At 47.5% G+C, this 105,446-nt stretch overlaps 5 protein-coding genes across 8 annotated transcripts; 4 read left to right on the top strand and 1 right to left on the bottom strand.

The window, feature by feature from the left end:
• The first annotated feature begins 29,598 nt into the window (after positions 1-29,598).
• Positions 29,599-42,197, top strand: MPG (N-methylpurine DNA glycosylase). Its single transcript, XM_088523137.1, has 4 exons — positions 29,599-29,674; positions 30,303-30,528; positions 33,544-33,748; positions 41,761-42,197. The coding sequence occupies exons 2-4, from the start codon at positions 30,307-30,309 to the stop codon at positions 42,153-42,155; spliced, it is 822 nt and encodes a 273-aa protein (XP_088379263.1). The 5' UTR covers positions 29,599-29,674; positions 30,303-30,306; the 3' UTR covers positions 42,156-42,197.
• A 955-nt stretch (positions 42,198-43,152) lies between these two features.
• NPRL3 (NPR3 like, GATOR1 complex subunit) lies at positions 43,153-87,541 on the bottom strand. 4 transcript variants are annotated; one of them, XM_088523134.1, is made up of 14 exons: positions 87,415-87,541; positions 85,908-85,977; positions 80,597-80,635; positions 77,068-77,197; positions 74,224-74,298; positions 71,010-71,163; positions 70,103-70,184; positions 62,954-63,091; positions 62,296-62,452; positions 60,405-60,511; positions 59,000-59,129; positions 49,460-49,649; positions 48,120-48,312; positions 43,153-43,402 (listed from the first exon to the last, which is right to left on the bottom strand). In XM_088523134.1, the coding sequence occupies exons 1-14, from the start codon at positions 87,530-87,532 to the stop codon at positions 43,237-43,239; spliced, it is 1,749 nt and encodes a 582-aa protein (XP_088379260.1). In that variant the 5' UTR covers positions 87,533-87,541; the 3' UTR covers positions 43,153-43,236. The 4 variants fall into 4 exon arrangements, with proteins under 4 accessions (XP_088379260.1, XP_088379257.1, XP_088379258.1 ...); XM_088523131.1 differs by lacking the exon at positions 80,597-80,635; XM_088523132.1 differs by lacking the exon at positions 80,597-80,635 and having other exon boundaries at positions 87,497-87,513.
• A 4,240-nt stretch (positions 87,542-91,781) lies between these two features.
• Positions 91,782-94,520, top strand: LOC104575713 (hemoglobin subunit pi). The gene is made up of 3 exons (XM_010223062.2): positions 91,782-92,147; positions 93,478-93,682; positions 94,275-94,520. The coding sequence occupies exons 1-3, from the start codon at positions 92,056-92,058 to the stop codon at positions 94,401-94,403; spliced, it is 426 nt and encodes a 141-aa protein (XP_010221364.1). The 5' UTR covers positions 91,782-92,055; the 3' UTR covers positions 94,404-94,520.
• A 3,280-nt stretch (positions 94,521-97,800) lies between these two features.
• On the top strand, positions 97,801-98,641 carry LOC104575712 (hemoglobin subunit alpha-2). The gene is made up of 3 exons (XM_088523126.1): positions 97,801-97,962; positions 98,172-98,376; positions 98,457-98,641. Exons 1-3 carry the CDS (start codon positions 97,880-97,882, stop codon positions 98,583-98,585), a joined length of 417 nt encoding a protein of 138 aa, XP_088379252.1. The 5' UTR covers positions 97,801-97,879; the 3' UTR covers positions 98,586-98,641.
• Positions 98,642-100,613: 1,972 nt separating this feature from the next.
• Positions 100,614-101,458, top strand: LOC104575711 (hemoglobin subunit alpha-A). Its single transcript, XM_010223060.2, has 3 exons — positions 100,614-100,746; positions 100,924-101,128; positions 101,237-101,458. The coding sequence occupies exons 1-3, from the start codon at positions 100,652-100,654 to the stop codon at positions 101,363-101,365; spliced, it is 429 nt and encodes a 142-aa protein (XP_010221362.1). The 5' UTR covers positions 100,614-100,651; the 3' UTR covers positions 101,366-101,458.
• Positions 101,459-105,446: the final 3,988 nt, after the last annotated feature.

Genomic DNA, 105,446 nt, shown 5'->3' with positions numbered 1-105,446 from the left:
GACCAACTTCATTCTGCTTCACAGGAGCATGGGGACATTTTACCAATAGATCCATAAACTCACACGGCCGGCCCCACTATGCAAGTGTTTTATCTGTGGAGATGCTGTTACAGTCTCAGCAGAGAGGATGCAAGATGAAGACCCGGGAGCTTTCAGGCAATGCACACCCTCCACCTGTAGTTGATTAAAACTACAGCAGGTTTGTCCCCAGCAGCGAGGAGGCAGCACTACAGCAGCTGCGCCAAACGGCTCGTCTGCCTCATTCCAGCTGGGTGATGATAAAGTTAGACTTGGGCCCAGCATCCCTCCAGGTGGAAAAAGAAAAGTCTGCATTCAGGGAGAAAGGGAGGGAAGAAATCCATCCTTGAGCTTCTTCTACTGAAAGGAGTCTCACAGCAGTGTCAGGCAGGTGGCTGCAGGAGCAGGGATTAATACGAGTGTTGTGCAGGGTCACAGGGAATGCTGGAAGCTCCAGGAAGGGCACGCGCTCTCCAAGGGATGCCACTGCCTCCAGAGATGGGTAAGGAGGAAAGGCTGCAGCCACAAGGAGTGAATCTTACTAGAGACTGTCCGGTAAAAGCCCTAGAGCTACAGAGAGCAGAAGCCAGGACCCCCATCCTGGGCAGCCCCGCTCAGCGGGCAGCACCCCGGGCGCTCCACCGGCCTCCCTGATGGAGGCCATTGGAAAAGGAGGACGAGCTCAGACTCGTGCTCACACTGCCCGTCTCAGCCCCCAGTACTAGCGAGGCCGTGTTCAAACTGCAGAGAGACACGACACACCGAACGGAAACAAATCTTTACTAATTATATCTGAGCATGTGGGCTCCATGCCCAGAATAAACTGCCCTATCATGCTACACTCGGCAGCCCCTGTCTCCTTTGGGGGAACATGCCGGGACTTGCTGGCCACTCTTGGAGGCTGAATTCCAGAGGAACAGGACTGATGACCCCATGAGGAATTTCTATTCTTGCCTTGCGATCTCGCTCAGCTGCAGCGTCTTCACAGTCCCTGACGCACAAGTGAAAGGAGCCATGTGCCAAATCCAGCGACAGACACCGGCCTTCTGCACGGGACACAGCTCCCGAGCGAGACGCCGCGCTCCGCAGGACACTGCAGCACGGGGAGGACGTGCTCGCCCGCGCGGCGGCCTGCCCAGCACCGAGCAAGGCATTCCTGAGACCTGGGCCGGCCCACAGCTTTCCCCCAAACCTGAAAAGCCAGTTTGCAGGCAGATCTCCTGCAAGTGTATTGCTTAAAAAAGAAAAAAAAAAAAAAAAAAAAAAAAAGGAGAGACCTGTCATGGGAAGTCCCAGTGCAGAACAAGTTTGGTGGGAGCTGTTTTTCCGCAGCACTAACCTCCGTCCTGGGAGCTGCAGCAACGGCCACACGCAAGGGCAGCTGCCCTCCGGGGCTGCGGGGGTACATAGAGAACACCCAGACTCGGTCCCCTCCTCTGGACCCAGCGCAGCTCGAGGGAGGCCGGCAGGGCCCGGGGCTGGCACGGCGCCTGCTGCCCGTCACAGGCGTTGAGGTGGCCGCAGCCATTGGAGGGTATGAGAGGGATGCGGAGGCGTGAGCCGGGAGCTGCTCCCAGACCAAATGCAGGGGGAGGCGGAGGCAGCCAGGCTTTCAGGCACACAACACCTCTCCTAATGTCCTGCTAAACATCAAAATGCAGAGGGAGGAAGTACCTGAAAGCTCATGTTTTTTTCCTGGCTACACCAACCCATCCAACAAGCGCTATCACCTCCTCTTGCACACTCTGCATCCCAGGGCAGAGCAGCAACGCGCGTCCCCCCAGCACAGCGGATCCCAGATCTCCCGCTGTGGCTCTGCAAACCACCAGCCCTGAGGGCCTTTTCCTCGGCGCTCCCGCACAGGGGACATTCCTTGTTTCTGCTGCCCAATGTTTCTGTAGCCGATACATTGTGTTCCTTCCTCGCCCTGCTTCCTTCACCAGCATCTCCAGCTCTCAGCCACCAGTGTGGCTCCCTTTTCCCTTCCCATTACGTAGGGCTATTTTTTCCTTTACTGCAGAGCTTTCTTCCCGGAGGAAACCAGCAGCCATGGGGACAAAAACAGGAAGAAAGGAAACAACTTCCTGCTCGCTCTGAGACCAGCCCCAAAGACATCTCCGATGGGCTGGTGCAGGGAGTGCAGCTCCAACCGCAGGAGAGGCGCAGGACGAAGGCATGTGCGAGCAGAGCCCCCGCGCTGCGCACAACTTCGGGAAGCACCTCGCTCACCCGGTGTTACACGAGAGGAAGGAAAAGCCCAAGTCTACCGAAACACACGCAAGGGCCCTTCGGGAGAGCAGGGCCAGAGATGAGCGCAAGGTGTGGGTGTGCAGGCAGCTTTGGGGGAAGCCTGGCTGGATTCAACACTGTGGGTGCCGTCCCACCCAAGCTTACGGCAGTCCCGGGTCCAACTGCAATCCCTCCTCCCAGCAAAACATGTCCAGCCCCGGCCCTGCCAGCAGCACGTGGTGCCACAAGTCAGTTTCAGGAGTAGATGTAGAAGAAAACTAATCTTTATATACCAAAAAATGATTCCTTTTCCATCAGATCGGATCCCAGATTAGCTCCCAATGAGTTTGCCTAAACAGTACTGCCAACATAAGGGCAGGAGCAGGTGGGAGCACACAGCGAGAGACAGCCCTGAAGAGCCCTGCAGCTCCCACAGCCTCGGATCAGCTCCAACAAGCCATGGACACATGCTAAGAAGCGTCAGGGTCACCAAGTACCCATTGTCACCCACCCAGGGAAGAGCCGGGCCCCATTTCTCCAGGATCGAGGATCACAGAGGCCCAACTTCCAAGCAGCCCTGCGCTGCCTCCTCTGCCTCCCGCTGGACAGAGGCCGGCAGCTCCCGGCCGCACACGCTCCAGCCGAGGGCTGCGCGCGCCCCGCTGGGGGCAGCCCCGGGCTGCGGGTCGCAGGGTCCCGCTCCCGCGGGCAGGACGAGGCTGCTCGGCCTCCGGACCTGCTGCGAGGCCGGGCCGGCAGCGTCCGAGCCCCGCGGGAAACCCCCTCCCCCAGTGTGGAGGCCGAGCCCCGCGGAGCCCCCGTCCCGTCCCGTCCCGCGGGGAGCGGCTCCTGCCGCGCGGGCCGAGGGGCCGCTCTGCCGGGCGGGCCCCGCCGCCCGCCCGGGCACGTCCCGCGGCCAGAGGCGCGTCCGGGCCGGCACCTGCGCGCAGGCCGCGGGCGCCGCCGCAGAGCGCCAGAACCCCCGTCCCGCCAGGCCCCGCCGCGCGTGTCCCGGCACCGGGATCCCGGCTCCGGCGCCCCGACGGGCCGGGCCGGGCCGGGCCGGGCGGCGCCGCCAGCAGGGGGCTGCCGAGCCGCGGCGCAGACGGCCTGGCCGGGGGACGGGACGGGACGGAGCCCGCCGCTCACGTGCGCGCGGGGCAGCCCCGCGCGGCGCCGTCCCCGCGTGTCCGCATCGCGGCGGGCGGACTCACCGTGGGGCGCAGCAGCAGCGAGGCGCCGCGCGGGCCGCCCCAGTGCGGCGAAGGGGCCGCGGGCGCCGAGCTCGGCCGGCGCAGGGCGCGCACGCTCCGCCCCCGCGCCCGGGGCCGCCCGAGCGAATGGGCGCCGCGCGGGCCGGCGCGGAACCGCGAGCGCCCGGGGCCCGGGCCGCATCCCGCCCCGCCGCCGCCGCCTGAGTCACGGCGCGGGAATGCGCCGCCCCCCGCGCGCTGCCCCCAGCGCCGCCCCGCACAGCCGGCCCGGGCGGCCGCCGCGCCGGCTCCTCGCACGAGACACCCCCGCCGGCCCCGAGCCCTCGGGGCGCCCCCGGAGCCTCCCGAGCTGCTCCGTGCAGTGGCCGGGCCTGGCCGCGCAGTCCCGAGGGGCCCTGGCGACCGGCATCACTAGCGGCCCTGCTGGGTGGCACTGCGGTGTGGCCCGATTACACAGCCATGGGTCCCCGGCCAGACCCCCGCGTGCTTGCACCCTTCCTCATCACCTCTCTCCTTCCTGCACCTCCACTGCCCTTTGCCTGTTCCCTGCCTTACTGGCATCATTTCCCCATTTTCTTGCCCCCCTAATTATTACCGTGTTTCCCATCACGCATCTTGCACTCCCTACTCACACACTCCCTAAGGCGTTTCCTTCCTCCTCCCAGCCTCAACGTCCCCGCTCCAGGATGGCAACATCCCATCTCCGCTGCCAGTCCTCGCCTTTGTCCTAGGGTTGTCACTGAAGTTATTTCCATCTCTGGATGGGATGGCCTCTCTGGAGCACGTGCCAGTGCGTACAGTTCACACAGGTTTCCTAGCACTCTGAGCAGGGCCGCGGCAGCACCTGCAGCAAGGACATCCCTTCCCTAGCGCGCCTTGACGCCGCAGATCCTTGTGGCATTAGCAGGACTGTTCCGGTGCCATCTTATTGCTCCCGCGTTTCGTCCCCCCGGGCCGCGCAGGGGACCCGCCACCGCGGGGCCCGCGCCGGGTGAGCTCATCGGCACCACACCCAGCGCGGTGCCCACGCACAAGCAAGGGGCCCCAAGAGCCGCGCTAACCGCCTCTCATCTCGTTAGCTAACGAAGAGACACAGATAAGCCCCAGCTAGTCCTCGAGGAGGCGGAGGCCAAGCTGCACGCAGAACGCTGGCCGGCTGCAGAGCTCTGTGAAGCTCAGCGGGCAAATGATTTTCAGATGTTCCTACCACGCAAACAAGGAGCAGAAATGTCAGGGAACAGGGAAAAGAGGAGGTTAGAGGCCCTGCAGCATCTCCCAGGAGGAGTGCTCTGCAGCCGGAGCGCAACCCTGACCCAGCCCTGCTCATTCTCAGCCTCCTACTAACAGGACGTGGCTTTTGCAAGAAAGAAAACCAAGTTCCGAGGCATCATTTCTTGCTTCCATATAATGCTGCTGTAGTCAGTGAACGGGAATTGGGGGCAGCTCAGCAGCCAGGCTGGACTGTCTCTCACAAGGTGCTCACCAGAAATCACTGGTTTCCCAGGGCACTGCAGCCACTTGGCACCGATTGGACATCTGCGGGGTGTAAAGGGGGAAGCAGAGCCCAGTGTCACCTGCCACTCCCATCATCCAGCCTGGCAGCTCCAGGAATGCCCTGGGAAGGCTGAGAAAGAGCCGTGGTGGGAGCAAAGGGGAAGGGATGCTCATCCTCCATCCCTGCAGGTGACCATCCCTGCAGGTGACCATCCAACAGCTATTAGGGTAGTTTCCTGCCTTAGCCTGTGTTTAACTCATGCTAGGCCTTAGATATCAGCGGTTTGCCTCAACATAGGTCTCCTGCAACATTGTGCAGCAGAGTTTATCGCTGATAAAAGCCTCTACAGGGCTCAGCCTGGTCAGATCCAGCCTGACCAGAAGAGTTTCCGAAAACTGTACAGACTTCAAGAGTATGGCAAATATTCACAGTGTTTCATTTTTGGGTTTGAGGAAGGCGCCCAGTTCCCAGGACTGGTAGATGCTTGGGATGAAGTGGGAGGTTTTCTTCACATCTGTGCAAGGGGTGCTCAGACAAAGGGAAACTTGTCTGACGAGGCAGAGCGAGATGCTGCCATCTGGGACTGCCGGGCTGCAGGTCTCCGCTAGGGAAGAAGGAAAACTGGAGATTATTTGCCTAACTCCTTCTCCAAAGGGCTGTTGAAAAGAGAACTCAACCTTGTTTGTTTTCTCCCTCATAAACGCTTACAGGAGTGAGCATTTCTGCATGAAATGTGGCCTCTGAGGACCAGCTGGAGGAGAGCTCTCTTCTGCTGCTTGTTGTTTCACATGAGCGTGTGATGGCATGAATTTGCTTCATTTTCCTCATCTGGAAGCTCCGATTTCCTCCCTTCTGCTGGAAACCCATGAGAAACGGCGATGCCACCACAAGACAGGGCTGAGACGCAGAGAGATGGGTCTCCACGAGCAACTGAGGTGCCGCCGTGCGCTGCTCCGACAGCTCCTGCAAAGCCCAACGAGCAGCGAGCGGTGTCACGTGCGAGGGGAAGGCGGGTGCTAGCGCAGTGCAGCGGCCAGGAGTCAAGTACAGACCCGCGACTAATTACCACACTGTTCGTTACCTCTCCTTCCTCATCACCCCACGTGTTGCTCTCTCCTGCACGAGCGCTCGGATGCACCTTGGAGCACTTACCCCACGCAGGCAAATGCTAAAGCTGCCCACAGGAGGACATTTGTAACAGCTTTGCTGCCCAGGGCCAGCTTTTACAGCCCAAAGAAACACCAGCCTATTGAGAGGTTATCCTCTTATCCACTTCCTCCTGCAGCTGTCAGAGAACCGCTATTTTTATTTCATTTGGGATTTGGGGATTGTTTCAGCTGGGTCCACGAGCTGCTCTGACTCACCACATAACCACACTTTCTCTGCTTCCACCACAAAGTAACGGCCCGTCTTTCGGTTGGTAGCACAGTGAAATTGGACCGAAAGCATAGGTTACATTGCCTTTTCTGCTTTTTTTTCTCTTTTTGTCCTTGTCCTGAGTTGTGTTCCTCAGTAATGGGGACAGTCCCTATGTCCTTGAGTACTGTGGGTCATGAACGAAAGCGCAGTGAGGAGTCCCTGCCGCTGCCCCGGGCAGGGAGCTGCGTGCGGCATGGCTGAGGCTAACTGTATTTTCCAGCCAGAGCAATGCAGTTGACAATCGATTATTTTGATGGTGTCTTTGGGATTCAAATATTGATTATGCATGGAAGTAGGCCAGTGGTCCTGTTCCCTGGGTATCTACTCATCATCACTGGTGGGCAGAGGACTTTGGGGAGTCCTATGGCTTGTGTGCGCTGCCTAATGCTTATGGGAGGACAACTGGGATACAGCAGGAGCACAGAGGTCTATTTTTATCTAGATAGGTGGCTATCTGGACAGCTGGTTCGATTGTGACCTGCTTTGTTCAGGGTTTAAGCCAGAGGAGTATCTGAGCATCCAATAACAGCAGCAGAGAGCATCAGGTTGCAGCGTTCACGGGGAGAAGCTTCTCCCGCCTGCTGTAAATCCGTGGGCTGTGCGGTGCCTCCTGTGCTGACGAGAGGCAGCAGCACGGCCTGGCAGCAGTCCTAGAGAATGGGGAAGAGTCCAGAAAGACCAGGGATTTCTCCCGGGGAGGATTAATGAGCAGAAACCCAAGCAGAGTCCTGGGGAGCTACAAGTGCAGGTGGCCTGGCCAGGAGCCAGGGAGGCAACTGCCAGGAGCGTGAGGACCGGGAGGCTGTGCTCAGGATTCCCCATGGGGAACGCTTTCCTGTGCTGCCTCAGACATCACCTGCATCCCCTCAGCAGGGAGCAAACTAGGATGTCTAGGTCAGGTTTGCATCCTGAGCCAGGAACGGCGCTAGTCTCCTGTGCCCAGTGTGCTGGGAGCATCCCATGGACAGGAAAACTGGGGTTGTCCTTGCAGGATCTGGTCTCCAGAGCTGCTACTGGAATTGCCTCCTGTTCTTCCTCACTTCTCATTCCTGCGGGTTGCCAAGGCACAGGACAGCTCTATTTCTGGGATCGGCTGCTCCACATCCTTCATGTAGGCCAGGCTGCGCTTGCCCGAGCAGCCTCCCATTTGCAGCAGCTCTGGATTTGGGGCTGAGTGCCCAGGCAGCGACCACCTCGTGCCAGCTCATACCAAGAGGTGCCAGCAGACAGGATGGCATCTGGAAAGCATTCCCGACAGGATGGTCATCACGTTGTAGTGCTCGGTGATGAACAAGAGCAGCTCCATGAGGAAGAGCTGAAGGGCGGGCATGTATCTGGCACAGCAGCCAGGAGGACAAGGCTGATCTAAGAGCCCAGCCCCAGCAGAACCCCTTCCTCAGCTGCATGGTCCCGGAGCCGGAGCCTCACAGGAATGGTTGGGTACAGACACCTCCTCTCCAGGAGATGACACAGAGACACAGGCTTCCAACCTGTGAACAGATCAGCTCTGCACACTCCGGTGACCCCATGGCCAGGACACATCTGGCAGCAAAAAGTGACTGAGGTGAAAACAGCACAAACAGGCGACACAGCCACAAGCGCACCCAGCACCTCTGCCCTGCACACACATCGCGAGCGGGAATACACCGGGAGGGCTTTTGAGTGGGAAGAAAAATACTGACATTGAGTGTGGAGTACAAGTGAAATCCTTTTTACTTTCCAAAGAGAAAAAAAAAAGGTCGAGAGAGAGAAAACAGTCTCTACTGACAAGAATCTGTGTTGCAACCTGGATTTCTTATATTCTACTTAGTTTACACTAAGTTCAAGCACCTAACACTGAGCTGACATTCTTTTGAAGCCTCTGCCACCCTCAGGCACAAGCAGACATCACAGGCACCGCTCAGTGGGGTCCCACTGTGGCCAAGGAGACACGCTGGTGACTCCAGACTGGCACTGGGTGCGCTCAGGGCCGAGTCCCCCAGTCATGGCCACCACCAGCCCTGCGGGGCCTGCAAGGAGCTGCGGGCAGATGCTCAGCTTGGTCGTGGGGACAGAATAGCAGGAGACGAGGTCCAGGCAAGAGGTCCAAAAACCAAACCAAGCCCCACTGTCCTGGCTTTTGGCTTCTTCCACCCAAAGCAGGGTGGATAACCCAGGTCACAGACGCGTTCAGTGAAGCCACACGGGTGGACACGGGACATGGGGCACAGGACTGGGGACAAAACACAAAGTTCATCTGAGAGGAAAAGCAGGAGGGGGCAGAAAGGCTGATGGTAGGGGACAGTTCCCCAGGCTATTTACACGTGCAGGAGCTGCTGCCCAGTGGGAACACAGGGAAATCACATCCCAACTCCACCCATTCGTTTCCTGCCCAAATTAACAGCAACTGATCGCTCTTAACTCCGACCGAGCAGAATGTGTGGGTTTTAGGGGGCAGGAGGGGCAGAGGCAGTGGAAATAACATAAAACTAGGCCTTCATGGCCAGCCCTTACAAAAATGTTCATCTTAAATGTTATTTCACCCAGAAAATCTCTGCCGATCAAAAGAGCAATTTTCATTTTTGTCAAACCTTTGGGGGGACTTGGCCAAAAAAAAAAAAAAGCACGCATGAAGAAGGTTCTTATTTCCAAAATATTTAGGAAATGTCACTTATCAGAAGAACTTTCTTCTCTCTAGTTTACTCTGCCAAAAAAAGGGAGAACTGGTGACATATATATGTGTGTGTATGTTTATACATCTTTTATATAAATATATAAAAGACATGTATATATATACGTATGTACAGTATGAAAGGAATGAAAATATCATGCACACAGTAAGATGAAACCCCCAATTATCTGTTATGTAGCATGAAAGAGTACTAGCATTTTCCAAACCACCACTGGCAAGAGATGAAATAACGTTACTTCAGAATTTCAGAAGTAGGATTTATTTCCAAGAGGCCCACATGGACCCTAGGAAATCACTCAGATGTGGACGACAGCAGCTGAGTTGCCACGAAACCTCAGCACGAAGACGCAGGCCAAAGGACGAGACGAAATGGCCCAAATTTCCATAGAGCTGGTGATCTATAACCGGGGGCACCCGAGCTTCGATCAGCGCCTCCCTTTTAGTCACTCGGCTCCTGCTAAAGCAAAGTGGATGCTGGCCCCTAAAGAGGAAGCTGATGGCCAAGGTTGGTGGCTGGAGGGGAGCGCTGGTCACGCTGCTGCAGACGATGCCCGTGTCTGTCCCTCCAGGCCAGCAGGAACGCTCCCAGCGGGTCAAGGAGCGACCTATCTCCGTTCAGGAAGGGCAGCGTCGGCTGAGCAGGCTCCAAACCCCATGTTAGGGGCGTCGCTCTGTGCCGATGGCTGCAGCACAGGGCAGCACGCGAAGCTTTGCAAATAAACAGGGAATTTAATGAAAAAAAGAAGAGGAAGGAGAGATTATTCCAGTTCATAAATGAACTGAAACAGTTTATAGAACAGTAGAGGAATTTTGTTTTGTTTGGTCTATTGGAAATGTAATTTTTGAGGAAAGAGCAGAGACATGTTATCTTGATGTAAAAGCATGAAGGCACTAATGGCCAACTTTTTAAGATTCCGCTCAGCTAAAATAACAAGACTTTGTGTAAATCCACTAAATCTTTAAATAAATCTTTAAGAACAGTTTTGGCATAGGCAAGTTAGGGAGTAAGAAGCTGAAATTTCAAAGTAAAATCCATTTTCTCCCTGTTCCAGTAACATATCTTAGATTCACTCTCTAGCAACATGATTTAACCAGGTAGGAGTATAGTAAGAGATACTCTAGTTAGTCTTAAGGAATGATAATATTAAATGGAAAAACAAATAGAGAATGTCATTTCATGGGTTCTGGTCTAAACTTTTGAGTCTTCGGGGCCGCCCAGCCAGTGCGACGTGGTGCAGTTGCGAGGACCTCTCCTCTTCCTGGTCTGTTGCTCTATTGTCCACTTGGTTCTTCTGCATTATTCTGGCTTGTAAGGATCATTTCCCAGGCTGAGACAGGAGACAAGGAGATGTTGCCCAGTTTCCCAAGCTTTCTTTGTTCTCTCAACAGGATATCTACAGTGGGACCTTGCCCAGCTGAGCTTTGAAGATCTCCAAGGATGGAGACCCACCAGCTCTCCAGCCCTTGTCCCTGGGCTGCACTGGGAGATGTTTTTCTCTTTATGTCTCTGTTTCACCCCGGACCAAAACTGGATGGAGCAATATTTGTATGCTGGAACGCCACCGCTATGCAAACAGGAACAGAAGGATTATTAGTAATTAAACTCCACCAACAAACAGACTGTGCTGTGCTGCAGATGGCCCCCATTTTCCAGACTTTTTGGTGCAGGAAATGGAGAAGGTGCTGCTGACCTTAAGCGAGGAAGCGCTAGTGGAATTGTCTGTGTTTTTCCAGACCTTCATCAGAACTTGGTACAAAGAGGAAACTGCCAGCAAAGTTTTTAATCAATATTCTACTTCTCATAGGGTGCCAAACAAGTGGAAGGCAGGAGAAGAATGATAATTCTTAAATCCAAGAAGGAAGCAACAGACCTGAACATTAGTACTTATTCCTACCCAACATAATAAATGCTTAACAGTTATTGCAAGATGTCTGAACTTGGGGCAAATAATCCCAGGGGGTTATGTGGCTCAGCACTACAAACATCTGTGTTGCTCATTCTTCCCTTCTAAAATACTGGATCAGGAGGCATTTTGAAATCACCCAAAGCCTTCCTGTTTCTCCAGGACTCCCCAAGTCCTGAAAACAGTCACTCAGAAAACTCCTAAGTCGCTGTTTGGAAAAGCTCTAGTTCTGTGTGAGCAGACTGTCTTCTGCAAGCCCTGGCTAAGCCAGATGGCTGCCGCAGAGACCTGTTCCCTCCTTCGCTGGACATGAAAACTGCACCAGCAGTCAAGGTCAGCTTCCAATGAACAGAAAACAGCAGGCCTTCCTGGGGGAAAAATAAAGAATATGTCTTCATTCTGGATTGCTGTAAAGCCCCTGGACTTCAAGATGTCCCTTCAAGAAAGGGAAAAAATATTTTAGTCTTTCCAAAAAGAAAGACCATGAGTGTTTGGACACAGTCCCTTTTTAATGTAACATAAAGAAATGCTTTCAAAAACTGGGTGGGGAATTGTTTCAGAGCAGCGAAAATCCATGCAGACGGCTTGCTTCCAGAATCCTTGTGGCGCTGTGGAGGAGAGGGACGGATGCTTCACTGGCGGCCCTGGGAGATCCCTGCAGGGTGCACGGGGTCCTCCCGAGCGGAGGGACCCACGGACGGGCTCTTCCCCTGGCCGCAGCCTCCTCCTGCGCTCTGCACACCCTGCTTGGACCCCAGCCCTGGGGGCAGCGGGAGGAAAGGGCTGCTCACTGCCTTGTTCCTTCTCTCTCCGGAATAAAGCCTTGCGGGAAAGGGAAGGGATCGTTTCATTTCTTAAAGGGCAGGCGATTCCCCTCTAAATGCCCACATTCTTACCCCGCTCGCAGAGCTCTGCCGCTGCCAAACTTGGTCACAAAGGCGCATTCACGGCTTTTTCCTTCCTACACATTCAGGAGTTGAAAGCCACTTTGGTGCAAACTCTCCAAAGTGACTTATTGAGCAGCTGCTTGCCAGCTTCCTGCTCTGGGAGAAGGAGGCTGGAGTGCGGCACGAGCTCCCGCGCCTGGGGAGCATCTTCTCTAAGCAACGGGGCTCCGCTCAGGCAAAGCCTCCATCCCCACGACAGCCTTTTCACCCCTGCTTTTGATTTCACAATCAAGTTTGCCCTTACCCAAAGACCTCGCTCCCTGGGACATATTCCAGTTGTAATGAAGAACCTTTTTCTCCAGTGATTCCTGCTCTTTCTGAGGGAAGAGAGCAAATGCTCGGTCTCAAGCTCCTGAGCACTCAAGGCAGCCAGTTCTTACCCTTGCCAACAGGCGTGAGAGCTCTTCTCCTCCATGGGATCAAGACATTGGATGTCCTGTCTGAAACCCCACAGGGAGACACAGCAGGAATGGGGACAAAGCTCTCCCGAAGCAATTAGCTTCATTTATAGCAACAGGGAAAGGAGGCAAAGCAGACGAGATCCACATGACACCACTGCTCACCACAGTGCTGGCTCGACCAGCTCCTTCGGGTGCCCTCTCAGCTCCCTCACGTGCCAGGGTAGCTGAAGGAAACACTAGTGCACAGGATTGCCCCGTCGAGCTCTCAGGAGCACTCTGGGGTGACAGACTGTCCCTTTTGGGTGCCTGGCATCATGGTTTTACCAAGCAGAAGAAACGCCTGGGCTTGTGCAAGGGGGGAGAACAACTCTGAGGGGAAAACCACTGTCTGCTGTGAGCTGTTCAGTGGTGGCTTCTGGTTGCAGGAGGAGGTGATCAGGATGTTTTCTCAAGGGCTTCTTCTGGTTATGTGGTTTCTTCACGATCTGTGGCTTCAGTATGACTGCCAGGAGCAATATTGTTTCTCCTTTCTTCCTACTATATGATCTTTTCGCAGAGAACACCTGCATGGAGCCTGCAAGCCCTGCAGCCAGGCTTGCTACTCAGAGTGAGGGGCAGGGGGCAACCAACAGCAGCCTCAAAACCACTAACGTCTCCAATAAACTGACTCACAACGCACAAGGCAGAGCTTCCCCGAGAATGTGCCACAGCAGAAGGACCTTCCTGCTGCCAGACGTAGGCTTTCCTTGCACAGAGTCACCATTACTTCAACCCGTGCATCCTACAACCGAGCAAGTTGGTTCCTTTCTCATCAGGTCTGTGATAGGAGACACCAGGATTTTGTCCCTGTGACCTTTCACGGCTGCACATTCCACCATGGCAGACCCGCATGGCCCTCGGATGTAATTATTTAATTAGCAGCACACCAGTGCACGCACCGCGCTCACCGCTGGAGCTGCCCTGACGCTTGCACAGCCGATGGCTGGTTGCCGTTGCGGGCGGTGAGCTCATGTGTGGTTTCCTGGCAGCCAGCAGACCCTTTCTGTTCACTACGTGTTTGCTCTTTCAGCTGTTTGTATGTGCACACAAGTGTTTGTGCCCAGCCTCAGTTGTGGGCCCGCTGCTTTGTTACCCCCAAGAAGTGCAGCGTGGAGACCGCTTAATGTCAAGCATTTGCTGGAGAGTTTCACGGTGGAGAGTCACACGTAACTCAGTCTCACAGTCTTCCTGGTAGCCACAGGACTGTGCTACATGCAGGGGCTGCTGCTGTTTGCCTATCGCTTGTGCAAAATGAACATTTCCAAGGAAAACTGCCCTTGTTTCCAAAGAGAATAATGTAAATCCTCAGCGATTCCCACTAGGAGCACAGCCACTTGTTTAACCCTGCCAGAACTAGCGTTCTTAGAGTAGGATGGTCTTTCCACACCTTTGCTGCAGCCCTCCTGCCCCAGACCCTTGCAGCACTAGAGGTCTGCCCAAGGCAGGACACTTGGTCCAGGAGACCCCCCACAGGGGACCAGGGAGGTGAAGGGAACGTGGCATCTGGTGCTGCCGACTCAGAGCCGGTGATCGCAAAGTCTACTACATTTTTAGTCCACATAATCATGCCAAAAGACCCATCTGGCCCATACAGTAGGTAAGCTGTACTGCAGATGAAGCCAGTTTTCCATGGTACGCGCTATACAGGCACTGATTCAGCTGAAAGGATGTTCCGCCCTGGGGCTTGGCAATTATAAATTTAGCAGCTAGAGTTACATGTCCATAAATATCTTTGTGGTAACTTTTTTCGTTGCAACCGGGAAGAGCCCAACCAGGAAATCTCAGGTAGAAAAGGGAAGCAAAACCTCGCAATTTGAGTCATCAATCAAAGGGTAAAGTTAGGAGAGGAGTTAGCCTGAGCACAAAAGACGTTGTCTCTGGCAGGGCTTCTAAAAATAGAAGTAGCAATTTTGTCTAGTTTCCTGGAAAACTTGTATTTGAATTTGTTCCTAATTATCCTGCTGTAAAAGGAATAAAATCTGACCTACTTTTGAGTCAAAGAGACACTGGGATCAGACCACCAAAATACGCCTGGGCATAGATGCCTCCTTGGTGTCACTGAAGCTGGTTGTTTGATGCACATGAGATAATGCTGCTGTGGAGGAGTTCCAAACAAAGAGTTTCTATAACCAGAGCTTCAGAAAAATTATCTGCCTTGTTGTTTAGGGCTACAATATTCAAAGACAGATGTGTTTTCTGTAGAGAGCTTGACTTTTGTCACAAATTTTGAAAGAGCATGACCCCGATAACCAAACTGATGAGGAGCCACTGCTCCAAGTGAAGTCAGACTCTGAAATCTTTTTTTTTTCTTTTTTTCCAGGCCTTTTGAAAATAACTCTTTTCAGATGTGTGATTGAGAATTTGCCAGGGCACTCCAGATATTTCCCTAGAGGTCCAGATGGTATCAGAAGACAAGGAAAATAGGATATGTCATTCTTAAATAAGATTATTGACACTCTGCCTTGCTGTCAAATGTTCTCATTGTGTTCGTGTAGTTTGGACACATTCCCTTTAGGTTTACAGCCTGCTGAATGCAGAGTGTCGTGCTGAGCAGGGGGTACTTGCGCAGGGCTGTGTGTGTCCATGGGGTTTGTGAGCACAGCCCAGCACGTCATGTCCCAAATGACACAGTCCTGGCGGAGATGAGAACCAGCCTCCAAATGAGCGCTTCAATTTTCTTTACCAGCTAAAGCAGTGTTCTAATGAAAAGCCAACCCTCTGCCAGCAGCCAGCCAGCCTTGGGAGAGTCCCTGGGAGTCTCCGTCTCTCAGCAGAGCAATGCTCAGAGCTGCTCTGTAAATAGAAGGGCCTCAAACCTGCCCTCCTTTTGGGCGAGGAATTCAGGAGTGCCCGTCTGACAGAGTCACAGTTCACAACAAGGACCAGATTTTCAAAAAATCCTGTTGAGAGGAAATTCCAAAACATTTGGAAACTAATTTTGGAAGACAGAAGTATTTCCACCTAGGGGCAGGAGGGAATATGTCCCACACAGAACACTGTCCCCAGGATGGAGGTTCATGGCGACCCTGTAGGACAGCTGAGGACACCTCCCAGTGCCCCGCTGAGCGCATAGAGGAGATGTCACATTCCTGTCAACCCAAGGAAACTTCCAGCCGCGCTGGTAGCATCTGCCTGACATTCCTGTCTGCATGTCTCATGCCACAGCCTTGAACAGAAACACGCAGCAAGGCCAAGCCCTGCAGAGGACTTTGCTCGCTCCGCCTGCCTGGAGAAGCCACAGCAGGCCCAGCTCAGCCGGCTGAGGACAGCAAAGCTGCTTTCGGAGCCCCCATCTGCTCCCGCAAACCTTCCCAGAGCCCCTCAGACACACGCGCGGGATTGGGGCAGGATTGCCCCAGCCAAGCACGGCCTCGCCAGCCGCACGTCCAGGCCTCTCGCAGCTCATCACCTGCAACAGGGCTCTGCGCTCGGGGGCAGATTGGCCCCGGCCCCGGAGTCGAGGCTGGAGTCGGTTCCTGCGCTGGGAACGCACAGAGCTGCCAAGCAGCCTCACCCCTCGCGCCCACCGCGAAGGCAGGAATGTGTCCTGGAATAAACATAGTCCTGCAGAATCTCACTACGTGCCGCCGCTTCAAAAATACTATTTCTGGCACCACTGCTAAACCTAAACCCCAAACAGTGACGCTGCAGCCGGAGTCTGCCCTGCGGAGCACAGTTCCCACAAATTCCAGGGACTGAGGAGACAGGCCATTTTTCTCACGCACCCACACAAGCAGTAAGGGAAGGAAAAGCTATACATTAAATGCAGCAGCTACTGGATGCTGGAGAAGCTACTTTCTCTTGAGACATGAAGTGGCCACAGGATGGACTGTGTTTTCTCCTGTGTGGGCCAGTGTCACCCCTATCCAAGGGAAGGATCTGCCACTGCAATTGATTGTCCCTGTCAGTCTTGGAGGCAACAACTCATTGAGGAATTGAGGCATTCATGTTTCTTCAGGGATTATTCCAATTAGACACTGGCTATTTTTATTCCATCTCATATGTTGGAAATACAACCTTAAAACTCTACTGGAGCAGCCAAGTTAAATAGTGTAACTGCCTTGAAAACAGGGTTAGCTAAGTTAATCGCTAGCAATAACATTTCTATCGGCAGAGCGGGCGCAGAGGGACTAACTGCCGTGCTTCTTGGCACCAGAGGAGCACCAGGAGAGTCAGGAATGGATCTGCCACACTTGACAGAGGCACATGGTTATCTGAGCATGTTAGCAGAAGTGTTATCAGGAGCCGCTGCAAATGACAGGCGGCTTAAGTTGCTCAGATACGCGCTGCCAATTCCTGGAAAGAAATCGCTTCTACAATGGCTTCTGTATTCACGAATATCGCAGCACTAGGCCTCATAAATTACCCGCAAAGCAGCAATTATGGCTAATGGGAAGGAGGCCTGTGGCGCGGTGCCCAGCGCAGCGTGGGAATCCCGGGCTCCCTCCCGACTTGCTCCGGGACCGGAGCGAGCGGCACCGCTCCAGGCCCCGAGCAGGGTCTCGCGGGCAGCCGCGCTGCTGCGGGCGCAGGACACCCGTGGGTCGTGTTTATGCGGCCTGGCCGCGCAGCAGGCCCTGCAGCCTGCGGCCTGAGCTCCATGCTCGCACACCGGGGCTTTTGCAAAGGCTCTGGGAAGAAAACTGCCCTCTTGTTCCCAAAATAGCATACACCTCTCTTTGTCAGCCGCCTAATCTGACAGGCCATCAATTATGCGAGCCTGGAAGGAGCCGGGATTAAACCTCAGCTCCAAGTGTCTGGGGAGTTTGGAGCTTGTTTTATAGCTGTAGCATTCCTGCGAGGTTTGTAACCCCTACGTTATCCCTACAGGTCCTCACGCCTCGCTCCACCCTGCCCTTTTTTGCTTGGAAAGAGTACTGCAAATCCAAGGCCTGATCGTCCCCGCTGTGCTCAGAGACGCTCTCTCACTGCCGTGGCAGGAGCTGGTCGGCTCCAGAGGCTCCTCTCCCTCGCGCTTCCTCCCACACGAGGAGACGGGTTCAGGTCCTGGCTCCCTGTGTCACCAGCTTCTCCACAGCCTGCCCGGTCCCGTCATGCTCCAACCTCCTGGCTTTAGCAGCCTTTACACACATGTCCTGCTCAGCAGTCCCTTAGGTTTGGGCTCAGCTCTGACCAGCAGCTGGACGCTCACTGGGCTCTGAGGCACAACCACGGGAACATCTTTACTGTGATACATTTTGCAAGATACACGCCAGGAGTTTTTGTTGTTGTTGTTGAGACAAGGAATTCCCATCTGTGCTGGGGAAAGTCCCTATTCACACCTCTTCAAAGCAGAGTGACAGGTTTCGATCTGGTCATGGTTTCGAGCCATTTTTGATATGGCTTCAAGCCATACAGGAGGTGACAGCCATGCGCGTGGCTCTCCTGTATGAAGGGATATTCCCGTGCGCGTCACTGCAAGGACCAAGCAGTTCTTAGAGCGCTGAACCACTAAAGAAAGGGCTTGGGGCTCTTCTTTTTCTTTTTTGCATTATTTGCTTTAGTCTGTAAACGGAGGGCTACTGCAGCATCCATCCTGAGCATCAGAAACACCAACCATGGGGCATCACTACCAAACCTGGTGAAAGGGAGCTGGAAAAACTCTGCAGCCAGTTTCTTTCATGAGCTGTTTTTTGGCTACCATAGCTCCCCACAGCGCTGCAGATAGCTCATTTCTCTCTCCCTGTGAAACATGTCCATGCTCAAGGAGTGTGTGTGGGCTGTGACCCCACACTGCAGATCTCACTCCACACTTGTGCCCATGCGGGGCTTTGTTTTCCCTTAGTGCCTTGACCTGCCTGCACTTCCACAAATTAGTCTTTTTTTTTCCATTTTTAGAGCCTGGCCAGGCTTGAAACCTGTGGTGGGCGCAGTTTCTGCCGATCGCAGGGACCCAAGCACAGAAGCCAGAAGGTGCTGGAGCTGCAGGCAGCCCTGGGAGGACCTCGACGTGTCTCAGAGGGCTGCAGTCCTGCATGGCCACAGCAGAGAGGACCCACCACAGCAGGGCGAGCAGGAGCCCGGCACAGCGCTGTTGAGCTCTGCTGCGGCCCTTCACGAGGGTCCCGTGTCCCAAAGCAGGGGTGGGGGGGCCTTGTCCTGGGAAAGGGCAGACATCCAGCACGCTGCCGGCTGACAGGGCATGACAGAGGAGCTGAGCACAGAAGCATTTCCTTTCTCATGATCACCAGTTTATCTTTGATTACAAGATCTTTTTTTTTTTAAAAACTTAATCAGTCAGCCTGGGAAATAGCTGTTTCTGTCCAGCTCACGCTCTGTTGAAAGCAGCTGCAAGGATTCACCTAACCTACAGATGTTGCTCCAGACAGAAAGCACTGATTGCAAAAACGTCTTCTACAAAGTTTCATTTCTAATCTTCACAGTTGTAAAACAGCGAAGATAACTCTAATAGGAGGTCACTTGTAATGGATTTAGTGATGCCTGCATGAGCTGTGTAAATAGCATGTGTAAGTAACACCTTAGCTAGCTCACTGTGGATCACTCTTGCAAGCACATCAAGCTCCCAGTCAACACTTCTGTGCTTTTGAGCTCAAATCCAGATGGGGCATAAGGCAAATTAGATTCACAAAAGGGCACAGGTGTTTCAGTATCTTCCTGCAGCCAGCCTTCCCCCTGCTAGACACTTTTTAAGCATTGAGTGATGAGCAATCCAGTCAAGGTGCCAGTTCTGCCAAGGGATTAGATAGGGCTTAAACAGTGGCAATGATGAGAGGCAACACAAAGTAGAAGAGGGCAGGAAGGGGACCGCTGGTTTCAAATATATTTTTTCTTGACAGAAACGAGTATGAGGGATGAAAAGACAGAAGGCAATTGGGACTGCTTAGCAGCAACGATGGACTGCTTGATCCTTAAGTCCTAGAACAACATTTCCACAAGATTTTGATGGGATGGCACTTCTGAAGGTCTCCTGTCCAACCTGTGCAAGCAGGGCTGATGGCAAAGCTAGAGGAGGTTGCTCAGGGCTTTGCCCAGCCGAGTTTCGGAAATCTCCAGGGATGGAGGTCCAAGCACCTCTCCAAACTCCGTCTCTGGGCTGCACCGCTCTCCCAGGGAGGAATCCATTACGTCCAAGTGCAGTTTCCTTTGCCCGTGGCCTCCTGCCCTCCCCTGGGCTCCAGGGCAGCGCTAGATGTGATTCAAGCCCCCGCCAGCCCCTCTTCTGCAGGGGCTCCCAGCCTGTGCCCTCAGCCCGGGCCTCCAGCCCCAGCCATCGCAGCAGCCCTTTGCTGGGCTCCTCACTTTGCCCGTCTCCCTCTCGTACTGGTGGGCAAAAAGAAGAGAACAACTGGCGTACAGCACAGAAACGTGGGCAGTTGTTGTATGTTGGCAGCATTAAGGCAGTTTTCAAAGTTATTTTCTCTCTCTCAAGATGAAGAATTCTCCAGCAGTTCAGACCAAAAAGAAAACAAGCAAAAGAGAAAAACCCAAAACCCAACTCTGGTCACTTTATTTACCCAAGGAGGAATGTAGGATTCTGACTTGCTCAAAAATATCTTTGGTTTCCCTGTACTCCTACAAATTTGTTAGGAATAGAACTTGCTAACCTGCAATGCCACAGAGGATACAAATGCAAGTCTTAATTGAAATGGTAACCACTGCAACCCACAAAGTGCAGAAAGACAAAGCTCCTGCCTCACTTACAGAAATATGCTGGCAGACAAAAACAGAAATAAGTAAGAAAAAAGTCATGAGCTAAGCAAATGTGATAAACTTTCAGGAAGCAGGAACAAATAAATTGAGCACTTAGCTATTTTGAAAGTCTCTTTTTTTCAGAGAATATTTATATTGGCTCTGTGTTCCTGTCTTTCCAGTCAAAAATCTACTTCTCCCTGTATGGTGATATATTTTAATGTGTGGCCAAAAGCGCTTCATATCCTGAATAAGGCAGTACTGATGTGTATATTGTACACATGCAGCCTCCTCTGAACAACTGCTTGCTGAAAGGCCAAAGGTTTTCAGATCATTATAACCAGATGGGATGTCTGTTTCAACCAACCTCCAGACTAAAGAGTGAAGCAAACCTGTGACAGGCAGCAATCCACCCTGCAGTCAGGAAGAAACAGTTTCTACTTGAAAAAAGAACATTTTGGAGTTGGACCAGATCACTTTGTGGTGTGCGCGTGTTTGTTTTCACAAGCTTCATAAGAGTGTGGAAGAAATAATGCCTGCACTGCTTATCAATTCTGTTTGAGTGTCACCTCCTTGGGGATCAGAAATTCTTTGCCTCTTTCACTCTTTTATTGCCAATGTGGATTCAAATCCCTTGACATGATGCCACCCTTAGCTGGAACTGCTGGAGAAGTTGTCATGCCCAGCTGTCCACTCCCGCATGGCCGGAGGTCACTGTCTTCATAGAACACGTGGCTACACAGCACCATTCTCAGTCCACTGTGGGAATATAAACTAATTTTCCTAATTTCCCCCTAATTTCTCTTCACATGTGGCCTCTTCAGCCACTGACAGTCACAGAAGGTTGAGCAACAGGGCCAAACCAGCCTGAGCAGTGCCAATAAAATCTGCTGCCTCATGAGCATCAGGACGTCCAGCTGGGTGGGCACGTGCTCGAGAATTGCTGATTTCTGTGTTTCCACCTCAGAACTATATATTCTTCCCAGAATGGCTTGCATTGCCAATAATGTTCCTTCATGAGGAAGGTCATTTAATCTCAGTTGTCTGGCTGTCTTTGAAAGCTGGTTGCAAAGAGGCTAGGAGATGCTATAAGCAAACCCAACCATCCTTTTTGCCCAATTTCTGGGGCCATTGCTCAGCAGAGTTGACTCTTTAATTTAATCTTTAACTAATTTAACAGAGGAAGTAGCCAGTAGCCAATAGTAGCCTACGCTTCAAAATCTGTACAAAAATCTTTACATGGAGATCCAGCTTACACCACCAAAAATTGCTGCTTGTTAGTACTGAGGAATTACCACCTCAGTGAGATCCCTTAGCAAAGGGTATTCATTCCTATTATTAGATAAATAAACAGTGTTTTTTCCCCAACATAATCATATTGGTCAGGGCATGAGCCTTTTATTTAACACAGCATTCCTAAAGCAAGGGCCACATCAGCACAGACATGTCTTGCCTGAAGCAGAAGGGAAAGACAGAGACATTAAAGACGAGTGAACACTGCACAAAACATTAGGGATTTACATTCAAAAGCAAACTTAACCTTAACTGTCATTATGCCCCCAAACTGCTTTTTCCTGGGAATATCTGAGTTCCCAACTCTCCAAAAAAAGGAGTTTGTTTTCAGTGGTGGCACTTGGAACTGGAACATAAAGTCTCATGCCAACTGAAAAAATTGATATGCAGAGAGTGCACCCGCTGCTTTCCAGTTCCTTGAATTCCCACCCCAGAGCTCCAGCTGCCTGTGTTCCTCTGGGAAACCCTGCGGCAGCAGAGAATCGCATCAAACCTAACGACATGTTTGGAGACGGATTTTAGGGTTCAAGAGCCTCCTTTCTCAAAGGGTCTTCCAACACAGACAAGTGCTGTCATGCCGTTCTTTGAGCAGAGGAACAAAGCTCCTGGGTCCAGTTCCCCTCCTTTCCACAGTGACCTCCGTCGCCTCTAGTCCTCTTGAAGACCTCATGATATTGCCAGTCCTGTTATCCCCCTTGCACCCTACCTGCTTCCCACACACCCTGCATGGTACACGCTGGTGGCAGGGCCTGACAGCCAACTCTCCAGCGCACCTTGGACAGTGCAGGGAGCTGCTGAGCTGCTTCTAGCTCCCTTTTCTATGCAGAGACACAATTCCAGATCTTTTAACTTCGCCTAGAAACTGGATTTCATAAAACCTGCAGGAACTCAGTGTGCAGAGTCAAAAGTTGGCAGGCAAGGAGAGAGGCAGTATGAGTGCATATGTTTTCTTTCCCTGGGAAAGGAGGTTAAAAGGAAAATGCAACAGCAATCTTAGCTCTAGGAGCTAAACTTGAAACACAAATCCCAAGGGAGGCGGGAGGGGTCTCCATCTCTTGTTCTGGCTTGTGATCACTAAGATGAGCTCTCTCATGCCATGTTTACAATCATTTTTAATTTATTAGGACATACAACCGGAATTAGAAATCCCTAGGAGTATAATTAACTTACAGTGAAGTCAGAGCTATTTTTTTTTTGCTGTTAGTGCTGCTACACGGGCAGTAGAGCCTTTATCAGAGCAGGCCTTACACGCCAGCAGTTTTGGCCAAAGACTATCCCTTGCAAAAAGCCTCTGACATACTCCCTCCAGTCACCTGTTTACATCCCAAATGTTCTCAAGTTCTGCTATTTCAAGCTTAACTCTTGTGACCTTATTCAATGATACTCGGTCCAAGCCTCCTTACCATATCCTGCAAGACAAACAACCTCAGGTCAGTTTTAGTAACCACTGCTATGTCATGCGTATGGTCAATGACTCTAAATATGCCCACGCCCATATGTTTCCTAAATTTGGATGTCTGTAATAGCAAACAACAGGGTTTGGGTGGATAGTTTTGTTTCATGAAAGGAAGATTTGGGGCATTTTTCCTCTTTGAGCTTTTTCTTTTACCTTCCGACCATTGCCTAGAGGACCTGAGATTTATTAGCAGAGACCAGGATAAGCAAAGCATTGTGATTTCTGCAGAATGTCTCCAAGGGCTCAAGGAGCCAGATAAAAGATCCATCAAGCAGTAAAGATAACTCCTTCCAACTGCAGCCAATTGCAAAAGCTTACAGTATAGACAGTATAGAAACAGGCCAAGTATACAGTCATTCTTCTCCTAAATACTCTACCAGACCTGTGGTTTGTGGCTCAGGGATTTCCTGAGCTGGAGATGGTGCATTTGTGTTTAGTAGCCTTGGATGGGCTTGAATTTTTAAAATTGGTTGTTAGACCCCTGCAACTTTTTAGTATCCACAGTACCCTATGGAAACAAGCTGCTCAGTTTGTGTGTGTGCTGTCCTTTTCTTTTTGATGCTGCCACTTTCTAGGCCACTCTCTTTCTGTCCTTGCTCACCTTCTCCATCCCAAGTCTTGTGGAAAAGCCCTAGGACAGTGACTGTGCAGCACCCAGAACTTCAGCTTCTGGCCTCATTTGATGCTTTGTTGTTTTCCCAGAAAAGTCAGTAAATAGGTGACCTGTACCCCTTTCCAATATGGAAGGACTGCAGGACATCACCTCAGTGTATACTGGTAACCACCAAAGGACACTTTACAAAGGAGCTGCTTGCATTATATGAGCATGACGGGATGCTCAGTAGATCCCATTAACACACCACTAAGCAGGACTTGCCTGCCCTCTCCAGTCCAGAACCAAGGCTCCTAGGAGGTCTGTTAATACACCCTGCTTCTCCATTACACACAGTGCCCTTGCTAGGATTATTTGCAGCATGGGTGCAAAGGCAGTGGAAGTGAATGCTTCAGAGAAAAATTCAGAGTAAATTCAGAGTAAAACACACGCATCTGCTAACACGAGCAGCTCAATGGACTTACCCTGCAGAAGTAGCTATCTGATTCACAGCTCAGCCTGGGTGTCAGGAGAGGCTGGGAGTGGATGTCATGAAACCCGGCCATTGTCTGGAGTGTTTTGTCCATGGGAATGTCTCAATAGCTGGCTCACAAATTTCACAGCTGTCCTGCAAATGCGGGTGACAGTGGGGTGGCCGTGTGGAGCGCCCAGCAAGCGGCTGCCGGGGGCGAACGGACTCCACGTCTCCCTCTGACTGGACAAAAGAGGCTTTCAGCAAATAGCACCCAAGCGTGATTTGGGATCTTACAGGGAGAAAACATGAAAATCTATCCCTTATGCTTCCCTGCTCATCTGCTGTCCTCACTGTAAAAGACAGGATGGTGAGTGGTTACAAGTTCCTCATATCCTGGAAGCTGCAGGGAACCACTTTGCACACACAGTTTTTGCTCCAAGAAAAGCCAAGTGTGTTGTATGCACACAGGGTGCTGCACACCCCAGTTCACAGAAAGAAAAAATGTTTTGTCCAGTAGGGAGGGAAACTGTGATCTTCCTCAACAGATCTGCTCTTACAAACGCTGTTTTAGGTGTCGATGCTGTAATAGTGAAGTTATTAGACAAATGAAGAGCATGGCATATGCTGTAGCTTAGGGCAATTCACATTCCTCAGGTGCTAAAAGCTGTACTTCCTTTGGGTATTAAATAGATTTGCTTCCAAAGAAGCCAGCATTCCTGACAGTGCCCGTCCCACACACTCCTACAGGAGGTCTGCGGCGCTGAACTAGTCTGACCCATGGAAATGCTTCCTACATCTCTCATCCTTCCTTCGGTTCTCCTTTAATTTTCAGAATTTGCTGAAAATTGGTTTGGCACTTGCTTATCTTTCTTTTCGTGTGAGTTCTTGGCCTTCCTTTCTTATATTAAAACCATATTAAGGCTGGGATATGAACCATGCAAGTCAGGAAGCCAAAGATGTTAGGCTGTTTTGGAGACATACACTCAGTCAACATTGCTTTTGTTTTTTTTTTTGTGTGTTTGTTTGTTTGTTTGTTTTGGGGTTTTTTTAATATATATTTCTTGATGTCTTTGCTAGTAACATTGATAAGAGATGGATTTCAGTCTGGAGCTAAATGCACCTACACAGTTGGCAGGCAGTATCTTTTCAGGGTATCCTAACTATTTGGGACTTCATCAATTTTTATCATCAAATTCACACAGAGTTCTGCTAAAATATTAACACCTTTAGGTTGTGCACATGCTTCCATTCTCTTTCCTTTTTACAGCAATACAGTAGCAGTGCTGTCATGCTTTACAACAATGATTCAAGGGTCTTTCCGTTCATCCTTTGTATCCTTTTGGGTTCAAAAGCACATTAGCTCTTTCTCTGTGGTCAGAAAGGATGAATATTGCACAAGAGACTGTGACACTTCATTTATTTCTGGAAAGAGAAATTAAAAAAATGATCCTTATTGCTGTACTGCTGCCATGCCAGAAGACACAAGTTCTTGACACATGGGATCATCTCTAACTACTTCTTGCTGTGGCACAGGAGGTGACATGGGACAACAGCATCCTGCTTTAGGTTGTGGTCTGCAGAGACTGGCCAAGATCTCTTAACACCTTCAAATCTGAAGCGAGTCACCTTCTGAAAGATGTAATTCAGCCAAACACAAGTTATGCCCACCTCAGTGCAGACACGAGGAGATGAAACACTCTGTACTGTTTTGTACTGCACAGCAACCCATGCAGCGCTGATAGCTTGCAAATCCTAATAAGGTTATTTCAGGAAAACTGCAAAAACCAGCATTTTCAGAAGCGTCAAAGCTTTTTATCTGGCTTTCTCACATTGCAGGTCACCTTCGGGTCCCCATTTCACACCTTCTCAGTGCCATCTTCGTCCTTATCCACCCACGCAGCCGCCTGCGTCTCCAAAGCAGTCGCTGCCCCCTCACAGCGTAGCAAGGGCTGCAAGTCCCCTTTCTTCCTCACAACCGTGCGACCCGTGTGGGGACTGAGGTCCGCGGCGCTCGTCCTCCTCACCGCCGGCCTCCAGGCCAACCCAGGGGGCTGGTACTCTCCTGCCTGCCTCGCTTGGAAATTCAGCCAGACAGTCACAGTATATCAAGAGGAATAAACACAATTTGACCCACCAGGCTTTCCCTGCCTCCTGTTATGCGAATATTCACAGACCAGCAGCCCTAGACACCTCCACAGAGTGCTGAGCAGTGTCTCGATGCTGCTTTCACCACGGGCGCCATCTTGGTGAGAGACCAAGCCCTTCCCCTCGGCTGCCGCGCTCAGGGGCACTTGCTGCTCAGGGGCCACCAACGCCGCTGCCCACAGACACGGCTCGGGCCACTCATCCTCCCACCGTTACTCCCGGGCGTTACGCCGGGGAAGCGCAAAGTGCCCGGAGCGGACGCTGAAAGCCCCGGCCCCGCTCAAACCGGGCTGCAGAGACCCCGACTGCGGATGAGGAAGGGCAGGAAGCCGCTCGGCGGGAAGGTGCGAGCCCACGGCCGCTGCCGGGGCGGAGCCACCGCCAGGACCGGCAGCCGCGGGCCCAGCCCACGAGCGTGCGCGGCGCGGCCCAGCGAGGCGGCGCCGCCGCGGCCCGGCCCGGCCCGGCCCGGCCCGGGGGACAGCGGCCGGCAGCGCGCGGCGCCGCCAGGTGCGTGAGCGGCGGGGCCCGGCCGGGCCTCGCCTCGGGGCGGCCCCGCGGGGCGGCGGGGCGGCCGTGCGCGCCGCGGGGGCCGGGCCTGGCGCCCACCCCGGCTGCCCGGCGCGGGGCTGGGCCGCGCCGCGGCCTCCTCCCCGCGGCCTGCTCCGAGGCCGGGCAGTGGGCGGCCGCCGCGCCGCAACAGAACCCCCCATAGGGCTCCCTCGGAAGCAGGAACTTGAGGAGCCTCCTGCTCTTGGAAAGCGCCGCAGCTGCAGCCGCGTTTTGGGCCACTTCAGCTGCTCTTGGCATGAAAAGCACTTGCTGGCCTAAGCCCCATGGGGTTCTGGGTCCACAATAATCAGTAGTGCCAAGTGCTGCAGCTCTGTGTAATGTGTCCTGGGCATCACAGATCAGCACTATGTACACCAAGTGGGCAGGGAGCGTGCAGGGAACACGAGCACTGGAGGTAAATGCGTGTGCGGCCCCGGCTCCTGCATATGCATCAGGCTTGGAAGGCAGCACACAGGATCTGCCGATTAAACTGTGTATTTTAAGGTGTATTGGATGTATATGATGTGGCACACAAATGCTATGGTTTGGGCCTGTAAGGAGGGGAAAGGCTTGGTTGGCAGAAATGTCCCATAAACTTGTTTTGAAAAATGGAGTCTTTTCTAGAGAGGATGAAGATGGAAGAGACAAAGCCACTGTGACGCCAAGGGGAGCAGCTGCTTGCTTTGCTTGTGCAGATCTGCGCTCACTCAGATTTTCACAGCCTCTGCAAGCAGCTGGGAGTCACTGGCTTCCTGGAAGCATCTTGTTTCCCAGGGGTTTTTTGCATTTTGCCCCATGTTACATCATCCAAAATGTTTTGGTCTCACTTGCCAGGAACAAGCTAGTTTTGTCTCATAGAGCATATTTTCCGAGCTCGTCCGGGAAATTGCCCTCCCTCCTGAGGTCCCTGTTTGTGCGAGGCCCGCAGCCTTTGTTCTAGGCTTTGCAGCGCTCGCTATCGCGGTGGACGTGACATCAGCTATTTATCTCAGCCTGCACTGAGAGTCCTATCGGCACCGCTCGTCACGCGCTCGCGGCTGGACCCAGCGTTCTCTTTTCTCACTCTCTTGAGTGTTGGCTGGTAATGCAGTGCACAGTGCGCATCAACGTGTTCTCCACAGCAAGGCTGTATGGTACAGAAATGCCATATACTGATATGCTGCTCCGTTCTGCCACATGTAGGACAAGTTCTTCCTCTGGGTGCAAACAGAAAGGAACTGTGTCAGGAAGGAGAGTGGATGGTAGCGTGTGCTTGGATCAGTCCCAGTTGAATGTCCATGAGAAGCATCTTAGCAAGCCAGTCTCATGAGTGAGTCGAAGTGTGGCTGGGATTCCCCGCGTGTGGATTTGTGGCACAGTTCAAGTTCCTTGTGCAGAATTTGAATGCTGAGTTGTTTCTTTCGCTCTGAGGAGCTGGCCTGACCTCTGCAGAAAATCATCTGGCCTCTTTCTCCCTAAGTTACAGACTCGTCTGAGGGGCTAACAACCACTTCAGCTCTGCCAAACTGGATGTGGAGCAGCCCTTTAAGTCTGAGCCAGAAAGCCTCTTGCATTGTTTTTCTTTTCACAGCCTTTTAGTTGCTGTATTCATGATGCTCAGCAGTGACTTCCTGCAGTTTCTGACTAGAGCTGAAGATGCTGAAGTCTGGATAGGGTCAGCCCATAGCAGGGCAAGTACGGGTGCCCTGGGGCTGCCAGGATCACATTCACATGAAAGCACTTGCAGCTGTTAAGAACTGCTTAACTGGAAAGGCAGTAGGTGCCAGACAGCTCAGGTCATTTCTGATGTTGCATTCCATAACAGCACAAACTACCAAATGAGTTAATGCTCCATAAAAATTGTCCATACTTTCTGCATGTCTTTATGTATCGCTGATGAACTGGAAATTCCAGTTAATGCTGTCAGAGAAGAATGGAGGTACCGACCTCAGTGGGAAGCATTCCCTTGGTTAACTCCAAGGGGGTCTGTGTGAATCGGGGAAGTTTGCCTCTTCTGTCCATTCCTGCAACCGTTTTTTTCCTATTCTCATACTTTGTTCTAGACAAGGATTCTCACTTGTGAAGGGCACCAGGCAGTTTTGTCTGAGCAAATGCCAACTGAGAGCTACAGTTCAGAAAAGAGTATTTGGCCTAGAGCTGGTTGTTCTACATCTTTAACATCAATGAATTACTGCAGTAAGGAATTAGATGTTTGGAATAAATATCAGACCACCTCTCTGCAGGTCATGCATATGAAATTTTCTTCTGCATGTGTTTATGCATATGTGTCTTGATGGTTCGTCTGAAACAGAAAGTAACTGTACTGGGAAATGGCACTATTCATTCTGACTCTTGCTGAAGGAGATTGCTGAATCTGTTCCAGTGAGTTCAAGAAAAATACTACTGATGTGTTTGTTTTCTTTATGGGAAACATCAGACTGAGATACAGAATGTTTCTGATTATGAAGATTGTTGTGATCATTTTTAAAAGCTGGAGATCTGGTGAAAAGTGAGTGGCAACAATTACTTTAGTTACAAATATACTGCTCTTGAAGGTTCAGCTGGATATAGGATTCTTTTTCCACTTCTTACCTATGATGTTGAACACTTGCTTTTCTCTGTGCTGTTTAGGTGAATTTCAGAACTGTCAGGGCATCTTCTGAAAACTGGTGTCTCTGCATTCTAAGAGTCCTTTTGGAGGCTGACACTTTCCAAATCTGGTGCCAGTGAGGAAATATTTTTAAGGTTTGGTTTCAGCTTTCATGTATTCGTGTGCCTGAGTCTGTGAGCTGATGTGCTCTGACCTGCAGATCCGTAAGCTCTCAGCCTGTCCTGGGCGGTTCTGAGAACGCAGCAATAACCCAGTGCAGCACACGCAGCCCTCCAAAAACACAGCTCGCTTTTGCAGGTGCTTTTGCAGTAAAATAGCTCCAGCCAAAGCTAGTTGCAGCAGTGGTGCTAATTCATTGCCCCTCAGCTCCAACATGATCCTGTTAATTAGCATAGATTATAGAATGCTTTATACGGTGAATAAATAAGTATGTTCCTGTTTGACAGGTATAAGGACGAGGTCCAGAAAACTACTTTTTGAAGCTTGCATACTGAATTGGTGACAAACCTAGAAGAACCATCTTGGGTTACTCAGTTGCTACAAATATATACTGTGGCCTGGAACAGACACTATTCATCTGTTTGGTAGGTGAATTTAAAGTTTTCTTTGTAGAGATCCTTACACAAGCATTTCTACAGCATGAGAGAGAAATGAGTTTGTTACTGTGAGAGTAAATGGGGCATCTTCCCACTCAAACCTTCTATATCCTGGGCAGATTTACATTCTTAGCTGGTTAGATTACGGGTTACTGTATAAAATGATTAATTATATATCATGTCCATGAGCCTGCTGAGTCAGCACAGTTTTTGCGGTAGATGTTTCATATCCTCTTTGAGCTGCTTAACAGATTACCTGAGTCCTACGTAAGGAGAATATTTTAGTAGGTCATTGTTTTCAAATTCTGGATTTCTTAGCAGTTCACAAACTTTGTTTTTACTGCTAAGTGGAGCAGAATTCCTTTTCCATGAGAATCCATGAAACTTAAACCACAAACTGCATTTTTGCATCTTCTTATAAGGAGAGCCAAATATTCACACAGCCTATGGAGACAAGGCTAAATATGTCACCTGCTTCAGTAGTTTGCCTAGTTTGTCCCATTAGGTATGGCTTTGAGATTCACTGTTTAAAAATGTATACAAATGCAGGCTTGTAGAAATTAGTTACTTTTAAGGAAGTTTTGTATTTCTAATTATGTTTATATCAAATTTCCAGAACTATGCCAAGGAAAAGAAAGCTGTTGGCTCAAATAAGTGCTCTCCAAAGCAAGTCCAGCATCCCTCCTTTTGATGGCTTGGAGGCCCTGAATGTCACTCCGGACAGGGATTCTTCTCCCAAAAGCAGCAAGTACTTTATGGTAGAGAAGAAAAATTCTTCCCAACTAGAATCGGATTTTTTTAACCAACCCTGTATTAGTCTGGCCAAGTCTCTTCTGGGACAGGTAAGACATGAATACTCGGAGTATTTTATTGCAGCATGTGCTAGCTAATAACTTAATGTAAGCAGATGAAATTCTCATTCTACAGTTTAATGCTAGAGCTTTGCTGTTTTGGGAATACAGGGCTTGTTCATTTTTGTGTTAAATTCACTGAATCTAGACTAATAGCTAAATCCATTTTTGAAGAAATCACAGGAGTAATTTTTCAAGATGAGCTTACAGTCACATTTCAGAATGAGCTTCCTCCCTTTTTCCTGATCTTCTGAAACGTACTTTGCTGTTTGTGGTTTGAAGATTGTTTCAAGTCCATTATTTTTTGACTTTTGCTTTGCCCAGAGAAAAATAATGCTCTGTAGTCAGCATCATCTCCTCCCCTGCCTCCAGTTTAACACCTTGTGATTCTAATAGCACGGAAGGTTGATCAGTATCCACTGTCATACCATACTGGAATATTTCATTCTTATCTGAAAGTTCATCAGATTGCTTCGTCCTTCCTTTCACGCTGCCCTCTATATCGGAATGTTGTATCTTGCACTGCTTTCTTTTATTTTTATTACCCTGAAAAACTTAGTGTGTTGGCAGACACACTGAGCTAACTAATAATCATTTTTATCAGGGGAGGTAGTTCCTTCACAGTTGTCTTTAGAAAAAGACAGTTCCAGCCCAAGATATCCCAAACACAATTGCAAAGTGTGCTTTAGGTTTTCTGCTGCGACCTTTTCTGAGTTCTTTTGTCCTTTTTTAATACTTTTATGGTCTGTATGGCCAACAAACTCTCTAACTTCTCATTGGTTTAGATAACTTCAGGAATTTGTTCCACTAACTGTTGGTTTTGGCCAGTTTTGCGGTGTCTAGCTTTGTTTTTTGATGGATGTTGTCCTACTTGTAATTGGCTCTGCTCTGCTTTTTAACCCTGCTAGTTTTTTTTTTTTTTTTTGGTCTTCCTAAATCTGTCTTTGATACGTCATACACATTTGCTCTGTTTATAGACATCCTGCTCGAGCCTTGCTTTTCCTGCTTTAACCTTTGGCTGCCTCTTTTAGGTTCTTCCTAACATGCTTCCTCATTTTACGCAGTTTCCCCTTTTTGCTGGGAAGCACTACTGTAGCAGATTATTTTTGGTCTGCATTGCTTGTGCAATGAGATTGAACTTTGTGGTTCATGATCATGGCACGAAGTCATTTTTCAGGGATGAGGGTCTGAACGATTCTCTTTCTGTTCAGGATTGGTTTGAGAGTTCAGTCTTCTCTTGTGGGATCCCTGATCACTCGTTCTGTGAAGCACTTAGTGGTATCAGCCTCCTGACCCACTGTCAGATAACCCAGGTTACATGGGAATGCCCAAAATTTCCCTGTATCAATGTGGTTGCTCTTGTCCTAATGACCCCGATGTTCTTATGCACTCCATCAGTCTGGGAGGATGATAGTCTAGTCCTAATACTTCTCCTATTTTACAAGCTAGAAGAGTTCTGTATTGACTTCAGATTTTATATAGTATATAACCCCTTAGCCTGAGCCAATTTAGTCTCTTATAAATAGAACTACAATGTTTATTTTGTGTTTCATTCACTATTTTCATTCTACCAGATTTTGGAGGTGTCCATCATATTAATATTGAGTACCTGAAACAAGATACTTGAATTCTCCTCTATTGAAAACAAAAGGATACCCAGAGTCATACAAGTTATAAAAAGCCTTTCAAAATGAACCTTTTTAATCCCAAAAGAGATGCTTAATGAGATATAAAAAACTCTAAAAAGAGCACTTAGTACAAAGGGTTATGCATGCTCTTTGTGTCTCAGATGTGGATTGATATGCTTGAAGAGTCAGGGAAATGTCTGTTCCATAATGTTGCTGTTGAATTTCATCATCTTGGAAGAGAAATTTGGCCACGTGGGTGTGCGCTGGGGTGTTCACAAGACAGTGACTAAACACCAGAGCTTTTCTGAAGTCACTGCATTTTTCATGAAGACAGAAAAAGCTCAATGATTTGGAAAGTGCTGTGGGGCAACTGCGCTATATAGGAGTTGCACTATTTGAGACATCTGGAGCATCCATACGAGATCTGGTCAGGAACCGCGTTAAATGTCCAGTGCAAAGATCAGACAGGAGTTCAGCTGCTTCTTGAAGGTCATGTCAGAATTGCTTGTTCTGAAATATGGAAGCACAGAATATAATTAAACCGATAGCTGCTGCCCAAATAAGACTATGCTGATGTATTTTATAAACACATATTAGACAAATTGAGATGCTTAGAAACCAGGTTCAACCACAAAAACCTTGCGTAGAGTTTAGTTTTTTAAAATTCGTTTTTTAAAGTTATTTTTAAAGAGAATCTGTTCAGGGTCATTTTATTTCCATCTACTTTGCATTATTTAAGGAGGCAACAGCAGCTGGGAACACACCGTAATAACAAAGATCTGTGGTTGCCTGCCTGAACCTTGTTGCCAGCTCTCTAGTACTGCCCCTCTCTGTAGCGTGGAACATACAGAAATAGCTTGGATATGCTGGTCACGATTATGTATATGGTTAGGGACTAGCTTTTCTTTTTAATCCTTTCTTTGGAGAGGGATTATTTAATTAGGCCAATGACATATTTCTTCCAATCTGAAGAATATACATTTCATGATGCTCCAGAGTTGGCACGGATGGTGCTTTTTCTCCTAGAGCATTAGATGTCCTGGTGGGGTCGGGTAGAATAAACAAAATAACCACAGAAACAGTGTTGTGGGCTGGGGCGATTGCTCCTTTAGTGCATATCAGATCATAAATTTATTCTTTGTGATACTACCACATCCAAACATTCTAGACATTTGTTGGGGCAAATGACAGGTAAAAAGACCCTGCACTAGGATGTGGCCCAGACAGTAGATGCTGGTAAGAGTTCCCATTAGGTTACGGAATGGATTAGAGGGAAAGGAGGGGATCTTTTTCCCCTCACTTCTTTGTTTCCACAGCTCTTGCAGTGGTTATTTTGTGTGGCAGGTTGCTAACTGATGCACTCTGAACTGTATTCCAGATTTTAGTTCGCAAACTTCCTGATGGCAGAGAACTCCGGGGGAGGATTGTTGAAACAGAAGCTTATCTGGGTGGGGAAGATGAGGCTTCCCACTCCAAAGGTGGGAAGCAAACTCAACGAAACACGGCGATGTTCATGAAACCAGGAACTCTGTATGTGTATCAGATCTACGGCATTCATTTCTGCATGAATATTTCCAGCCAAGGTAAGTTGAGAGTGGAAGAGGTTTAATTCCTGCTGCACAGCTCTGGTATTTCTAGCTACGCTCACCCTGTTACAGCCACTTGTGAGTTCCTGGGGACTCTGTGAAGTCAGTGACTTGCTACCACGATCTTTTCCTTGGGATCTGAATAAAGCATGAAACTATGGACAACATGTGAGCTTTAAAATTGCAAGCAGGTTCATCTGTGGCTTCACAGTGAGTAGCCGGATGAGTTTTGGTCCTGGCTGGAGCTGTATGAGCCACTGAGACACAAAAATACAGATCTGTGACTGGAATTTAAAGTGGGAGCAGGATGGAGGATTTGATGACCTGCACTGCTGCCTTATTCATGTGATTCAGCAAACTTTGCTTCTTAAAGGTTACTGTTTAGAAATAAATGTAGAGTCTAGTAAGGGCCTAAATCCTGGTGTCTCTTGACATGACAAGAAAGTCTTCTGTTGCTTATCTTTATCCTCAGAGGCTGGAAGAACAAAAAGGTCTGAGATGTCCCAAGCTTAGTCAAAGAGTTACTACAGGAGCATTTTAGGTGCTTTGATGTATCTGTAACAAACCCACCAATGCAGAATCTTTAATCCGTTTTATTATTCTCAAGATAATGTAATCTACCCCTCGCTAACAGGGGAGCTGGGATCAGCACTGGTGGGGAAGATCGCAAATGATTCTGGCATTTACTGAGACTCTTCTTTCACAGCTCCTCTTAACAAGCAGTTGTTACTTTTAAACCTATTTTTTTCTATTTCCTCTCAGAATGACAGTTTGCCTTGTAATAAAGTTATGGGTTACATAGACATAGTGAAATGGCAGGAGGTATTTCTTACAACAAATATTCATTTAGCTTCAAAAAGCTCAAAAAAGATTATTTTCTTTTTCACCAGTACAAAGATGCAACTTGGAAAAAAAAAAGAATTGTTTGTGTACTTCCAAGTGGATAGCAAATGTTGTAACAGTGACCATGAATCCTCAGGTCTTGGCTTTGGGCAAGAGCCAAGCAGCAGAGCGGTGCCAGGTTACACGGCGGGGGAAGCGCCTTCTTCCTAAGTGACAGTGCCTCGTGGGTGAGCACATGGGAACTCCATTACTACGTCCCTGCCAAATCTGCTCCGATAACAAAAGCAGAGCGGGTCTTTATTCAGGATGCAATTTTTAGTGTTCAAAATATTACGGTTAATAGTTCTTATTTTAAAAAAAAGTCTTTGAATTGTAAAAAGATTTCCTTAAACTTTATGCTTTGTGAAATTTCCCCTTCAGCTCTGTGTTTAGCATTGTAAGAAATGAGCCAAACAGTTCACTGCTGCGATGGAATTAGTTTGATTTTTGCTACAGAGTATTCTCCATTAGCCTGCTATTGCTACAGCTATGCTGACACGAAGTACAGCTTTCACCAGCAGCTTTGTGAGGAACACACGGAAGTAGATAGCACCGCTGTACATGTCACACATCACTGGGTGCACCTACATAAGCAGGAGTTACTCCTTCAGCTTAGTTGCTCATGTGCCAATTTGTTGAAAGAAACAATTTGTTGAGGAACCATCTTCCATCTGAGATGCTTTGCCCATCTTCACCTAGATAGAGAAGGAGCTTGTCCGGGTGCTGTCAGTGTGAAGGAGGATTGAGGAAGTCATCTCTTGTGGTTGCATCAGCCCACCTTGGGAGAAGGCAGAAATGTTTGATTTTCTGGGTATGTGACAGATCTTGGAAATTTCGTTTAGAATTGCTGTGGCCATGTAGAAAACACAAGGTAATTTTCACTGAAGAAAATGTGAATATAGTCCTTTGTGAACAATGTGCTACATACAGAGTCTTGTTAAAATATAATGTCTGTTGTAGCTTAGCTTTGTCCCTTAGCTTGGTCCCTCATAACATGATTTTCTGATGTGGCTGTTTTCATCATCTTTGTGCCCAGAATTTAATGCAAAATATCTGAGTAGTTCAGGGTCTCTGTGGAGATGCCATAACCTGGAAGGCTGAGTGACTGACCAGGAGATTATAAAGAGATAATGAACAACATAATTCATGAGGGTGTCACTTGGGTGTCACAGATTACTGAGAGAACCCTTTTCATTTTCCAAGGAAACATTCCTAGTGGCATCCCAGAGCCAGACGGCACTTTGGTTGGATATCAACAGTGTATAGCTGCAGAACAGCAGGAGTTAAACAGCAGAGACCGTGGGGTGATTACATCCATTCCCATATATCATCTCCTGCCTCCTGTGATCTCCCTGGATCTTTCATATCTCCCTCTCAGCTGTCCTCCAGGCTGAAGATTTCGAGCCTACTTAGTTATTTCTTCCTTAGGCTTCCCCTCCGAAGCCAGTCCATAACTTTGATCATCCTGGTTGCCAGTTGCTGAGTCACTTCCAGCTCTGTTGTATCCTTCTATAGATGGAGAGGAGGAGGAGAATAAGACTAGGCACGCACACGGAAATCAAGACAGCAGTGCAATTTGCTTTATTTAAGAGTTGGGGTTTCAATCTGAGAATATCTATGGTATTGCTGGGGTTGCAAATTGGAGGAGCTGAGAAGGGAATAGGGTAAAGGTCTTTTGTGGGTTCTTTGATGATGGTCTTCAAACAAACACAAAATGACCCTTTCTTTAGCCTGGAGATATTCTGACTTTGACCTGTGTGTTAGCAAAGTTCAGACTGAATGATGTGAGGGTTAGGGGAAAACTCGAGGTTGATTTCGGGAGATGAATGTGCGTTTAGCATCTTCTACAACAGCAGCGTCCCAGACAGCCAGTTCTCAGAGACTCTTTCAATGAGTCTTTCTTGAAAAGACACTGTTTCGCCATTAAGCAAATTGTCTCAAACTACTCTTGCAATCATATATTATTTTTAACAAAGCTTAACTGAGATCTGTTGCAGCTTTAGATGTTTAACGCTAGTGCAAACCAAAAATCAGTAATGAATTCTCAGAAAGATGGATGGGAGTAGAAATACTAGGAGAATTGGAACAGAATCTCAGGCTGTTTGTCTGGGACCAGTTTTTAGGAGATTTGTGTGTCTGTGGATGCGTGAAGATAGTGAAGGGTGGAAGGAGCTGATAACTGCAGCTAAGTTAAACCATGCTGGCATAGTGCCTTTTTTTTTTTCTTTTTTTTTTCCATCACCGGTCAAGCTACCAAGAAGTAATAAGAAATGCCCCCATTTTCCTCCCCTCCTTTAAGACAGAATGTTTCTGGAATGCACATGTGCTGCACTCGCTTGCCCTCAATCAGAATAATAAGGAGGTAAAGTTAAAATCTTTGATCTCCACTAAAAGATTTTGGAAAGAAAGTTTGAGCTCTGTTTTTCCAAACATTTCAATATAGTGTAGAGAGTACTTTACCCATAGTTAATGGTTGAGAATCCCTCAGAAATTCCTTCCAAAAAAGCAACAGGAATTGCTGTTAGATCTGAGAAATTCTAAGCCCAGTGCTCACTGAGCAAGTTTTCTTTCCTGCCTCCTTTCTGACTGCATAGCAGAGCACAGATAATTCCCATATCAGGGTACTCCGGGCTGTTTCCAGATAAATTAAATAGCCTTTTTGTTTTTTCCTCTCTCCAACGGAGAAGGTAAGTTTTCAGTGCAGAGAAATCCCTAAATATACCCAGAATAGGGTGAATACTAGGAACTTTCTTTCACAGTGCTTCAGGCAGCGCCTCTAGGATCTGCTTTCTCCGTGACTGAAGCCAACAAAAACACTTCATATCCCTCTTTTTAAGTAGCTGCAGGCCAACCCTGTGAAGGTATGGCTGTTTGGGAATTTTATGGAGTTTAACAGAGCTCTTAGCTCCATATTTAGTCTCTTACATCTTTCTTGTTGTCTTAGAAAAACAGTCTCCCCTGAATGCTATCAGCCTCCCTATTCCCTAAGGAATGCATAAGACAGTGGGTCTCAATGCAGCAAAGCAGAGAGAAAACATTCTGTAAAAATAGAACTAATTTATTGCTACTAATTTCCTAGCTCTCTTACCGGGACCTTCTCGTGCTATAAAGACATGAACGCAGCCCCCAAGCCTCCCTGCTGTCCTGATACGGTGACATGGGGCAAGAGCCTGAGACAGTGTGTGGTAAGGCAGGACCTGGCAGTATTTGTGCTCCGGCTGGTGTTGGGCGCCAAGACTATCAGATCCTGAGCTGTGTCTCTTTGAAAAGCTGACCTTTAGGTAACTCATTACTTTTTTTAGGTCATTAAGTGGTTAAAAGGGAAGCTTTCTGAGGGCTTGGTATGAGTTTTCTGTACTCTGCAGGGTTCAGTACAGGAGCACAGCTCCTTGCAGAAGGGGTGATCTCTGCCCATGGGTTGGAAATGCCCTTTCTGTGTTGAAACCATCGTCCTGCATTAAGCACTGTTAGTCCCCAGGTTGTCAGTGTCCCTGCCTGTCACTGTGCTGGCATAGATGAAGCCACCTAGTTTGTAGGCCAGGCAAGGCCTCATGCCGGTTAAATTCCGGATCCTTGTGGGAGGAGGGGAAGCAGTTAAGAGAACCAGGACATCCTCTTCAGTGACAGCTGTCCTGCTGCTCCTCAGGCTCCTCAGTGAGTGGCTGGTGTGCTGATTTGGAGCTGTAAGTTAATAAAAGCAGCAGCCTTTTTGCTGGAGAGAGATCAAAGTGCAGGGCTGTCGCCGTGCTGCTCCTTCCCTACCATAAGCGCTGCTCAGGACATGTCCCAGACGCGCACGCCGTTGGGAGCTGGCAAGCACCAACCGTCCCGCTGCAGCAGCCTCGTGTAGAAAGCAGCCAGACACTGACTGGAATCATGCTGGGGCCTGCTTGGCACTTCATCAGCTCAGGATATGAGAGGTCTATAAGAGAAGTGTCGAGCTCTATTTGCCTCCCCCTAGCTCCACGCGGCTCAGCTTTGTCAGGAAGGGGATATTTGGTCCTTGCAGCTCCCCTGTTTTGATGTCTCAGCTCGCAGCACTCTTTTTTTAACAGCAGGTGCAATAATGTTCTGCGGTGTCACCCACGTGTGGGAAAAGGTGCTTGACAAGCAAAGTGGGGCTGGCAGAGGCGCTGGGCAGAGCACCTGCAACAGCAACAGTTTAACCTTGAGAGACACCGTCACTGTAATTCAGGTCAGATCAAAGCCAATGTCCTCAGCCCAGATGTCCCCAGCCCAGCTTGATGCTGCCAAGAGGCACCAGAAGCCCTTCAGCTGTAGCCCATTGCTTTGCCACCTTGTTGGAGCGTTCAGTGGATTCCAGCTGTTTGCATTTTCATTTCTCTTGACTGTTATTTTTGCATTTATAAAACCATAACGAGGTGAAGGTTAGTCTCAAAATATTCTGTCACCGAGTATGTGGAAATCTGTGTACACATCACCAAGCTAGAGAACCATGTGAGATTTTAGCTGTGAAAGGTCATCCTGTTGCAGGCTCCAATTCTACTGCATGCATAGAATGCATTAATCAGTGTATGGATTTGGAACGCACCAATATAATTGGGAGAAATCATAGGTGACAGAGGAAGAAAAGATTTTATAAAAATATTACAGTTGTCTTTCAGTGTGCGCGGTTCCCATCGCATATCCTGGCAACTGCAGGGCCGGTTGAGCACCAACAGCCCATGGAGGGCTGAGGGACGTCTGGTGGCCTCCCTGCAGGAAGACAGTAACTGCCACGTCAAGCCTCTCTTTGGCTTCGCTGTGATTTGTTCATCTGGAGTTTGCCAATATGAACGTTTTGTTAACAGACTTGAAGTAATAGCTATTAAAATCTGGTGATTCTCTACCCAGACCCAGTGTCATAGGGCATGGACTTCCCCATAACTTTTGGGCTCGGGCTCTCAAGGAAGTGTTTTGGGAGCAGTGAGTCAGATGGGTGGAGAGAGGAGAGAATTTTCTTCTCTCTGGCGGCCAAGAGCTGTTTCCAAGAATGAGAGCTGGAGCCAGGCCCGGGAAGGAGCAGCAAGCTGCACAAGGGGTGTGGGACATCCCTATCGTTTTATGATTTCTAGCTGCACTGGGTGAGAACTACCTTCTGCCTCGCTGTTAGACCCCGGTTTTCAGCTCTGATCCAAAGTGTCTCCTTTTGGCACGAGGGTTAAAGCATCTCCGGATGGGAACAGAGAGCTCGGGCTGCTGCTGCTGGCGCGTTGGTGACCGCATCCCTGTCAGACAGCCTCTGAATCCAGACTCCCGCAGGCTGCCCAGAGGGAGAAGGGATGGTCAAGCAACGGCAGGCAGAAGCAAGCTGGAAGGATTCAACTGCTCTTTAGGAACTGAGTAAAACTGCCAAAGTTGAAGAGCAGGGCCTGAACCAGCCCTTGGGTGGCAGGCAGGCCCGAGAAGGCAGCAGCTCATCCGGCATCCCTGTGCTCCTGGCCATGTATCCTGCGTGCGGTCTGCCCTGCTTCCCCACGTCAGTGCTGCTGCTCAATATGAAGAGCCTCAGAGCAGGGGGGGCGTCTGTCACACACAGCCAAACACTGTGAAAACTGCCTGCTGGAAGGGCACGAAGCGCAGGCGGAGGCAGGTGCCTCCTGCCTCTGCTGTGCAGATGCTCTGCGAGCACGCGTGCATCCAACGCTCGTGTCGCTCCCCACAAACTCCCAGGGACTCCATTTAGTTCTAATGTAACCACAGTTTCCACTTGTGTTTGTGAGGGAGGGATGAAGGCAAGCGGTGTAGTTAGCAATTGCTCTGCATCACACAGCTGCTACTGGCAAGTGAGACATCATCCTTAGGCAGAGGACGTTTCCCTGTGCATGGATGAGAAGCAGAATTAGGACGTGCAGTATGTTCTTAAAAATCTCAAATGACCTTGGAGTTCTAAATCTCTGTAGCCAGAGCAGCTGCTTTTGGCTGCCAGATTAGCATCAATCCCCTTGGTTAGAGGAGGGAGTGCCTGCACAGATTGCTGACAGCTGTTGGAAGGGAACTGTTGACTGCACCAAGGACAGCAGGTTCGAGGCAACAGCCACACCTCAAAGCAAAAAATGCTGCTCCCACTTGGTAGGCTGAGCTGGGAGCCCAGGAGGGTAATTCAGTGTGGGGCTTGTACCAAATCCGAGCTAGGCTGTATTTTTAGAAACTGCAGGTCCTGCGAGATCTATCTAAGAAGATTTTACCAGGCTCGAACATGGCACCAGATGTTTGAGGCTGGAGAGGGAGAGGAGATTCCTGTGGCGCAGCATCACTGCGCATGCAGATGCCGGAAAGCAGGAATGCCGTGGGCGGCCCCGGCACAAGGGCTGCTTGTGGGGCAGCAGAGCCCCCTGTGCCAGGCTCTCCGCTCGCCCCCGCGGGGTCACGAGAAGCCGTCCCCTGTGGTCTGGTGGAAAGCCCCTGGGAAGCGTTTATGTCACACGTAGGCTGGCGTGTCTTGTCCAGGGACAGTTTTGGTATTCAGAGCTGCACCTTTGCTTTGCTGTCACCGGAGTTCCAGGGAGCAGCTGATCACAGGAGCTGTGGGAAGCCTGTGTTTCCAAAATGCCAGGGTGATAAATCAGCTTGGAGAGAAGATTGTGGCCATGTCCTTCATCTCTTGGCACAGAAACGTCATCTCTGCTGACATGGTGTTCACTGGCCTTGCATCTTATGGCCAGGAATGTAAAGCCACTTGTAACTATGTAATTGCACAAAGCCAAGTTCATCTCCCCTACTGTTAGATCTAGAACTGAATGTTTAAATTTGTAATCCCTGTTTCCTATTTGAATTAGAACAGCCTTCTTAAACCATTTTTTTTTTCTTAAACCTATTCAGAATAGGGGAGGGGCTGCAGTGACCATGGGGTTAACAGGCTCAGAGCTAATTCCAGTGCTTCGACTGGAACCTGGGCTAAAACCCAAGAGGTTCTTGATCCCTGTCTTGTCTCAATTAGCCTATGGTTAAGCAGAATGTGTTGCTGCAGTGGGATGCCAGTGCTTGCAGTGGTGTGTGAGCTGGTTGCCACTGCAGCCCTGCATCCTACAGGTGGTCACCAGCACCGCAGCTGCACTGGGGAACTCCTGTCCCTGTCCCCAGCTGCTGCTACCCCTGCACTGACACCCTGTTCTTGTTCTGCGCAGGGGAGGGGGCTGCAGTCCTGCTTCGCTCGCTGGAGCCTCTGGAGAACCTGGACGCGATGCGAGCGCTGCGCAGCGCGTCGAGGAAGGCGCCCGCGAAGGCGCCCAAGGACTGGCAGCTGTGCAATGGGCCCTCCAGGCTCTGCCAGGCCTTCGGCATCGATAAGGGCTTTGACCAAAGGGATCTGGCTCAAGATGCAGCTATTTGGATGGTGTCTGGGCCTGAACCGCCGGGAGAGCACGACGTGGTAGCTACGGCCAGGATTGGTATTGGCAACAAGGGAGAGTGGGCACAGAAACCTCTGAGGTTTTATTTAAGAGGCAACAAATATGTGAGTGTTGTTGACAAGAAGGTGGAGAGAGAGATGGCAGCACTGAGCTCCTCCTCCTTGAACTGACCAGTCCTGCAGGGGTGCCAAAGAGCAGGACACCAGCTTCAGGCTGTATCCTGGCAGCGGCGAGCACAGGATGATGGCTTGGAGGTTTTAACAATAAATGTACTTTATCACCATGAACAACATGTGCGGGGATTTTTATCTGTGGGGCACACTGCTGAAATGGGGTCCATTTGGGGCACTGAAGGCTGGTCCCTTCCTTGTGAATGGATCCAGGCTGAGTTGAGGTGGAAAAGTAGCAGTGGGGGGAGCTTTGGGTGGCCTGCATGGCAATTAACCTGCATCTAGGATTCTGTAACAGCAACTACGTTGAGTGGGTTCCTGCTCAACAACTAAGCTCCCTCCACCATGTGCAAAAAGTATCCCGCAAGCAGGAACACACAGTTGGTGACAACAGTGCCCCTACAGACATTAGCAATTACATTATTGGGGCAGGGAGTAAAACACAGTATCACAGTGAACCAGTTACTCTCATCCATGAACCTGTTTTCATGTGACACCTTTCATTCCTACCTATGTCCTCGCTGGTGCCAGATAATGACGAGCAAACAGAATTCCTCAGGGTCCAGGGACGCTTTGCTAAAAGTCCTGCCTTTGAGTGCAGGCGCTGCCGTGGGAGCGCGGGCACCTCCTGCTCATGAACTGTACTCACAGCTCAGTGATCCAGCAGCCAGCGTGGTGACAAGCACAGAAAGCCTTTCCGGTGAACCAGCAGCCACCAAAGGGACAGGACTGTGCGTAATGTGGCAGGAAGAACCTTCTTGGAGCGCTCTCACAAGCCTCGGGGAGGAAGGAGGGTCAGGGCAGCGCTGCAGAACGGTAGCTCCTCACCACGAATCCCTGCTGAGCGAGAGCGCAGTCTTGCAGCAGGCCCTGCAGCACCTCACACCATAGCCCAGGCTCGGCCATTCAGGAGCTCAGAAGGGAAATCTCACAGGAGCAGATGGGAGACTGAAGCAGAGGGGAAGAATTTGCTGCAGGTCACGTGGCAAGAGAGAACTCACCATTCGGCTCATTTATATTTGAGTCTTATCTTTTAGAAAGACATATCAAAAGGGTAGCAGGTTCCTTTCCCTGCCAAGAGTCATTTTAAGAGCGACTGAAAGACTGAAATCACGGGGTCCTCGTGGCTGGTCACAACGAGCACGCTGCGGAATTTGTCGAACAGCATGAGCAGCTGCGAGCGGCGCATGTTCTCGTTGTACATGATCTCCTCCAAGTGGTGCCGGCCCCGGAAATAGTGCAGCAGCCTGTGGGGAAGGAGAGCAATGAGGCACGAGGGCCAGAAGCAAGTGCACCCAACGAGAACCGAGTCCTATCACCCTCCAGGTCTCCCCTTGATGGGAATTTTGACCACAGACACCACAGAGAAGTTCTGGGAGTTGTCAAGTCTCCAAAGAACCCCCAAACCTTGAGGTGTCAGCCAATACCACAATGGCTGCTGTAATTCCCGATGTCTTTAAAAAAAGGCAGCACAGAGACATCCGTGCTGAGTATGGACACAATAACGCAGACATCAGACAACCTCAGTGCTGCACAGTCCAGCCCAGAGGGTCGAGGACAACCCCTAGCAGCCTGTCCTTGGCAGCAGGTCACCCCTTGCTTGGGGTTGTTCCCCAGAGCCCCTGCAGCACAAACCATGAGCCACCCCCAGGGAAAGCCCTAGTTTGCTGCTCAGTCTCTGAACTGCCTGAACAACCTCCCAAACACAGGGACCATATTGCACATATAGTTGAAAATATTCCCAGCAGTCAAAGCCCAAACACATATGTCAGGATCTCTTTCCCAGCTAAACACAGATGTGTGCCTGCATGTGTTACTATATACACTAAACACCCATCACTCATATTCTGCTCCAAGCTTCAGCAGCTTTTTTTGATGTTTCTATACCCAGATACAGTTAAGGAATATGCTGACCTGTTACTTCAAGCCAAATGACAGTAAATGAGTGGGGATGACAAGATCTGCTTTCCAATTCCTTAGTGCAGTTCTCTCGCAGGAGTGGCCTGCAAAAGTCACCGTACATCCCTGGGAGTGAGTATTCCTGCCTATCTGCAAGTCTATATTCAAGCAGGATGGGGTGTCTCATGCTTTCTGTGAAAGACTGATGCTTGTCTGGCTCTTTGCTGTTATTCAGGCAGCTTCGTCACAGGCAGCCCGGAGGAAAACGGGCACGTGGTACCAAGCAACAAACCACAAACCTCCGTCTGTGCCGTGTCCATCCTCTGGCTCTCAAGTTCGCATTATGTAGAGCACTACTGATGTGTCTTCTTATATGCAGTACAAAGAAACAACAGAAGTCAAGTTCCAGTAATATTTACCTTTCCACTCTCCGTGCTGTGCGTTTGCCTTCTGCAGCATCTCCCACTGGGCAATTAAATCAGGCCAATCAGTCCCCTCCCCTGGGTCGCTGATAACCAGTACCCCAAGCAGTGACCAGTAGCAGGAAACACAGGGGTTTGTGTGTGTATGTGTCAAAAATGTTCCCAGGGTATTAACAATCATTTCTAACAACACTTACAGGTCTTGGAATTTTATTCTTTACAGACACATGTTTCAGCTGGCTGTGGAATTAGCTTGCCCAGACTTTTACCTCCAGAAATGGTCTCATCTTTATCACTTCTAGCAGGTCGCTCCCTGAAAAGAATCTGCTTCCTAGATTTATCCCTTTCATTTTAGCCCAGATGTATCAGCTCCAATTTTCCAAGATAAATCAAATGCTGCCTAACCCCAACTGGTTCCTGTATTATTATTTCTGTCTTGCCTAAAGCTCCTCCCCTAACTTGTATCACTGTTCAAAAAGTGCTTAAAAAAAAAAAGGGATTTTAAAATCTCCCTATTCTTTCCCCTGTACAAAGCTGCTCACTGTGGTAGTCTCAGCCTCCAACACCGCTGTCTTCAGTGCAGGTGCCTATGAGCTGGCCTTCGATGGCAATGCAGACAAAGCAATTTTCCAATAAATAAATCCACTCTATACTCAGGAAGAGTCTGGATTCATAACAGATCAAGATGAAATACTTTCCATTCCAATAAAAGCTAGAGAGGATATTAAAGAATATCACAAAAAAAGCTGGCTGGAAGAGACTGTTGAAGTCTCTGGTCCGACCTCCGGCTCCAGCAGGACTATTGCCAATGCTGTAGCTCTTCCTAGCCAACCTCTGAAACTCTCCAAGGATGAAAATCCATCCCCATATCTGGGTAATCAGTCCAGGGCTTCACCACCCTTCTGGGACAGAAATGTCCAACTAGAATCTACCAAGCTATAACCTGGGGCAGAAGGGGACAACAACTTCTATTTATTGGTAGATCTGTCCACAACCAAATGCAATCAAAGAAAATTCCTCAAAGGAGCAAAGGACCTTCATCTCTCAACTTTTAAGAGCAGGAAAAGAATTCCTGAGTGACTCGTCACTCTCAGTTTGGGAGAGGAGCCATGAGTGAAGCCTCAGATTGTCCTGAAAAGCCCCATCAGACGTGCAGTGAGGAACAGAGCTTTGTGTGCTGTCCTGAAGATGTAGCTCAAAAAGACCTTGTCTGCTTCTCGTGTTTACCTCTGGAGAGACATGTCCTCCCTCCTCCTGCAACAGCTATGAAAAGAACTTGGATCTGAATGTTATGAGGGTTAATGCAGCCAGTAGCAGAGCCAAACTTCAGTATTCTATAGATCCCATTAAAATTTCTGCTTCCAAATCCTGACTGTGCATTGTAATGGAGAGGCACAAGCTCTTTCTCCTGGCTGTGAGTGGCTAGCAGGAGTTCGAAGGCACAACCACAGCAAGATGTACCAGGCTGAACTTCACCGCTCTTCTGAAGATAGACCATCCTGTTGAGTGCACAAAAATTATTCTTGGCAAAGCAGTCACGGTGTATTTAGTGCAGTAACTGTGCATTTACAGCAAGAGTTTGTGCTGGGTTGCAGCTGATACAGCAGGGCTTTTTCTGTAGCACAGCCCTCATTATGTTGCTGTGCCTCCAAATGAAGCAAAAAGAAGAGCTGACACAGTAACATCTAGTGGGTAATGAAAAGGATCAGCTCATTTGCTCCACTAGGTTCTCCACAATTTTTCACACTTTCATTAAGAGTGATAGGCTTATCCAGACCCTCACGTTCTGCTGGTTTACAGTACAGGAGAGAGAATACACCCACAGCCTCCAAGTTACAGTGTCTCATCAAGTCACAGGTAACCATGAGCACCTTCCATAACATTTCTGTTTTTACAGCACCCTACCCATTCCTGCAGTTTGTTTATTGTATCTTCTTGGACAGGGCCACTGAGATGATTAAGGGATTAGTGCATATCTCAAATGAGGAAAGACTGAGAAAGCTGGGCCTGTTCAGCCTGGAGAAGACTGTGGGAAGACACTATTGATGAGCAAAAATAATCTGAAGGGAATAAAGAGGGTGGGACCAGACTCTTCTCAGAGGCGCCCCATGACGGGACAAGAGGTCAGGGGCACAAACTGGATTACAGGAAGTTCTGTCCGAACATAAGGAAAAACTTTTTTCCTGCAAGGGTGACAGAGCACTGGAACAGGCTGCCCAGAGAGGCTGTGGAGTCTCCATCCTTGCAGATATTTAAAAGCCACCTGGACAAGCTGCTCTAGCTGATTCTGCTCAAGATGGGGAGTTGGACTAACTGATCTTTAACAGCTCCTTCCAACCTCAACCATTCTGTGACAGCGAGATCCAGAATCCTCTGCCAAGCACAGCTATGAACCTGCATCACCACTAAGCCAGTCCAAAACCTCCCCCACAAATTCTATCCAAAGATATCACCAACTTTGTTTTTGTTTTCGTCTTTCTTTCTCACAGGTTTAGTAAGCACTTATTTGCTAATGAGAATTAAACATTTTCCAAATTCTCAAATGGCCGATGGGTTGCCACACAGGGAACAACCTCTGAACAGTCTTCGTAACAGATGCTGGTATGAACCGAGTTACAAAAGGTGGAGGAGAGGAGTACTCAGAACAGACTAGTAACCTCCGATGAGCATGGGAGATCTGTGTGGAAGAGATCAGAGCACAGCACAGCTGCAAACTTTGCTGCAGATAAGAGAAGTATTTCCTTACCAGCTCAGTCTCTTGAGGCTATTGGACTATATCAATCCTAGGGTGAGAACTAGATTTTTAGGGGATTATGGACTGAACCTGGGAAGCATGGGAAAAGCTGCAGCACTTTGCCCAGGTGGTTTTCTTTTTCGTCAGTTTAAAAAAATGGTGAAAGTTGCATTCCAGTGATGCCACAGTATTCTGAAGTGCTTCCAAAAATCAAGTATTTCTCCCCCACGTTTCTCCCAGATGGCTGGTTATGAAATGAGGTCATTCTGCTTCTTACAATGTGTAGAACCATGTCTTGGCTTTGTTGTGTTGAAATTTGCAAAAATAATACCGGATGCAAAAATAATACTGGATGCTACTAATCACACAACCCAGTGACTTTAACCAGTGGAGCTAACTAGCCTAACCAAGTGAACAGCTCATCTCAGCAAAAAAGATCCCGAAACCTTTGCAGGCTGCTCCATAGAATCATTCAGGCTGGCTTTATATGCGTCATATTTGCATGGAATTACACACCTTAAAATGATGAATAGCTTGCCTGGAATGACAGCATCAGCATGGCTGGGTCTTTGCTGTGGATGTTTAAAAAGTGTTTTCAGGCTATGCAACTTTAGCTCTACTGTGTGTAGACCCAGGAAAACCATCACCCAGACAGCCGAGTCCCAGCCATATGTCCTGGTGCTTTTTCACCCATCCAGGACTTTGTTAACAAGTGTTCTTGCAAAACAGGTATTAGTTATTGTCAAAATTCATGTGTATAGATGAAATAGGTATGAAGGGAAGACAAAACAAAAGACTTTATCTTTCAAAATCCCAAGCCAGTGGAATTTGCTTGGAGTATCTACCCATCGTTCACTAACACAGCAAAGATAAGACAAAAGTTTACATTCTGCACTCCTCCTTCCCTACCTTGCAAACATGCGGAGATCCTCTGGATTCTGGGCAGCAGGGACATTAAGAATAGCTTCCCGCTCATGTTCCAACAAACTTGCTAGTAGATTCTCTGTCATCCTTTTATTTAGTGGTGAGTCCCCACCAGGTATCAATTCAGCACTGGAATTATCCATGCTAGGGCTTGTCAGAGTCATGTCATCACTACTAGCTATAAGGGGAAGAGAGAAGACACACAGAACATTTGCTGAACATTTGCTAAAGACTGTCAGTTCCTATGCAGTCTTTCCAATCAAATCCTTCAGATTTGTGGAGAAAATAAAGTGGCTCTGGATATGATACATGTATCTGCAATTAGTCAAAGGACAACACAGGGGTTTTCTCAATGGGAAAGTCAAATGTTTCAACAAAGTCATCTATTTATGTGGAAAATTGTACCCCTGGAGCCTATAAACAGTCCATAAAACACATCTGAAAAGAAAATTCCCAGCCAGCCCTGCTGGAATAGAGTGAAGTGGTAACATGAAAAGCCTATCAGCACAGAAGGTGGGAGCAAGCAGAAGGAAAGGCCAAGAAGCAATATCCTCTCACAAGTGAGCCAGAGTGAGCAGATTGCAGACTTATCTGATTCATATTCCAAAATTTCTGTCCTAATTCATGACTCCTGTAAAGCAAAAAGTTGTACAAAGAATCTCTCCTGATATCCAACCCCAGTGTTGCTTGGATTCTGGAAATGCTGCTCATAGCAGCAGAGGCATGGAAGTTTGGGGATTTCAGCACTGTGCTTGATTTACACTCCTGTAGAAATGCCTTCCCAGAATCACTGAAGAATGGCAGCGAGGAGATTAAAGAACACAGGAATGAGAAATCAGCCTTTTCTGAGAACAACACCTAGCTCTGCTTTCTGCTTTTCCTGTGGCTCTACAGCCCATAGAAACCAAAGCTGTTTAAAGCAAATTCTCACAAGTGATTTTTCCTGTCTTGATAACCAAAGTTCACACAGTAACAACAGTGCAGCCAGAGCACCATCTCTGTCACTTTTTAGTAGACCAAGGAAGTGGAAAGTTACTTGGAAAAAATATCTCTGGAAATAAAGTACCTCTGATAAAATGAAACTATTTTATGTGACCAAATGAAAACTTGGCAATTTATAATGCACTGCTTTGTTTTTAACACAAGAGTTTTGTAGTTGCTAAGACTTTCACTAATGCCCAGCTCCAAGAGGAGCTGGTTGTAATTAGCAAGCACACCAGCAAAGATGAACTGTCCTGCTACAAAGGCCGGATTATCTGGATACAGTTAAGAGAAGCTCTAAAAGCAAGCAATGGTGTGAACAGCAGAGAAAAGTATGCTCATACTTGGAGAACCAAAGCTGAGAGCATTGGGGGTGCTTAGGCTTCGACCTCCGACTCTGGCAGTAAAGGGCAGGTCTTCATCTTGGGCTCGGAAATCCTCCTCGCTCGGCGGCACCATGAGGCAGACGTAGGTGTGAAGCTGAATGAGGAGCCGATGCTGGAGCATCCAGATCACCATCTGAATGAGCTGAGTCTGCAGAGCAGGGCAGGAGGTATTAAACACACACAAAATAAAATATGGTTCAAATACAGGAGAAAAACAACGCACAAGGCATAAGAGTTTGCAAGGCAGATTTTACAGGGGGGAAATGTTTTCAACACAACACCACACCAGTTTTGCCTCTTCTCTGTATAGTCAGTGTACATTTCCTAATGCAAAAAGGTGACACCTCAGATTCGAAGCATTTATGGATACTTAGGCTGCAAGAGTGTAAATTGATCTTTTAATGACTTACATGTCATTACGTAAACCTGACAAACACAGCCAGTGTCTTCAAATGAACCAGCCCCTGCCCTTTGCCATAGCTCCATTACCAGGTATGTTCTAGCCAAGCAGCTGAACGAGTCTCCCTGCACACACAGCGCTTTAGACATGAAAATCTCCACACGGAGCTGTTTGGTTCTTGTTTTTTTAAACACGAAAGTTTAGGAGGTGGTCATCTTAAAGCTCAGGATCTCCCAGAAAGCCAAGGAGAGGGCAGGGCCACTGGTCACAGCTGAAGCAACCAAGATAGGTACCCAGGAGTAGGAGCCATTTGCTGTCAGGCAGGAAACTCCTGCAAAGCCATGGGAGAGATAGAGAATCGGAGCCCTGCCAGCACTCAGAGATGCCCAACTAACACTGGCAACAGCAAACTGGGCAGAGGAGAGCAGCCTGCTGCTGCCCCAGAGACCCCTCTCTGTGGCAAGGGCTGCCATTCCCCGCTGGCTCCGCATCGCTCTGCAGGAAGAGGCCGAGCATTTCCAGGCAGCGAGGTGCTGACAGGGAAGAGTTTCAAAGGTGCCGAGGGACGGCCCTCATGTTGAACAAGCATGCGGAACACCCTCCTTGCACTAGAGCAGCTGAAGAGCTGCGGAGCGCCCGGAACGGATGCTGAAAGCAGTGGGGAGAGCGAGGGAGCCGCGCGTAGGGGCTGCCAGGGCCGGCTGCCAGGGGCTCCGGAGGAGCATTCAGGACGCATCAGCCTGTCTGCGTTTCTGCACAAAACGTCTTTTCATTTCCAAGCCACTGCAGGCAACCCTTCCCATAGCAAGCAGCTCTGAAAACACTGACTCACTGACAAAAGCTGTTTGGGGATTTCATAGCAACCAGCACTGTTTTGGTGAGCGAAACACATGCAGACTGAGCTCACATTCTGAGAAGGAAGCTAGCTCTGCTGTATTAATCATCAGGATGATGGGCCAAATCTCAGTAAAAGCCCCGAAATGAAGTTCATCAACTCCGTCCTATAAATCATACAACTTCCGGTGACTTTCAAATCACACTAGAGACATCTTTTGTTTGCTGATAGACCCACACTTCATGTTTTTGGGGATTCCCTCCTCTTGGGGCTGGATGGATCTGACTCCTAAAACACATTATCTGGGATCACCTTCAAACATATGTTTTTCAGAAAAAGCGCCTTTTTTTTTTAATATTTAGATTTATGAAAGGAGAAGGCTGCCAAAACATACTGAGTGCATTCCTGCATTATTTTGCTAACATCTGAAGTCAGCCTTGAAAAGACTGGGAGCTTATTCCAGTGATTATGCTGATAGAAATCTTCCTTCCAGACACAGGCCTGGATGGAAAGATGTTTCATGTGCTTTACCTAAACCTCCAACCTGCTGGCACGCAGCAGTGTCCGGTTAGTGAGTTCCACGTGATTTGAAAACCCGAGGTCTGCGCATTTTGGCAACACAAAATAACCTCAAAAACTCCAAGGCAGTTCAAGGAAACTGCACACTGGCTTCACAGAAAGACCAGCTTGACTAGACCAGCAGACTCTGCTGTGGACCTGGCCTAAACTCCACCAGGCACTGAGATGGTTTCATGAATTATAAAAGCAGCCGTTTGAGTTTGTTACAGCTCGTTCTGAATGCAGAGTCGTATCTCACACTGATTCAATTCTACATACGCACGTTCACCTCTACCCTCTTGTGTGAGTAACTCAAAGCCATTCAGCAGACAGCAGCTATGGCTCAGTGAAAAACAAGAAGCCAGACAAAAGTGGTGTTACAGCTTTATGGCTCTACTGGGCTTTCCGGAAGGGAAGACTGCCAAGTGTCTCTGGGCCGAAGGAGGGAGAGTGGGAGACCAGTTGTGACTAACTCTAAAACTAGTTCGGCCACGTCACATACAAATGCTACAACAAAATATTTAAGTGAGCCTGAATTCCTGCCAAAGGACGAGAGAGAATGATTAGCATTGAAAGTTATCTACAATAAATTGACTTCATTGTGAATTCAGTACCTCTAAAAACCTAGTCCTAGAAGAAAGCCCAAGCACTGCAGCATCCTAGGACTGGCCGCATGCCCGTGGCTGTCTCATGTCACCACTGCATTTCCACTTTGTCCTACCCACACAAGCACTTTTTTCTCCCAGGTTTAAACCTATTTCTTACCAAAAATAGCAAGTGTTTTCACAGAAGAGACCAAGGAGAAGCTTTGCAAATAAGTCCTGCTGCCAGTTCTTCAGGACAGGAGCACTGAGCTTACGTTTGTTCTCCATCTGCTCTTCTTGAGCTTTGATGGAGTTTTCAAATTGGACTAGAGGAGGGAAGGCTCCCCTGCACCATCTGCACTGATCTGTCTGTCCGAAATGCTCTTCCTCCCTCTCAGATACAGGGTTGTCATCTTCATGCCTGGGCTCAGCTGGGCTCCTTCCTGAAGCCAGAAAGGGCTGGGAGCAGCTTCCCAGGAAAGGGTACGCTTCCGTCCAAGACTGCCCACACCCACTGTCATCATGTGGCCCTGTAGGAAGCCACAGCCAGCTTTCTTTGGCTGAGCCATGACGGAAATACAAAAGGAAAGGTTTTTTGTTGCTTAATTTAGCTAAACATCGGTTCTAAATTTCATCCATATTCCCATCATCTCTCCCTGCCGCCGCCTCTCTCCAGTCTGCTCTGCCGACGGCTCCTACCTGCAGCGCCTGGGTGGCTCCTGCCCACATGGATCAGCCCAGGCCACCCGCCTGTCCCCCATCCCCGCTCAGCAGCTCCCGCACGAAGCCACAGCGTGTCATCGTGCAGGGCTGCTCGGGAGCCACCGCTAACAATACCCAGCTTTGTGTTTACTGACAAAAGCAGAGAACGTGCAGCAGCTTCTGAGGACACGGCCTGTAGACGTCAGCCCATCTGGGCAGTCTGAGACAGGTCCTGGGAGGGACAAGATCTGACCCTCATTATTCTCTTCGCTCTTGAATCAAAGGGAGCATTTGTAAAAGTCTCGAGTAACGTGTTAAAGAAAATGTGTTCCTTGCCAGGATTTGTTAAGGCTGTTTCCTCTCTAGGCCCAAAAAGAAAACAAAAAAGCCAGGATAACTGGTCCTAGCAACAGCTTCAGGGAAGGGAAAACAACAACAGAGCAGTGCTCATTCCTAGCTTGGTGTTTCTCACCACACAAGGATACACCTCTACTTAAAACACAGTATATGAAGTGCATGGTCCCCCTTTCTCCACCCCAGATTATCTAGTTAATCCGGCACATTAAATCTTCAAAACCTTCAAAATCAGGCTTGAGATGTCAATGCTGCACAATATTTAGGTCAATAAAATGAGATCTTCATAGTTGTTGTGATAAATGGATATTTGCTCAAATATATCAAGTTCTCCTATCATTCAATTCATCCTCTTTTAAGAAAAACAAACTAGCTACTAAAACAATCCTCTATTTTGCATGAAACAGACTTTGAAGACCCTTTTAAATGCAGATCAAAACATATATCGTTCTTTAATATCACTGTTTTAATCACTTTGTGACAACTCAGAATTCTTACTCTGGTAAAGAGGCCTTAACTATTCCCTCCATTTAGACCTTGAAAGATGCATTCTTTTTTAAACTGCCACACAGAAAAGCCCTAATTTCACAGCTAGTCTAGTTGACTATAAATGCACCTAAGCTGTACCTCCTTCCCTCGGCCAACAGAAGCTCCCGTGACTCCTAACATCTTCCAGATGCCCTGCAGAACAGTCCCATTCGCAGTGCGTCTCTCAAAAACCACAACAGTCTACTCAGCATTTGCATGCAGCTCCCTGCCTGCTCCCACCCCTGCTCCCACCCCTCACGTACCCGCTCATTTTCCACTGGGCAATTGCAAACTACAAGTTGTCCTCATGTGTAAGGCAGAGGCCTCATCTACTGGCTGCCTGAATCCCAACAGCATGGCTGGACTTATTAAAACAAAACTGGAAGAGTGAATGTGTTTTGTGCAAGGAGAGCTGTCATATCTTCCCATCGGCTTTTTTTCCCACAGTTATTCCTGCCTGGTCAAGGGAAGAATTAGATTGCTAAAATAGCAAGAGCAATATGTGTTATTTTAAGGAGCTGCTGTGGTGAAGGGCATGCAGGGAGGAAACACGGCATCTCATTCACACGGATACACTGGAAAGATCCTCCCTGTTAGTGCATGTTTAAAGCAAGGAAGAGAGACCATGTATCTTCTTCTGAAACAGGTAAGAGCTGGATCACAAGACGCTTCAAGAACCGCACGCTGTAATTCTTTCTTCTTCTGAGTGCTTGCACACACACGTGCACACGTGCAAAGACACACACATGTGCACACCCAAGCCCTCCACAACTCACTTGACAAGGAGCAGTGTCCCTTGTGTGTCTGGGTCGCCCTTCTATGTCAGCAGTGACTGCTTAGCTCTAATGTTCGGATCAGCTCCGGACATTCCAGGAATGGCAGACCGGGACAGGAACACAGCAAAACACACCTGGGAGCCACATGGGCATCTCTGCCCACAGCCACACACGTTGTTTATCAAAACGGAACTCTTCTCTTTATGTATGCAAAAAACGGTATCTTCCTCCTACAAGCATCTTTGGAGAAAGACCACCCATAAATGTACAACCTGACTTAGATTATATTTAGATCCATTTTTTTTCCAAGGAATTTAAAAGAGAGTCTTCAAACACGACTGTAAACTCAGATAAACTGTTCTATTATGATCCTAAAATCCAAGCTTACAGCTCTCCTATACTTTAAGCTAATACCACTACAATGAGAAAAGCCGTTGCAGCTTATCAACAGGAAAAGGATCAAAAAGCTGTTAGCTCTGCTCAGAGACGAAGCAGATTCTCTTATGGGCAGAATTGTTCACTATACTCTTTAGAACTCACACTCTTCTAAGGCAGAAGAAAACAGAATGATTCCGAACAGGAAGATAAATGGCCAAAGCAGCTCTGAGATGAAATGTTAATGTGCTTGCTGAGACCCTTCATGCCCTTAGCCACTGCACATCATCTCAAACCTTCTTGGTCGAGACAGCCAGAGGCAGGCCCGAGCAGCTGATATTGCCCTCAATCCACATACATATCCTCTCCCCAACATTAAGGAACATATTTTTGGACTACATTCAAAGCAACTTACTCAGACATAGTTAGCCATTCAGTATTGCAGCTGTACAGCAGAGCTGGGAGGATCCTCATTATTATGAAAAGTGACAGCAAGTTTATAGCACTGTAAAAAGTTACAGTGGCAGAGCTTAAAAATCTAAATTCACAATACGGCTTTGACTGTGGGAGAGCTACTAGACTCCTTTAGCAAACCCTGCGGAACCCTGGCCACAACCAGGGCTCGCACAGACAGACACGCTCTGCCTCAGTCAACCCTGGTCGCTGGTTGCCCTCGGCCAGAAGCAGCGGCAGCGCCCGCCAGCCCTCCCGGCCAGCGAGGCCAGAGGCTGCACCAGGGCACAGCAACGAGGGAGGCCAGGCAGCCTGTCTGACTGCAGCCTGCAGCACATGGCCAAGGAAGGGGGGACGAACATGGCAGAGTTCCCCAGGCTCCAACCACTTGCAGATCGAGACCTCCGCAGGCAGAAGCTGTAATTCCCCTCTTAACAGCCCTTAGAGACTCTTCGATGGTTTTTTCAAGTCAATTTTGAAACCACAGAGGTACTCCTGTGACATCCTGGAAAAAAAGGAGTTCCCCCTCATGTACTGTAAAAGCCACCTCTTTGCTTTCTCTTTCCATCTGCTCTCTCCCTTTGGCTCACCCCAATTCTGTTACTGGAAAGGACAGTGGACAGCAAAGACCCCCTTCACCTTCTTCATATACAGAGATCTCTGCCCTATCTCTCTTTCATGCCAAAGAGAACTGCTTCTCATCCAGACACTTTTCCACCTTTGCTCTCCCTTCCTCTGTACCCTGCCAAGTTCTGCTGTAGCCTTTGGAGTTGACACCAGAACTGCCTGAGCTTGCTGTGCAGTATCATCCATTTTGGCTTTTATTCCTTTCCTTATTACAACCAATGGCCATTTTTTTTGCCACTGCCAAACACAGAATAGCCTGTTTTAATGGAATGTCTAACTCAGACCTCCAAGATTTCACTCCTAAGCAGAAAAAAATCAGCTCAGAGTAGAAAACTTTATAGCTAAAGATCCGCCTGTTATTCCCACCTTTCAATTATCAGCTTTGGACACTGATGGTCCTGCAGTTCCTCATAGCTGGTTCTTATCTTCCCTACCCTGAGTTGTTAAATATCATTAGCAACTGTGTCAAATGACTGTCACATGCCACCTGCTAACCTGGCAGAAAATAAATGTGGCAGGAACAGACAGAGTGCCTCGTTCCTGCAGCTCCAAGGCACCATTAGATCAGTCTGAATTAGAGGGCTCAAGCTGCTGCAACAACATTTCTATTCAAGCAGGACAGGTTAAAGGCAGCGAAATGGAAGGTAATAAAGAGAGCACAATATGTACACCTGCAACCCTGCAAATTCTAAGCACAGGATATATGATACATATACAATAACCCCAGGATTCAACTACAATATTCAGCTTGCTGTCATGGGCAGGAGAAAAAGATCAAGAAGAAAGGATCAAGAAAAAGTCCTGTCTCTAACGCAGGGCATGTCTGTGGGCACAGGCCACTCTGGCAGATACCACTGACCACCTACCACTTATGTGCAAGGCAGAGGACCAGGGGCACAAGGTAGACATGCTCCAACTTTCCAGGCAGTCCTGACTTGCTTGAAGTACTGCAGGTTGGTGGCATCTCCTGCCAACCAACAAATGCTACAGCATCCCATACATAAAAACACCAGTGTCCTATTTTTTCATGCACCCAAAGAAACGGAGCAATTCTACCCATTTAATAGCCAGCAAACAAAAATGACTTTGTCCTCTTTTGAATAAAGAAGTATGACGTTGTAGAAGAACAGCAGGAAATCACTAGACAAAATAGGAAAGCTTTTACAGCCTTCATATTTTCTGCCCATTCAGAAGCACATGCCAAAGAAGGGAGCCAATCCCACACTTAAGACAAGCATCAGATGGGGTAGATGCCATGAGACTGTAACAGTTTCTACAAAAACATAACCTACCAGTACAGATGACCTTCAGAAATACAGAGACAGTACTGTCAGCATGATGGAAAGCCCAAGATAACAGATCACTAGCAAAGTTCTTCAAAGTTAAAAAGAAAAAAAATCCCTTCCTAAATACACAGAGAACAAAATTACGGTGAAAGGTCCAGACTTTGTTGTTTTTTCCCAAAGGCAAGGCAAATACAATTTAACAATATTTACAGTTCAGAGTGCAGGAACTTCTACTGCTACAAGAGAACAAAACCCCACTCACGTTTCATCAGATTGGCTGCTCTATCAGCTAGATCTCTGAATTACAAGCGGCGCCTCACCACCCCGGGGCATGGTTGGATTGCTCCCCCCTAAAAGGCAAGTTCCTGACAAAACAACATACAAAGAGCCCTCCATAACTAAATCAACGTGGAAACAAACCCTTCTTCTGCATCAATGGCCTGATATGAAAACCTCTAAAGGCTTCCTCTAGTCCCAAAGCCCCCCAGGGTCTGGCACTCTCGGCTTTATGAAAATGAAGCCAACGAAGCCTCCTGAGGGGCCAGCAGGCCCCAGCCATCTCCCTCGTGGGCAGCGCGCATCCCGCTGACACCATCCGAGGCCTCTTCTACTCCCGTTCCCCTGTCCCCGGTGGCAGTGCCAGAGGCACTTCCATAGCTTTTCACAGTATCACAGCTGCTGAAAGGATGATAAAACAAGTTGTTTTCCACCTTTAGAGACCCACCGTGGCCAGTGAGTATCAGAGAGGAGATGTCTGCTCCAAAAGAGCCACTTTTGCAATCCAGCAACTCTGGCAAACATATGCTATTACTTCCAGATTTTTCCCATAATGGCAGCAGTAAGCAGCAGACTTTATTTATGTATTTGAAACAAAAGTAAGATTTCTGAGAACAACCAGAAGTATTTAAGGAGAGCCGTTAGGCAAACAATTAATTCTGAAAAGAGTACTGAGAGTAAAAATGCCTCCTAAAGCTACAACAGCTAAAATAAAATTAATGCTGTTAATTCAGTTTATATTTTTGAAACACAGTAAAGTACCAACAAAAAAGTAGCCAAAGATGGCAGCTAACCAATACATACTACTGAGATTACAAGCTACATAAATAGTTATCTTTATCTCTGATCATAATCTCTGCCAAACTGTAATTACAACAAATTCGTCTTTTGCCTGAGTGCACAATTGATGTCAATCTTTTAAATGCTTGAGCAGCAGCTAATTTAATAGACAGCAAGCTGTCAAAGCACGAAGGCTAACGAACAACACTACAAGAAATCAGTTAAAGAAATCTGCCTGCGTTCCCTTTGCTGCACCGAGCTGCGCTCAGATGTCCAGGTTCCCTCGACTGGAGATGCCCCAGCAGCAGCCAGTGGGCCTCACATTATTTAGTTCTTCCTCACATTTCACCAATACCCAGATCCACCCCCAAGCCATGATCTGTGCAAAGCAATAACAGGCAAACGCCAGATCCATTGATATTGAAATGCTAATATTGTAACACACGAACTTTAGTTGACTACACGCTGAGCCTGCTGCCTGGATTTGCCTTTAAGCAATTTGAGTTTCATGTAGAAAGCTAAGTGGATAGACAGCTTGCATTGTCTGAAACCCAGACTGTGAATTGAAATAGCTGCAATATACAATAAAATATAATTAAATAGGGGTTTTTTATTTGTAACTGGGAGGAATCCATGAATTTTCACTGAGCCCTACTAATTTATGATCGTTCTCAACAGCCCAATAGAATTTCATTTTTCCCTATGATATCTCTCAGGAAAAAGCAACATTTTTATTTAGGAACTTTTTTTGTTTTTTGGTACAGATCATCAGATCATTCACATAGTTTCATCTTGATAACTGTCAAAGTTTTTTGGCACCTGGACATGAAACAACGTATCTTACATTCAGAAACATAATAATGGGCACATTTTAAACCTGCAATCGTAAGCTTAGATACTAGATACTAGATACTGCAGAAGCAACACTGCTCCTTGCTCACATCAGCATTAGCTCCTGTCTCACCTCTTGAACTGGTGGTGCCAGAGGATTCTTGAACTCCGAGAGTGAAACTGGGAGGGAGAACTTGGACAGCATTGAAGGCAGATTGTGGCCCCGGAACTGACAGGAAAACGCATCCGCCAACGGAGAGTAACTACAGAAAGGGAGTAAAGGCAGACATCAGTTTTATGCTGCTGGTCAGTGTATTGTTTCTGCATTTATACATGAGAGAAGTGCCAATTCCCAAAGGAAATGTTCTCTCTGGTCTAGAAAAACAGGTAAGTACAGTTTACAACACTTTGTATCGTGCAAAAGTAACCAAGAAACACATATAATTTCATCTTGCCATTGCATTCACCTGCAGTACTTAGTCAAGATATGGATAGAATCTGGTGGAAAATAATAAAACTGATTAAAAGTTAGACTAGAGCAGTCTTTGATCAAAGGAAGTGGTGATGGGCAGTCTATAGAAGATAAGACTGGGGATGGGCAGAATAATACAGAAAACGCAGTTGCAGACATGACTCTTTTCCATGCCTACGCTGAGAAGAACAAACATTATGACCGATTCGAAACAAGGGAAAGCCAAGTGAAATATCAGGAAAACCTTCTGTCTTAGGATATCATCCACCAAGAACAGCTGAATAAACTGCTGCCATATATGACACTGGCACAGCAGTTCCTAAGTGACCTCAAGGTCCCTTCCAGCCCTACTTTAATAGTTCCATCACAGGAGTGTTGATCTAAAACTATTTTCCTATAATCTAGTTCCAACTCTGATTCTAAAAATGTTTCCAAATCCAGCACCGGTTGCAGATGTTCAGCGGAGCAGCAATACCCACCACTGCCTCCACATCTTCCTTGCATTGCCGCTATCTTCCCTCACACTGGTCACCTTACCTGGTGTGCACTAGAAAGCGCATAAGCAAAAAATGCTATCACGGGCAACAATAAAATAGTGATGGCAACAACTCCTTAATTTGCTGCTCTTAAATCATTCAGTTGTTACCATGTGCTAGTTCAAAGTCCGTGCTGTGAAACATTGATTCAACTTAATTCTAAATTTGACTTTGTGTTTCCACATTGCTTCAGGTTCGTATAACCTAGCCCGATACGGACATACAGTGACCAAGCACACTAAAAATACTAAAAGCAGGCCCCAGGGTAAATACTGTTTCCAAGGCTCATGTCACCACAGAAGGATACTCATCTACTGCCATACTCCTCCCTACCCCAGACAAACTCTTTTGTGGCTTTGCAAGTTCAAGCACATGCAATGGTTTGTGTTTTGTACAGTCCTTTGTACAATTTGTTATACAACTTCTGTACAAGAAAAATCCCACTCTGCTTCCAGGAAGAGAGGGAAGGAAGGAGTATCTGCACTGCTCACATCTTTCTTACTACAAGCACTCACTGTCCTTCTACTTACAGACACACACTGGCATTTGGAGAAAGCATGTAGACATTGTTTTCACACAGTGGATAAATAATAATTGCTTTTCCCCAGTAAACAAGATGTGCAGCAAGCTGGAAAACCTGCATCAAGGAAAAAAAAACAAAATTAGGAGAGTAAAAAAGCAAAACTCAGGCTCTCAGCAACAGTTCCACACACCGACAGCAGAGCCTGGTTTGAGCTGAAAAAAGAATAATGTTCCATCCTTTCACTTTCCCTTCAAAAGAAATTCAGGATATGATATAACATGTGACACATCAAAAGCACTTGGCAAGGTTATGAATTTCCAGAGGTTTGTTTCACATTTCTAAGCAATTTAGTATTTCCTGCTTCAGAGGAATTTCTTCAAACTGTATGAGTAGAAATTTAGTTATTTTTAATGCCACAACAACCCATTTTTATGCACAAAATGCATTAAGCGTTATACATGGAAGTTAAAACAAAAGAATGAGCCTCTGCTGTAACACAGGCATAAAGGAAAGCGACGCTGTCTTTTTAATGCATGGAGATACTCCAATAACAAAATATTTTAATATGTTATACAAGTCGGCGGTTGCTAATGCTTCTGAAAGAGCCACATAAATAGCATCTAAGAGACATATAAAAACCAACCCCTATCATTAGATGCATTTAACTTGGCTTTTTGGTGGAAAACAAAACTCCAGAAGCAGTAGGGAATTTCCAGAGTTCATCCCATAGCTGTATAATGACAAGCAACACCACAGCTTGCTGCAAGCAGGTATGGACAGACTTCTCTTTGAGAAAGAGAAGGCCTAGAGACACGATCAGACCCACCCGAGATGACAACCCATGTTCTTCTCCCTTTTCATACAGACTGTGTCCTCTGGTGTGGATCAACTTCTTAGAAGCTTAGCTAAGCTCTCCGTGCACCAGAAACATCCAACTTAATCATCAGGTCCAACAACGAACAGGCCACAACAACTGTGTGTGTTTGCAACCGTTTCTTGGTGGCCTGCTGGCTCCTGCGTTTACCAGTGGTACATTCCCTCCACCATACAAACTTCCCTTCTCAGGGGCTTGTTACATCACCCTGTGAGCTCAGATATAAGAACCTGCTGTCAAAACTGGAAAGGCACCCCAAAAAAGCTGCTGGTTTAGAGACACTGGCTCAAAAGTTTTGCCCAACTCTAACCAGAGCTTCCTCCTAGGGGCCATACAGGTATCTATTACCAAGATAACTCCTTTTCTGTCTTCCTTGTTCCCCGGCCACCCAGTCACCTCCTGGAGGTTTCACCCTCTCCAGGCTCCTATTCCTTGTACAATATCCTGCACAGGACACTCTGCCACCTTACACATCTTTATGACAGCTGGCTGGTTACAAGCTGTAGCTTAGCCAGATTTCTGCAAAAGATCATGGGAATTCCAGTGTAGGGTGACAGAGTGTGTTCTTGTCCAAGCAAGAAAGCAGCAAATGGCCAAAGAAAGAGGCAGGATTTGGCCATAGCAGCTGTAAACCTTCAGTTGTGCTTTGGATGCCTCCCTTCACAAAGCAGACAGCTGTGTAGAAGAACAGAAATTGTGACATATGTTGAGACACTATTTACTCTAGACCTGCTCAGGGCAGTAGCCTGGACTAGAGACATCCAGATACCCCTTCTATGGCCATCTGTGATTCAGTGATTTGGACATGGCTGCAGTTGACTCTCCAGCAATGTCACTGTCATGGGCACTGTCATTCACTCTCCAGCACTGTCATCTTTGTCTCTCAACCTTTCCCCACGCTCTGAGACTCAGACTTCCTCCGTGCACTCCGCTCACACTGAGACAACTGACAGGTTCATGTTCCACAGAAACCCACGCCTGGTGAATTAAAGGGATTTCAGCTACTGCTGACAATTCCCCATACCTGCAGTAATGCCAAGTCAGCATCTTGAGCCAGTTGCTGCAAATTCTTCACAGCAGAGGTAGTTTTAATTACTCTCACCAGGGCAGGGGAGCAGTCCAACGGGAGCTCATTAAGCAATGACTTCTCATCATTTAGAAGTAATAAGGCATGGTAAGGCCTGCAGAAAAAAAAAAAAAAAGGAATACATCTGTGCAATAAATTGCAGCTTTTCCTGAAGGCTTAGTTATTCCCAGACCACAATACTTGGTCAATCTACGGGTAAAGAAGAACCTCTAATAAGACCCTTTGCTGTAAGTGGGTTCAAAATAAGCTCATTTTTATGCCACAAGATAAGATGCTCCCCTTAAAAGGAGACAGACGATGATAACTGGACATGTCAGTGACTGGAATAAAAAAAAAAAAGAGCACTGGGCTGGCAAGCAGACAGTAAACCATGCAGAACTAGACTGGAGACTGTTCAAGTGCACTTAAATATAGAACGGAGCAGCAGGAAGGAAGAAAGCAAAAGTTAGTTACATTTGCAGGAAAAAAAAAGCTGTAAATACAGTGAGTAGGAAAGAAGAGCATCTCTCTGACTGTGCCAGCAAAACCATGTGCAGGACCACGCTGTGAAGGCAACAAGGACAGACCCGCTTGGAAGGACAGAGCACATTCTTACCTGATAGATTTTAGACTCCTCTCAATTGCTTCGGGGGGTATAAAGCTTGTTGCAACGTAATGGATTTTATGTGGCAGGCAGAAACTCACTTCCAGCCAGTTGTTGATATGTAAACGGACAACCCCAGTTGTACAAAGACTAAAATTGGAAGAAAATAAGTAAGTACATACAGTCTTTATGATGTACCCCAAATGAAAACAGTGCTTCAGACTCACCCCCGCATGGGAATCGGGACAGGAAAAGGCAGAGTGCAGCCTGAATATGCCCAGATGGGCGGGGGCTCAGCTGATTTCTGCCTGCAAAGACCTTTTAACTGGGACTTACAGAATGTCTTCCCTTATGAGGCTTTGCAGGAATTTGCAAGACTTCACCCCACTCATCTTCTGCTCCCTCCAGTCTTAACATTGCACCAGAGTGTCAAGGGAGAAGAGTGTCTTGCAGGGTTACTGCAAGGCCATTGCACTGGAAAATTCCCTAGACCAGAGCTGCACAGGGCAAAGATGAATTGGGCACAATGCTTTTACACTCATTTTCCATCTACCTCTCCAAGGAAAAAGAAAGGGAGAGTTCTGTACTGGGCAACAGTTACAGAGCAGCGTATTTCCATAATAACAGACTCCTTAGGTTCTGCCTAGGTGGTTTGTTTTCCACCAACTTGCTCCTGCTTGCCACATGATATCACTAACATGGTTGTTAAATGGTTTCTTCATTCTAGGAAACCACAGGGGCTAAACTAAGCCTTTAAGCTGACTTCAGAGAACAGGACTGGAGTTAAAGAATGTGCACTTCAGGAATGATAATGAAGTCTGACCCCCATATTCAGCTGGAAAGTGACTATAAACCTCTTCTATTGAAGGAAAAAAAAAGCAAAAAGCTTGTAGCTTAGAGCAATGAGTATCATTCAAGCAATTCTCTCTTCCAGCTTTTAGACACTGCTCTACAAAATCCTCATCTTTCTTGTGTGCAGTATTAATTACAGCACCCCTGTACAAGTACAGATGACAAAGCATCCTCTCTGCAGTCATGTTCTACTAAAGCTGCAAAAGAACCAGACTTCAAAAAGGATTTTTCTGCTGACATTACTTCACTGGTGATCTCAGTGAAGAGAAGCAAAGTAAAAACCTACCCAACCACACTTGTCCTCTCCGTGCACTTGCAGTCACCATTTTACACTAAATCTTTCCTAGCTCAGAAACAGAAATTGCTTCAGAGACTGAGAGATTTAAACATATACAACCATCAAAGGTCTCAAGCTGAAATGAGAATTGCAGAGTGTCAGTTTGGAGCAAGCCTCACTGCATTCGCCCTCACTCCTGCTTTTCAAAAGCACACCTGAACACATAAAGCAGAGCCTGCCAAAATCTCACTTCTGCAAAGCAAACAAGAATATATGCATCACAAACACAATCCACAGCTTTTGATCCCGTCTCATTTGATAACCAGCAGGGCTCCCTTTGGGAAGGGAGCACTTCCACATACTTCAGAGATGAGAGGAATCAAGCCAGAAGAATTCAGGAGAAATGGAAATAGGAGTCTGTAAATCTAAGCAAGACATAAAACATATGTAGGCAGGTAACAATACTTTAAAAATAGGGCAGTTATGTACCATAGGGAACCAAAACAGCACCATCTTGTGAACCTCCACAACGCTGCCCAGTTTGCAGAGCGGGACTGAGCAGGGAGGCAAAGGCCAAGCTGAGAGCAACTTTGCACGTACTTTGAGTTTGTTGCAAATTTGTTATATTTACAAATATTAACTTCCAAATCAATCTTAAGCAACAGCCAGTCTTGTCTACACTGGAGAGCTGAATTTCTCCAGCTCCCTAAAGGCTGTCGGCCTCCAAGATGAACAAAGTGTATCAGAGGCTAAACAAAGGCTGCTGAATGTAAAGCCTGCCTGGAAGCCAAGCCCAGTCTCCTGAGTATTAATTACTCCACTCCTGGTGCCATGCAATCTGATTGGGATCCTCATAAGGAATGCATATTTAGGTCTGCAACTACAAACCGCCCATTGCAAGCCAAGTTTTCAGAGGACAGAGCTCCTCTAGCTCCTTCAGTAGATCCTCTGAAGATAAACTTTATTCTAAAAGACATTTTTTGGCCTGACATGAAATTCTGAAATTTTCACTTTGAAAACTGTGGTCTGAATTTTAAGCTGTGTGTTCAGACTCACTGCATGGCTGTTGTGTTGATACCACCCACTAATTTCCCCCTCTGCACAAAACACATTTAAAAGCCTGCCAGGAACAGGCAGGGAGCGAATACGTGTCTTGGAAACTCTTCATGTGGCAATTTAAACATCTCTGCCTAATACTGGGTTGTGGGCCACAAACTCCCATGCTCATTTTCAAGTTCATCTGGTTGGAGCCAGGGTTCAGAGCACCCTGCAAATTCAGCTCTAAGACAAAAACACCAGGTAGCCTCGGCTGCCACTGCAACTATTCACCAAACCGCAGTGGAGCTGAGGCAGCAACCAAGAGCACAGTCAGGCTCAGCAGGAGGATCTCACTGCAGAACTGCTGCTGCAGACCAGGGTTTTGAGAGGCTGAGACCACAGTTTTGTTCTGGAATCTTGCACTGAACCCCCAGAAAGGTCTATTTTTCCAAGTTGTAAATGGACCAAATTACATACGTACACATATGTACAGGTTTTGCATTGAAAAGATGAATCCATGCTCTCCGGTGGCACCATCTCACATCTGATCAGAGGCTGCATGCAAAGTACAGCTAACACTCCACTTTCCCTTACATCAAATATCACAACTCATGCACTGCTTAACCCACCAGACGCAAGCCGACCAACAGAGCGAGCCAAATTCTCTGAACACACATCAAGGTAAAGGGTCTCGTGAAGCAGCACTTGCCCATACTGTTTGTCGGGCCAAATACTCGAAAGAGAAAACACACAGGTACAGAAAAATGGGAAACATTCGCAGTGATATTTTCCCTGCAGAGTTTAACATTCAGGAAATAGGAAAAAAACAAGTTTGATTCAGTCCTTTCTTTGGTCCACTTGCACAAGGGCAGAAGCTTTAATCATGTAATTACATTCGCCACAGCAAGATTGTGTCTATACTGCATTATACAACAACAGCCTAGAATTAAAGGAAACAAGAAAAGATCTTCTGTTCTGATTTCATTCTTTTGCATTTGCGTTCAGCTGTACAACCATACTATTGCAAGCCTTCACTATAGATTTATGTACAGGATTTCCCTCCCTTGTCCTCTTTCAGATGGAAAATGACTTCAATCTCCAGTAGCCTGCCTGGGCTAAGCTACATCCAGCCCCTTTTCTGCAAGTTATCCTCCTCTGTTTCCATTTTTACTCCCCTCACTACTATCAGTAAACTCGGTCTCCTCACACATTGCCTCATCTTCCAGCTGAGCTTTCAACATGAATACGTCGGACAGCACAGGTATGGACACCGATTCCCACAGACTCCACCACTAACCAGGACAAAATGACTTCTTTCCCCACCCTCTCGCTGACTACTAAACCCTCAAAGACCTTCCGTTTTATCCCACGACTTCTCAGTGTGAAGAGTTTGGGCTGGAGAGCTTTGGTTCCATGACACACGATGAGCCGGGTGAGGGATCCGTGATGAGGCAGCAGGATAGAGAGAGGGGTTTTCAGGGCAGACTCAAATTGAGAGACAGCCATGGAGAAGCAAATTGGAAAAGGCTGTTTGCTCTCTCTCCAACTCAAGATCTAGGAGACATCTAATGAGATTAGAAGGAATAAAGTTCAAAAAGAAACAGAAAGAAACACAGCAAGCAGCTAAGCCCTGGCACTCCTTATCAAAGGATGCTGTGGATGTTAAATATTGACATTGGCTCCGGCAAGAGCACACTAACTCAGGGAAGTGAGACCCACTGAGGGCTGCTGAATACACAGAAACCACAGCCAGAGCTGCAATTTGCAGGAAACAGGGAAAAAAATAGAGAATAACACAGCTTATTTGCTCTGTTCTTACGCTCTGCCTTGCACATCTACTTGGGGCCACTGCCCCAGACGGGAACCTGAAAGTTGGCTGAAATCCTGGAGAGAGGTAGCCTTGTTTTTCACAAATATTGGCAAAACACTGATAATCCTACCTCATCTTTTATAGAAACCTCTATATACATACTCCTCATTTTATGTTTATCCTAGTTACCTTGAAAGTAGTATTGTGTTTGTTAGTTTGGTGGAGCGGAGCTTGTAGTTTTGGAGTTTATCTATTTTTTCATCTAAAAGTTTGCGACTACTTAGAGCCTTGAAATTATTTTACACTTCTTTGCAAGGCACATGTTGACTGCCCTTTGGTCAATTAACTGTAGTTGATTTGTATTTTATAATATATCCATACAAATCACATAAGCATTAAATAAATCTCATACAATTATTTCCTTTCCGCTGGAAAGGAGCTGCTGGGCTGGGCTAGATCCACCATGCAGTTCAAATCCCAGCAGGCTGAAAATGTATAAAAGCTCTTTGTCTATTAAGAAAAAAAAATCCTCTCCCCCACAAAAGCTCCCCAGACTTTGACTTCTCTTTAGACAGAAAGCTGAAAAGATCACTAAAACCAGCTGGGCAGAGCTATCTAGTATCAAGCTAACACACCATCTGCAGCTAGATAAAACTTGCTAAATGTAAGTCTTAGTTCCTTACATGGAACACCAGCTCGAAAGACGCCCATTTTAAAACTGGGGAATACTCTGGCACTGGAGGTATTGGCAGCTTGGCAGCAGGTTTCTTGACCCTAAAGACTTTACTTTTTGTTCCACACTAGTGCAGGAGTCTAGGCAGAAATCAAGGAAAATTCCCAAGTCTCTTAAAATTTTCAGACCTAACCAAAGACAAACATTCTGTGTGATCCCATGGAAGACCAAGAAGAGACCCCCAAGGAACTAGGCGTGGATTACCTGGCAACTGTCAGTTTGCATGTGTGTGCATTTGCACTAAGCGATTTGCTAAGGGACATTCTGGATCTTGCCTGAAGTCCCTCAGCACCATCTAGAGGACAGCAGGGGCTCCGTGGCCCTGCTGGAGCAACTGCTGTTCATGCAAGAGGCTTTTCACTGGAATTGCAAAAACCAGCAGACACTGGAAAATGCTGGCTTGGATAATTTGCAAATGCAGAGCTGCGTTCCCATCTGCAATTCAAAGTGTTCTCCATGCTGTTCTCCTATGCCAAAGCCTATACCAGAAATTCCTATAGAGTTTAAATAGTACACTGTCTCTTCATGTATCTGAAGACTTACAGTTCCCATCGGTCTTTTCTTCTTTAGAAAAATCAGACCAAATCTTTCCATCTTTCCTCTCAGGTCATTCTCACTCCCCCACACTCTCTAGGTGGTCTGTATCTGTCTTGAATTGTGCCAGAACTGGACTCAGTATTCACTACAGCAGGGGCTTTACAGTGATGAGTTGGACTGTTCTCTCTCCATCTTAGAGGACAGCTATTTATTTTATGTATTCTTATCTATTTGCTTCTTCTGCAGCCTCTATCATTGTGACTAACCCTCATCTTGTGAGTCTTGAAAGCCTACACGTATCTGGCTCCAGGAAGGGACCACTTGGAAATTTTTCACCTGGAGTTAAAGAACAGAAATTCTATATCTAGACTATTGCTTCTACTTGATCAAAAATCAGTTTTGTTCTATCCCTGCTCTGCAAGGTGCTACAGCTCCTCTCACCTAACTGCAGACACAATAAGAAAATTTCCTATTTTCTCATATGAAGCACTAATAGAAAAACACTGCAGAACACACCACCTTACGGTCTATTCACCCAACAACATGTTTAACTACCCCTCAAATGCAGCTTTCCAACTGCATGCACAACCACGAACACCCTCACCAACTGCTTATTTCTGACATCTGCTTATGACAATACCATGCAAAACCGTGTTAAAATATGAGGGGGGCTCCCCCTTACTGCCAGGCTGAGGAACAGCACGATGTGTCTGCTCGGTGGTCACGGAAGGGTAGTGCTGGCACAGCCCACGAGCTCGGGCTCTGTGTCACTCTGCTCACAGCTACGGGCCACAAGATGTCACTGTATCACTAAAATGTTCACAAACAAGATCAGGGTTTGCCCAGCCACAAACTCGGCAGCCTGGAGCAACAGGGAAAAAGAAGAAGCAGATGCAATATAAAAAGTGTCTTATTTGAAAGTTTAGTATAGGTTTTGTAGCATTTTTTAGCACTGTATCAAACAATATTCAGCATGCTGTCCAGGCAGACTGAACTTCACAACCCTTCAAATAACAAAGAGCTTATCAGAAATTTTCAAATATGCTTGAAATCACTGAAGTATTTAGGTTCTTGCTGCCTTACCCTACAGGGATAGTGTGACTGTTCCCTTTGAACAAGGAGAAATGCAGTTGAGGGAGACAAAAGTGTTTGTCTCAGATCACACAAGTTATGCTGTAGTTCAGACAAGGACCTCACATGTAGTTCTCCCTAGCCCAGGCTAAAGCCTAATCAAGGGCCACATCATCTCAACACTGTGTCAAGTTTGGTCACCAAACACGTCCTGGACAAAGGTATCTGCTCTTCCACCAAACATGTCCTGAACGAAGGTATCTGTCAGTATGGACATGCTGTCAGAGCAGGAGGGAGCAGGAGGAGGTGGGTTTTCAATCCTGCTGAAATTCAACACTAACTACAATTCTTTGAAATCCTTGCCAGAACCTTTAGGCCAGTCAAGAAACAGCATGTTATACTCTCCATTCTGCTGCGAGTCTCACCACCTAATCTGAACTTGCTGTCTGGACATGCACAGTATAACCAAACGAAGCCCAAGCAGGATCCAACATTACCATGAATGCTAGATGCAGCATTTTTCTTTTACACGCGGTTCAGAGTTCATGTCATGACACTTCTCAATTCTACAGTTCACTTGTCATTACGTGCCTATGAGTCAGGAAAGCAAATAACAATAAAGCTGGGATAGATATCCACCATACCTATACCAAACATACCCAAAAGAAGGCCAAGACCACACTGAGGGTTCAGACACTGCATTGCACCTAACCTTTATTTTGCTCCATCTAGTTTAAACCAAGTCCCAGTAACTCATCAGCATGAAGTAATGGTAATATCCTAAGGAACAAGGGCAAGAGGTTTTGGTGCAAAACAACACAGCATGAAGGAAATTGCATTTACCTGTCGTAAGTCTCCTTGAGATCTCTGGCCAGTTTACACTTGGGCAGAATGTGATGAAAAGGGGACTGTGGTCCTTCCGTGGCTACAGAAAGTTTCAAAACAAGAAAGCAAACAACTGACTTCCAGGCAAAGAGAATCTCCCCTTTCCCCTCCAGGTATCGGCAAGTATCTTAGTTTTGTGCTACTATTACAATTTAAAAGATCAGACAGGAACAGATCCCATGTCTTTCTAATCTACATTTATTTTCCAAAGTTTTTACAATAATTTAACTGAAGATAATGCTGCATCTTTTGAAACTCAACTCTCTTAAGCAGATTTATCTGTGAATTTGACACATGATTACTTTAAGTGGTTTTGTTTGCTTTTTAGACGCATGCAAGACAATGCATCAGTGTCAGAAACCATTCATCTGCTTATTGTTATAGGAAGTTGCTTTGAAGCAGAGTCTATAAAAACGCTGTGTAACTATGTCAGCCATAGAAAGAACATGTAAAAGAGTGAAATCTGTCATGAAGAGTCTCTGGTGACTCTGCATACAGCTTTAGAGCTTGGGAAACTTGCTCAAGGTTGAGTAAAGCAGTCTGTATAGGAATCCTTCCTTCTGAGCCTGTAAAGTGCATCTAAATGTGATGGTTTACTAACACTTTCCAGTGATCAGTCTGAACTGAGATGTCATGGAAAGTAACCAATCTACTTCACTTCAAAAGCTGACATGTCTGCACTGGAACAGTGATTTCTGGACGAGACAAAATGCATCCAAAAGCAGTCAAAATGCTGAAGAGCACCAGAACTTGTTCATGCTGATCACAAGAAAACTGTAACAAGGCTCAGGCACTCTTCTGAAAAAGTGTTCCTAGACATCCATACAGGTGTGTGTTTCTACGAGTAGCTAAGCTGGAGACTCACTTTCTTGCATGGCAGACACTTCATCCTGAATGGCTAAGATCAGCTTGGCCTCCCTGGTCAGGTACTGGCAGCGGCGCTCCTCGTGCTGCAAGACGATGGCAATCCGACGGGACAGATTGTGCAAGCAGTTGATCACTGATGGATCCGCGTTGGCCTACAGGCAACACAGGAGAGGAACTGGTCAGTCATTCAGCCACAAACACATCCATGGGACCAGAGTGATGGACAGGTGATCAAGTCAACTATGTGCAACAGATACCAAAACTCAGTCTCTGGCAGAAGAAAGGAGATTTCTCAAAAAGCACAGAAAAGCAGGTCAGACCTGTCCAACAGCAAGGAAGAAGAGATTGAGCGATTTCTATACTTGTCCGCATGCTTTGAATGAACACAATATCTGCAGTAGAATAATTTATTTGCTTTATTTTTTTACAGTTGTTACTGGGCCCTGTGCTAGCAGGTAGATCATAGAATTCAGTTTCACATAGTGAGAAAGGAAAGCTCCAAGTTACTTGAAAAGGAAGATGACAACGTACAAATCAAACTCACTGGGAGTATAAGGACTGTAGTGCCTTTAACATAACCCCCTCTTTCCATGCCTTTATACTGATGTTTGCCCTATATGCTGACAGGATAAATGCTAACCAGGTAGGAATGAACAACATATTATCGACATTTTGAACCAAAACCAGGATGAATGTGGATTTATGCTCCCAAAGACTGCACCAGTTTGCCTTACTATAAACACTGCATTTGTGTAAGTCACAGAATGAAAGTGCTAGAAAACCCTGTCAGCATGAAGAACTGATAAGGGGGGACTCCATGACTCCTAGGCAGAGAGTGCACAGCAAGCAGCTGCATCATGTTTGTTAAGATGTTTAAAGGAATTGAAGGTTCAAGCAACTGATAACTTGCAAGGAGGCCAGCAAACCGTGAGTCAGCATTTCTGGACACCAGGTTCTGCTGAGTCACAACACGTTAGGAACCTCGAAGCTGAAGCACAGCAGGCTGAGTGCGATTACAGCCCTCGGGACCTTGCCTGCTCTGTCTGCCCACTGCAGATGGACAGGGGTCCTTATCAGCACAAACCTCTGCCCACGCTCCGCAGCGCGCTGCGCGAGGAAACACTGCTGCCTGCTTTCCACACAGCCCCTTCCAGAAACTCTGCAGATCCCTATGAAGGAAGAGAGTCCCATTTGGCAAATATGATTTATTGTGTTATTTTAAAACAGCTACTACTTCAGTGCCACAGTGCCAGAACACAAAAAAAACCTTTTTTATTCTTCCCAAGACACACTAGAAATTTGATTCTAGAGACACGCAGGCCAGATGAAGTTTGCATTATCCTTTCCCAAGGTCTCACAATACTTGAATGAAGCAGTGCTGTTTTCAATGCTGCTGCCTCCACACGACTCATGCTGCATGAATATATTTGTACGTGTATCTATACACACCTACCAACAACCGAAGCCCGGTGCTTCACCAATACACTAAAACATCAAAGCTCCTGAAGCCAAAGGTATTTTCATGTGTGAAATTTAAGATCAACTCTTGCATTTACAAATTGGGCATTTCTTGACCTAAGAATCTCCCTAAGCAGAACAACACTGGAACACCTGCAGGTCTCATAAGGGCAATGATTTCTCTCTTGATTCTTGATTTCTGGGATATTTCTGTCCTTTGAAACTTTGCTCTCAGCTGAAGAGGAGGATGCTCTCAACATCCTGGACGCTGGCCCTGTCACTACTTTAAGGCACTACTGAAAGTCAGAAGCAAATGCCAGTGCTAAAAGGAAAAAACAATCAAGTAAAACCCAACCATTTCCACAAAATAGCTACCCTAGCTCCCTCTTTCATTTCTAAAATGTTTCCTCACACCCATACACACCACATGCCACTGGGCATGTACTATGGGGTAGGAAAAGAAAACATGACCTCAGAAATCAAATATTGCTCAAACATGATGAAATTTCTAGGCTTTTAGATCATCAAATTAACTGACCCAGGATCAGTAGATGCAGATATGCACTAATCAGATAATGAAAGAATCAGGCTTGAAGTGAAGTTCCAAACAACAACTACTTATTTGCACCAAATTTCTGCTGAACACTGAAAACCTAGTAATCACTCACTTGTACCTTCTTCTCATTCAAATGCCAGAGCCAGCTGCTTCCTGGTTCTGTCCTCCCTTTATAATGATTTTATGGCTAGAAAAAGGCAACTTTCAAATGTGTTGCATTTAATTATAAGAAAGGCCTAGATGCACTGAGCAAAGGTACTTGTCTCAGTATCAGGCAGTATGAGGAAGGACTCAAAATAGTGCTGTTTTAATATTCCACTTCAAGAAGAGGTGCACAGCTTTAAAAAGGGACAGCTTTTGTTCCAAACAGCCAAGGACAACCAAGAAAACTCTCCTTTGTCATAAAATCAAGAACACCTTCAATCATGGACTAATTTTACATTGATCTGTGAACCTATAATCTCAGGAGCATGGCCCCACTCAAAAAGCTATGAGGAAAGGAAAAAGGGAGAAAAAAAGCCAAGACCCATTCCCTTTAAAGCATAAAGCTAAATGCTTTGGTTCTGCTTTAAAATGTTCAAGCAAACCAAACTCACAAAGGGCTGCATTACACAGAAATGTAATATATGCACCATGAAGGCAAACTCTGTGCCCTGAAACAGAAAAGAAAGTTCCAGGCTCAAGATTAGCTTGCAGTTTTATCAGCAAGCTCTTCACTTCTCTCCCACAGTAACTTTATAAAGATATACGTGGGCTTTTAAGCATGCATCATTTCATGGTGCTGAGAACTGTTCAAACATGCTGCAATCATCACTGGAGAAATGCATATCAGCAGGAGTTACTTCTCCTGCCTGCAGAACCAGCAGCTGATTTTTTTTTTAATTAAGAAAATGCTTGTCCTTTTATTATTCTTTTAAATCCAAGAAATATCCTTCTGTTCTGTATACCAGTATGTAACTACACAACTGTTTTACTTTGTATCTGTAAGACTAAAGATGAAGTGGGGCCTACATAGGCAGTGATACAGCAGCTTTCATGCAGCTATATAAAAGTTAAAGGAATACTCAGCTATTTCCATACACTCAATTCACTAGTTTTTAGGAGAGAATTGGATTAGAATATCCCAAATAATGGAAAAAAAAACTCTTATAAAACCTAAACTCATCCCATTTTCAGACAACACAAAGACAGGCCTTACCCGTAGGGCAAAAACCACGTTGAACAGAATCATAGTGGGCATCTCTCTCTTTGGTGAGGGATCGGTTTTGGATACCTGAAAGATATTTTGAAAAATAAGTCCCATAGGTTTTGTGTCCTTTTGAACCAGTAATAAGGAAAAAAGAAAAGTCTAACCCAGTTAAATAACACTTTCTGAGAGAAAAGAGCAGAGAAATCGAATTATAGCATCAACATTTGACTCATAAAATATAAAGCTGCATAATTGTTCTCTCATGAAAGTGTCACAGTTCTTCCACAACACTGCCTTTGGTGAGGACCATGGAAATGAACATCAGCTAACAGTAGAGTCTCAATAGGTTTCCTTACGATCACACTTTGGCACCACTAGAGTCTTAGATTTCAATTTTCTTTAACATAATTGTTATATGCTGCTAGCTACATATTGTTATATACTGCTAACTATGTGCCCATGAAAATTCAAACAGAAGTCTGCAGATGTCTCACTGCAGGCCTCAATCATTCTTTTATTTCCTAAAATTTTCAGCTTACTTCATGTTTCTAACTATTGCTTTTATCAGAAGTGTGATCTAGAACTGCCTGTATCCAAGTCACACACAGAGGACTAAACTAAAAGCTATATTTTTCTTCCTGCAGGATTTGAAAAGCTTGAAATACCTTTATTTCTGTAACAGAGAGCTTCTTGGTTTTAAAACCCTTATGATGCACACAGACTTTCCTGCAAGGAGGAGGAGTGGGAGCTAAAATGAGCAAGCTGGATCTGCACATCTGCGACTGGGAGCTCCGAGTCGACCAGGCATCACCACAAGATGGAGCACCAAATCCAAAGCCCACACACAGGCTCCTGTGCAGCACCTGGCTGCTGCCAAGAAAAGCCAGCAGTAACCCACCCGACCAAGCACCCATGTCACCTATAATGCGCATACGTATGTACCACATGCAGGGCAAGCACCAGGACATGCTCAGGATGCAGCTGGCATCCTGACAAGCCTCAAAAGTTTGTCATGAACTCACTGCTTGGGGCCGAACACTGCCAGTTGAGGCCTCTGAGGCTGTGATCTTCAAAGTTAGAGAACCTATCAGAAATGAGGGCACTTTGAGGTTTTCTGAAGCTCTGACAAAAAGGTGGTGATTGGAAAGGGGCAGTGAAACCTATTTGCTGTGTCTGGCCTGGAGTTAGAGGTTCCACACGTCCTGTGAACTGCACTGAGGGCCCCGATGCAGTTCTGAGTTTGGGAAATGACTGTGTTCCTCCCCAAAGCCCAAGGCACCAGGAGCACTAGCATCACCTGGGATCTAGGCCAGCGTTTGTACTGCTACTTCTCCAGGAAAGAAGAAGAAAGGGAAAATTGTAATGTGAAGAATTCAGAATACCACTAAACAAAAATAGGGACAGGATTAAATATTGGTGCTCTTGCAACTCCTGAATCTCACTTGAGCATGCATTTGCTAAGCTGCTGTAGTGTGGAAGCACTTAGGGCAGTTTGGACTCCAAAGAAACTCCAGCCAGAGACTCTCAAGTTATTTTGGTCATTATTTGTGCTCAAAGGGTCAAGAAGGAAATAGTTTAGCTTCCTTCTAAGTGCAAAAGGGTCCCAGGCTTAAACTTGAAGGAACTTGCCTGGATGGCTGCCATTTCTAGAAGGTTCTGGGCACTAGAAAGTTCTGGCATGCCTTCTGCAGCAAGCAGACACACCCAAGAAAAGGGTCCTACGAGAAGCTACAGGGTGGTGTTTACAGCACTTCATAACCTTGGGCATTTAATCAGATGCAATTTTACTTAGAAAAAAAAAATGAAGTACAAAGACATATTTCATGTAATTAGAATAGAAATTTGAATCTGTGGTGGACAAGTGCAAATATACCTTTTCAACTTAATTTATACTATTACCTACAATCTCAATGGTTTAAACGTTTCAGGATAGAGTCTCGGTGATCCTCTGTCATATTTCTCATAAACTCATAAGTTTCAAAATGGAACGTCAACATTGATGGTTGATGCTAGCTTCTTACCTGGATCAAAGTTCTCTTAAATCAATCTGGTCCTAAAAACATCAAGGGCCTTTAAATACAGATAGAATGGGTGACAGAAATGTCAAGAGATTTTTTTAAAAAACGAGTGACTTCGTAAATCTGATATAAAACAAGACCTAAGCAGGTCAGTGATAAAGATTAATAATGGTCTCTGAAGTTACCAAAGCCCACTTCACTTTAAACTTCATTATGAAGAAGATGGAATAGGACAGGGAACATTTTGCTTGTAAATGCGTAAATCCTGTCCTAGATTTAAGCAGAGCCTTCTCCATGGCCTATGTGGCAACTGCTTTCACTCCTGGCAGCTAAAAGCGCAAAGCCATTAAGGAAGGTGCCAGTACAAACTGCAACCTGGCTTGGGCCCGAAGAAATTTTTACACCTCCTTCAGCATCCTACCCATTCCAACTGAATCACCTTCCGTATTAGTAACAGCTAAAAGCTAGACATGGCTGAAGTGAGTTCTAGAATTAGCTTCTTTTCCTGGTGTACTAATTAAAGCTGCCACAAAGTTAACTAGCAATAACTAAAAAGGTGAGAAATAGCTTCTTGATCTGGACTGCTTAGTTCTATTTCGCTTTTTCTACACTCTTTTTCTACAAAAACCAAAAGCGTTTCTTCAAGTCACTGACACAGCTCCCTCAGGTTACCACTCACTCTAAGTATCTGGAAATAAATATGAGACAGCTTTGAACACTAGGAAGTGAAAATAGGATCAAAAGTAAAGATAATACATCCTGAACTACAAGTTTCCTATCTAACTAAAGTAGTGTGAAAAGAAGACAGTCCCAAGGAGCAGACCTCTTACCATACCTGCCCAAGGGCATGTTGCAGCAACGTAGGATGGCCAACAAAGCGCACATTATCAATCTTCAGTTCAAATTTTTTGCCACACATGTCTGATTTGGTAGCCAAAATTGTTGCCAAGATGACATCAGAAAACCTTGAAGAGTAGAAACAGAAGCTATGAAAATTTTCAAAATGCATGCCCTAAAAATATTCTTCCAGATTCAGATATTTAACTTGTGAGAGTTAAAAAAAGCTGTAAATTATGTATTTAAATCATTGCACTTGGAATACCATTGGCTATGAAAATTAAGAACCCCATAATTACATCACTCAAATCATCAGAATTACAAAACAGGAAGCATCCAAGACAAAGACTGCAGGGTCATGCTTATTTAATTACATGCTCGGCCAAATACATGAAAAAGATTAGATGCAGTTTGCTTTACAAATTTAAAACCAGCTCGAGTTAGCCATTGCCTGGATTTAGCTGCAGGTTAATGAACTTTCTAAGCAGCTAGATATCAAAACAGCCTGTCACTCAAGCACAACGAAGATCTTTAAGCCACCCAGTATGGCAGAAAGGAAGGCAAGAAAGAGCTGACTCATTTAAAAGAAAAACACATTCAACACTTGTCCCTCCTTTTCTGTACCTAGTGAGATGCAAAATTACCTAACAGATCTCAGTCTGTGCCCAAAAGACCACTGGCCTCCTCTTGAAAGCTGCATGGTCCCACCTGGACTGTTTCATGTCTTAAATTGAACTGAGACCAACTCCTGACAGAGCAGGCCCTCCTCAGTGCACACCACTGCTGCACTTGTTGCATGGCTCCGGATTTGTGGTGACAGGAAGCCACTCATGGGTTACAAACAGGAGGGCAAATATCTACAGGGAGTCTGTCCAGTAAAATGTAGTTACCAATGACAAAAAAAAGGGTAACGGTGCCCTGGGGAAGGAACTCAACTCTGCTTTCTGTTGCACTGACCACTGGTGGCCTTACAACATGATCTTTATTTTATTTTACAGCCTGGTCTTTATTTTATTTGTTGATTGATTGATATGAAGTCAGGGTATCTCCTGACAAAGTAGAGTTCAAATGCACATGAAAAAAGACTTCTGCTAGCTGCTGCAGGACACTGCTTGCTGTTGTGGGCAGGTCAGTACAACGTTTATGCTACTAGCAATGCTGCTTTTCCTTTCCTCTAAGATACTTCCATGTAAGCAAATTCCAAGCGAGCTTGCGATGAGACCGATTTTTTAACAATGGAAACGTTTATTTTATTCCCTTATTTACCTCCATGGACGTGTGTCCCTGTGAGACCATCCCCCTGCACAGGGCAGGTACCGCAGATAACGCGGTATCACTCAGAGAACGGGGCAGACCTGGGTGTGCTCTGCACGCCCTTTATCTCTCGGCCGCCAGTGCGCTCTCGATGCCTAGGGACGGATTAATGTACTATATTGCTAGTGTACTCTGAGTGAGTTAGAGCACGGCAGAAATTAAGACAAATACACGGCTAGGGCTTTTGTGTGTTCCCATCTGCGTATTAGCAGGGAGTTATTACTTTTCTTGGATGAAATGCTCTGGTGTTTGGCTACCCTTACCATAGCGTGCTGGCTAATTTTAGCTTAGGGAAGGAGCAGCTCTGTACTAATTTACAAACCCCTGGTCATTCCGTTCCCAACAGGCTGCCAAATGCAGCCAAGGACAAGCAGAGAGCGGGGACAGATTAGCCGGAGGTTCCCACGGATGCTGAGACCATGCTGCTTGGACATGGCAACACACTGGGCTCTGCAGCACACGGTGCTCAGGAGGGACAGCCAACACTTCCCCAGGCTGGACAGACATTCCCTGGAGATCACGTTCAAAACAGCAAAAAAGCCACCACAATCCGCAGTGATTTTTTCCCCCTCTTTTTTCCCTGTTGAGCTGTGTTAGCTCATCATGGAGCTGGGAAGACTGTAATAGCAACAGCTCAAAATGAGCATCAGTTCTGAGGAGAGGAAAGAGGAGGTGGGTAAACCTCCAAGTAGCTTCTTGCTGGTAAGAAATGCATTACTCCTCCCTCCCCCAGCCCTCGCAAGGGATGTCTTGGATGCTGGACATCGGAACAGCATTATGGTGATTTTTACCACTGTTGAGACTGGACATTCAACTTTCACAAGTGTCTACACTAGCAGACCATTACGTGTAAATGTGGGGCTGAGCACGGCAGTCAGAGAGGGAGCAATTCCCCAGGAAAGCTCATTCCACAGGCAGTCACAGTCTGCCTCCCCTCGTGTTTGGCTCCATGGGCGGGAGGAGATTAAAAGGTTAATTTTGTAAAGTGCTAAGTATCTTCCTAGCACCCTGCAGACCTGTTTCCAGGAGAGCACCACAGCCTGAGGACGTGTTCAGGATATATCCATCACCTATGATACCATGGAGAGCTGATAGTACAGTGGGCTCCCCAGAATGCGATCTGGAGTCCAGCCCCCTTCCCCTTGGCCTGATCATCTAGTTGGTCTTTACAACACTCCATGTCACTCACCCATTTTCTAGGTCTTGAGATGACAGGGGGAGATGGAGGAACAGGGAATTTATTCCCATCATGTCAGGGTGACATCATTTCATCTCAGACAGTAACTTTTTTTTTACTTTAGAAATTTCAACATTGGTTTTCCAATCTCTGATATTTTAAGACCAGATAAAGATCCTAAGCATCACAAGCCACGAGTTTGTTAGAAGTGATTAAATTTCATAGTTGGGCCTTAACAGACCCTTATTTCATGAGATTAGTCTGAGCACTGTGATTTCCAGGTGGGAGGAAACGTTTCCTATAATAAGGAAGTCAGCAGGGTAAAACTTAACAGAAAAACCAAAAGCTTTGGTTTGCCCAAAATATCCTACAGCCACTGTCACGAGTTCGAAACAGCAACAACAGACAAACCAGCAGTGTGACACAAACTACACCAGTGCAGATTGACTGCTGTCATCACCAACTCCTCAGGGACTGACACAGCTGGTACAATAACCGCTTTAGCTTCAGGCCATGGAAAAGGAAGGGGGAAATCTCTAACACATTCTTGGTTGGTTGGTTGGTTGGTTGTTTTCCAAGAACTGATAATAACGTTTGTGATGCCACAGGAATAAAAACAAGGTATTACAAAGAATTCCTCTTTGAAGTAATTCATGACAGGAGTTTAGGAACTAGGTGATCCCCATAATTGCAATGGGATTATATAGTTTACACACTGTTCTATATGTTTAAATCAGAGCAATTTGATCTGGGGCTTATTGTGGGAACAACTGCAATTTATTTGGTTTTCTCAACTCAAAGAAGGGACAGTACCACATCCATTCTGGATACCCTACAAAAAGCAAAGAAATGTTAGTAGGACCTTGGTCATTATCCTAGCAGAAACCCCTAGCAACACATTTCCTAGGGACACTGTGATTTAGCATATAATTATCTCATCATTCAGTGTGAAACAAAAACAAAGCACAATTAAAAGGACGGTGAGGAAAGAAAGCCATTCTAGACAGAAGTGATTGTTTAGAATGTTTGCTCTTACCCCGAAACCAATTGCTCATCACTTAGAGGACATTGGTCTCTGAAATGGGAACATGGCCATAAACACAAAACAAAAACACAACAGAAGAAAATAAACGAGGCAAGTACACAAAATACAAAAAAAAAAAAAGATAATATTAAAAACTAGGATGCACTATTAAGGGTTAAACACCTGTAAAGGAAAGATAACGATTGAGAAGAGTCAAAAGCAGGTGAATTCATGGGACATTTCTAGCTCAGACCGATGAGGTGGAGAGAAAGAGCTAAGGCATTTTAGACGCCCAGCTAACACTGGCTGCTGTAGTGTTCACACGCTATGGTACATTTATGGAACCATATTTATACTGTACTTTTCATGTTTATCTTAAAAAAAGAAAAGAAAAAAGGAAAAAAAGAAAAAAAAAAGTGCCAGTCTGATTTAGCACAAATGTTAAACATCACTTTCCTTTCTAGACTTTTATTAGTACTTTTATCACAGGAACACCCCATACAGCCCCAAATGACTCAGATCTCTTCACAGTTGGTTCTGACACTTCCATGCTCCCAAGACTTAGGAAAAAGAGGATTATAACCCTTTCTATTTCATGCACAGCTAGAGCTTTTTAAAGGGCCTTGCACACAGAGCTGCTGCTGTTCTCCACCAGGGATTTCAACAGTAGATATGAGCCTGTCCAGAATCACGGCGCTGGTATGAAGTCATTTTCCATCTCTCTCCATCAGCCTCAAGCCATAAGCAGAGTCTTAGGAATAACAGGCTGAAAAAAAAGAACTTAAAAACCTTCCTTGCAACAGGCATTGAGGGAAGGCTCTGCTAATGGCTATACTCGCTCTCTTATAGCAGGGAAGCAAACAACTATTTTAAAACATCTGTTTTTTTCTTCCTTAAATAACAAGGAAAAAGAGACTTCTTCTCTTTAATGTATTAAAAGCTTAAAAGCTTTATAGCATGCACTTTAGAAAGAAGAGGTAAAAGAAGACTTCCAAAAAATAGTCAAGCCAAAAGAGAGCAGATTTCTACCAGTCATGTTAGAAAGGGATCTTGGAGTGACAAGCGGTGCAGAGGGGACAGCATTACAGAAAGGGAGTGCAGAGGGCAGGGATAGATGCATGGAAAACCGCAGGCTTACAAAAAGGGAGCCTTTCAGACCAAATACAAGGAAGATCACTGGAGGCCAGTGAAAGAAGGGACAGAGAAACGTTATCACAGGAGAATGACTGTTTGTTAGAAAGGGGCATTCAAGCCCTTGTTTGTGAATAACTTGTTTTCTTGTTTCTATTTATTTAAATAACAGAAGCATTTTTTTGGCCAATGAAATCAATCTCATCAAGATGGTTAAAACTCTTTCTGCTAGTTATGCTCCTAAAAATACAAAGTTTGATATAATGTTGATTACTATATATGCATCCTTATTAGAACTTTTGCTGGCTCTACCCCCTCCAAAAAACTAAACCAAACATTTCAAAACAGTTTAATAACACAGTACCATAGCTTCAAAAGAGTTATTGTGTGTCTTAAATGCCTGATCTTTTTCCAGAAAAAGAAATAAAAAAGAGTGGCAGGCATCTCCATAAGCTTGAAGGGTACATAGCATTTCTAAAGCACTTGAGGCGAAGGATTTTGGGGAGAGAAGGCAAATAGTTAAAGGCTGCCAGCAGACAGATGTGTGACAGGCTATTGCTTTGGTTTTGCCAGTGAGAGGCTTTTCTGCACAGCTCTACTGTATGGCCATCAGCAAAGGGTGTTTCAAACCCTTTTGCTGCTTCGCTTGCATTTACAGGGAAGAAAATCTCTATTCTAAAGACCCAAACAAAAAGCTCCACTGAGCAGAAATTAATGCAACACACACATGCAATGAATATGCTACCACAGTCGTAAAAAAAATAATAAATTACAAAGACCAGGAAACTTGAGTCTTAGGGCTAAAAGACATCCAATTATGCATGCAAATATGCAGTATGGAAATGGAGAGTTATGAGACCAAAATAGATCTAATTCTGTCCTTAATGAGGTTGTAAAGAAACACATACAGCTCACTTGCTCCAGGGACATCAACTCAAAATTAATTAACTTGTGTTCCAACAGGCAGAGAGCTGACCTTTATCTAGGATACAAGGAATCCTCTACTAATTTAAACACAGTCATCCTGCATAAGGAGAATGGACCTAGCCCTCACAAGAACTACTGCAGCAACAAGATAAATCTGAAATAACACTGCTGAACAAGGGAAACACTCAGCCCTTCAGCACTGCCATACTTGGCATGCACCATGAACTCGACCTAGCAGTCTGTCCTCTCCAGAGCCCAAACTTGTGTCCCCAGAACTTCCAGGCAGAACATCATGTTCATGAAATCTTGAGCCACTAAAGCAATTGCAAATCAGAACAAACTCACATGGACAGAGCTGCTGCCCCTCAGGGATCAATTTTCACAAAAACAGTCACCCTGTTTCTCACCTCCCTAGCCTTATCTTCCATGGAAATCTCCAAAACATACTCCAAATAGAAGCCGATGGGCAAAAATTCATAATATCACTGTGGGAAGAAGCCCTCGGGCTCAGTGATGGTATTGCTTTTGTGACACATCATAGTTAAACTGCACTAGGCAGGCTATAAATCATACACATCTCTCCCCAGGACCTCTGCGCTTTTCTGCCTCCACTCTCCCACTAGCACTTCTCCTATTCCCCAGGGCCCAACTTCTGCTACTCCTGCAGTGACCAAATTGATACACATCAAAACTCTGAGCAACCTCTTGCACTCAGTTTTCAAGATGCTTTTTGTTTCATGCTGGAAGAAGAGCCTGTTCACCTAAAATTGCATATTTCTTCAACCTACATCAATTAGTCTAGTGTAAGATACTATCTCTGCTAATAAACTTCCTCTTGCCTTATATAAATTAACAACTCTCTGTATAAATAGCATCAGGGATTTCTTCTACTACTTGTTACCACTAAAGAAAAGGGGATGTTTAGCTGCAGCATCAGTTTATGGCTGCATTAAGCAGATCTGCTTCTATGCTGGCATCGGGGAAGAAAGCGGTTTCAGTGGATTAACAACACTGATTATCCTGGAATTGGGGAGGGCTTTTCTATTTAAAAAAATGAAACTTGCAACTTGAAAAGAGATCTTTGAAACTCTGAATGCAGGTGCACAAGCACATAAGCAGCACAGCAGCGTGCTGGACCTCTCCTGGTAGATACAGAGACTTCTGCCTTCCAAAAGCTTCTCCACTTTAGAGATTTTCCATGGAGTCACACATATCCGCTTAAGATTTTCTTCAAAATACACATCCAGCCCCTTAACTTCCTCACCTTAAACCATTTTCCAGCCTTCTAAGTTGTGCCCTTTGCTTCACCACCTCATTTTTTTTAAATACTGTTCTGGATCATAGAGGGACATGTTCAAGTGATTTCTTACGCAGATATCTGAGTGGAAGTTGTGTGCGTGCTTGTGTTTACACAGGAGTGTGCACGAGTGTCACTATGAAGACTGACATGGCAGGCTTTCCAGTGAAGCACACACAGCAGATTTTGCTGGCCGCTGTTCAGGTGTTCTCTGATTTTTTCTGGCCTTGTGTGCACAGTATCTCCAGGAACCAACGGCACTCTCTTTTACTGCTAGCTTCAAATCAGCTTGATACCAGCCTGATACTCGGGCATTTCCTGCTAACAGCCCTTCTTTCTGAAAACCATCACCACAGAGGGGGATTTCTGTCTTAATACTTCTCCCCTCAGTGCTTTGGGTCCCTCTAGATCCACCTGACAGAATGCCAATAAGGCAATACTTTGACATCTCAATTCTTTTGAACACCCAAATCTCAATAACACATACTTGAGCAGTGATCAAAACACCAGCCTTCAAGCACATGGTTTTGGACACCCCTATGACAAAATGATCCAATTATTTATTTAGTGTAGCCTACATGCCATCATATTCAGGCTCCTTAAAGCCAGTTTGGGAGAAACACTACACTAAGAGCAGTTTTCCTCAATCTCACCTGAATCTAAAGCGATATAAGCTTTTTTTGCTTTTTTTTTTCACTTAAGTAGCCACACACTCCAGCACATCAGTTCAGCACCACAGACAACATCCAGTGAGCACTGCTCTGCACTGAGACTTTTGTCCAACCTGCCAAAACAGCAGAGGCAACGAGAATCAGTATCAGAGAGAATCTGGCTCAGTTCCCACAGCTGTTTGAGCAGCAACCAACAAAATCCCTGAAAAAAGATGTGCTCTGAGCTTTCTTAAGCACAGTCTTAAATGCGATTCACTAATTGCCAAACTTAAGGAAGCTTGTTTTGCTTCCACTGGAGTTATGCTTTGTATTATATTGAACTCAGCAAAGATGTGAGAGAATGCTGCATTTGAAGGTTTCAAAGATATCAGCAGAAGCAACAGAAATTAATCATCTCAAGCAAGACGTATTACTCACATATGTTATATCATTTTCCTAAGTTCTCAATGCTGGAAAAAAATACATAAGAACTCGACAAAATGCGTTTTCATTGGTTAATTTAATTTCAATGAAATTCTCAGTCATAAAGTTAAGAAACATTTTTCAAGGTTGGATCTAAATTTCTCAGGGGCAAGTGATGACAATTCTTATTTAGTCTTAGTGAGAGAACAGCAGCAACTACTCTGTTATTAATTTTCTGAGATTAAAAAAGAAAAACAGAGGACAAAAGAAGATCTGCAGCCAAGCTGTGGGCCAACAGACAAAAACACTTCTTGTCTTTCAAAAATATCTCTCATATCTGACAGTTCTTCTGTATGCATGTGCATGCTGAGCTACACACTATTTTATCCACTAATTTCCTTAATTTCAAAACTGCCTTTCATTTTTGTAGCCTTCTGAGCTACTATTTCACTCCAGTGATGCGGGGGTTACCATCTCTGGAGAAACAAAAATAGTTATTCATTAGTGCACAGAAATTCTATGTGACAATGATCTAAGGAAGAACTTGAGCCAACTGTAGTAATACAGTTAGAGGTAGATAGGTGAAGAGAAGTGGGATTTTGTCAAACAATTAATACTTCTAGCTTTGAAAGAACAGTTCTGCCTTTCTAACAAGCACAGAATACCTGGCCTTTACCTTACCTAGAAGGCAGTAGATTCAGTGGCATTTGTTCATGAGATGCTCCTCGCTACCAAAAACTGGCTTGCTGAAAACTTGGCACTAAGGATTCTCTTTGCAGATCTGCTTCTATAGAGTCCACAAGAATTTGCTTACTGAAATAGTAAGCAAAAAGGCAAGAGGCCATCCCCTCCTCTGTTCCAAACTCTTAGACAAGGAGAAATACTTTACTCCTACCTGGAGTCCCCATCTTGATCCTCTGTGGTGTCACCTGAGCTATTCACAGCATATCGACTCCTTGGTTTACCTGAAGCAAAGAGGAAAGAAAACTCTTTGAGGGACCAACCTCCTTAAAGTGTCCATTAAGGGAAAACTGATGTCTATGGCCTTTTAGAAATTATGTATAAGGCAAATCTAAAAAAAAAGAAAGAAAGTTTTAATAAAAACAGCAAAGTCCTTTTACTAATAGTATGAGATCTTGTGGGGTTTTATTTTTGTTTGATTTTGCTTTTTTTGTTTTCACTCAAGAACACAACAAAATATGGAAGCAAGATGCTGAAATCTCTGGGGGATGCAGAGAAGACACCGGAACATTCAAGGAAAGAACTCTTCTCCCAAGAATCACATAGCAGTTTGCTTCAAGAGAAGCTGGAAAATGCAACTCTGACGAATTCCCTCATTGGTGCTGAGGTCTGAGGATCATGAATGACCTTCCAGAAGGCCTTCCTGCAGGGGCAGATATCAAAATCTATTACCAACTAAAAGCAGGAAGAGGTGGAAAAAATAGTCAACCAAAAAAACTTTTTGAGTTTCATTTATAAAAACAAAATGGGTTCAGAAACCTGGCAAAAAGTGACTCGCTACAAAAAAAACTATGTCAAATCTCCGATGACATAAGACAAAATGAGGCAAGTAAAACAGTTTCATCACTCTACACCAACTTTAGGGCAGGTACCAAGATAAGCACCTGCTGAGCACCCCTTGTATTTGCTTTGGTATAAACTGAGCAATGCTCAAGTCATCAGAGGTTTTAGGCACCAAACTCAGCCCAACTTAACTGGGTCCAAACTGGGCCCAGCTTAACGCTAGCCCTTCTAGAACCCAGGCAGGTTTGTGCAGAGCCTGTGGGGCAGCTCCGCATCTTCTGGTTGAGTCCATGTGGCCACATTTACTCACATGTAGAGCCACGGGTGGGATTATTCTACTCCTGGCCCCAAGCTCCCTCCGTGGGTGCAAGCAGGTCAGAGTCCAGCCCTAGGCACCCTCTGGAACTGGGAATATTCAGGGGGAGAGGTACAAGTAAAACTAGCCCCGCGGGACCAGCTAGGATCTCAAAGGTTCCAGTTTTCCTGTTCCGCAGTGTGAGTGGAAGCTCCTTCACTGACTACCACAGAATGGCCTAAGGTTTCTCAGCATCCCTGCGTTATCAGCAACATGCATTTTACCCTGTTTAGGCTCACTTACTGTCTCCCAGATTCCTCTCCAGCACTGTGTTTTTTTTCCTCTCCCGCTTCCTACCCTGCCTTTCCCTTCCCTTTGCGTGTCCTTCCCGCCTTTTCCCGCATCCTAGGGCACCAGGTCCATGGCCACGTACACGGTGCCCCTCACGAGCCCGGCCGGGGGGCGATGGCGGGAGCTGCCAGGAGCCCGGCGGGGCCGCGCGGGCTGTCGCTGCGCTGGGGACACGGGCAGGCTGTGCTTGGGGACGAGCCGCGCCACCGCGGGCGCGGGCGGCGGCACTTACTGGCCTGGGCGGCGGGGTGCTCGGCGCCGCGCTGGAAGGGGAAGCGGAAGAGCAGCTTGTTGCCGCGGCTGCCCGAGCTCACCAGGATGACGCTGATGGGGCTCGTGCTCTCGCCCATGGCGCCGCCGCCGCCGCCTCAGCGCGGCGCGGCAGGAAGGCCGCCCGGCGCGGCCCGGTGCGGCCCGGTGCGGCCCGGCACGGCCGACTTCCGCTTCCGCGCGCCGCCGGGCCCGGCCGCGCCGCCCGCTCCCCCGGCCCGCGGCTCCCGGCGCCCCGGGCGGAGCTGCCGCTGCTGCCGGCGGCGGGGAGAGCGGGGCCGCCCCGGCCTGCGCTGCGGCCCGAGGCCCCGGTGCAGCCTGTCTGTCTGCAGCGCGGGCCGGCACCTCTGCCGCTGTCCCCAGCTCGTCCCTGCCAGCAGCCGGTGACGGCACCGCCAGCAGTCCCATGGGTGCTGGGGTCCCGCGGGTGCCGGGGGTCCCGCACGCCTGCCCGGCAGCGTGTCCATGGCACAGGGTGGCACAGGTTGCTCTCTGCAGAAGCACACGCACCCCATGGGCTCCCTTGCTCCTTCATCCCCATGGGGTTCCCTGGCTGTTTCAGACCCTTCTAGTCATTCTGTCATTTTGGTTGTTGTTCTACAGCTTTGCCAAATGCTGGTGGCAGAAAGGGCAGGGGTACCCAGTGAGCGTCCGGAATTGCAGCACTTGTTCACTCACAGGCTGGACATGCAGGGATCCCTGCAGGGGACACGCTTTGGGAATCGGGCCTTCATACCCTCTTTCCTGTGCTCCTGGGAAGCCCTGGCTGATCCCGTTGCTCACATTCCCAGTACAATCTCCGGGCACTTTACAGCACAGTGTGTGTCACTCCAATACAGTTTGCCATGCGACCCCTGTAAGCGTTCCCCTTGCTCTGGATCACCAAGTGAAGCTTTGCTTCCTCTGGCAACTGTCCTGCTGCGCTCGTGTTAGCATTAGTCTCTTGTGCTAAACTGAGATCAGAAAATTATCAGCAACTGTATAAGAGAACGGCCTGGGTTTTGAGTGCAAGTTCCTCTGAGGTTTGATTGCCGTATGCAGGTATTGGAGTGCTTGGCGATATCCCTGCCCTGGATTATACCCTGCGAGATTCCCGTCCTGGGCATCGTGCGGAGCAATGGGCAGCTGAGGAGGGAGAGGGAGATGAGCACACGCAGCACTGGCTTAATCTGCGTTGCCATTCTCCACAAGGCCAGCGATAACAATTGGGGCAGAAGTAGGTGTCATCGGGCGAGAGAGTTGTTTGAGAGTGATTAAAGAGAAGTCGCATTATCACAGCAGAGCATTCTTCGTGCACCAGCACTGGGCAGCCATGTTAAACTTTCCCCATCTTCTTTGAAGCATATATTTCTTTTTTTTTTTTTAAAGTAAATTGCGCACATATTTGTCATTTTAAGCTCTAGGAGATTGCAGTTTAATGAAAACAAAGTTTCATAAACCCTTTGACACTTGCAGGAAACTAAAGAGCAAAAGCAGGGTTTAGATTCTGCTTTCAAGATTTATGAAACTCAGTCTGCCCCAAATTCTTCAGTTAGAGTAACTGTATGTGACACCGTTACAAACTGAGATCACCTTTGAGAGGAATGCCATGCACACGCAGCACCTAGCCCCACAGGAATGTTATTCTCAAGCTCAGAGAACAACTGCCATTAATTCAATCATTAGATTTACAGGCAGGACTCAAGGAAATTATAATCCCACTTTTATAATGTATAACCATGTATCTTGCTCACTTCCACCTTTTAAATGAAAAATAAAATCAATTTGTCCCTCTTGTAGCCTGGATTTTGAGCAGAAATAGATATGCTTTGCATTAATACTAAAAGCCTTTTTTCTCACACACTATTTTGTTCTCCCAGGAGTGGCTCGTGAGTGGCTAGAGAGACCTTAGGCCAAGCTGCTCTTCATGTAAAATTGATGTCCAAGTGAGCCGGGAGGCAGCAAAACAGGAAGGAAGACCCCAGCTTCACGCTGGCTGCGTGGGGTCGTGGTGACTTCCCTGCAGAGCTGAGCGAGTCCTGCTGGAAAGTGCCCGCACTGAGCAGCACTTGGAGCATAGCTCTGCAGTGGGCAGCCCTCTGAGGTGGGGATGAGACAAAGACATTGTATAAGCGTATATTTCACAATAGCGTGATTATTTTCAAGGCAAATTTCCTATACAAAAGCACAAGTTTCTTACAATGCATGTAGCAGGGGGTGATGAGTGCTGTCTCCCTTCACACCTGCATCCATGTAAGCTGTTTAAACTGAATGTTACTTTTCTCCTGTGCCCTGGCTGAAGGATTGCTGCCAGCCCTATCAGAGGGGTAACTTTTCAGGAAACTTTTAATTGGAGACTGCTCTGCACCACATCCATATAGTTGAGCAGAGTTAGCTCTGGGTTTTCAGTGGTCCGCAAATTTATATCAATGTGCTACCCTAGACTGGACATACTACAGCCCGCACATGGTCTTAGTTCCCCTTAGAACCTAGAAAGCCCTTAGAAGGGCTTTCTTCTAAGCAGGGTGGCTGTGTCTGGGCAACATCTGCTGCTGCTCTTGGCAGCACTGTCCTGAAGTGAAGCCACGTCTGAGGGAGGAATCTGACTTGTACGTATCAACCTTCTCAGCACAAATGTGTTGGTGTGGGCAGAAAACACTATCTGACCACTCCGATTGTAGCAGCCAGCTTTCCACACAGTGCTACCAGCACGCAGTGCTACGTATTGCTTCTTAGTTTATCAGGATGGCAGAGAGATTTCCTCAAGCCTGGGTTACATGTGCTGGCAAGCAGCGACCATCTGCAGATGGGTATTTCTTTGGCTCTTTGCCCAGTTATCTGTGATTACAGACTGGTGCTGGTCTTTCCTTTTCTTGTTTGGATCTTCACCCCTCAAGCTACAAGACTTAGAGTAGGATCAGGTTTTCCTGTGCATGTCCAGCATGTAGCACAGTGCACCTCAGCATTGCCTATGCTGCAGGGGACTATTTTACAGCACAAGGTATTGGTAAGTGCAGCTGGAAGTCAAGAAAAAGCATTTAGTGATGAGACTTGAGAGAGAGCTCTATAAAAACGAATTACAGACTGCCCTAAGTGCTTCAAGATTTATGGATAACAGGAAAGCACACCTGTCTGAATGGGCTTTCTCATATGCAGGTGCATTTTTCTAGGATCACGCTCAATTTCACAAGCTCCATCTACATGTATCCATATGAATCCTTACTACAGGTGCTATTATGAGCAAAGCTGATTGTGGAGTGAGTCCCTGACTCTTTGCAAGAAACTGGTAAAATGAAGTACCCACAGTGCTGAAATTAATGTCAGAATCTCCACTGCTTTCTGCAAAAAAAACCAGGATCTCCTTCTATCAGAGTCCAATATTCTGGCACAGTTCTTGTAGGTATTCCACATGTGAAGGCTGTAATGTTTAATATAAGATTTACTTATTTGGAGGTATTTGAAGTTACACAGGATTCTGATGTAACCAAGTGATAGAGCAAAATGCTGAAATTAGAATGAAAGTTTAAGTTACATCTAGTAAAATATCACCATTTCAATATACAGTGTAATCACAATACAAATGTAATTCCTGTTACCAGCCTCTGCAACAGGCTCACCCTCATGACACTGGCATCCCCCTGCACTGGGAAGGAACAAGTGGGTTGAAACCAGCTCAAGCCCATTGTCCTCTTCAAAGTTGTTTCATTAGTTGTTCGTTTTTTATACTCTATGTTGGGATAAGCTACGTATAGGCTCTCCGTGTGCTGATCTACTTGATTCACAGATACATTCATACTCTTTTGATGAGCTCGAGAAGGTATTTACACCACCACTAAACAGTCACTTGACCCACTCAACTGACATAGCCGTTTTCCCAAAACACAGGCCACCCTCTGGTCACTTTTGTGTTGAGCTGAACTGAGCTTTCTTTGTAACAGCTCTGGTCAGTGATGTCCTGTATTCCTGTAGGTGCCTTACGGGCACATTGCCTTTGCCCATCTCCTCTGAACCTCCTACCACCGTGGACATTTATTAGTCTATCACACACTCCCGCTCTGAACTATGCTGAGCACCTCCCATCCTGACCCTAGTGCTACCTAGAATGACTTTTGTACAAGTGGCCTGTGCTGCTGCCATGTGTCCTGGAAGTGTATGACCTGCTGCAAAGCCCAGGAGTCTTGTGTGCACATCTCTGAAGCAAAAAGACAAACACAGACTTTTCTCCAAACTTCTCGGTATGTCTGAAATGCACTCACTCCTCAACCTAATGATGTGTCTTAATATTCTGTCCCTGGAATTTTCCAGCACCATTGTTCATGTATCAGTATGTGTCCAGACAATTTCTTCAGGCCACACAGCCATTATGTTAAGACACAAGAAGCTGATAACACCAGCAAACGGGGAGGCCAGTGCACTGACCTTTGCTGAAGTAGACACTGTTTCGCGGGGAGATAAGAGTTTCCCACCTCCTTGGGGGGGCTGCAAGAGTGACCAATGAGCGCGGACAACCGCCAAGGTCCGCTCTTGCCTTCCTCTTTATAACCCGGCCTGCAAGGGCAGTTAGCACAACCCTGCTCTGAGTGTTCACTGCGAGGAGCCGGACACCTCACTCTCTTCCACAAGGATGCTGACTCAAGCTGAGAAGGCCGCTGTGGTCACCATCTGGACAAAGGCGGCCAACCAAGCTGATGCCATTGGGGCCGAGTCACTGGAGAGGTAAGTCACCCAAATCCCTCCTAGGAGGGGGCCTCATCTAGCTTTGCTCTGTTGCAGAATATATTGCTATGTGTAGGGTGTCTCTGCGCGGAACTTGTGTGAATGAGATCGCACTGGGAATGGTGGGAACGAGAGTCTGTGATCACCTTGTCCTTCTCCTTACGTGGGCTCAGCCTCTGGCTCTGCGGACCTGGCTCTGCCAACGGGGTGCAGAGCCCTGCGGGATAAGGGCCAAGGCTGCCTGGCTGCTGAGCTTGTGGGGTAGGGGGATTTGGGGCAAGTCCTCTAGAATTCAGCAACTATAAAGAAATTGCTGAGTAGTTCTATGTTATTTAGTATACAATGTACTGCAATTACATCTTTGCTACTAAACTTTAGCAGATGCTCTCAAAATCTTGTGGCAAGCCATAATTTTCTATTCAGTTCTACAGGTTTCTTTCCGCTTATAGCAATTTAGAAAAATTAATAGCTGGGATCACTGTAGAGCTATTCAAAATCACTCACATTCAGAGTCCTGGAATAGGGTTATCACTACTAGGAAATGATCTTAAAATGGCTTATTGTATGAGTGATGTAGTTCCTATTGCCATATAATAAGCAGAGGAAGCTGTCCAGTAAATTAATTGGATACTCATATTTCATTGATCCAGTTGATATATAACAGACCATTAAGAAATAATACTACTGGACTCTGTATGAAGTATATCACAGTAAACGGGATGGGTACTGAAAGAATCTACTCTAAATACATTAGCTTCTTATTATCACAACAGGGATACCCCTTTCAAATACGCCCAGCTGCTTTCAAGGCTAAGGAAGTCCCTACTTCTTCCAAAAGAAGTTCACCCAAATTAAGCAAGCTAGCAGGAAAGGGAGAACAGTCTGCAAATTGCTCCAAAGCAATTAAGTTAACCAAAGTTGTTCAGATGTTATTTACAGCTCAATCTAAAGCACTGTGATGCTCTTTAAGAGACTCGGGATGCCACTCATACTGATTCTAGTTCATTCAGCTCAGATGAGTTTGCAGATCCTACTAACCAGCTGACAGTGTAATCCAAGAAATATAGGTGACGATCTAGGTGCATTATTTATTAATAAAACATTACTTTTAAAAAGCTTTAGACCACCGGCTAGTCTGTACATATTATAGAAGTGTTTTAAAAGCAGAAGCATCACAGGTCTCAATACAAGCTTCAAGGCTCCAAAGCTCTGTTACAATAGCTGAATGAGTGTCCTGCTGCAGCTGGTGGGTGTACAGCACATTTGTTCTTGAATTTACATTCTCCATGAAATGTACACTGCTAAATTTGATTCTCTAATTCTCCTTCAGGCTTTTCTCCAGCTACCCCCAGACAAAAACCTACTTCCCTCATTTCGATCTCAGCCAAGGCTCTGCTCAGCTTCGTGGTCATGGCTCCAAGGTCATGAACGCTGTTGGGGAAGCTGTGAAGAACATCGATGACATTAGAGGCACTTTGGCCAAACTCAGTGAGCTGCATGCTTACATCCTTCGGGTGGACCCAGTGAACTTCAAGGTGAGCGAACACAAACAGACACTTTCAGGGATGAAAACTGCCAGTTACAAAATTAGAGTCTGGAGCTAATTTCAGCTAATGGCAGCTTAATCCCTGACTGTACTTAAAGCCTTGTCAACTCACGTTGCTGCTTTGCCATTTGGTTATTAACTTGAGATTGGATCTTTTCATGGAAGATCTACTCTAGCTCAAGCAAAGAACTATTCAAGGACTTCTCATGGTTGGTGTTAGACAGACCTGAGTCCCTGCTGCCTTTGTGGCGATATGTGAATCTTCTTCACAAATCATATTATAATATCACCTTCCTTGAACGAAGTTTTAGTAAATGCTAAACAACATTTCCACTTTTCTTGTATTTCTCTTTAGTGAAGGGGAAAGGACATTTGGAAAGAGGGAATGTTATCAAACTATACCTTTTTCTCCATGCAAAAGGCAACTCTGACTTTTCACACTTCAGCATAAGACGGCAGTGTTAAATGCCTAGGACATGCCTTTGTCATTCCAGAGCAGATTGGGAATACAGGTTGTTACAGATCTTTAGGCTGAAGTCTATAACTGATTATAATAGATTTTATCTTGTTTTCCCTTACAGCTGCTTTCCCACTGTATCCTGTGCTCTATTGCTGCCCGCTATCCCACTGACTTCACCCCCGAGGTTCATGCTGCGTGGGACAAGTTCCTGTCCAGTGTTTCCTTTGTTCTGACTGAGAAGTACAGATAAATGACCTTCACAGAGGGTGAGGGATGCACGTCCATGGCATGCCACAGCTGCCAAGCTCTCAAATCCTCTATATAGGCTTCAATCACCTGTAAAACCCAATAAATAATTCAACTGTGAGCAATGGTCTCTGAGTTTTCACCTTTGCTTGTTCCACCTACACCTCACTGTTCAGCCACGGGTATTCTGACATCCTTAGAAAAGATGGTGGGGAAAATGCTAAGCTATGTAAGTTCACATACATAGTGGGAGTAATATAATATTGAGAAGAAGCCCAGACAGGCTAGAGCCCTGTGTGCTTCTGCTTACTGTTCAGAAGGTGTTTTCACCGGAGATAAGGCCGATGATGAATCGGTCTTTTTCTCCATTGGGATATTGATTGGGATTTTCATTTGACCTATCTGGAAAAACAAAGAAAAAAAGAGAGAGAAAAAAAGAAAAAAGGACAAAAGTGTATGTTTCTGGTGCTGCTGTTCCCTGGAGTTGTCAGTGGACACTTTGGAAAACAGCCCAGCGTATTCTGAACACAACCTGCATTGCCATGTGTTGTGATGTGCCCAGAGTCACACTGGTCATCATTCCTCTGATCGCCCTGCTGCATGCTCCACAGAGTCTAGGGAAGGTGCTTGATATGGTACTTGATGCTTTTATTTTTTGTGAAAATCTTGGGCTATCATACCTGGAAGAGAGGCTTGGTAAGGGGAACAACCCCCTCAGCTTAAAATATCCAGTTTTTATGGTGGCGACTATACATGCATTTGAAGTTTGGAAGTAGTACTGACCGCTGGAAGTCTCTGTTGATGATATCTGGAGGATCTGAATTTCCACGGTTTCTCCAGAAAGGGGCACCAGTAAAAAACACAGCACTGAGGGTGACTCTGGGGAGAGTAGAGGGATCATCCTCAGAAATACAATTGTGATTCATTGGCCCAGGCCCTCCAGTCAACAGCCTGGCTCTCACATGATAATAGCTGTGTGAGCTGTATCATTCACATCCTTGCTTCCTCTTCAAAAGGTTTTCCAAGACTCTCCAGTTACACATTGTTTCTCCAAGAAAAACACAGTGATTTTTTGAGCAGTCTGAAAATAAAAAGCCTCTTTCTTTGGGGGTATATTCAGCTACCTAAGTGACCCACACACTGTGTGCAGGCCAAAGACTCCATTCTAGGTAAGCTCCCCACACATGTGCAACAAACTGAATAGCCAAGGCAGCTTATCACAGAAACACAGAGTCATTGAGGTTGGAAGGGACCTTTAGAGAACATCTAGTTCAACTCTCCTAGGCTCACCTAGGAGAGGCTCACCTAGAACACAATGCACAGGATTGAGTCCAGGTAGGTTTTGAAAAACCTCCAGAGGAGACTCCACAATCTCCCTGGCCACCCTATTCCAGGGCTCTGTTACCCTCACAGTAAAGAAGTTTTTTCTAAAATTCAGATGGAAATTCTTGTGTTTCAGTTTGTTGCTGTTGCCTCTTGTCTTGTTGCTGTCCATTACTGAAAACCATGTGGCCCATTTCCCTTGACAAACTCCTTTCAGGTATTTGTATACACAGATAAGATCCCTTCTCAGTCTTCTCTAGGCTAAACAGGCCCAGCTTTCTGGATATTTCCTCACAAGGGGGATGCTTCAGTCGCCTAATCATCTTTGTAGCCCTATGCTGGACTCACTCCAGTAACTCCATATCCCTCTTGCACTGGGGAGCCCATAACTGGACATAGTACTCCAGGTGCAGCCTCACCAGGGCTGAGCACAGGAGGAGGAGGATCACAGGCTCACCTCTCTCGACCTGCTTACAACATTCTTCCTAATACACCCCAGGATACCATTGACCATCTTGGCTACAAGGGCACACTTCTGGCTCATGGTCAACTTGTCTCCCAGATCCAGGACTCCCAGGTCCTCCTCTACAGAGCTGCTCTCCAGCAGGCCAACCCTCCAGCTGTGCTCTGCCTGGAGTTATTCCTCCTGGGGTGCAGGACCCTGCACTCGCCTTTGTTGAACTTTATGATGCTCCTGTCCACTCACCTTTCTAGCCTGTCCTGGTTCCTCTGAAAGGCAGCATAGCCCTCTGGTGCGTCAGTGAGGGGTTGATGTCTAAGGACTGAGTGACACCTATTTATTTTGCTGAGCTAGATCTCTGTCCTTGTAGGAAGATATTTTTCAACTTGCCTTCATTGCTCATGTGTGTTTTAAAGGACTTTTTTTTTTTACATGAAAAGACGAGTGCAAAGTCTTAGATAAGCCTTGATCAACAAGCCCAAATTGGCATTGCGTGTTTCAGTTCTCCTTTTGGTTACAAAATACTAACTTTAAGAGCTGTATTCATTCACAGCTCTTGAGACTCTGAAAAGTACAGGCACTCTATTGAGACAGAGAGAAAATATTGTTGCTCTGAAGCTATCAAATTGCCCCCAAATTGTTGCATGAAGTCTACACTGACATTTGCTGTGGCCAACAACTTTTTAATACATTGCACGTTTTGGGAGTTTCTGGTAATCTGAATGTTTAAATCAACAACTTATATGGCAGGTCAGCATATGATATATCCATAATCAAATAGCCAAGTGAACACCAATGACTTAAATCTGGGCCTTAATGTGGAATGTAAGAGTCACCAACCACCACATGCCCTGTGGAAAGTTCTTGTGTTTATGGAGATAAGCAGGAGCATGCCTTGGGATGGGAACAAGGCAACAGATTATGGCTTGGAAAGGTATAAACTTGGCAAAAAACACATGCTGAAAAAGGAGGTGCACAGTGACTCTGGACATGCCTTTGGAAAAATGTTCTTTCCCACAGCAGATCCCTGCAGTATATGAGGGAACTTGACACCAACTTGTCCACAGCTCCCAGGCTGAGGTGCTGGGAACAGTCTGTAGGCAAAGGCAGCCACGGAAAGGAGGAGCCCTGAGGGACTGGAAGACATGAGAGCCAGGTCCACATGCAAGATCCACCACGACTTCAGTGGTGAGGAGCTACGGAGAGACCAGTGAAGGGAGGACATGGTGGCTCTTCACAGGGATGTCCAGGGAGAGGACAGCCAAGGACTGGACCACGGCTGCAGCACCCACCAGAGGTGACCACACTTGCTGACCCACTGCTAGGGGGTAGCACTTCCAGGCATCTTCCTATGATGCCCACAGGCAGCAGGGCACAGGTGTGACCCCTCAAAACAGCCCAGGCAGCCGGCTGGAGCCAGCCAGGGTCCCCTCAGGGCTGGGCCATGTCCCTGCTGGGCCAGGCCATGTCCCCCGGATCCCCACAGCGCCCCGCAGCCCTAGGCAGCCGCTCCCTAGGCCCAGCGCTGGGTGGCCACAGCCCCCCGCAGATAAGATAAGGGCCGAGGGAGGTGCAGGCTTCCAGCCGCATCTATAAGAGGGTGGCCTCATGGGTGGCTCCACCACAGAGCCTTGCATAGCTGTCAGAGTGCACCGTGCCATCCTACACCGCACCGCGCCGCATCGCCAGCCGCCACCATGCTGACTGCTGAGGACAAGAAGCTCATCCAGCAGGCCTGGGGCAAGGTCCAGGAGGAATTCGGAGGCGAGGCCCTGGACAGGTGCGGGCTGGAAGCCCTGTGACAGGCTGGGGCGTGCAGGGGGGAAGCACCAGGGGGTCCATGGACCAGGGGATCCACGGACCAGGGGATCCACGGGAAGGAGTAGGGGGACGCAGGCTCTGGGCCAGGGCATGCGGGTTCCCCATGGGCCATAAGGGCCTGGCCCCCGCCTCAGGGGATGCGAGCACTGACCAGCCTCTCTGCGGCAGGATGTTCTCGGCCTACCCCTCGACCAAGACATACTTCCCCCACTTCGATCTGCACCATGGCTCCGAGCAGGTCCGCGCCCATGGCAAGAAGGTGGTGAATGCCCTGGGTGTTGCCGTGAAGAGCATTGACAACCTCAGCCAGGCCCTGTCTGAGCTCAGCAACCTGCACGCCTACAACCTGCGTGTGGACCCTGTCAACTTCAAGGTGAGCTGGGCAGCTGGGGCGGCCCAGGGGCTGGGTTGGGGGCCATAACGGCCGTGCTGAGCCCTATGTTTGTCTTGCAGCTGCTGTCGCAGTGCTTCCAGGTGGTGCTGGCTGTGCACCTGGGCAGCGACTACACCGCCGAGGTCCACGCCGCCTTTGACAAGTTCCTGTCCGCCGTGGCCTCCGTGCTGGCTGAGAAGTACAGATGAGCCACTCGCGCTGCCGCCGCTCTTGCCCACAAGTTCAATAAAGATGCCTTTTGCCACACCACTGTGTCCGTATGTGCTGGGGCAGTGAGGCATGGGGTGGGGGCAGCCCTTTGCAGTGTCCCTGCGGTGGTGCTGGGTGGGCACTGTCTCCAGTGCACGCCAGGGCCCTACCTGCTTGGCTCTACCGTCAAGGCAGTGGACCCTGCGTTTTGTCCTGTGCCGAGGCTGCTCCATTCTGGCCCTGTCGTCAGGCTGGCGGCAGCGCCTCAGCGACAGCGGCATGGATTCCGGCCTCTCGTTTCATTGTGTCCAAGTCCTTTTGGGGAACAGGAGGGGAGAAGGATGTGCAAAGTCGAGTTTTGTTCTTGGTGATCCCAGGGTCTTCTTGGAGCTGTTTACATGGGGGTAGGCTCAGCCTGCCTTGGCTCCAGTTTTTGCAGTGAATGCTTAGGACTTGATTCAGACACTGTGGGAGCCAAGTGCCTGCATGAGCTCCACTGAAGCAGTCAGACAAATTCATACAGAAAAGAAAGAAAAAAGCAGCTGACCATCAAACACCTACATGATTTCTTGACTCCAGCCCCTGACCCACAAATCCCTCTTGATTTCCATGGAATTGCCTATCATATCTGCCCTGGCATCTGCCCTTGTCAGGGTTCTGGGGGTGGGAGCAGAGCCAGGCAGGGTCTGCATGGGGACACTGGTTTGACGTTTCTGGAGCCTGAATTAAAAAAGTCACTGCCTTGATTACAGGAAAGTGACAGGTTGAACCAGCCTTCAGTTTGCTCTAAATTGTGACAAAAGAGTGAGGAAGTGAAGGTTTGTGAGAGTTCAAAAGGTGGGCTGGGTTTCAGGGTGCAGACAACAGGTACCAGGTGTCCGGGGAGCTGGTGCCTGCGATCACAGGCCTGGAGAGCTCCTGGGCCACGTGGGCCTCTGCCCTTGCAAGTACCTTCAGGAACCCACTGCACTTTTCATTCATGCGCAGCAGCATCATCCAAGTCCCAGTGCATTTGTGCACATTTACACCCATTTATTCTTACACTTGAAGTTCAAAAGGCTCCGCCACCTTTGCAGTTTGCCTCACTGATGTTTTCATGGGCAGCAGAAGCATCGTGTTACCAGATTGGCTTCTTGGAAGATGAGCTCCCCCCTCCTCCTGTGCTCTGAGACGCTGCCAGGTTGTGCTAATCTCCTCTGAACACGAACGATAAGAACCGTCATCCCCATGGAGGAAACACAGCATGAGCTGCCCCCCCCCCCCCCCCCCGTGTACTAGCTCTAGAAACTGCTAGAAGCTCTGCAGCCTTCCTCGTCTTCCTTGCCTCCTCACCTTTCTTGTGGACTCACGGCTCCACACTGTCCCCATGGCCTCACACACCTTCCCTCCCAAGCAGGAGCTCCTACCGCGGGCCAGCACCTATGTCAGTGGCCAGCATTGACTCCTGTGGCCCAAAGGCCCCCATTCCCGGGAGCTGGGGGTACCCACCCCTGTGTAGGTGGATGTGGCAATGTGTGCAGGGGCAAGAGCTGGGGCCATGCTCTATGGAGGTGTGTACAGGCGCTGCGTGTGTGTGCAGGGACTGTGTGTGCACAGTGGCTGTGCCGGGTGACTGTGCACAAGTGCGGCATGTGTGCGCAGGGACAGGACAAGCAGAGGGACTGTGCTGTATGGCAGCATGAACAGGCACTGCATGTGTACAGGGACCATGTGCCATGGCAGCAGGCAGTGCATACAGGCGCAGCATGTGTAAGGGACCACGCTGCCCCCATGCACACAGCACTGTGCCCATCACAAGCCCTGGCACCATCTGGACCTCCCCGGCACAGGTCCTGCAGGGCACCGCCGCTGCGCCCACACTGCAGACCCCAGCCCCAGTCCTACCGCTGGACCCACTCCCCAGGGGCTGGTACCAGTGGCGGCTCCATCTGGCCGGACTCCAGCACGGCCGGGGCTGGGGCCAGGGCCGGGCCAGGCGGCGGGCGGGGCCCCTGCACTGCATATAAGGGCGGCGGCGACCGTGGGGGCCACCCGTGCTGGGGGCTGCCAACGCGGAGCTGCAACGATGGTGCTGTCTGCGGGTGACAAGACCAACGTGAAGGGCATCTTCAGCAAGGTCGCCAGCCATGCTGAGCAGTATGGCGCAGAGACCCTGGAGAGGCAAGTGTCCATGCCCACCTGCCCGTCCCTGCTCTGCTTGTCCCCATTGCTGTCTTGCCTGCTCCCATTTTCTCCCTATCTACACCAATTCCCTATTCTACTTCTGTCTATCTCTGCCTCCTCGCTGTCAGCACCCCCAGCCCTGTCCCACCAGCCCTGATCCTCTCTGCCCTGCAGGATGTTCACCACCTACCCTCCGACCAAGACCTACTTCCCCCACTTCGATCTGCACCATGGCTCTGCTCAGATCAAGGCGCACGGCAAGAAGGTGGTGAATGCCCTGATCGAGGCCGCCAACCACATTGATGACATTTCTGGTGCCCTCTCCAAGCTCAGCGACCTCCATGCCCAAAAGCTCCGTGTGGACCCTGTGAACTTCAAAGTGAGTACTCAGGAAGGGGCAGACCAGCTTGGGGTCCTCCGGTCCTATCTCTGTGCCATCTGGCTGCCCCCTCAACCTGCTTGCTCATGATCTCCCTTTGCCTTTCAGCTGCTGGGCCAGTGCTTCCTGGTGGTGGTGGCCATCCATCACCCCTCTGCCCTGACCCCGGAGGTCCATGCTTCCCTGGACAAGTTCCTGTGTGCCGTGGGTACTGTGCTGACTGCCAAATACCGTTAGACAGCACTGAGGTTGAAGCTGGACTCTCTTCACCACCAGCCCTCCTACAACAAGCAGCCAAATGATCTGAAATAAAATCTTGCATTTGTGCTCTAGCCCTGGTGTCCTGCTCTTATCACTGCGTGTGGGGAGGGATTGGGGATCAGGAGGGTTCTGCTCGGGAGCTCCGTGTCTGCCTGCACCCAAACGCCTGGTGTCCTCATGCCAGGTGGGGACACAGAGCAAAGAGGCTCCCATGCTCAGTGTCTCCTGCTTCCACCTTTGGGTGATGGTGTTCCTTAGGTGACACCACCTGCCAGCTGTGGGGCTCCAGGCACAAGAGGAAGGGCATTTCCAGACACTGGCACACAGGAGAGGGGCCAGAGTCTGACTCTTGGGAAGTCCCTGCAGTCCCTGCCTGTCTAGGCTTTTTCCTCAGAGCACCCATCTCAACCTTGGGATCTTTCCTTGTGCTGTAGGGAGGAGAGCCCCACACACCCCTTACCCCAGTCAGGCTGAGCTGCATGCTGAAAGGTGGGTCTTGTCCTGCAATGCCCATGGACACCGTAGGCCACCACAGTCACCCGAAGACTCCCGGCATCTGTGTCCGTCTGCACAGCAGCACAGCAAGGACTCTGGTGAATAAGAAGCCCTGAAGACTTCACAGTGTGAGGGCAGGTTTTTGTCCATCTCCACCGCAGGCAGGAAACAGGACTGTGCAGCACATGTAGAATTTCTTCTCTGTTACCACTGTATTTCTAGGAACTTCTCTGGCAGGGGGTACATGCAGAGGGGGCCAGCAGGCCAGGGGAGACCTGCAGGCATAGTTTACCCCAAGGGGAGCCTTAGGATATACCTAGTGCAGCCCCAGATCCTACTCTTTGGGCCAGGAATCTCATCTGGGAAGGCGGAATTAGGGCAGGAAGGAGAGAGCAGGATGCAATGGGGTGCTGGGAGCCCCACAACGGTGTGCTCCGTGCTGCATGCTCTGTGCTCCATGCTCCTTGCTCCGCGCCCCCGGCCCTTATCACGGCCAGCAGCAGGGCTGGCAGGCCGGCGGGGGGCTGCGGGCGGCCGATAAAGGAGCCGCGTGGGCTGCCCTCCAGCCCCGGGTGTGGTAGGAGAGCTCGGCAGCAGATAGGCCAGGGGCTGAGCAGCAGCCAGGGCTGGGGCGCTCGCAGCAAGGGGAAGGTTTGAGAAACCCTGGCACGAAACCACCGCCCAGACATGGGTTGAGGCTGCCACAGAGCCCTTTGCCCCCAGCACTCACGTGCCACAGGGTCCACTTCCATGTGAGGCTGGATGTTGTCCCAGTCCTGTGGCCTGCAGCAGTGGGCACCAAGGCATAAAACACCAGTGTGAGCCAGCGCCAAATGTGGCGCAGACCTGGGCTGCTGTGTAGGAGCCTTGTAGTCTGGGCACAGCAAAACCGCTGCACATGGGTCAGTCTGTGTGCAAGAAAGGGCTGTGCAGTGGCCTGAGCATGTGGCATGTACACGTGTGCCATGTGAGTGTACAACACGTGTGTGCACACGTGCACATGGGGAGCAGTGTGTGTGCAAGCGATGGGCAGTATGTGTGAAGGGGAAAAGCGAGAGTGTGTGCACACGTGGACGTGCATGTGCTGAGGGGCATGTGTGTGCATGAGGGGCAATGTGGCATAAGGCATAACGTAGGGGTACATTATGTATGTGGGGGACAGTGCCTTGGCAGCTGTCCAGGCTGCCTCCCCCAGGCTCTCGCTTCCCATTGCTCTCCTGCCTTGTTTTGTCCTGGATATCGCAGCGTTTTGCAGGAGGCAGCATGGCGGTGGCAGTGCCCTGGCTGGGGCCCTGGGCAGAGGTGCTTTCTTAGCTGCCGTGAGGAAAGCACAAGGCGCAGATGCTTCCCTGGCTGTGGCAAACCTGGTAGAGGCCGGTCTGAGCTCAAGCAGCGGGGATGTGTTTCAGCACAGGCATTTGCCCCTGCTGCCACAAGATGGAGGCCTCCAGCCATGGCGCTTTTATCGGGGCCAGCCAGACGGTGCAGAGGGGCCAAGCTCGGCCCTGGCTGTGGGGCTGAGCTGCTGCCTCTGGCAGGGAATAAACCTGCAGGAGCAGGTCCCCAGCAGGCGCCAAGGTTCCCAGCAAGGATGGATCACGGAGTCTTCCCCAGCAGGCCAATTTCAGCCCTGGGACTCTGTTCAGTTCTGGGGCCCAACTAAATCAGCAACCCTCAGTGACCATGGGGTTTTGCGCCCCAGGGCACAGAGTGCCAGAGGGGCCATCCATGCTGAGGCAGGCTCCTTCCTGCCACCAGCTTGGGCTGGTAGGGACGGTGGAGGCAGATTGAGCCTTGCATAGCACAAACAGCATTAACCATGACCATCCTGCTGTGGAAATGCATCAAGGGGTTGTGCTGAAGGTTGCTGTCCTTTAGAATCACCCTGAAGCACCACTTCACCCCAAGATGTTCTGCAAAGAACCTGGAGCAGGAAAAAGTATTTAGTAGTGTTAGGAAACAAGAAAGCAACTAAAAAAGTCCAGCTTGGGGCAGACTGCTTCGTAAGTGCACAAATCCACACAGTAACACACTATGCAAATGAAGGCTGCCTCCAGTTGCACAAGGAAATTAAAGGCTGTTCTTGAAAATGATCCTTCCAATGTTGATTGAAGTGGGATTTTCAGTACTCCTCCCTCCTCTGATGTGTCAGAAGGGTATATACAGTATCTTGGGGCTTTGCTTGTACATAGAGTTGCACTGGGCAGAGCACATGTTCCCCTGGGGTATGGCCTCTGCTCCAGAGCAACCTGTCAAAGCAACCTGTGAACCTGTCTCCAGAAAACTCCATGCACACAAGCATAGTGCATATACATTCACCTTTTCCCAAGCAAAGGAGTCAAAAACCATTCAGGTGGTCTGTGGGCATCAGCAAAGTCACTTCATCTTCCGTTTTCTGAATGTCTAAAACTTGGGACCAGAAAGTCCTCTCATCTGCCAGCATCCCCAGCACAGCAACATGAGTGGAAGAAGTCTCCTTCCTGTGCTCCAGCATTTGGTCTTACACAAGGGCTGTTGCATTTCTCCATTTCCAGCTATGCAAAACACTCACTGTGAGCTAGAATGGGGAGTTGCTCTCATGTAAAACCCTCTGACTTCACAGGACTTGTAACTCTTTTATGTTACTGCTGCCACAAGAGAGCTTTAGCCCATGTTAATTGGCAAGTCACTTGGATGTGGCTCACCATGAGCCAGGGGGCTGCATGTGCAGAATGAAGTCTGAAGCTGGTATGAAGTGGGGTGGCAAGTTAGAAGTTTATCTAAAATATCAAGGCTTAGTGGATGGACTCACCACAGGGTGGAAAAGAGTGGGATGGGACACAGCCTCAGCACGTCAAGACCGCAGGAGAGCAGGACATGATAGCATCTCCCACAAGAGAGGTCAAAACACAAACGGGAGAATATGTTTCAACATGAGCTGAAGCTCCCCAGCTGGTACGTTCAGACAGCCACAGGAGCCTATCTGCTCCGATTTCTAATAACCACCATCATAAAGAACTTACAGCATTAAGATGCCCAAACAAGCTGTCAGCAACCATGCAGGACAACGTGGTCCCTAAGTTCCTTGGGAGAATGTAGTCTGTGGCTTCCTGCAGATAGTCTCTCCCTGAGCTAATTTTAACTGCTGTACTGCTTTGGGACCTGCAATCAGGGCAGCACTGGTTGCCTGAAACAGTCCAGGTTATATATTTCTCCTCTTCTTGCCAGGTTGGCTTTACAGTATGTACTGCTGCAGCTCCAGTGGCAGGGGGAGGCAGAGGAGGCAATTTCTGCATCACCATAGCGCTGGCAGGCTGCAGTAGCACCAGGCTACGTGGAGAGGTGGACTTTTGGGGCAGGACCCCATGCCCAAGAGGCAGAGAGTTACTGCAGGCAACTTCAGGGTTAAGAAGGAAAATTAACATCTTCAGGCGAGTCTGCTCTGGTGTCTCCGCTATCTGGAGGCCTTTCTCTGCAGTAAGCAACGTTTCCTCTAAAAGCACAAAGAGACTCACAGAACAACCTGATTATGTTTTTACCTGATAGTCACAGAAGAAAGCAATATCCTAGAGCTTATTTTTAC

The sequence above is a fragment of the Tinamus guttatus genome, unplaced genomic scaffold (genome assembly GCF_059628265.1).
Source record: "Tinamus guttatus ecotype Peru unplaced genomic scaffold, ASM5962826v1 Tinamus_guttatus_pri_ptg000172l, whole genome shotgun sequence".
In the NCBI taxonomy this organism is placed as follows: Eukaryota; Metazoa; Chordata; class Aves; order Tinamiformes; family Tinamidae; genus Tinamus; species Tinamus guttatus.
The sequence above is the reverse complement of the archived record's forward strand: the minus strand, read 5'-3'. Positions and strand labels throughout refer to the sequence as shown.

What these genes read in the sequence shown, in the direction of transcription:
- MPG (XM_088523137.1), top strand. Translation starts at nt 30,307, where the DNA reads ATGCCAAGGAAAAGAAAGCTGTTGGCTCAAATAAGTGCTCTCCAAAGC. An exon ending in CCAAGTCTCTTCTGGGACAG is followed by an intron (nt 30,529 to 33,543) that starts GTAAGACATGAA and finishes ACTGTATTCCAG; the next exon opens with ATTTTAGTTCGCAAACTTCC. An exon ending in CATGAATATTTCCAGCCAAG is followed by an intron (nt 33,749 to 41,760) that starts GTAAGTTGAGAG and finishes TGTTCTGCGCAG; the next exon opens with GGGAGGGGGCTGCAGTCCTG.
- NPRL3 (XM_088523134.1), bottom strand. Translation starts at nt 87,532, where the DNA reads ATGGGCGAGAGCACGAGCCCCATCAGCGTCATCCTGGTGAGCTCGGGC. An exon ending in GATGAGCAATTGGTTTCGGG is followed by an intron (nt 77,198 to 80,596) that starts GTAAGAGCAAAC and finishes CTACTCTTCAAG; the next exon opens with GTTTTCTGATGTCATCTTGG. An exon ending in TCTCAGCTTTGGTTCTCCAA is followed by an intron (nt 48,313 to 49,459) that starts GTATGAGCATAC and finishes TTCCCCTTATAG; the next exon opens with CTAGTAGTGATGACATGACT.
- LOC104575713 (XM_010223062.2), top strand. Translation starts at nt 92,056, where the DNA reads ATGCTGACTCAAGCTGAGAAGGCCGCTGTGGTCACCATCTGGACAAAG. An exon ending in GGGGCCGAGTCACTGGAGAG is followed by an intron (nt 92,148 to 93,477) that starts GTAAGTCACCCA and finishes ATTCTCCTTCAG; the next exon opens with GCTTTTCTCCAGCTACCCCC. An exon ending in TGGACCCAGTGAACTTCAAG is followed by an intron (nt 93,683 to 94,274) that starts GTGAGCGAACAC and finishes TTTCCCTTACAG; the next exon opens with CTGCTTTCCCACTGTATCCT.
- LOC104575712 (XM_088523126.1), top strand. Translation starts at nt 97,880, where the DNA reads ATGCTGACTGCTGAGGACAAGAAGCTCATCCAGCAGGCCTGGGGCAAG. An exon ending in GGAGGCGAGGCCCTGGACAG is followed by an intron (nt 97,963 to 98,171) that starts GTGCGGGCTGGA and finishes TCTCTGCGGCAG; the next exon opens with GATGTTCTCGGCCTACCCCT. An exon ending in TGGACCCTGTCAACTTCAAG is followed by an intron (nt 98,377 to 98,456) that starts GTGAGCTGGGCA and finishes TTTGTCTTGCAG; the next exon opens with CTGCTGTCGCAGTGCTTCCA.
- LOC104575711 (XM_010223060.2), top strand. Translation starts at nt 100,652, where the DNA reads ATGGTGCTGTCTGCGGGTGACAAGACCAACGTGAAGGGCATCTTCAGC. An exon ending in GGCGCAGAGACCCTGGAGAG is followed by an intron (nt 100,747 to 100,923) that starts GCAAGTGTCCAT and finishes TCTGCCCTGCAG; the next exon opens with GATGTTCACCACCTACCCTC. An exon ending in TGGACCCTGTGAACTTCAAA is followed by an intron (nt 101,129 to 101,236) that starts GTGAGTACTCAG and finishes TTTGCCTTTCAG; the next exon opens with CTGCTGGGCCAGTGCTTCCT.